Source organism: Gossypium hirsutum, chromosome A08, assembly GCF_007990345.1.
Source record: "Gossypium hirsutum isolate 1008001.06 chromosome A08, Gossypium_hirsutum_v2.1, whole genome shotgun sequence".
NCBI classification, from domain to species: Eukaryota; Viridiplantae; Streptophyta; class Magnoliopsida; order Malvales; family Malvaceae; genus Gossypium; species Gossypium hirsutum.
The window spans coordinates 122,679,855-122,808,684 of record NC_053431.1 but is presented as its reverse complement, the minus strand read 5'-3'; the positions used below and the strand labels follow the sequence as shown (position 1 = coordinate 122,808,684).

The 128,830-nt window shown below is 32.3% G+C and overlaps 13 protein-coding genes across 20 annotated transcripts; 4 read left to right on the top strand and 9 right to left on the bottom strand.

The window, feature by feature from the left end:
• Positions 1-1,042: 1,042 nt before the first annotated feature.
• LOC107894606 (TATA-box-binding protein) lies at positions 1,043-4,480 on the bottom strand. Of its 2 annotated transcripts, XM_016819866.2 has the most exons (9): positions 3,894-4,480; positions 2,960-3,047; positions 2,770-2,841; positions 2,563-2,613; positions 2,387-2,431; positions 2,164-2,256; positions 1,569-1,670; positions 1,407-1,480; positions 1,043-1,323 (listed from the first exon to the last, which is right to left on the bottom strand). In XM_016819866.2, coding segments are annotated over exons 1-9 (606 nt in total). In that variant the 5' UTR covers positions 3,974-4,480; the 3' UTR covers positions 1,043-1,322. The 2 variants fall into 2 exon arrangements, with proteins under 2 accessions (XP_016675355.1, XP_016675361.1); XM_016819872.2 differs by lacking the exon at positions 2,770-2,841 and having other exon boundaries at positions 3,894-4,476.
• A 5,989-nt stretch (positions 4,481-10,469) lies between these two features.
• On the bottom strand, positions 10,470-13,833 carry LOC107894596 (YTH domain-containing protein ECT3). 3 transcript variants are annotated; one of them, XM_016819861.2, is made up of 7 exons: positions 13,643-13,833; positions 12,882-12,958; positions 12,269-12,778; positions 11,614-12,168; positions 11,313-11,525; positions 11,061-11,207; positions 10,470-10,975 (listed from the first exon to the last, which is right to left on the bottom strand). In XM_016819861.2, exons 1-7 carry the CDS (start codon positions 13,656-13,658, stop codon positions 10,787-10,789), a joined length of 1,707 nt encoding a protein of 568 aa, XP_016675350.1. In that variant the 5' UTR covers positions 13,659-13,833; the 3' UTR covers positions 10,470-10,786. The 3 variants fall into 3 exon arrangements, with proteins under 3 accessions (XP_016675350.1, XP_040931061.1, XP_016675344.1); XM_041075127.1 differs by having other exon boundaries at positions 12,882-12,992; positions 13,616-13,812; XM_016819855.2 differs by having other exon boundaries at positions 13,616-13,812.
• A 700-nt stretch (positions 13,834-14,533) lies between these two features.
• LOC107894589 (putative H/ACA ribonucleoprotein complex subunit 1-like protein 1) lies at positions 14,534-16,149 on the top strand. Its single transcript, XM_016819849.2, has 4 exons — positions 14,534-14,796; positions 15,131-15,279; positions 15,368-15,483; positions 15,773-16,149. Exons 1-4 carry the CDS (start codon positions 14,652-14,654, stop codon positions 15,942-15,944), a joined length of 582 nt encoding a protein of 193 aa, XP_016675338.2. The 5' UTR covers positions 14,534-14,651; the 3' UTR covers positions 15,945-16,149.
• Positions 16,150-16,239: 90 nt separating this feature from the next.
• On the bottom strand, positions 16,240-18,537 carry LOC107894580 (probable glutamate dehydrogenase 3). Its single transcript, XM_016819842.2, has 9 exons — positions 18,231-18,537; positions 17,996-18,109; positions 17,688-17,909; positions 17,515-17,589; positions 17,310-17,426; positions 16,981-17,231; positions 16,806-16,881; positions 16,640-16,726; positions 16,240-16,569 (listed from the first exon to the last, which is right to left on the bottom strand). Exons 1-9 carry the CDS (start codon positions 18,336-18,338, stop codon positions 16,384-16,386), a joined length of 1,236 nt encoding a protein of 411 aa, XP_016675331.1. The 5' UTR covers positions 18,339-18,537; the 3' UTR covers positions 16,240-16,383.
• A 7,509-nt stretch (positions 18,538-26,046) lies between these two features.
• On the bottom strand, positions 26,047-29,307 carry LOC107894572 (probable histone H2AXb). 4 transcript variants are annotated; one of them, XM_041075125.1, is made up of 4 exons: positions 28,991-29,307; positions 28,213-28,396; positions 27,294-27,371; positions 26,047-27,063 (listed from the first exon to the last, which is right to left on the bottom strand). In XM_041075125.1, exons 1-4 carry the CDS (start codon positions 29,189-29,191, stop codon positions 27,041-27,043), a joined length of 486 nt encoding a protein of 161 aa, XP_040931059.1. In that variant the 5' UTR covers positions 29,192-29,307; the 3' UTR covers positions 26,047-27,040. The 4 variants fall into 4 exon arrangements, with proteins under 4 accessions (XP_040931059.1, XP_040931060.1, XP_040931057.1 ...); XM_041075126.1 differs by having other exon boundaries at positions 26,047-27,060; XM_041075123.1 differs by having other exon boundaries at positions 26,047-27,371.
• A 13,646-nt stretch (positions 29,308-42,953) lies between these two features.
• On the top strand, positions 42,954-45,362 carry LOC107894563 (gibberellin receptor GID1C). Its single transcript, XM_016819826.2, has 2 exons — positions 42,954-43,330; positions 43,915-45,362. The coding sequence occupies exons 1-2, from the start codon at positions 43,205-43,207 to the stop codon at positions 44,908-44,910; spliced, it is 1,122 nt and encodes a 373-aa protein (XP_016675315.2). The 5' UTR covers positions 42,954-43,204; the 3' UTR covers positions 44,911-45,362.
• Positions 45,363-46,616: 1,254 nt separating this feature from the next.
• Positions 46,617-48,833, bottom strand: LOC107958167 (trichohyalin-like). Its single transcript, XM_041075122.1, is given in 2 exon segments — positions 46,617-47,513; positions 47,516-48,833. Coding segments are annotated over 2 exon segments (1,929 nt in total). The 5' UTR covers positions 48,683-48,833; the 3' UTR covers positions 46,617-46,751.
• A 3,759-nt stretch (positions 48,834-52,592) lies between these two features.
• LOC107905225 (protein DMP10) lies at positions 52,593-53,213 on the top strand. Its single transcript, XM_016831824.2, has one exon. The coding sequence runs from the start codon at positions 52,593-52,595 to the stop codon at positions 53,211-53,213; it is 621 nt and encodes a 206-aa protein (XP_016687313.1).
• Positions 53,214-54,800: 1,587 nt separating this feature from the next.
• LOC107894554 (pentatricopeptide repeat-containing protein At1g12300, mitochondrial-like) lies at positions 54,801-57,344 on the bottom strand. Its single transcript, XM_041075121.1, has one exon. It carries the CDS (start codon positions 57,059-57,061, stop codon positions 55,946-55,948), a length of 1,116 nt encoding a protein of 371 aa, XP_040931055.1. The 5' UTR covers positions 57,062-57,344; the 3' UTR covers positions 54,801-55,945.
• Positions 57,345-66,213: 8,869 nt separating this feature from the next.
• Positions 66,214-70,085, bottom strand: LOC107894541 (39S ribosomal protein L45, mitochondrial). 2 transcript variants are annotated; one of them, XM_016819807.2, is made up of 12 exons: positions 69,861-70,085; positions 69,606-69,640; positions 69,353-69,456; positions 69,163-69,237; positions 68,850-68,929; positions 68,358-68,409; positions 67,999-68,088; positions 67,815-67,883; positions 67,562-67,663; positions 67,197-67,265; positions 66,856-66,912; positions 66,214-66,456 (listed from the first exon to the last, which is right to left on the bottom strand). In XM_016819807.2, exons 1-12 carry the CDS (start codon positions 69,935-69,937, stop codon positions 66,370-66,372), a joined length of 897 nt encoding a protein of 298 aa, XP_016675296.1. In that variant the 5' UTR covers positions 69,938-70,085; the 3' UTR covers positions 66,214-66,369. The 2 variants fall into 2 exon arrangements, with proteins under 2 accessions (XP_016675296.1, XP_016675300.1); XM_016819811.2 differs by having other exon boundaries at positions 69,606-69,637; positions 69,861-70,076.
• Positions 70,086-71,909: 1,824 nt separating this feature from the next.
• Positions 71,910-75,176, top strand: LOC107894535 (putative uncharacterized protein DDB_G0277003). Its single transcript, XM_016819801.2, has 10 exons — positions 71,910-72,185; positions 72,262-72,331; positions 72,471-72,599; positions 72,690-72,750; positions 72,845-72,932; positions 73,253-73,337; positions 73,432-73,488; positions 73,962-74,078; positions 74,434-74,504; positions 74,679-75,176. The coding sequence occupies exons 1-10, from the start codon at positions 72,085-72,087 to the stop codon at positions 75,106-75,108; spliced, it is 1,209 nt and encodes a 402-aa protein (XP_016675290.2). The 5' UTR covers positions 71,910-72,084; the 3' UTR covers positions 75,109-75,176.
• Positions 75,177-75,396: 220 nt separating this feature from the next.
• LOC107894527 (U-box domain-containing protein 38) lies at positions 75,397-77,732 on the bottom strand. The gene has a single exon (XM_016819793.2). It carries the CDS (start codon positions 77,314-77,316, stop codon positions 75,670-75,672), a length of 1,647 nt encoding a protein of 548 aa, XP_016675282.2. The 5' UTR covers positions 77,317-77,732; the 3' UTR covers positions 75,397-75,669.
• Positions 77,733-112,637: 34,905 nt separating this feature from the next.
• LOC107958159 (uncharacterized) lies at positions 112,638-113,921 on the bottom strand. The gene has a single exon (XM_041076023.1). It carries the CDS (start codon positions 113,919-113,921, stop codon positions 112,638-112,640), a length of 1,284 nt encoding a protein of 427 aa, XP_040931957.1.
• Between the last annotated feature and the right edge of the window lie 14,909 nt (positions 113,922-128,830).

The following is a 128,830-nucleotide window of genomic DNA, read 5'->3' as shown; positions in this document are numbered from 1 at the left end:
TTCAATAGAGTGTGAAACTTAATAAGTTACTTGTTTTTATTAGAATGTAGATGGGACATTGATGTTTACAAGTTATTTGAGTTTGTTTCAAAAAAATTTTGAAGTTCGATTTGATAATTATCGAACTAAACTCAAACTCGAGCTATCAATCAAGTCGAATTTAAGCTTAGTAATACTTGACTCGAATGACTCGTGAACCCTATCAAGCTTTTCATAACTTTATATTATTAAATTTCATTATTTCCATTAATATATACTAACCCTAAGCTTATCTATCAAGCTGAATTTGAGCTCATGTTTGAGCTTGAGTACAAAACTTGGTGAACAAACTTAATCAAGCTCGAATTCGAACAGATTGTTTATATATCAAGCCAAATTCGAACTTAAAAATAGATGTTCGTTCAAACTCAAACCGAATATTAAACTTTTAAATTTCGAATTTAACTTAAGCTTGACAAAACATGACAATATTTAAACTTGACTCAAACTCGATAACACTACTAATTTCTGTTAATAGTATCCAGGTTATATAGTTTTTTTTATGGTTTCCTCTTTTTTTTTTTGGTTATACCTTACTTTTTTAACTTTCTTTTTTTTATTATAATTTTTGAATATTTTACCATATTATTTAAGTTTTTATATTTAAATATATATATATTAGATTTTTACATTTAATACTGGTTAATAATTATAATCCTTTCGATGTCTAAATTTATTAATAGATAATTTATAGTATATAATTTTACACATAAATTAATTTTATTCAATTTTTATTTGATATAGTTTACATTTATATATTACATATACATATTATTAAATTTATAAAATATAAAAATAAATATATTATTTATTTTTTTAATATTAATAATTGAATCAAAATTACATATATATAAATACACCAAATCAAAATTCTGAAATTTATCCCTTTATTAAACTACCCTATTACTATGAATTTGATCCTGCGGATAGACGGGGGTGTTGGTACTTTTGCAAAGTTCATTTTCCCTTTGGATTCTTGGGGGGTAAGCCAACATCACAAAGATGGTAAACATGTAAATCATTATTATTTTGCCAAAAATCAGTAGTCCTTGAAGCCAAAATTTTGATGAAGTTAAAGACCATTTCAATTGAAAGCCAAATCTCCAACACAGTTTTACCACAAATTACTAATTACAACCCATGCATAAACCATCCATTCAAGCCACGAGAATGGAGATGTCATATGATGATAACCCATTGCCAAAGTCCTCATTTCTTTATATATTCACACTTGCAAATTCAAGTCCCATAACCGACTCAAAGTCGATTTCAAAGGTGGTATATCTGCAAGTAAGTTGAATTTCGGTCATAAATAGGGTTGAAAAACATTATTCTGAGGGAGGGAGACAGAGTATATAGCTTCCTACCATTGTTGGTTCTTCCTGAACTCCGTAAGGACGGGATATATATTCTCAAAGGCTGTGTATGTTTCATCTCTCACCTGAAACATTTGGACAAAGAGAAGAAAATTAGTAATTCCATTGGAGACAGAATGCATAAGAGATGAACAGCGGCCAGAACATAATCACCTTCGCTCCAGTGATCACAATCTTCCCTGACACAAAAATAAGAAGCACAATCTTCGGTTGTTTCATACGATAGATCAGACCTGGAAACAGTTCTGGTTCATACTGTGCATTAAAACAGCATAAAAATTAAGTCCCAATCTTTGACCCAAACAAACAAGTCTTAGCATCAAATAAGCAAAACCATTTAATAATCTCGAACTCATACAGGAAAAGAACAAAAAATCTAAGAATTGGAGACCAAAACTTATCTTCATCATTTCAAGGCTGTTCAGTAACCAAATGAAGGGTCAGCTTCAACTTATAACATAAGGCTGAAATTCAAGGAATTCACAGGGGGAAAAAACCAAGGCATACACACATGGATAAGGGCAGAGGCAATTGGGCCACTCATAAATGAGAACCCAAAACGCCACATACAAGACATGCATTTCCACTGTTCTTACAGTAAGCATGAGATTCAATGAAAATGGGGTTAGGGTCCTCTCCAATACACTAATCATCACCATTTAAATGTGCAGGGCACAAAAGTAGTAGATAATAATGGACATAGAAGTAATGGATGGGAGCCAAACCCATAAAAATGACTGCCACTTACACTGGAAAAAGCACCATGGGAGTATGCAAGGCCTTCAAGTCTGATGGGAAATTTAACATCACAGGAACCAACAATGTTCTGGATTTTGAAGTCCTGCCCAATCACATCAAAAAAATGGTTTAAATAATCAGGCAAAACAGTGTGGAAGGGGAAGATATTAGCCCATACAAGCAATTTCATGAGCTGGTTTTGAATGAGGAAAGGAAAGAAATAGCTGAAGTACCTTAAACTTAGCAGGAAACCCAAGCTTCTGAATAATTCTGGCATACTGAAGGAACAAAAATAATGTCAGTTATAGGCAACTTCATAGCCACATCCACCTATCTTAACGATAAGAATAATAATCACATAGCTAATTGGCCTACAACATACTCCACAAAAGAATGAAAAATACTTTACCTTCCTTGCAGCCAGTTTAGACTGCTGTTCACTTTTAGCACCAGTGCAGACCTAAAGATCCAGAGAAAACCGTTTAAGTAAATCATTAACTGAACAATGACAACATGCTTGGGCTCAAGCACCAGTTATTTAATAAAGGATTTTGACACTAAACACAACAACCAAGTAAATGCATATGAATGTAATTCCCAAAAACGAAGGAAATACCATCTTCCCAGAGGCAAAAATCAAAGCTGTTGTTTTCGGTTCCCTGATTCTCATAATGACAGCAGCAAAACGCTGTGGCGTTATTTTATAAACTAGAAGGTTAGAACCGGATACAGCAGCAGAATCTGAAGCTGCGCAAACAAAAAAAGAAAAAGAAGATATAACTAGAATTTAACCATCCCAGGCATACCTTGGGATTGTATTCTGCATTTCGAGCTTGCAGTGCAATTTGTTTAAGGTCAAGCTTGCAATCTAGGTTCACAGTTGACACAATGTTCCTAGAAACAAAATAAGACTTAATACTAAGATTTCCATATTTTAACCACAGTCAATCTATAAAGGATTAAGGGCACAGTTTCAATTTATTTATTTATTTCGGAAATATTTTTTTAAATTTATAATAGAAAACATTTTTGAAAAATATGGATTTACACTTTTATCAGAGAACCATTACAATGACAAGCATAGAAAACATAAATGCTCATATACAAAACTTCAAGTCGAATTTTCAAAACTCGCAACCAAGGCTTAATATAAGTGAAGCCCCCTTGTAATTCATTCTATTTGATTCCACATTCCAACAAGACTCAATTTGAATATATGGTTAAACCAAATTAGCTAAATTTCATTCACAGCAAAGCCGACAAAGCTTACAATCATATTTGATATATAAACATTGACTATTCATCTTATAAATACTTCCACAAGCCCATGTATCATACTCCTAAATTCCCTCTTCCTCTTTCACAATAAAATCAAAGCCCACCACCCAAAATAAATTCCTTAAATTAATCCATCACAAGAAACACCTATTGGCAAACATCTCCTCGTCTTCAAAACATGGTACACGAAATTGATACCTGTCTCTAAAACCTAGAAGGCCAGGCCACCCACAAACTCAGGGTATCCAAATAAAATCCTATTCAACTTAAAATATCACCTCTGAAAGACTTATATACGTAAGACACCTTTTTTACCCTAATGACTTAATTGTCAACCAATGTACAAAATGGACCTAAAAGGTCTTCCTAGAAGAACTCTTCAACAAATCTGCAAACTTTATACACAAAAGGGGGGGGGAGTAAACAAGAATCAGATACAAGAAAGGCAAAAAGGAGACTTACTGAAGAGTCGGAACAATGCCAGATGGGTGCTTGGAAAGATCCACAGGTTGGCTCCCTTCCAAGCCACCTTGTTCTGCCATTCTCTCTTTTGTTCCTCACCAAAAATACCCCCCCAAAAAAAAGCCCAAATTCACCGCTAAAATAACTATGGGTTTTCTCCAACTATCCAAAACATAAACAAACCTAGATCTAATTTTTCACAAATCTTACCGATCCAACCCTTCTACTAAAAACAATTAGGGGTAGGATAAATCAGCAAACTTCGAAAACCCGGAACAAAAAAGATCTGGTTTATCTAGTATCAAATCAAATTCAACACCGTTTTCAAAAGAAAAAGAAGACTAAAATTACAAGACTTAAGATGTAAATCAGCAAAACTGGAGGCAAAATTGAGAGGAGAAAAGAGGGAGAAATTTTGAAAGGAGTGTCTTTTATAGGTATTCAATTGTTCGAGATTATATATATGTGAAGAGAAAAAGATTTGGATTTGGATTTAAAGAGGGTCTGTCTCGTTTTTGCTCTGATGATTGAGATTTTTTGAGGTTGGCTTATAAAGAGAGAGAGGCGGTGGTTCAATCGTGTTGCCCTTTTGTACCCTAACATCCCTATTTATAAACGTCCACTCCTTTACCCGGTTATACCGAGAGATTTACCGGGTTTTGCCGGTTATATTCAGGCTTTCTTTTGGCTAAACATTTTATCAATTTCACTTTTATTTTTTAAAGCTTAATTTAGTTGTTAGATTGAACTTGTTTTTTTTAAATGAAAATAAGGATTAAAATATTAAATTTTTAATAATAATAGTATCGTAGTCTACATATATTTTATGTTGATATGACATATTAAAAATAATTTAAAAATTATAAGATATTCAAAAAATTCAAAATTCAAGAAAATTATAAAATAGTTTATCAAAAATAGTATAAAGTACACGTGAATTGTTATAAGATTGTCATATTTAAAATTTTAATGTTTTAATCAACATTTTGATTAAAAAACAATATTAATAAATATTAATTCAAAGAATGAGGATTTTTTGGATCAATTTGGCCCAAACCAGCTTAAACTTTCTTTTTTAATTTTTTAGTGTATTTGATGTATTATATTTTTAAATTTTTTATATAAAAAAATAATCTAAAAAATAATAAGGACGAGTCCAGCTCGAGTTTAACATTTTTAATCTGGGTCGAGTTTGGATAAAATTTTAAGCTCATTTTTCAAGTTAAGCTCGAGCCTAAAAATCAAACCTAAAATTTTACATTTACCTGGCCCGACCCATAATCAAGTCTAAAAAAGATTTTATTTTCCTTTCTCTAGCTTTAATGCAATCCAAACCTAGTGCCAAGGTAAAATTCTCTCAACAAATACGTTTCTTAAAAGTTCGAACTTATATTCTCATCTTTGTTAAAAAAATGTTACTTGAAACATAAAATTTTATAATGTTAAATAAAATAATAATTTGATAAAAAATGTAAAATATACTATAGTGTTTTGGTAAATAATACTTATGAAAAAATATTAAATAATTTATCTATTCAAAATTTATGTTGCCTCATAAACATCCAAATATTTGTAAGTGATGTTGAAGCTAAATTATATTGACCTAAAAAGATTTCATGTAAATGAGGAAAGCATATATAGGTAATAGGGTTGTGAAAAACCATTTCATAGAAGAAAATAAATAAGCGCATGCCTTGGAATTTTTTGACAATTATTGTTAGGGTAAATTATAACAGTCACTCAATTTTGATGTAGTTGACAAAACAGTCACTCTAATTTTAATTCAGTCATTCAATTTTTGAAAAATAACAAAATAATCATTAACGTTATTGAAAAGTGACAAATCAGTCACCCATTAACATTTTCTATCACAGGCTTAATAGGACAACAAATGTAACTAGTTAACTTGCTACGTTAGAAACCTAATTAACGCAATTAGCTGAAGTGGAGTTTACCCAAAATTAGGGTTCAAAATAGGGGGAAATTTGGGAAAAAAAATTTGGCAATGACAAAGCAAGCAAAACACAATCCCTAACGGAACTTGAAAATGTAACAACTTGAAAATTTCTACAGTAAGATATTATCCTTAATACAGTAAAATAAGGAAATAAAGTAACAAGAAGAGGAAAATTTAGTTATGTCACTGGGAAGTATATTATGACATATTGATTCAATAAAGGACTAAATTGTAAAATTGAGAAAAGTTTTGTGGCCCAAGAGTAAATACTCAAAATTTAAGGGATTAAAGTGTAAATATGAAAAAGTTGAAGGACTAATAGTGAAAATATTTTAAGGGTGGAATGATCTAGAAACCAAGAAAAATTGATGAATTAGGACCAAATTGAATAGGTGAAGAATTATGAGGGACTAAATTAAATTTTTTCAAATTAAGTGATGACTCAAGAATGGAATTTTAAAAGATCACAAAGGGCAAAATGGTCAATTAGAAAAGAGAGAAATCTAGAAAGTAATGATGATGTTGGTGATATTTTATAGTTATTTAATTAGATAATTATTATTTATTTAATATTTTAATAAAATATTTATTATTATTTTATTATTTTATTTAGTCTATACATGTGTGTGTGTGTGGAGAAAAAAAAAAGGAAAGAGAGGGAACAACACCATCCATCTTTCCATGCAACCAACTTGGAAGATTTGAAAAGAAAGAAAATTTTCTTTTCTTTACAATTTGGTCCTTCTACCAAAAATTCATCATTTTCACCCAAAAATTAAAAGAATTTACATAGCTACCAAGAGAGAAAAAAATGTTAAAGAGACTCTAGGAAGTTAGAATATCAAGTTGGATTCAAGAAATGGAAGCTGAAGGAGAGAGAAAATCAAGATGAAGATTGAAATCAATAGAACAAGGTAAGAACATCATGATTTTAATATATTTTTAAGTTTGATATTATTGAAAAAGCATGAGATTGATGTTAATGCAGAGTTTCCTTACATATGGTCCTATTTTTTTGATATGTTAGTGAAGAGAAAATAAGAGAAAGTGATGAGAAATAGTGAGGTTTTATAAACATGGTAATTAATATCTTGCACTAAAACAGTTCTAGACAGCAGCAATGGTCTAACTTTGAAAAATCACCAAAAATTGTAGAAATTGAATTAGAAGTTAAATAAAATATGAAATTAAATTTTATTGAGTCTCGTTTTTCATAGAAAAAATTGTTTAAGCAATGAGATTGTAAATTGTGCGATATAACAAATTTAGTTAGACAAGGTCAAAATGATTTTGGGTTCCCCTATTCTGACTTTGGAAAATCATAAAAAATTGGAGAAAAATAATTATGGGTTTAAATTTATATTTTTAGAATCTTGAATGAGTCTATTTTTAAGAGAAATAAACGGGAACATCATTCGAATTCTGTACAAGGAGATAATTAATTTTTAGTGAAGAAGGGTCAGAATTGTCAGACAGCAGAACAGAGGTGGCTTTAAAGAATAAACTGTACTTATTGGCTAAACTAAAAATTCTTAAAATTTTATGGTAAGAAGATATGTAAGTATAGTTTCAGGAAAAATTAGCGAATATTAATTTCGAGTTCTGTAGCTCAAGATATAAATAATTTAGTGACTCTAAATCAAATGGATAGTTTTGAATATAAATATAAGTAAATAGTGAAATTATTAATAATGTTATTTATAGCAAGTTATGTAAATTAAGGATGAGAAATGGAAAGGAGGAGGAGAAAAATATGTATGAATATTTAGCTAGCATAGCTAATTTTCATGTTTTAGGCTTAGGGACTAAATTGAATAAAAGTAAAACTTTATGGGAAATTTTGTAAAAATGTTAGATGACCAATTTGAATGAAATGGATTATTTTATTATTTAAAATTTCAAAATTGAATGAAATTATTAATTTAGTTTAAGATCGGGGAAAAATATATTTTAAGGATTAAATTGAAAAGTGTTGAAATTATGAAAAATTCTGATATTTTATAGAATTCATGGGTTGTTATCAATTTGTATGAGAATAACGGCTAGAAATAAGGATTAAATTGCAAGAATTTTATTTTTTTGAGCCTAAAGATGAAATCGTTATTTATTTAAAAATTTAGGGATAAAATGGTAATTTTGTTTAGAGCATTAATTGAACATATTAGAACATGAAATAAATGAAAACGACGATCAAATTTATTTATAAAGATTCGGATGACTCGAATACGAGACTTGAACGTAAAAAAGAAAGGATATCGGATTAATAAATTATAAACATGAACAAGCAACGAAGTAAGTTAGTGTAACTTGAATTGTATTTTTAAATGCATGAAATATCGATATAATGATTTATCTGATTTATGTTTATGAAGAAATGGCAAGAGAATGATATTTATCATGACATGTAAATATGTGATTATCTTTGATACGTTGATACAAAGAAATTAAGTATAGTGAGACGAGTAATAAATTCAAGTAAAACATATCGAGAAAAATAAGTACGTTTAAGGGACAATATGTTTGATTTTAATTGGTTCCAAATATGAACGTTAGATGAAATAAAATATTTGATAAATAAATCAGTAATTCCAGTAATGCTCCGTAATTCTATTCTGGTGACGGATTCGGGTTAAAGGCGTTACAGGAAAAGCTCTTTCTTTGGTAGTGAAAATTGAAAATCAATGGCGAAAATGTTAAGGCTGGCATCGAAACTATTGCTTGGGCTAACGTCAAGGGAGATCCCATTATAGCCCATTCATCGACACCTGTTTAGTCAGAACTCCTACTTGTGGCAACGTTATGAAGCTCCAAATCAAAATCGACAGCAAAATAGCAAAAACAAAAATACCAAATAGCAAGCATTCAAAATCAAACCAACAAAAAAAGAAGAAGAATCCCAAATTGGCCTGCATCAAAAGAAAGAAGTAAAAAAAACCTATAAAAAAAAGAAGAGAATCAAAAGAGAAGAAACCCACACCCATTTCGAGTTTTACGGGTTGGAGAACTTGAGCCACCAATTTGATGATCTGAGTGGTCAAGAGTCATGGTTGGTCGAAGAAAAACTGTGGTCGGAATATGGTGATGATTTGATAGTGAAAACTTATTGGGAAATCTGAAGTGAAGTTTGAGAAGAGGCAGAGAGGAACCATTGGTGATGATGGTTGACCAAAGAAGGCCATGAACAATGGCAACTAGAGTTAAGAAAAAAAAAAGGACATAAATTCAATGGATAGCAGCGAATTGGATAGCTAGGGTGTGTCCATTTCTTCTCAATAAGTGAGATTTTAGGAATGTTGGTGTGATTAAAATTCTCCAAAAAGGGTTCATGATTAACATCAAAAAATAATAATTCTCGATACGCCAAAACTTTTGATAAAAAAATAGCAAACCATCATCACCTTAAGCTTTGGTTAGATGCATATTTCTATCTGCATCAGTGACCTCTATGCAATAATATGAGCTCAACAAAGCATTCATCTCGCTAATGATACATCTTTCCACCTCAAAAAGTATGTGAGACAAATCATTCCGACCCTATGTAACAAACAAAGTCGCAAAATATCTCCATGCTATGTGCTCTACATCCTCCCTTTTTGTCACACAAGTTCCTTCCTCACCCTCCAACTCCATCAATGCGATTGATTTGCCTTTGAAACAAAGTGAAATTGTGAAAAAAAAGTCACATTTCAATCACACTGCTTCAACCAATTCTCCTTTACTCTTTGCTCCTAGTATAGTTCTTTATCAGCTTTTAGACTTAATTCTAACTTATCCCTAGCAACTTCTTGCAATATGTAAGAAGAAGGATACAACTCACTCAAACCATTAAGTCATCGTTTTAAATTCTTGACCTTCCTTCCCTTACTAATCTTCAACGAGTTTGGAAAGGACGTCACCCCTGTTACTCTCCCAAAGTTGTCGGACTTCTATTTCACAGTCTTCCTCTAGCACCCAATCTGGATCAAAATGGAAAGTCTCATCGGTAGGTGAACGATGTCGCGCCATCAATCCCCATCCTTTGTTAATCAAACCAGAAACACCCTAAGGTAGATGCTGCATACAATAATCCGGGGGAACAAACTCCACTAGTTTAGATTAGCCTCTCCCTTCTATTGTTTTCTTCAAACCTTCTCTTTTTCCAAGTAAGCCATTACCCTTTGAAATCTTAAGTTCCTTCATTCAACTTCGTTCTTGTTTCTCTTTCCTTCCTTCAATTTTCAGATCGTAGTCACTTCCCATTAATGCTTTCTCCATAATTCAATTCCTTCCTATTTTGAAAATTTTACAGTATCCAATATAAATTTAGACTGCCAATTAATTTTTACATTATAAATTTATCAGATTCAATTATTTCACCTTTAAATCATATTTAAAATTTATTGGTTTCTTACTTACAAAAAAATAAATAATTAGATTCTCCAAACTTATTCTGATTATTTGATTTTTAAAATAAAAAAAATTACACGTTTTCTCACATAAAGGAAATTTATTTGTAATTTGTATTTGCACATGTTGCAGTCATAAATACCATTAAAAAAACAAAAAACGTGATAATATATATAGGAAATGATAAAATGCAAAACGTGTAGGAGCAAAAATTTTCCACTCAGAGCAAATTCTTTTCCCTAAACTCATTTCTCATTAAAAAAAGGGGGAAAACAGATCAAAATGATTAAAACAAAAACAAAAACAAAAAGGCTCAAGAGGCTATTGAGCAGTCACATTTCTGGCATTCTGCCCATAGCCTCGTACATAAATGATAGAACACTTTCAAAAAAAAAAGGTGTTTTGCCTACCAGTCTCTCACGTCATAAAATTGACTCAAAATAAGCTAAATATGATATTGATCACACTATCTAGCAACTAGAATTAACCAATCAAAAAGTACAATCCTATCCCATTTCTACCAAAGCCGACTATCGAAAACAACCTGATTTCATTGAGAGCCGTCTTCAGTTGCAGCAACTGATCCTTTCTCTTCAATGGGTTTTGCATCTCCATTCGTTGCATTTACTGCTTCTGCTGTTGATGCAACCGTTCGTTCTGTCAAGGCTGCCTCGACAGGTTTTTCCAATGTCTCCTTTGCCATTACTGGGTTTTCTCCTTTAGGTTCCCCACTCAGACCCTGTGAATGTTTAACCAGTTCAGGAAACATCATTCATAAATGTTGTTTGGGGGGGGGGGTGTTAAGAAACAAGATTTGGGCATACTTGTTTTTGTAACAGCTGATGCTTAGCCTTCCTCTCCTGGATCATCTTTTGACGGACCTCGTAAAATTCAAAGTCATCAAGGATGCATGTCTTGCTGGAATGGTCTTTGAAGATTTTGAGAATTTGCATCCCTTGCTCAAAATTAACCTACAATAGCCACAGTTGTTTTACAATGAGAAGGATGAAAATCAGGAAAAAGAGCTAAAAATGCACACACTCAAACAAACATACAAAGAGAGATGAAGAAATTACCTCCTGGGTATCCCTGCTATTAGTTACAGGTTTGTTCTCATTGTTCTTAAGAGTTACGTGCCTCAGTGAAGTGTTCGGGACATCCTTAACAATGTGCCATTTCACAGGGAAGCAACCTGTCCACTTGTCTTGTTGCCAGTATTCAACAGTTTTGTTAAAATCAACAGCACCTACCATCTCAGCTAATCCGACAAATTGTCCACTGGTATTAACCTGGAAAAAATGAAGGCTTAGTTAAAATCAAGCAAATCATATACTCGGTAAATCGAGACAGAATCCGGTAATGTTTAATTATACTCACCGAGAACAATAGAAATATAGGGCAGCCATCAGGCTTCTCCTTGGCCTCACAAAATGATGCATCAAGTTTCCTGTTTCCGTTAGGTGTACTGGCCCACACATTGTATTTGATGCTTTTGTGCACATCATCTTCACTATAGGATTTAATGACAAAAAACTTTGCATCCGAATAACTTCCGGGGAAATCTTCTTTATTATACAGCTCCATATCTAGAACAAGAGAAACACCATTGTCCTTACTATTCTCCATTGGTGGAAGGTTTTGATCCTTGACGGCTAGTGTTGCTGTTTCAAGACCATCCTTGTTCTTACACCCTTTTACTCTAGGCCCTCTGTTTAGCTCATTCAAACCATCCATATTCTCTTTTCCATAACCTTGGAACCTGTACTTGTTGTTGCTGCCAACATTATACCAACCTAGTCCTTTCTTTCGAGCACCATACCCATATGATCCAAAACCCGAACCACCTCTGTAATGACCGTAGGCCATATTGTTAGGGTACATGTATCCATATCCTTGGCCTACACCCGATGATGGTCTTACATTGTGCAAATTCTGCATGCATGTTCAGATCATTAGAACAGTTAGGTCAACCGACAATATACTTGCACGACATACAATCTACACAATAAAGCAACTTGGACTTTGGACGTACCATGACATGAGGGAAGGTATGAAGATTCTGATTCCTGCCAGATGAAAGGTTGCTTGTATATGAAAACCCACCATTTGCAGCATGTTCGGATTGTCCATTACAAGACATTGACATATCTAACCAAGGAATCGGTGACTGAACCCCATCATAGCTAAATCTAGGATCCGGATAACCTTGAGATAGATTACCTGATGACAATCCTCCTCCTTTATAGAAAGCATTCGGATTTAGAGAAGAGCTCTTCAAAGTTGATTTTAATGACCCGGATCCACTATTACCACTTGCTACAGTGCTCAAGTTCCCTTCATTTGTTTCAACAGGTAAAGAAGCTTGATCAACTGCACTTGGAACCTCAACTTGAAAAGCATCGGCCTGGCTAGTTTGCATAGGTGGTTGATAATAAGGATTTTTCGGATAATAGTATTCTTGTAGCGGCATAGTGTATGCTCCATATGGCATATAACCATATGTTTGAGGATACATATAAGAGCCATTATCACTGTAAATATCCTGTGGATAGACATTAAACCTTATCACATCGTGCAACTAGTATAGATTCCAATGCAACAACACATTATCAATTAAGAAAACATTTCATTAATCTAAGTACTACCTTCTTGACAGGTTCGGGAACTTTTGTGGTCTTGACCTGTGAATCCAGAGACAAATTCTCCATTGAATTTGCAATTTCTGTGATTGTAGAGGTAAAGGATAAAAAGAAAATCTGAGAATTTAAAATTTTAAACTCATCAAAGTTAAAATATATCGAAAAATACATATCACTAGAAGCAATAAACGAAATCATAACTTGAAAGCTATCAATGTCACATAAATCACCCTAGAGATTTATCTCTATATGCAAATAACAGCAAACAAAGATCCAAAGATTAAAAACAACACATTAAAATTCATAGATTCTTAGATGAAAAATTTTAGGCAGAAATGACTTAATTAACCAGCAACCAAAAAATTAAAACACCCACACACCCACACAGTAAACCCTACTAAAACCCATCTACAGAAAAATCAAAGAACAGTTTCAGCAGAAAAGATCCAAAGAAAAAAAATCAAATTCATGAACTTCAAAAACCCATCAGACCCAGATCAAAGAACAGTTTCAGCAGAAAAGATCCAATGAAAAAAAAAACTTTTGAATGAACCTCAGAAAACCCAATAAAGACAATCCCCCGCCCCTACCCCCTCCTCCCCCCCCCCCCAAAAAAAAACAAATATGATTGAGTTAACACCTCAAGCCACCATGAAAAACATCAAGAACTAAGAAATCAGAACCCCAAAAAAATATTTTTTTCATTTATCTACAAATCTACAAAAAAAAACAAAGCATACCCAGAGGAGTAAAGTTAGCAAGGATACGATCAGAGGTGGCCATGATCAAAGATCAAAGGGCTTAGATTTAGAGAGAGAATGAGAACTATGATAAAGTGAGGAAGGAGAAAAAGAAAATTAACCCTAGGAGCAAAGAAACATATTTAAAGGCGTGGGCCGCGAAGAAGGGGTAGCCGCCAAAAACCCAAGAGCCATAGGTGAGTGCCTGAGTGGGGTTTAAGAAATATATGAATACACTACACAAATATATTCTCCTTTTTAAAAGATATTTTATTTTATTTTCTATTTAAAATTAATTTAATTTTAATTATAATTTAAAATAAATTAAAATTAAATTATATAATATAAAAAATTAACCATTAAATAAATATAATTGGATATATCAATTTAAAAATTGTGAAAAATAAAAAAAATTGATAATATTGGACATAATATAGAAAACTTGAACACTACAAAATATAAATCATTAATAAATTAAAATATAAATATATGAATTTATATTTTGATGCATTAACAATGAATCAATAAAAGTAAATCGTTTAAAATAATTTTAAGTGGATTTTTTTAATAAAAAGCGGATTTAATTTTAAAAATTAAATGATTTATAAGATATAAAAATGCGTAAAGTGAAATATATAATATTATAAAAATAACTAGATAGTTATTTAATATATAAATTTAAAAATTTTAATTTCATAATATTTGAAAAATAAAATATATATATATTGATATATTGCTGTGTCTTAATTTCGTTTTTGAAGTTAAAATTTTTTACAGTTTATTTATTAAATAAATAATTATCCTAAATATTTTGCTTTTAACAAATGTAAAATTATTTAGTCTGTCCAAATGAGAAGAAGGCTTTTAGCTTACCGGGACATAAGGCCCATTAAAATTTAGAATCAAAAAAATGAAGATGGATATTATAGTAATTTAGTCTCCAAACAGAACTTCAAAACCCTACTTCTTTTCTTCAACTATAAACCCTTTGAGAAAAACCCTTGGAAGCCTCAGCTCAGACAAGCGAAAGAAAAAAATGCGACCACCGAGGGGCGGCGGAGGTTTTAGGGGCGGAAGGGACGGTGGTCGAGGGAGAGGAGGTGGCCGAGGAGGCTTTGGTCGTGGTGGAGGACGTGGTGGCGGTGGGTTCCGTGATGAAGGACCTCCTGCTGAAGTTGTGGGTTAGTTTTTTTTTTTTAAAGAAATTATTACCTCTGTTTTGTTTTCTTGTTTGGATGCTAGGAAAGTGAGAAAAGTATAAAAAGAGAACATTTTGATGTGATGAGGAGTGAGTAGAAACATTTTGTTTATTTATTCATGATTGTTTATATTATTTTTCTTTGCAATATGTGTGTTTCTTCTGGGTGGGTGCTGAGGAAATGAAGGTTAATTATTAAAAAAAAAACGAATTTGATGCAAATTAAAAGCTAAAAGAACTCGTTTTCTATTATGGGTATTCTCAATTTACCTTATCAAAGATATTAACTTGATTTTCTCATTTTGTTATTAATGCAGAGGTCTCTACCTTTGTTCATGCATGTGAAGGTGATGCAGTGACAAAGCTTACCAATGAGAAAATACCTTACTTTAATGCTAATATTTATCTGCAGAACAAGACCCAAATAGGGAAAGTTGATGAAATCTTTGGTCCCATCAACGAATCCGTGAGTTCCGTTGCTAGTTTAAATTTGTATCTACTAAAAAGTTGGGACTTCGACTGAGTTTGTTTGTTTAATTTTCTTCTTGTTGCAGTATTTTTCAATCAAAATGTTAGAAGGTATTGTGGCAACTTCGTATGCTCCAGGTGATAAGTTTTATATCGATCCGAGCAAGCTTTTGCCTCTTGCAAGATTTCTTCCACAACCAAAGTATGTTTGCTATTCTTATAGTTAAAGCCCCGAAACTGTTCTTATTCAAATCATAGAATTAATGATCATGTCCCCGAGTTTGATTTGTCATTGTTAGTCTGCTTAAGCTTGCACTTGCATACTTTGTTTGTCTAGAATTCATGTTTATTTTCCCTCTATGTTTAGCATATCTTTTCTTCCCCGATGTTTTGTATTAGGTATTGAAATCATTTATCATTTTAATCTACTTAGGAGTTATCATTCATTCTATTTCTTTAAATTGAACTTCCCCTATTATGTAATGTTGTAGGGGACAGGCACAAGGTGGTGGAAGAGGTGGTCGTGGAGGAGGCAGAGGTGGTGGTAGAGGAGGTGGTCGTGGAGGTGGTGGATTTCGTGGAAGTGGTGCTCCAAGAGGTGGCAGAGGTGGTCCTAGGGGTGGTGGTCGTGGCGGTGGATTTAGAGGTAGAGGTAGGTTTTAGAGCAATAACATTTTGTAACATTATCAATGCCCTTATCCGCTATCCTTTTCGGATGTCAAAGGGATACAACTTTGAGAATTTGATGCCAAGCTTTATTTGTGACTGTTGTGTTCATTGGAGATGTATTTATTTCGAATTTTTTTGGTTTACACAATGTGCAATATCTGAATTTGGTTGCTATCCATATTGAATAGGGTTCATGCTAGATTGTTTCGTGATCTTCATATATTCGTATTCCTTCCGTGTTAGTTTTTTTTGTTGCCTTCGAAATTGCTACTAAAATAGAATTCAACAATAAAGCAACAAATACAAATGACAAATCTTCATTTGAAGCTCCTCAATATGAATGAGGTTTTACCACAATAGTGGGGGCAAGAATCAGGGGGGTTCATAGTATCCTCCATGTTTATTTCAAAACCAGCATTAGCAGTAAGTATTCTTATGCTTCCCAACCTCTAAGAACGGTAGCCCGAGCAACGCGGTTAACTCCGAGGGTAAAGGCTCCCATTCGGAGGTCGCAGTTGTGTGTTTGGCACATCTCCTTAACATTTTTAAACCCTTTGGTCATGTAAGTCTTTAGCTCACTGTTCACCTTCTCTTCATCCCACATGAAACCTTGAATGTTCTGCAATCGGAACACAACCGATTAGTATCCAAACAAGCACTTGAAAGAATGTTTATGTTTAGTTGATTACCTGAACCCACTCAAAGTAACTAACAGTGACTCCTCCAGAGTTTGCATAAATGTCTGGAAGTATAATGACTCCTTTCTTTGACAAAATCTGCAGATTTATACAAAGAGAACACATTACAAGCTTTCATTTTATTGTAATTATGAAACTTTAGATCACAATGATCAACCTCATCAGCCTCTGGGTCAGTTGGATGGTTAGCTGCTTCAATAATGAACTTTGCTTTAATCTCATTTGCATTTTCCCTTCATTAAAAGATCAAATGTGCATCAATTAACGTCATTTTTCGAATCATTTCATATCAACAATCTTTGCAAGTTCGAATCCAGATAAATGTTATTTACCTGTTGATGACGCCTCCGAGTGCTGCCGGGATGAGTATGTCACAGTCTTCGACAAGAACTGATTTCGGGTCTATGGAATCCCCACCATGGAACCCTTTGATACCCTTGTTTTCTTTCACATGTTTGAGCAATGAGGGAATATCAATGCCATTGCTGTTCATGATGGCCCCTGTTATATCACTTAATGCAACAACCTTCCCTCCCTTTTCATGGATGAGCTGTGCAGCCCAAGAACCAACATTCCCAAAACCCTGAAACAAAAATCACCATTTTTGAACAATTCTCTCATTTTAAAAAATTTAGGGTTTTTTTTTTGCTGAAAATCGTACCTGAATTACAAATTTTTGTCCAGAGATGGACTTGCCATGTTCATTAAGAAGGGCCTCAGTTGCAAACAGCACCCCTCGGCCAGTGGCCGCATCTCTCCCAAGTGATCCTCCAAGATCCTATGTAAACACAAATCCGATACGAATACACAAAGGTCAAAATCTATATAACACGAATTATAAGGTGAATGTGAAGTAAAATGCTTACAATCGGTTTTCCAGTCACCACAGCAGGTGAATGACCATGGAATTTTGAGTACTCATCTAGTATCCATGCCATTGTCTGTTTAACCACAACAAAAATGCAAAATACCATTTATCAATACCCGAATATGTTTCCAATCCGAATACTTTATGAAGAACCCATATAACATAACCTACCTGCGGACCAGTACCCATATCAGGTGCTGGAACATCGGTATGAATTCCTATAAGATCATGTATTTTCTGGGTGAAAACTCGAGTGAGGCGTTCTAGTTCGGATTTGCTCAACTCTCCAGGGTTACATCCTATACCACCTTTAGCCCCACCATATGGGATGTTTGCAACTGCTGTCTTCCATGTCATTAGTTGCGCCAATGCATTCACTTCATCAGGGTCAACCTACATTATTCGATTACAAAACCCTTGTTAAAGCTCGGATACAAGTACGTCTCCGACTCGAATATATTTGCTTTTCAATGACAGACCTCAGGGTGATATCTGATTCCTCCTTTCATAGGACCTCTAGCATTGTCATGTTGAATCCTAAAGCCAACAAAAGTTGCCAATGTGCCATCATCTTTGGGTATGGTGCATTCAACCTGGCAAGACATGTTCAAACATCCATTACAATTAGAATCTATGTTACTCGGACTCGGACATGTTTTTCCTTGTACCCATTTTCAGATGTGCGTCAAACACGATTTTTTTTAGAGAACTGACCTTGATTTCCCTGAAGGGAATGAGGAGACTCTTTTCAAGCTTAGAATCCAAACCAAGAAGCCTGGCTGCTAGCTTGAAGTTTCTGTTGGTTGCCACTAATGCATTCATTGTTCTTCTTAAAACACTTTCTCAGGAGCCAAACAGAAGATAAGAAAAAGACTCAGAAAAATCAGAAGATTTTTTAGATTTCTTGTTTATTGAGCTTCAAGATGAAGAATAGCAGAGTCTCTTTATATCATTTCCATTGTCTAAAGGACAAAATGTGAACCCACATGTTTATATTAAATGGGGTTATCGTCAATTATGTAAACTCGTAATTAATGCTATCCGATTTATATGGGGGCGTTTTTATTATTATTTTACATTTAAATTAAAGGTTTAATTCCAAATTTCATCCCTCTATTCTATAAAAATTGAAAATTTAATCCCTTTACATTAATTTACCAAAATTTAATCTCCTAATTCAAAAACTAAGAATTTAGTCCACTTGTTAGTAAACAAATGAACTTGAAATATTGGTTTGTGCTAATTTTTTGAACTAAAGTTGAGGGACTAATTTCTCAATTTTTATAAAATAGATGGATGAAATTCAAATTATACCTTAAACACAAGCAAAATTTGGTACAACTTTCGTTATTAAAATGCAAATTGATGTTTAAAATAAACAGGTTTAGCCTTCACCAAACCAACTTTTTGTTGATCTAAGTAAAATCGAACTTTGAACAAAATTTTAATCCTCCTTACGCAGACACTGCACGAAATTTTGGGGATTAAAAGAAGAGCCTATATTTTTAATTTGAATTTTAATATGGACTGTCTAATGTCTTGAATAATGAAATTTTATAATAAAGTTTTTAATAAAAATTAAGATACATGAACCTGAATATAATAATGGAATACCTTAGTAAGCCATTTTTAGATTGGCTTCCAACTTTGATCATATAAAAATATTTTCAAGATAGGGTTTTGAATAATAGGAGAGCTGGAAATCTTATCTGTGTTTGACTACCAATAAGGAAATTTCATGGTTATATCTAATAAATATTAAAACACCATAAAATTATATATTATATATATGAAAAAGTGTATGGATATTTTAAAAATATATTTTACTAAGTTATTAATTATCCTGAATTTTAAAAAATTAAAATTATTGGATGATTCTTTTTAGATAAATTTTTAAAATATCATCCATTGAGCAGTCAACATGTTCAAGGGACTTAGTTCATAGAGTTGGGAGTATTTTGAAGAGGCAATATTAACCATTGTTGCTGATAGGATTAGTTACCTAATGAATAATAATATGAAAATTTCTTCCAAAAATATCTGTTTTTAGCAAAAATATGTTAGATAAATTTATATATATATATATATATATTATAAAAACATGATATACATGATTTGGTAAATTCTCCCGACAAAAGATTAGATTTGGACCACAAGTCATATAAAGTTGGCCACCAAGACTTGTCAATTTTGTATTTGGTACAATGGTAAAAAAATATAAAATTTATAATTGTGTCAAATTAATATGTTAAAATCTGTACAAAATATACAATAAACTATTGGTATGAAAATTAATATAAATATTTGTAAAAAATTAATACCATACGAATTCACGAGGATTTCAAAAAAAATAATTTTTTTTTAAACTTACATGTATCCCTATTTAACCCATATTTCTATTAGTATTTATAAAAAAAATTACTCAAAATAGGATAAAATAAGCACCCAGAAAAGGGGAAAACAATGAAATTGCCTTAAAAAAATTCTAAAGGCAGCATGAAAAATTAAATTAAATGTGGCATCGTAAAGAGAATATTTTATGTAAAATATTTCACTAATTTCAAGTTTAATTTTTCTAATTAATATTTATTTTATATGGGAAAGTGATGATAGTGTTTGAATCCATATTATCTAGATGGCCAATGAAAATCTTAATCAGTACTTCAAACAAGTTTTGTCAATTTAAATAGTGTTATTTTAGTTGATTTATTGAAAGATTTTATGTAAAAAAAGAGAAATATTTAGATTTAATAGCACCAAATATTTTTAAACTATGACTTTCACATAAGATTTCTGTTATTAAAATTATTAATTTAACTGTTAAATGATATGTAAAATCTTATATAACATAATTTAAAATAGAAAATTTAAAAGAATAAATAAATTTTGTAAAAATTTTGGTATTGAGGTTTTCGAAGCTTTTTCAGAAACTATTGTTCACTCTTTTTTTTTTCAATTCTACATTATTTTTAGTTTCAAATTTTAAAATTTTTACGACAACATTTACTTTTATTTAAAATTTTCATTTTAAATCATGTCACATAAGGTTTTCGTGTCATTTAATGGTTAAATTAACGGTTTCAACAATGGAAGGATTTCATTGATATGACATTAATAGTTTAATGATGTGATTAGAACATTTTGAAGTTTGAGGATCAATTCAAAATAAAGATCATAGTTTGGAGATATCCAATGTAATTAACTCTAATATTTATTGTATTTTTTTTTAAAAAATGGTTTTTAGGTCTTTCTTAACTTGGTATCAAATTAACTCACGAACCTGACTCAATCATGTGATTATAATAATATATATTTTGATTTTCAAAACCAAACTAATCAATTGGACGGTGAATCAATCAGAGATAGTGGCCCGTAATAAAAGGTTGAGTCGGTTCACTAATGAATTAGTATGCACTGGTTAAATCTAAGTTTTTTTTTTATATAATTTTTATAATTATTTATTTAATCAAACCGAACAAACTAATTAAACTATATAAACAAGTGTATAAAAGATACTATATGCGGGAAGTCTTATATGAGCTAGTGGAACTTTTGGGTACTAAGTTTAAGTTTAACACATGAATCCCAAAATTTATATAAACTCTAAACTTAGAATCAGAATTATATTAATAATAACTTACGAATATAATACGAGTATAATATAATAGCTTACGAATATTATTTAAACTTTTATTTATATTTTACACTTATTCATCTATGAATATAAAGTACTAAAAATATACCCAAAAAATAGAATAAATCGAGCAATATATATATATATATATCCGATACTTACAGTGGAGTTTGGATAACATGTAGCATAAGAATATGATGCTTTCCTTACAGCAGACAGAAGTGTGTTCCTTTACATTCAATCTAAGTGATTTCTGAATATACAATTAAAAAAAAATGTTGCTAATTCATCATCAATTTGCTTTTCCATCAACGTGTATCCAACGCAAATTCCATTTGCTTTTCAATAATTTTTCCTGCAAATTTTTTCTATCTTTTACCAGATATTACCCATCCACCTTTTTATTTTAAGTGTTTACATCACGTGTATCGATACTATATTTTTTATATGAAGAGTATAATCTCTAAAATTATTTATAATCCATTCTCAACCCTTAAATAGAAAAATAATACGTTTGAGTGTATTTGGATTCACTATAATACCAATACCAATCGAACTAAGACTCAATCGACTATTATATTAAAATGTATTATTTTAATAATAAAACGGGACAATAAAATTTAGATTTTATTTTGATATAATTTTTTATTGTAGTACCAATAATAAGTACCTTCTAGTATAGAAAAACTTCTTTTTTATTGTCTTTTTTAGAGTTAAATTTTTGAATTTATTTAATGTATGCCTTTGTTAATTAATGCCTTATAATCAATCATGTGTAGCATGTTTTATATAATTGATTATTATTTTATATTTAAAATTTATTTTATTGTATTTATTTTATATTTGTAAATATTATATATAATAATGATAAATCTAAAATAATATATTGGTATAGAAGGATACTAATATATATTAATATCAATAAAAAAAATGAAATATCTATTAATACACCTTAATTGACAAAAAAATTTTGTTAAACTTTCGGTGGCCATGGCCTTTGGTTTCGAGGTTTAGAAAAGAAAATAAAACATTTTTCTTAAAAAAAAGGTAAATTATACAGATAATTATTAAATTATCCAAAAAAATTATTTTAGGCACCTAAATTTTATAATTTGAGCACTCGTAATATATAGTTCAGTCATTTTGATCACTCCTATTAAAATCCTATTAAAGAAATAACTATAGTAACAAATTTAACTATCAGTCTTTTACATTAATAATAAATTTTAAAAAATCAACCCCAAAATTTACAAATTTTTTTAATTTGATATTAATTTTAAAAAATTTAAAAAATATATAAATATACATAAATATTTTCAAAAAATATAATAATAAATTTAAATTTCTATTAATATTAAATAAATATAATTATATTAATAGTAAATATAATAAAATAAACCCCACCCCATTCCTCTCTCACCATCATTCTCGTCTCTTGTCCCCCCAACCCTACCACCACAATGAGGTTTTTAGGTGCACACATAACAAACACACGGGAAGCAAAAGAATTTACTCTTTTGTCCGACAAGGGAATTGCTAAAAGAGCAAATGCTTTTGCTTCCCGTGTGTTTGTTATGTGTGCACCTATAAGCATCATTGAAGTCCGGTGGCACCCGAACGGTGATAAAGGTAGGGGACAAGGATGATGGTGGAAGAGGGAGATAGTGGGGATTTATTAATGTAATATTAATATGAAGATTTTTTGAAAAATTTTATATATTTTTTAGAATTAAGATTAAATTGAGAACATTTGTAAATTTTGGGGCTAATTTTTAAAATTATGGTTAAATTGATATAATATGTAAAAGTTAAGGGTTAATTGTTATTATATCAATTTTTTAGCTACCACATCAGCTTATCTTTTGTCATTTTAATGGGAGTGACCAAAATGACCGAACTATGTAGCATAAGTGCTCAAATTACAATTTTTTTTGACTATTTTTGAAATTTTTAAAATTGTTATTAATTTTTTTCTTTATAAATTTTTATATTTTAAAAATGGAATCTTCAAGCCCAAAGTCTTTTCCACTATTGTTGAAGAGAAGGAACCAATCACGATTGATAAGGCGTTCAAAAGCACTGCTTGGACTGCAGCAGCACATGCTGAGTATCAAGCATTGCTGGCAAACAAAACGTGGGACCTTGTCACGTTACCTGAAGGGCGTCGAGCAGTAGGGTGCAAATGGATCTTCAGAGTTAAACGTCATGCTGATGGGACAGTCGCTCGCTACAAGGGTCGGTTGGTGGTCAAAGGTTATTTACAGGAAGCAGGAGTTGATTTTTTCGAGACCTTCAGTCCAGTGATCAAGCCAACGACAATCAGAGTGATCTTGTCTCTCGCAGTATCTCGAGGGTGGCATCTCAAACAAATCGATGTGAACAATGCGTTTCTGAATGGAGACCTGGATGAAGAAATATATATGACTCAACCACCAGGGTTTGAGCAACACTCGGCTGATGGGAGACCTCTTGTTTGCAGGTTGCGAAAGGCACTCTATGGGTTAAAACAGGCCCCTCGTGCGTGGTTTCAGAAGCTACGAGACTTCCTGGTAGCTACTAATTTTATTGCATCTAAGGCTGATAGTTCCCTTTTCATTCGACAAGAAGGATCTCAAGTGCTTTATGTCCTCATATATGTTGATGATATAATAATTACAGGCACTAACTCTTCTGCTATAGACGAGTTTGTAAAAAGTCTTGATGTTCAATTTTCCTTGAAAGATTTGGGTCCTTTAAATTACTTTCTTGGGATCGAAGTAACATACACTTCGAGTGGCGTTTTTCTCAGCCAGAAGAAGTACATTCTGGAGCTACTTCGACGAGCTTCCATGGACACATCCAATCCCTCTCCTACGCCAATGGTAACTACATGTAAATTGACGGTTAATGAAGGGGATCCAATAGAAAATGAGAGTATGTTCAGGAGTATTGTGGGAGCCCTACAGTATGTGGTCATAACAAGACCAGATATTGCGTTTTCAGTCAACAAGGTATGTCAATACATGCACAAGCCTCTCGATACACACTTCAGAGCTATAAAACGGATTCTGAGATACCTACGAGGGACACTAGATTATGGACTACAGTTCACTCGCAACTCCAAACTTCTTCTTGAGGGCTACTCTGATGCAAGTTGGGGTTCAGACATTGATGACAGACGATCAACATCGAGGTTTTGTGTTTTCTTCGGTGGGAATCCAATCTCTTGGAGCTCCAGGAAGCAAAAAGTAGTATCGAGATCCACAGCAGAGGCCGAATATCGCAGCTTAGCTCATGTTACTGCAGAAATAGCATGGATTCGATCGTTGCTGACAGAACTTGGTATTGAGGTTCGTAGCAAGACATTGGTTTGGTGTGACAGTTCTGCTGCCATTGCTGTAGCAAACAATCCGGTCATGCATTCTAAGTTCAAACACGTAGAGCTAGACTTATTTTTTGTAAGGGAAAAGGTGGTGAATGGCTTGCTGCAAGTTGGTCACGTCTCTGGCCAAGAGCAAGTGGCCGATGTTTTGACCAAACCATTATCAGCAGGGCAGTTTGAAAAATTCAGAAAGAAACTTCGAGTAATTCCCATGGAAAGTCGTGATATATAGCAACAAGAACAAATCTCATACAGGAACGAAGGAAGTCAAGATGCATGGGCCATGTTAGGAATAAAGAATCTGTTAGTTGTTAGGCAGTTGTTATTCTGTTATTCTGTTAATAACCACTGCTAGCTGATATATTACTGCTAACGTACTGCCTATAAATATCCTTGTATATTTTCTTGTTGATGAATGGAATTGAGTTTACACTCAACATATATTATGTATTATTGAAAATGATTAATAAATTGAACTATTATTTTTCAATATTGAACACACTTAAAATGTTACATAACCCATTTTCTAGAATGATGTAGAAAATGCAATTGCATTGATCAAAAAAATCTTTTGAAAAGAGGTTAAAGGAAACAAAAGTATTAAAAAAAGAATTTGACTTTGAAATAACTTAAGGTCAATTTTTTTAATAATTTTATTATAAGTCTTGATTATATATATATATATATTTTTTTTTTATATAGTGCCTAGAACTACATATAAATGAGAGAATAATGCGATTTAACATACTCAAACCTATGTTCTCTTACAATAATAACAATGTCTATACTAATTTAACTAAAACTTAATTAACCTAATATAAAATTATTTTTATTTTAAGCTATTTCACATGTAACTAATATATGCTAAAGATGGAAATGACAAAAAATAACAATAATAATTGAAATGACATTTGAGCTCCCATCATATTGGGTGATGTTTTATTCTCTAAATTGTTCTTCATGGACATTAAAATTACTTAGTCAATGGACCAAGTTGATAGAATAAAGTAGGTATTATTATACCCACTAAATTGTTCAATTATGGGAAGCCCTTTTTTCTACCTTTTTCCTTTTCCATTTACTTTTCAATTTCAATAATATCATTTGAAACCCCAATACCAAATAATATACAATATGATATGAGATGGAAAAAAAATTTAGAACACTATATAAGTATACATTTCATATCATATATTATATTATATTTTAAATAACATAAACATGATATAAATATACATTTCATACCAAAATTTGATTGCAAATACAAGGATTTTAACTATAAATAAGAACAAGGTGGCGGACCAAAGGTCCAAGATGATGTTAGGAATGAAACATACATAGAAGAAGCACTTGCAAGAATCTTATTGGAAATCCAATTCATTAACAATATATACTATATAACATTCCATTGTCTACACCATGATCATAGTTAGATTCCTTCTTTACTAAGATTCCATGCATTTTAAATCACATTAAAGAGAAAATAAAGATATATTTTTACTTTGTCCTGTCTAATTATCAAAAGAACTATGACATGCAGAAATAATATGAATTTGCAATACGAATAAACAAATTCATTGGTCTACTGAACAATAATACCGAGCAATCAAGGTATACAATAGACCAATATCCGAATGCTTCGAAATAAGTACATCCATCTAGAATCTTTAGCTTACAACATGGTGCCACAGACCAGATTGTGGAAGCAGAGTGAACGATGCTCTTGTCAGGACCGGAAAAAATGATCTCATATAAATTGGGAAAGAATCCATTATCATACACATTGTTCTTCTCAGTATTCTATAGAAGGAACCTTTTAAAGAAGGATTTTACATTTGTTCTCTAGGAGCTTTTTGCTATTCATGCCATTGATGCTTACTTCCAATGCTGCAGACCTCACTCAGCCAGCTTATGGAGAAGATGAAAACATTTTATTCTAGTTTTACAGTCTCATTAACAACTTAATAATCGACATGGCAAAGTATTTCCGGGTTTATGTTTGGTTAAAGCTGGTTAGCCAGATGAGGTCATTCGATTCTAGTTACCTGGTTTATCTAGCAACTTAATGATCAGCATAGCAAAGTATTCCCGGGTTTATGTACGGTCAAGGCAAACCTGCTTCGGATAGATGAGAACATCTGATTCTAGTTTCATGGTTTCTTTAACAACATAACGATCTGCATAGCGAAGTAGTTCAGGGTTTATCTTAGGTCAAGGCTGGATTGCCTCAGAAAGATGACAACATTCGGTTCTAGTTTCATAGTTTCACTTACGACTTAATAATCGGCATAGAAAAGTATTTCCGGGTTTATGTTCAATGGAGGCTAGGTTGCCAAATTATGGTAATCGCCAGTGCTAGTTAGCAATGTCAACTTAAGGTACCAAAAAAAGGAACAGCAGAACAAGATTGAAACAGATCTGACCTCATTTGTTGAAGTGTTTATGAGACAAAGGTTAGCAGGATAAGCAAAAAAACCCGTCAACAAGATCAAAACTATAGCCATAAACACCCTAAGAGGGATTTGAGTGTCATGCGAGCCTAACAGCCACTGCTGGAAAATAGAAGACAATGTATTAAACTCAAAATATTAGCAGCAAGATCCTATACGTAAAGCAGAAAAAGAAAATGTCTAAAAACTAATGCACTTGCCTGTACAATATGAGGGGCTAAAATACAAAACGAATTTTCTACACCATAATAAAATTAACAAAAAAATGGCCCGGAAAGTTTAGTTTTTAAATCATTAATAAACTAGAAAACGTAAGTCTGAATCAATCATACCTGTTAAAATATATACAACTTTCAATTCTTTCAATCTTCCAGCAAGAACCAATCCAATAAATGCAAAGAAGGAAATGCCTGCAGAACACTTGCTATGATTTTAACATGAAATATGGAAACAAAATGCAGAAAATAGCTCATTTTTGTAGGCCATAGATCGGGAAAAGTCAGAAAAGGATGAGCAGTGCTCTTGATCTCAAACAAAGCTGAGAAATTGCAAGTGACTCATTAATGGACAAAACACAAACTCAGTTACTAGATTTAGATCATCACTTTAATGAAAAACAACCTCGATAGTAATGGAAATCTGGTAAATATCAAAAGTTCTAATCATAGTTAATGGTGGTTTTGGTCGAGTAACTAGAGGATGCTCATGTTCTCCAAGAAAATGTTACCGACTGCAAAATGGAAAAGGCAATTATGTAAACTAAACAGAAATACGGTTTGCTAGCAGCTGATACATGATGAAGAATTGACCAAAAAAGAACAGCCAAAAGATTGTGTACTTCTCTCCCCGTACAATTATTCTGGACTAGAGTAAACACCATCTTATGTAGACGTAAGTCTGATGTTTTTAATATTCTGTACATAGAACAACTCGCTACACAAAATAAAATAAAGAAACAAAGAACAGTTGAACCTAGGAACAAAATATATATTCATCCGAAATAAAAATCAACAATCAATCGTGCAGGAAAGGAAATGAAAAAGGGACATTGGAGATTTAATATTAAAAAGCTTTGATATATTACTGCTTCCATCAAAAAGATAACATGAGGGGTTCAAGGCTAAAGCCATAAATAAAAAAATTTAGTACTAAACGTTGCATATCATACAACCGTTTAAAACAAACTCAAGGAAGCAAAAAAGCGAGAGAGAGTTTAAAACTCCTGAGAAGCTGATCCGATATCCCCCTTACTTTTTCCCCCTTTACTGGGAAGAAGAGTCTGGTGAATATTAGGCAAAACACCTCCATTTGCAATGGTGACTGAACCCAAAAGCTTACTTAGCTCTTCATCGTTCCTTACAGCTAGTTGGATGTGCCTTGGAACTATTCGATTCTTTTTATTGTCTCTCGCTGCGTTTCCAGCGAGCTCTAAAACCTGAAACACGTACAACGGGGATCGGAATTAGGGTTTCATTAAAAAATGTGAAAATTTGAAGAAACCCAAACAAAAAGCACAGAAAGAAGACGTTTCCGAAAAATAAACTAAAACTAAAATCTAGCAAATCATTCGTTTTTATTTTCTCGAACTATTCAAAAACAAAGAATGCTAGGGAAACAATTTTATTTATCGATCAAAATGATCGAACAGATCGATTTACCCGAAATAAAAATTGAAACCACTTAAACTCCAATTAATAAAAGATGTAAAAGCATATAAAAACACATTTCTTAACTAAAAATAAACAACTCGCACAAATCAATAATCCACAAATCAGACATTGAAACCATTTGAAAACTCAATCTAATAACTAGTAATGAAATATATATATGTGATCTTATCAAATAACATTTTTTGTCTAAAACTGCTAATCGCACAAATCACACATTGAAATCATCTGAAAAACAATTTAATAAATAGCAATAAAAGATGTAAAATTTATCAAATCGCAATTAGTTTTCTAAAAAAACACGACTAATCGCACAAATCAAATAGCTAGAAACCGAACATCAAACCCATTTGAAAACTCACCTCAGCAGCAAGATACTCTAATACGGCGGAGAGATAGACGGGAGCTCCAGCACCAACACGCTCAGCATATTTTCCGGCTTTCAAGAACCTAGCGATCCTCCCCACTGGAAACTGAAGCCCAGCCTTATGCGATCTCGACACCGCCTTGGTTGACTTGGGCTTCCCTCTCCCGCCTTTCGTTGATCCTTCGGTGGGACTCATCTTTCAAAAATAATCCCTAACCCTAAAACTTCTTGTTGTAAATGATGAAAATTGGGGAATGGCGAAAGTGTCGGTTTAAAATTTTACCAATGGAGGATTCGAGAATAAGGGGCTGCGCGGTGTACATTATATAACAAAGGTTGGTGGAATTTGATTGGTGGGCTGTAGGTTAACGAGGATTGACAACGTGGCACGAGATTTTTGAGTTTTCGCGCGAAAAAACATATATTTCCTTCTTATAATTTATGTTTGGAGCTTTTCTCGATATATTTGGCGGGCAGTTGTCCCTTGGTTTAAATATAACGACGTCGTATAGAGATATTAGAGCCCATTGTTGTAAATTCATGCCTTCTAAAAAGGAGCCCAATTTGCCTAAATCCAAACATTATTTGGACTTTAAATCATTTATAAATTTTCATTATACTTTTTTTACCTTGAAAATGCCTAAAACTGGCTATGGGGCGGATCGAAAGCATATATTGCTAAATTCATCATTATTTCATAATTAGTATTTTTGTTTCTAGCATTCGACTCGTTCTAACATAAGAAATTTTTTATAACAATTATTACATTTTTATCCTTTTAATAATTATATATATAGATGAAATGATAAATTCATATAATAAAGTGAAGTGAAACGGGATAAGTAATTCTCATAATCGCTTTAACCCATTATTTAAAAAAATTCACCCTACCCCACTTTATGTTTACTTTTTAAAAGAAAAACTATTCACTTCATTCAAAGCGAATTAATTCAAAATCAATAAGATGGCTTAAATTTTACCATTCCACCTAAATTATTATATGCAATCACCTCGTAAAGTTAATCGTATTGAGCGAAAAAAAAAAAAGAAGAAGGCACGTTCAACTTATAGCTAAAAAGTAATCTTGCCAAGAGAAAACACATTTTCCAATTATGCATGATCATGATAATTAGACTATGATCTTCATCAACAATAACTTTCTGGATAAGCAGTGGATTATCATCAAGTCATGCTGAAGTCCACCCAAATATTACATAGCAATGTAACGAAGTCTCGATCATGTTTAAATACATGTGTAGAAAGCCCACAAGTTAGAACTCCAAATTACTTACATTATCTCATTAACTATACAATCCCTCTCTACCTTGAAACTTTGTCAAATCTTCTTCAATAATATTTTTTTGGTATTTTTACATACGTTTTATTGTTCATTTTCGAGGTTCGTGGTTGTCTTTCTTAATAATATTGTTTTCAAAGTTTGAATCTATATCTCTCTTTGAGAATACAACTTGCTTTACTATTGTTTTCAACGAAATCATCCTAAATGGCTCCCGACACCAACCTCCAATGCCAAATCATATAAAAAATATATATTTAAATTTAATTATGAAAATATAAATGTTAAAAAATAAGAGATAATGTCACGTTTGACATCTATAATTTTATACATCATGTATCATAATAAAACATATATCACTAGTTCAAGTACCACATTAAATATTTTTAAATTACAAATATTAAATTAAATATTTTATGAAAATATAAGTACCAAATATGATATTATCTCTAAAAATAATTTGAAGAGACTTAAAATAAACTGATGGTTTTTTGTTACAGTTATCACCATGAAATTTAGGAACAATTCCATCCTACATTATCTCATGCTTTTAAATATATATATTTTAAAATTATTAAGACATAATTAAGAAAAATAAGGTCAATTTCTAGTAAATACTTCTTATTATTTGTACCATAACCATTTAACAAGCTTTTTTTCTCCCTTCTATATTTTTCATCTATTTTTATCAAGTAATCAAAGCTTAATACATAAGAGCTTTATTATACTTCTTTGCATATATTAACAATTGATATAAGGTTCTACAAAATATCTCTAAATCTATCTTTCTTTCACTTAGAAATTATAACCACACTTAATCATTAAATAGCTAATTGAATTTAGATTAATAAAATAAATATATTTAAATAATTTTATCAAAACAAATATGAATTAAACTCACGGATTGGTAAGGGTCTTAATTAGACTTGTCTGTGGTTCAAAAGTATGGTTGAAAAGTTAGAATGATTGGATAAAAATATAGGCCCAAAAAATGTGATTGGACAAAAAAATAAGGCTCGTTTTCAAAATGAGTCAAGCATTGGGTAAGCTTTTTTGGCCTATGCCCGATCCGAATTTGAAAAAAACAATTGTTGTTGTTTTTTTATTGTTTTGCCGCTACTTTTTCTTTGCTTTGCAATCATTTCGTTATTATATTGTTATTATTTTATTGTTGTTGTTTGGATATTGTATAACTCTTATTTTATTATTAATTTTGTTAATATTTTAGATATATTTGCTTACTAAGTTACACTTATCTTAGTGTTATTTGAGTATTTTTTATATATTTTTTCATTTATTTGAGCAACATTATTTTAATGCTTTTAATGTATTTGGTTTATTTTATTTTTAAATTTATTTTTACATAAAAATTTAATACGGGTGGACTGAATTGGAATTAAGTTTTAATATTTTTATCTGAGTTGAGTTAGGAAAAATTTTAAGCCTATTTTCAAGTCGAGCTTGGCCCGAGCCTAAATTTTTTTATTCGGCTCTACCCGAGCCCGACTCATGGACAACTTTAGTTAGTCCCTTAGTTTGGTATATTTACCTTTTAAGTCTTTAAATTTAATGAATTTTAATTGTAAATGATAAAAAATTTATTTTGACCCCAAATTTTAAACTAGAGCCACGTGGAATCCACTTGGATGAAAGGGGAAGGTTGACTGTGTTATTTCCACAAAAGTGCAATTTGATTGGTTGCCACAAAGGGGAATCTTGATTTGGAAATGGGCCGAACTTTCCCAAATTTTCCGCAATATTGCTTGCCAACAACTTCCCATTCATCCATTCTAACCCTAAAATGGCAAACACATCCCCCACTTACCCATTTTTCGTCAACATCCAATTTTCTAGTATTTTTTTTTCCTTCTTGCATTTATATATATATATTCATATTTATAAATACAAAAATAAAGAGTTATTAAAGATAGTAATAGATTAGGAGAAAGTCACAATTTATATGCATGACATGTTTTTATAGATTTTTGTACTAATTATATAATTTTAAATATAATAAAATACATTAAATATGTTGAAAGTTTAAAGTTGAATACAATATGTCATTAGTCGTGTTGTTTTATAGTGTTTAATCGATCAATATAAGCAATTCAGTGAGCAATTTTAGTTTCCCTTGCATCTTCTACCGATACAACTATTAACATAGATCAGAATCCTTAAAACTTTCAGATTTCTACCGATACAAGCACACTTCTACCAGTCATTTTAGTTGCAATGGTCCAATTTTCAAAGAATTCTACTAACACCAGTCCACTTGTACTGATACAATTTACCTGCAATCTACAATTAATGCTCAAATCTATCGTTACAGTCACAAATGCAAGTTAATAACTCCGTATTAAAGCCAATAAACAAGTTTGTAAAGTTAATTGTGTAAAAATTCAATTTTTTCATTAATATTTTCTTTGTTCTTCATACGCACATTTTAGTAACAATCTCTTTCATTCTTTTAAGTGTTGTATTGTCATTAAGTGAGCTTGACTATTGCAATATCTTCCTCTTAGATGTGTCATTAATTAGTATTTTTAATTATCATATTTGTAAAGGTTTGCTTAAGGTTTTAGATTAGAAAACCTCGAGGCAATTGACTTTATAGTGCTTATTGAAAAGATGGTGTTTGTAAATGTTAAACGTTGTACTTGAAAGGTTCAAATTTAGTGATTTGAGAAATTATTAGTTGTGGTAAGCTAAATAAGTGAAGGTAGTAGACAATTAAAGCCGAACCATTATAAATTTTTAAGTCTTCATTATTTTCTATATATTTTTTAAAATATTTTAAAACATCAATTTACTCCCACGCGTTGGTGATTATCGAGCTTAATATATTTGTATAAAATTTATCATAAATAAAAATAAAATAGAAGGAAAAAAAATATAATGTCATTGATAATAATTTATTAAAAATAAAATAACAACTAATGTGGCCTTGACTTAATGCGAAGGTTACCACTTTGAGAATTTTAAGATATGTAAACCAATTGTAATATATAAGATAAATCATCTCATGTTAGTACGAAGTATACGTGGATTGTCATGTGAGTTTCAACACCAATATCATTAAAAATATATATGTTTTAATAAACGTTTTTGTTTTAAAAAATAATTTGACTATTTTTTACAAAATTAATGGTAAAATTCAACTAAAAATAAATATTGAATTAATAAAATTATAAATATTAAGGATTGAATTTATTAACATGCTAAAATTTAATATATTTTTCCATCAAAAGTCAGAAGTGTAAATGGATATTTTTAAAACCAAAACGAAATAAATGAAAAATATTAAAAAAGAAGTCCAAAATTTATCCTAATGGAAAGGGGCCAATGCAAAAGAAGCCGAAAACCTATTCATAGTTGTTGACCCAACGCACCCCAAAGCTGCCCCTTGACAGTGAAATTCATAGACAAGGACAGCAAGGCTAGATGCTCCCTGTTGGTTTTCCTCTTCATCACACTTAATATTTATTTTTGCATTGTACCAAAATAAAATATTTATTTTTCCAATATGATTGATTATATATATTATTTGAAGTAAAGTGATCGTAGGTGGAGAAATAATTTTTAATGATAAGTAATTATATTTGAATTAAATAATTTAAACAACACATATATATTTTAATGGAAATCTATAAATAATCCAAAGAGACCATGTGATTACCATTAATAAGATAATTATATACATTATTATAAATGTAAAGGAAAGCTCATTGAAATTTCACAAGGTGAAGAGCTTTTCATGCTCTTAATTCTTTTATTATTATTATTATTATTATTATTATTATTATTATTATTATTAAGCAATTCTTATTTATTTCTTTTGTACATAAAAGCTGGAGTAAAGGGAAATTTTATTTATTTATTTATTAGTTGGAGGGCATGCCAAACATTGCCTTGAACGAGGGAAATTCATGCATGGCCATTATCATACAAGCTACTTATCATCAGGGACTAAATTGATTACTCTTAAGTTACGTGGACTGATTTGAACAGATCTATATAATATAAAATGTTGAGGGAACGCAAATTCCTTCAGTTTTAGCTGTCGGATTTCTGTCTCCAAAGAGATAAATTTGTGATCACATACTTGCTCAACTCCTTATATTCTAGTAAGGGTTCAAACATCAAAAATTGTAAATATGAGAAATTTTTTGGTGGGTGAACAATCATAACGCCTATTGTTCGCCTTCTCTAGCATTCGGATAAGGCGTTCGAGCTTTGCGAATTGGCCACCTCTTTAGACACTCGATTTTTGACAAAGTTAGAAAACAAAATCCTACTAGACGTACTAAAGAATCTATCAACTTCACGTGAATGACTATTTATAGATTTCTTTAAAAATATAAAAAAAAATCCTTTTATATAAGGACATATTGATTATATTTTAATTAAAAGATTCAACATAATAACTAATAACTAATTTACGTAATGCTAATAAAAAAGTATGAATATTTAATATAAATGCATATATTTACAAAAGTTACGGGCCACCATTGAGGTGTTGGGTATGGGTCCCACTATGTGGGAAACCCATATTTTCTGCCACAATGTTTTGCCTTCTTTTTTGATTTTGTCAAAAGCCAATTTTTTGGCCTTTTAACGTGGGAGTGGGCAGCATTCTTAATTGAGAGCAAAATTCTCAATTACATCCAGAGAGAAACAGAGAGTGAGATTGAAGTAGAAAAATCAGTTTTTCAAGCTTGGTGCAGCAGTGATCAACTCTTCGATCGAAGGTCCATTCGTGGTTCGATTGAGCTGATTTTTGGACAGCACCTAGGCGATAAGGTGTTTTTGACTTTGTACGGTCGGATTTTTCATCTGAGTCTTGTAGAATCGAAAATACCCATTTTTCAGCAGCTGCATTTTTGGTGATATTCTCTCATTTTTCTCTCTTTTGCTAAAGATTACATATTGTTAGCCTTGTCGGAGTTGAATGCTTGTTGTAGGCTTGATATTGTGATCTTGTAGTCGAACATTTGATGATAGTAGAGCTCTTTATCGGACTCTAAAGTCCCGTGGTTTTTACCCTTGATTTAGAGGGGTTTTCCACGTAAAAATACCGGTGTCTCTATTTATTTTTGTTGTGGTTGCATTAGTTGATTTGTGGTTGATTAAGGTTGCTAGAGAACATATCTTGTGCTATTGTGCTTGCCATAATTTTTGACAGGAGTTATAAGGAGAGAAAGAACACCGGTTGTGCTTTCGCTTTGTTTCGGTTGTTCGGTTTCAACCCAACAAACTGGTACCAGAGCTTGGTTATTGTGTCAGGTAATTATGGAAATTAATACGAGCAAGATGATTATGTTGAATGGCACAAATTATCAACTTTGGCGGAATAAAATGAAGGACTTGTTGTTTGTGAAGGCTTTGCATCTTCCGGTCTTTACTACTCAAAAACCCGATTCGAAAAGTGATGAAGAATGGGAATTTGAGCATCAACAAGTGTGTGGCTTTATTCGGAAATTTGTTGAAGAAAATGTTTACAACCACATTGATCAAGAGACACATGCTCGAACATTGTGGGAGAAGCTTGAAAGCTTGTATGCTTCGAGGTCGGGCAATAACAAGTTGTTTTTGCTGAAGAAAATGATGGCGCTGAAATATAAAGAAGGAATGACTATAGCTGACCATGTTAGTGAATTTCAGAGTGTGATGAATCAGTTGCTTGGTATGGGTGTCAAATTTGATGACGAGATTTTAGGACTTTGGTTGCTTGCTACTCTACCAGACTCTTGGGAGACCTTTCGAGTCTCACTCATTAATTCTGCCCCACAGGGTATTATTACTTTGGATTTGGCTAAGAGTGGTGTGTTGAATGAAGATGTTAGAAGAAGATCTCAGGGTTCTACATCACAGTCCGAGATGTTGGTTATCGAGAATAGGGGGAGAAACAGAGACAAAGATGGAAAGGGTAGAGATAAAAGCCGAAGCAAGTCAAGATCGAGATACAAGAATCTTGAGTGTCATCATTGTGGTAAGAAAGGTCATATCAAGAAATATTGCTTCAAGTGGAAGAAAGAGAACAAAGGTGGTGGTGATAAACACGATCGGAATGACAATGAAAAATCCGAGCGTGTTGCTACTGTTACTCGTGAATATCTGTTAGTTATTTGTAATGAGAATTTGGTCAACCTAGCATGCGACGAGACTAGTTGGGTGATTGATACTGGTGCATCACTTCATGTCACGTCGAGGAAGGAATTCTTCACATCTTATACTCCTGGTGATTTTGGGGTATTGAAGATGGGTAATGATGGTTTGGTTTCGGTTATTGGTATGGGAGATGTTAGCTTGGTAAGTAACAATGGAACAAAGTTAACTCTCAAGGATGTCAGACATGCACCGGATGTCCGTTTGAATTTGATTTCTGCAGGAAAGCTTGATGATGAGGGATTCTGTAACACCTTCAGTGAAGGGCAGTGGAAGCTGACTAAAGGCTCATTGGTTGTGGCTCGAGGAAAGAAGAGCTCAAATTTGTACTTGATGCAAGCTTTGACTTCTCGAGAGACGGTGAATGTGACACTGAATGACAACTCAACTGAGTTGTGGCATAAACGACTCAGTCACATGAGTGAGAAGGGGCTTAGCTGTTTAGCGAAGAAGAATCAACTTTCGGGTTTAAAGAATGCTACACTGAAGAATTGTGCTCATTGTCTAGCAGGAAAGCAGAAAAGAGTTTCATTTAGAAGCCATCCTCCTCATAGGAAATCAGAGTTGCTAGAGTTGGTCCATTCAGATGCTTGTGGTCCGATAAAAGTAAGATCACATGGTGGTGCACTTTACTTTGTGACTTTCATTGATGATTGTTCAAGAAAGTTATGGGTTTACACTTTGAAGTCTAAAAATCAAGTCTTTGAGGTGTTTAAACAGTTTCAAGCATCAGTTGAAAGGGAAACTGGGAAGAAGTTGAAGTGCATTCGTACTGATAATGGTGGCGAGTACACAGGGTCGTTTCATGAGTATTGTCTGCGACAGGGAATCAGACATCAGAGAACACCACCAAAGACTCCACAGTTAAATGGGTTAGCTGAAAGAATGAACCGAACATTGATTGAGAGAGTCAGATGTTTGTTGTCAGATGCAAAGTTACCAAGATCATTTTGGGCTGAAGCTTTGAATACAGTGACACATGTGATAAATCTGTCTCCTAGTGTTCCTTTGAAAGGTGATGTGCCAGATAGAGTTTGGTTTGGTAAAGACGTGTCATATGATCACCTACGTGTGTTCGGTTGTAAAGCATTTGTTCATGTTCCAAAGGATGAAAGATCCAAGTTGGATGCCAAGGCTCGACAATGCATTTTTATTGGTTATGGTCTAGATGGTGAGTTTGGTTATAGACTCTATGATCCAGTTCAGAAGAAACTCGTGAGAAGCAGAGATATTGTCTTCATTGAGGATCAGACCATTGATGACATTGATAAGACGGAGAAAGTGGATTCACAAGGTAGTGGTGACTTGATCGATGTGAATCCGGTTCCCCTAGACTCTTCACCAGATCCTATCCAGGATGATGTGCATGGTGATGTTAGTGGTGACCATCAGACTATAGGTGACTTTGATACTCCCATGGATGATGTTGTGAATGATCAACAACAAGCACCTATAGCTCCACCAGCAGTTCCACTTCGAAGGTCTTCCAGATATCGACGATCTTCTATCAGGTATTCTCCTGATGAATATGTTCTTTTGACTGACGGGGGAGAACCTGAATGTTATGAAGAGGCTATGGAGAGTGAATACAAAGATCAGTGGGTTGAAGCGATGAAAGACGAACTTCAATCCTTGCATGAGAACCATACTTTTGAATTGGTGAAACTGCCTAAGGGCAAAAGAGCTTTGAATAATCGGTGGGTTTACAGGTTGAAGCAAGAAGAGAAGTCTTCATCTCCACGATACAAAGCTAGATTGGTCGTCAAGGGTTATACTCAGAAAAAAGGGGTTGATTTTGAAGAAATATTTTCTCCGGTTGTGAAGATGTCCTCTATCAGAACTATACTGAGTTTGGTAGCTTGTTATGACCTAGAGGTTGAACAAATGGATGTGAAAACTGCTTTTCTTCATGGTGACTTGGAAGAAGAGCTTTACATGGAGCAGCCAGAGGGTTTTGTTGCACAAGGGAAAGAGGACTATGTGTGCAGATTGAAGAAGAGCTTGTATGGTTTGAAGCAAGCTCCAAGGCAATGGTACAAGAAGTTTGAGTCTGTTATGGGGGAGCAAGGCTACAAGAAGACTACTTCTGATCATTGTGTGTTTGTTAAGAGATTCTCTGGTGATGATTTTATTATTCTTTTGCTCTATGTTGATGATATGCTTATTGTTGGTCAGAATGCTTCTAGAATTGAGAAGTTGAAACAAGAGTTGAGTAAATCCTTTGCAATGAAGGATTTGGGGCCAGCAAAGCAAATTCTTGGCATAAGACTGACACGTGATAGAAAGGCCAAGAAATTATGGTTATCACAAGAGAGGTACATTGAGAAAGTACTTCAAAGGTTTAGTATGGACAAAGCTAAAGCGGTGAATACTCCCTTTGCTATGCACTTTAGATTGAGTGTTAAGCATAGTCCTTCCACAGAAAAGGAGAAGGAAGAGATGCAGAAAATTCCTTACTCTTCAGTCGTGGGTAGTTTGATGTACGCAATGGTTTGCACGAGACCAGACTTGGCTTATGCCGTTGGTACAGTTAGTCGGTTTCTTTCTAATCTAGGCAGAGAGCATTGGAATGCAGTGAAGTGGATTATGAGATATCTTCGTTGCACTTCCAACATGAAACTTTGTTTCGGCAATGAGAAACCTGTTCTTGTTGGGTATACAGATTCAGACATGGCCGGAGACATTGACTCGAGGAGATCTACTTCAGGTTACTTAATCACTTATGCAGGGGGAGCTGTGGCATGGCAATCGAGACTGCAAAAGTGTGTTGCATTGTCCACCACCGAATCAGAGTTCATTGCAGCAACCGAAGCGTGTAAGGAGATGCTTTGGATGAAGAAGTTTGTGCATGAGCTTGGTTTTACTCAGGAGAAGTATGTCTTGTACTGTGATAGCCAGAGTGCTATTCATCTTGGTAAGAACTCAACTTTTCATGCTAGATCTAAGCATATTGATGTGAGGTACCATTGGATACGAGATGTTCTTGAAGCTAAGCTGTTAGAGCTTGAGAAGATACACACTAATGATAATGGTGCTGATATGTTGACGAAGGCCTTACCAAGAGGAAAGTTTGAAGCATGTTGTTTGACCTCCGGCATGGAGGCATTCCCCACATAGTTGGAGGGGGAGATTTGTTGGGTATGGGTCCCACTATGTGGGAAACCCATATTTCCTGCCACAATGTTTTGCCTTCTTTTTTGATTTTGTCAAAAGCCAATTTTTTGGCCTTTTAACGTGGGAGTGGGCAGCATTCTTAATTGAGAGCAAAATTCTCAATTACATCCAGAGAGAAACAGAGAGTGAGATTGAAGTAGAAAAATCAGTTTTTCAAGCTTGGTGCAGCAGTGATCAACTCTTCGATCGAAGGTCCATCCGTGGTTCGATTGAGCTGATTTTTGGACAGCAGCTAGGCGATAAGGTGTTCTTGACTTTGTACGGTCGGATTTTTCATCTGAGTCTTGTAGAATCGAAAATACCCATTTTTCAGCAGCTGCGTTTTTGGTGATATTCTCTCATTTTTCTCTCTTTTGCTAAAGATTACATATTGTTAACCTTGTCGGAGTTGAATGCTTGTTGTAGGCTTGATATTGTGATCTTGTAGTCGAACATTTGATGATAGTAGAGCTCTTTATCGGACTCTAAAGTCCCGTGGTTTTTACCCTTGATTTAGAGGGGTTTTCCACGTAAAAATACCGGTGTCTCTATTTATTTTTGTTGTGGTTGCATTAGTTGATTTGTGGTTGATTAAGGTTGCTATAGAACATATCTTGTGCTATTGTGCTTGCCATAATTTTTGACAGGAGTTATAAGGAGAGAAAGAACACCGGTTGTGCTTTCGCTTTGTTTCGGTTGTTCGGTTTCAACCCAACATGAGGTATGTGAATTCATTATTGTATTTATGTATAATCATTGATCGAGTAATAATAAAACTTATTCTTTAAAATGAAATTTAACCCAACTCGATGTTGAATTTAATAAAAAAAACATTTTTTACTTCTGTGTATAAAAAGGGTAAAAAAGAGAGTTACAATTTCTTCAAAAATTGTTTTTCCGCATGGAGATGTAGAAAGATGTGAACTTGTTGGTTCATAAGTACTTCAACGTACAGACCTTTTCATGCAAAGGACAAATGTATATTTTTTAATTATTTTTTGGAAAATAACAACTCCTTTTGATTTCCTCGATTTTACGAATATAAATACAAATTGAAAAAAAATATTTAAAACTTTGAATAAAATAAAAAAATATCATATTTATATTTATTTATTTTTTTGAAAGGATTAAACTTTATTTCTGAAATGTAGTAAGTTTATTTCATATTTTTATAATATATTAAAAAGATTATCATATTTAATTGTCGTGATAGAGATGGATTGCTCATATTTATTCACACGTGGAAATAAATAAGAGTGGGATTATAAGAAAAAGCCAAGAAGCGGGCAATTATTATAGAGATTGGTCATTTGAGGCAATATAGATTTTCTTTGGCTGAATGGGACCACATTGTGTAAATTAATTAATTAATTAATTAAATTATAAATTTTGGTGTGGATAAGATAGAATCTCAATTTGCCAAAATGGTTCTGGTAAATACTTTTATTGTATAAAACACCCCTAACAATGTTAAAAAATTAGATCCGATTTGTCTCGATTTTCTTTCAGTTGGTTTAACTAGAAGTGTTGATGGATTGAGTCAAATTAAGTTTGGATCGAATTATGCATAGTACGAATATTATATATAGTTGTATAAGTTTATTATTGTTTAAATTTCTAATTTAAACTTATTTAAGGACACTCATATATATTTTTTAAATATAAATAATTTTATTTAATATTTATGTATATATTTTACTATCACTATATATAACAACAATGTTCGAACCCGGATCTTTTAAGTTTTAAAAAAGGCTTAATTATTATTTCATTATGATATAATTTAACATGTTTTAAACATTGAAAACGTAGTAGGTCAATATATTCTTGGCTTTAAATATTTTAGTCTAAACCCAACTTTTATTGAAAATGGATTGTATGAAACTGTGGTTCTATGTCATCCCTATCCATTTCCTCCTCATTTTCAGTTTTTTCCTCCTGAAAAAATTTAAATTCAACTAAAAATATTAAAAATCAGAAGAAAAAATTTAATTTGTCATGACGTGAAATCATAGTTTTATACAACCCTTTCTCACTTATATTTTAAATGAATCTAATTTTTTTCAAACCTATTTTTCATGCTTAATATTTTTGTTCAATTTTTTTTAAAAATTTCAAATGAATATTCAAAAGATAGCTCGAGGAATGAGAAAGCCTGTCCTTATATTTTCAAAACATGGTAATGAAGTGGTTAATGAGATAATTATTCAAAACAATTTAGAAAGACATTGCTAGCATTCAAACAGATTATAAGTGCTTATCAAATTAGTTGGATGATCACTTGAAGAGACCTCTAAGAGCAATGACATAAGTTTTTTTGAGTTTTCTTTTCGATTGCTTTGTTGAATAATCTTAGTTGTGTAGTTCAACACTTTTTAAATAATAAAGTTTTAGCGTCAATTTTGGTGTTAAAATTTTAATATGGTTTAATCCAATAAGAATGCATGAAAAAATCACATGTTGTATAAAATTAATATTTTTATATATAATTAATATATCTTAATTTTGATTTTAATTTAGTTTTTCAAAAATATTTCAACTTGATATATTTAAGTTTAAATTTAATATTTGGTATATTAATAATATATATATTTTTTAATCTCAACAGCAACAAAGTTAAAATTTATCATGTGTTCCATTTATTATATTTATGGTTATTGAATTATTAATAAGTTTATATTTTAGTCACTCAACTTCAAAAATTTACAAAATAGTTATTTAATTTTTCGAAAAATTACATTTAAGTCAATGAGTTGTCAAAACTGCTATTGTATAGCTTTCTTCGTTCTCACCTTCGACAACGATCAAAAGAGTAAACTTCACATTGTCTTCTACATTTTATTTTTTTTTTATGAAATAATTTTGGAAGTCATTAATCTACAAATTAAAATCCGAACAACTTTCATCTTCGACACTGACTATTAGATTAACTTAAATTTGAGATATGTTCTTCTACTCATTGATAAGTACTGTTCCACTATATTAATCATTATATTTTTATTCAAAGCTCGTCGACCGAATTTTGAAAAAAAATTTAATAGTTGAATAACTTAAATGAAAACAATTAAATAATTCAATTATTATTTTACAATTTTTTAAAAGTTTACTAAACAAAAACTTGATTTATAAAATTGATTATTTTTTTAAAAATCCACAAGCAAGGGACCCGCATAACAGTTAATCTTTCGGCTACTCATTTTGTCGCGTCGTCTCTCATGTCCCACATTCACTCTTTGTATATGTTAGCATTAGCCCTTGACATTTTCTAACCTGCGCGCTCTTTCTTATCCTTCACTACACGACACACATGCAATACATGTTACAACCTTCTCTGTTTTATTCCAGTGAGATTTATGATTTTATCGTTTACAGTTTACTCTCTCTTTTTATCTGTCTTTATTTAAGGGATTATTACGGAGATTTTTTTTCTAAAAAAATTAGTTTCCTGGTCTTATACAGTTATACTTATGAAGTTGAGCAGCAAAAGAGAAAAATGGAAAAAGGAGGGACAATTGGAGTGGAGAAAAGAATGAGAAAAGGTTAAAAGCTTTGTTGGACATTTTTTTTTTCATTTATTTGATTTTGATTTGTGATATGAATTATGGGTTTCTGAGTTCTTTTTTTCAAAAAGATCTGTTTTTAGTCTTGGGTTTTGTTTTCGAGTGTTTAAAAGAAAGGGGAATGGCTGGAAGTAATGAAGTCAACCTCAATGAGTGCAAGGTAAAATCTTGTTCTTCTCTTTTTTTCCCCCTTAATTTCTTTGGTCAACTTGTATAATTTCTATCTAAATTGGTTGTCAAAGATGGTTTATTTTAATGGATTTTGATATATTATTGGGTTTTTTTGGTTGAATAAAGTTGAGTTATAGCTTATTTTTTGTTAGAGCTGTTGATCTTATCATATCTTTTCTTATTGATTCCTTTGCTGTTTTTGCTGATTATTATTATTTTTGTAATGATATATAGGATTGGGCTTTTTCTGTTTGTTTTCCAAGAAAGCTGGAGTTTTTCTGATTTGGTTAAGCCTTTGTAGTAGTTTTTTTCATTCATTTATTTCCTTTTTTGGTGTTCTTTGGATTTTGAAAATCATTTGTATTTATTGATTTGGATCACCTTGCTTTAGAGGATGATAACATTTGATTTCAATCTTTGTGAAAATCATGGACTTACATGGCCATATCTGCATTGCTTGTTGGCTAGCATAGATTCTTGCTAATTTTTGTGTATCTCTGCAAAGTTAGTTCATGTATTTGATGAATTTTGTTTGCTAACATGCTGTATGTATATCTTATTGAACTTTGTTAGACGGTGGTTCCCCTAAATACATGGGTCCTAATCTCCAGTTTTAAGTTGGCTTACAATCTTCTCCGTCGACCGGACGGCACTTTCAATCGTCACTTGGCGGAGTTTCTTGATCGTAAAGTCCCTGCTAATTTGAACCCAGTTGATGGAGTTTTCTCTTTTGATGTCCTCATAGATCGTGCTACAGGCCTCCTTTGTCGGATTTACAGACCAGCTACTGCTGAAGAGCCTGAGCCAAATATCGTTGAGCTTGAAAAGCCTGTTGTAGGGGATGTTGTTCCTGTTATAATTTTCTTTCATGGTGGGAGCTTTGCACATTCCTCAGCGAATAGTGCTATTTACGATACTCTATGTCGACGATTGGTAGGTATCTGTAAGGCTGTTGTGGTTTCGGTGAACTATCGACGCGCACCTGAGAATAGGTATCCATGTGCTTATGATGATGGTTGGACTGCTTTTAAGTGGGTTAACTCTAGATCATGGCTTCAAAGTCAGAAAGATTCGAAGGTTCATATATATTTGGCTGGGGATAGCTCTGGTGGTAACATTGCACACCATGTTGCGGCACGAGCTGTGGAATCTGGAATTGATGTGTTGGGAAATATACTGCTCAATCCAATGTTTGGTGGACAAGAAAGAACTGAATCCGAAATGCGTTTAGATGGGAAATATTTTGTTACTCTACGAGATCGAGATTGGTACTGGAGAGCTTTTCTCCCCGAAGGTGAAAACCGTGACCATCCTGCATGTAACCCATTTGGACCTAACGGTAGAAGTCTTGAAGGAATCAAATTTCCGAAGAGTCTTGTTGTGGTTGCCGGTTTGGACCTTATTCAGGACTGGCAATTAGCTTATGTTGAAGGGCTCAGAAAGGCTGGCAAAGAGGTTAAACTTTTATATATGGAACAGGCGACAATCGGTTTCTACTTGTTGCCGAATAACAATCACTTCCATACGGTTATGGACGAGATAAGTGAATTTGTGGGTTCTGACTGCTAAATATAATAAACTTTTCACGATCTCGTGGTGATTAAGAAGTTTGCAGTTACTGCCCCGTGTGTGTATATATATATCATGAAGAAGAGGTTTTTCAGCGTGTAGCTGATAAACCTGCCGCTCAGACAATGGATGTTATAGTTTTACGAAGCTCTCTTACTGGTACCCGATCAAAGGGTCGGTGCTCGGCTAATGTTACATAAAGCTAATATCAGAAGACGGATTCGAAAGATTCCACCCTTTTGTATGTTTATATATGTGTTACTATTAGTTTATGTAAAGACGATGGCTTAAATTAGTCTTCATTGTGTTTTTAGCTTCTCTATTTCCTCTATTTTTGATTTATTGCTGTTCTGTTTGCTCTAGTATTGTTTGAAACTCTTTTTCAGGCAACTGTAAATACAATTATATTGTTCCATAAGATTGATAAAATTTTAGTTTTGTGATTTGTGGCCTATGATTGTTTATATTTACCATAAGACAAGCAAGTATCTGTGTTCAACATTCATGTTTGGTGCATATCCGGAAACAGGTATAAAGATAAGACTTTTCGAGGACCTTACTCGTATAGGATGCATCTCGTCATTTTTGGAGTGAAAAGTACAGAAATTGGCTTGCCTGGAAAAGGGAAGAAAACCCAAAGAGATACATTCAATCCAATTGATTTTATATTCCCCAAAATAAAACCTAGAAAAAGAACTTATAATAGTGGTTGCAATTTGGATTTGCATTGAAAGGGACCCATTTTTGAGAAGCACACATTTAGGATTTGCTTTCATGTTGTGCTTAAATATTTAGCATAATGATAAATAACAGCTAAGCTTTTGATAAAGACATCAAAACTTGTCTATTTGACTTTTTTGTTTGAAAATTGATTTTGGCTTTATTTTGTCCTAATTTTTGTTATTTTCTGCTAAATTTATTCTCCTTTGTCCCCCTCCTAATTTCAGACATGAATTAGTTTTGTTTCTAATTATGTGCTCTAACTAGAGATGGCATCAGTTGCATGTGAAATTTCATATGATAAATTTCAAAATTCGGAATAATCTATGAGTTCAGTAGAGTTGGTTAATGTAAATATACCGAATTCAATTTTCGATATCTACATGCTCTTTTCTACGGAGTGCATGTACATGAAACACTTATAAAATGTTGAACACACCCGTGTCAAGCACATACTCATATCCAACAGTCAAACAGAAATCCGAGTAACATAGGAACAAGGAACAATGAATACACAAATGATTCAACTCCTAAAATCCAAGTCCAACTACCATCAAAGTGAAAGCATGAACATTTGAAATTGTATGAGCTCTTTGCTTATGAATGTTCCATTGATACATGTTCATGTATATATACATATATCTATATTGGATTAGTCATCATGAAACATACCTAGTCAACAGATACATAGAACTTTAAGCAAACTATCTATGTTCGAGTTTTCATTTTTCTTAAGCAATATTCATGTCAGACACTCGTGTTGGACACATTCCTGTATCTAAAACTCACGAATGAGTCTGGACAACAAAGATTAGCATGATCAAATCAAGCTCTAGTTTAACCAAACAGTATAAACAACAAAATAACAAATAAACAGACAACACGGATCAATATAGCTAAACATGAAGCATCAACATATAGATATTATGATCATAAAACAGTTAAAAAAGTATCCTTTTGAGGTTATGATTCTTGCTTATTCAAGAACCTATTATTTCTCACTGAGCTAAAGTTCAAAACTAGACAACATACTATGTCGTCACATTAGAGTTTTCTCAGTTAATCCTAAAAGTAAAGGGGAAAAAGACTGTAAAACAAAGTTAACTACCAAACCAAACCGTTCAACGTCCTCTTGCAGCATATGCAACCGTAATTGCAGCCAAAAGAGTTGTTGCCGACGACACCAAAGTCCAGAAACTCTTTTTCTTTTGTGCTTCCACCATGGATTTCTCCAGTAACTCAACTTTCTGCTTCAAGTCTTGAGCCACTGTCTCTTTGTTCTTAAATGCCTTTTTGATTGCTTCCAATTCCATTGCATATAGTTCGATTTCATCTTCGAGTTTCTGTTCAGCAATAGCAGCTTCTTCTGGCGATTTTTCATCTTTAGATTGACATAACAGTGAAGCAGTGTTCTTCAACAGAGTCAATGCTCGCTCATAATTAATAGTTGTCGATTCCATTTTAGCTCTCAAATCATTGAAACTTCTCTTTGTCTCCAAAAGTTCCAAATACAACCTATCTTTATCTTCAGCCAGTGATCCAATGTGACTCCCCATCTCTTTCTTTTCCTCGATTAGGTTCTGCCATTCGGTCCTCTTCCGTGCTAGCTCTTCCTCAGTTTTCTTGAGCATATTCTCCATTTCTGAAACTTTTGATCTCAAGTTAACACCATTATGCTTCTCCTTATCAAATCCTTTCAAAGCATTGTCCCTCTCAAGTGTTATTTGATCAACCAAAGCTTTAAACCGGCTAACTTCGGAAACCAATTCATCCTTCTTCTTTTGATGATCCAAGCATTCTTCTTGCAGCCTATGCACAATATTCCTCAGCTCACTTACTTCATTGTGCAACTTGATGTTTTCGTTCTCACCATGGATTTTGTCTTCTCGATCTCAGTTTTATCTCCAAGCAATTCCTTGATTTTCTTATGCATATCCCTTAATTCCTTCTCATTCATTTCCAACGCTCTTCTATTTGCATCACTTTCCTCCAATAACTTCTCAATTCTTCTCTGCCTATCCTCTGACTCCACCATTATTGCCTCCAATGATCTTGACATAAAATCCTTTTCCTCCATTAGTCTCTCAATTCTCCTTTCTTTTGCTCTCTTTTCTTCCACCAATGCACCGATCTCAATCGCCCTTTCTGCCTCCCTATCCATTGCTTCCCCACAGTTCTTTTCCAACTCAAAAATTTTAGACCTCAAAACCCCATCTTCCTTCCTGAAACTCAATATAACTTCACTCATTTCCTTTTCCATCTCATCAATCTTCACTCTTTGCTCATTTTTCTCAATCTCAATCTCTTTCTTCTCTCTCACAACCTTTTCATTCTCCCTTCTCAAATGCTCAACTTCCCCAGCCATATCCGTCATGTTTTTCTCCAACAAATTTCTATCTTTAACCATTGAACTCTTCACTTTCTCCAACTCCTCTTTCTCCCAAACCAACCTATCATATTCCACTTTAAGTTTCCCAATTTCTTCCACAAATTTCCTCTCATTCCCCTCCATTTCCGTCAGTTTCTCTTTCATCAACTTACCCTCATTAACCTGCAGCTCGAAATCATTCCTTACCAAATCTCTCTCTTCACAAACCAAACTCAACATTTCCCTCTCCTCTTCAAGACTACCTATTAGTCCACTCACCTTATTTTTCAATGCTCCAATCACCGTTTCCCTCTCAACACCAAGTTCCTTCATTTGGTTCACCATATAAACAGAAACCAACCCATTCTGCAGCTCAACGCTCACATTTTTCTCACTCTCCTCAGCTTCAAGTTTCTTCCTTTCAATCAACTCAACCTCAAGAGCTTCCTTGGCTTGAACCAAAGAGTCAATCTGTTGCCTACTCTCAAAGGCTTCCTTGACAAGCAAAGAGTTAAGAGACTTTAGATTTTGGAGCTTCTCCTTAGGATCTTCCATGGAAGATTGGCGGCTCAAAGGGTTGGAAGCTTTAGTAAAGGTTGAATCTTTGGCAGGGTCATGGATTTCCTGAGACGGGTTTCGTTGTTTGGGGTCATTGGATTGATGGGTAACTTTCTTTTTCACCATTTTTGGGAGTATTGAGATGAGATTTGGACTTTGAAGGCTAGGGTTTTTATGGTGGTGCAGAAATGAGATACGGTGGTGATAGACTGATAAAATAGTACATAAGAAGAAAAAAAGGAGGGATTTTTGAAGGCAGAGTAAGGCTAATTTTGAGATTTAAATTTTGGGCCCAAATTTCAAGGTGTTTGTGAGGAAATTAAAAAAATTATAAAATATTTACGAGATTTAGGGTTTCGTCATTGTGTTATTACTCAACATGTGGGTGCTCTTTAAAGCTTCCGCAACACCTTAATATTTTATTTGATATATTTGTTTTAACTTTAATATTCGATTTAGTATATTTAATTTTTACTCGACTTTTTTTTCTAAACTAAATACTTAATTTTAGTTTCAATGTTTAATTTGCATGACTCAATATATTAGTTATGTTGTCAAAAGTTTTGTTCCTTTGATCAAATGTTTTATTCGATGAATGGGATGCCTACTTAAGTCCATAAATGAATCTTAATAATTTGTAAATTTTCTGCTCATTTCCTTTGACAACATAGTCACTATGTTGAGCCATGTAAATAATCTTATTAAGATAGCTATTAAAGAACGTTGTCTTGACATCTATTTATCAAATATCATAATCGAGAGTAGCGGCAATGAATAAAAGGATATGGATAGACTAAAGCATGGCTACTAAAGAAAAGGTCTTATGTAATCGATGTCTTCTTTCTGTGTGTAGCATTTCCCTACACGTCTAGCTTTATGATTTCCACTTTCCCTTTCGTATTTCTCTTCTTCTTATAGATCCGTTTACTCACTATGGATTTAATCTCAACCGGTAAGTTTATAAGTTCACACTGTATTAGATTTCAAAAAATCTATCTCAGCATCCATGACTTATTTTCAGAGCTTAGAATCTATGTCTTGCATAGTCTCCTTGTAAGTGAGTGGATCATCATCCTCATTATTGACGTTCGTATTATAAGTACTACTATCATAGATGAAGAAGTCCAACTTCTTAGAAATTCTCTCACTACGATGGATTTTCTTATGTTGTTGATTATTTGCAGGTATTCCTACAACTTTCTTGAGAATTGAATTTGATGATTATTCTACAACTCTCAGAAGTTTCTTGAGCACCACTTTGCTTTGAGGCTTAAAGTTATCCATGTAGCTTTTTTTGAGGAAAATTGCATGGGTAAAATTTTAATTGTATTCTTTTTTAGGTTGTAGAATAATCCATCATTTGTTCTTTTCGAATATCTTACAAACATGTACAATTCTATCTGTGCATCCAACTTCTTTGCACTTTTATCCAGAACGTTTGCTAAACAATCCCATATTCTAAAGTGATTTAGAGTGAGTTTTATTTCATGCTACAATTCATAAGGTGCCTTACAAATAAACTTAGTTGGCACATCATTCAAAATATAGCAAACTGTTTGTATCGCATACCTTCAGAAAGAAGTAGAGGAACCATATCTAGTAAGGTTTTGTTTCTTCTTTTAGCTACATCATTCTGTTGTGGAGTGCTCGACACAGTCAACTGAGATAAAATCTCATTCTTTATGGGATATCCTAAGAAGTTATTGGATAAGTATTTCGCACCTCGATTAGATCAAAAATTCTTTATGAATAAACCTAATTACTTTTCCACTTCTACACAAAACTCTCAAAATTTATTATAAATTTCACTTTTATGGTACATATTAGATACATATAATGATATCGAAATTTATGGATATTGTTGCTCCATTGTTAATTTTGTTTATATAAGATTATGCAGTTGATTTATGATAGAGTTGGTATTCATGTTTGGTCAAATGATTCGTTTGTTTTTAAAGTATGTATTTCTCGGTTGACAATGGCTTGGTGTATGAATTCATGAGAGGAGTGTTTTCTTGTAAAATGTATTTTGTGATGTGGACACTCAATTGAATGCTTTTAGATGATGAGGAATTGATTGTACTAACTTGTTCTTCCATTTGTTTTGAGTTCCTTATTGATTTTTAAAGTTTTTAGGCACTCAAAATTGGATAATTTTATCAACAATATCCATGTATCATTCAATGTTGAATGCTTAGCATTACAAAATTAAATTTATCAGAAAATATGTTAAACAACGAAAAATATTTTACGCAACATTATTTCGACATAAAAAATATAATTTTTTTCAAAAAATAAGTCCATTTTCTATACTAATCATTTTTTTTTGTAAAATATTTTAAACAAAAAAACACACCCTAAATGAAGTATATAAATATTGGAATATTTTTAAAATATTTATAATGTTCTGATAATTATAATTGAAAAGTTAGGAGTGATCCAAAATTTGTCATTTGATACTAAAAATTGTATTACTAGACTATTAACAAAAGTTTATGATTATTCATGTAATATCTAATGAATAGTTGTATCCAAATAGACATCTATTTAGTAGTTATGTCTTTGTGAATAATCATGAGAATTTTTATAAATAGGAGATACATTTCATTGATAAGATCATATAATTAAACAAAACTAAATATTTAGAAACAAAAAATTCTCTTTTCTCTTCAATCTTCTAATATTCAAATATTATTCTATAAAAAATTACTGTTAATTATTTGTAGAATTTGATACTTTTATTATGCTCCAATAAGTGCTTAGGCTCCTTTATAACTATAGAGAGAGTTAAAAAAAAAAAGAAACTAAAGGAAAAAGAATTAAATTTCAAAAAAAGTACAGGGATCATTTATGCAATTTGATTTGGATTTTTTGTCTGAAACCATGTCAACTTGTAGTTAGATTGGGAATTGATATGGAGAAAGGTTTTGAATCGGTTGATTTGGGAATAGATATGGACTGATTGAATTGTGCAAAACACCGACTGAACCAAGTAGTTGAATCAGATATTTTAAATTTTTTAATTAAATTAATTGAACTTATTGAACTGATGAATCGATGACTTGACCGATTCAACCATCGATCTGACTTAAAAAACATTGATTATATCATTCATGATGGATAATGGCTCAATGACTAATTAGTGACTATATCATAACTTTTGATAATATCAGTGACTATATTATAATTTTCTATATAACGTTGATGATCATGTTACGTGATTAAAAAACTTAATTTAATCCATAAATAACTAAATTTAAAATGTAGCCAAATAAAATTAAAGAGCCCACCTCAATATTTGTGCATCTACAACCATCCATAGTGGAGTAATTGTTTTCTGAGTTGATCTCATAATTGCATCCGATTCTTCTCAATTTCATTTTTGGTTGATTTTGGTGTGAATATATTCCATTTTCTAATGCATTATAATTATTAATTTCTATTGTCAATTAGCTCTTTAGTATATAAATTTAGACATAATATTTTTCTTAGTAGAAACTTATTTGCAATTGTAATGTAACTCGAAAACAAATAAAAAGAATAAAATAGTCTTTTCGCTTTCTAATTTTATAAAAGAAATATTTTAATATCTCTATTTAAATTTTCATCACTTTTAGTTTTTTTTTGTCAAATCACTTTAAAATAAATAGAAAATTTAAGTTTGTTAACTTTAATGATGAGATATACATATGAATTGTCACGTAGACGACATGACAACATTTAATTAATTTTTTAATAATTTTAAATTTTTAAAAATAATTTGGATATATATGGAAGGTAGAAAACCTAATTGACACTAACTTCCATTATAAGATGATATTTGTGGTGGAAACAATAGTAATATGCAAGTTGCAAATTGGAATAAGCAAATGTGACATTTATCATTTTTTGGGAAATAAATTTGGTTCATAAATAAAGGAATTCATGACACATTGTTTATGATAAAAATGGCTTACGCCCTAATTGATTCCTTTTTTATGCATAAAATCCATAACCCACAAAGACAAATCTACTTCGAAAGCTCATATCCGTGGCAATGGCAATCACCAAAGCTTCTCCGAAATCTGCCCACAAGGCACTGCCGCTCTCAGCCAACCTCTCGAACCTACTTCCTACCGGCACCGTCTTTGCATTCGAAGCCATTATACCTTCATTCTCCAACAATGGAAGATGTGAAATGGCTCATAAATACATCACTTTAGGTGCCATTATTTTATGTTCACTCGCTTGCTTCTTATCTTCTTTCACTGACAGTTTCATAGGTAGCGATGGCAAGCTTTATTATGGAATTGCCACCATCAGTGGACTTTGGGTTTTCAACGGTGAACTGGATGATGATTTCGGTTTGGACGACCCAAGAGAAGCCGAGGAAATATTAAGGAAATATAGGCTTACACCCATTGATTTTCTTCATGCTGCTTGTGCTTTAACATTGTTTTTAGTCATGGCTTTTAGTAGCTATGATGTTCAGCGTTGCTTTTTCCCTAGACCGGGACCTAATGGTAATGCATTGATAACAAATCTGCCATTAGCGGCTGGGATTTTGGCTAGTGGATTGTTCATGCTTTTCCCCACCAAACGAAGAGGGGTTGGGTATGCTGACAAGCCCGATCGTGATGATAAAAAACAAAATAATAAGATTGATAACTCAAAATGATATTATTATTATTATTATTATTATATGTTTAATTTTGGTTGTATCGTATGTGTCCTCACCATGTTTATGTAATAAATAATCATGTTTGTTTTAGGTTATATGTTTGAGGTTAATTTGAATTATCTCTTTCAATAATGAATTTTTAAATCTTATAACACGCACACATATACATTAAACTTGTTAATTTAGAGCCAGTTTTTCATTGCTTTTGAAAAGTGTTGTGGAAAAATGCTTTTGAGAAGTACTTTTGAGAAGTGCTTTAGAAAAATTTAACTGTTTGATATTGCTGTCAAAAAGTGCTTTTGAAAAGTAAAATGTCTATTTTAGACATGATATTATAAAGTAACAAATATGTATTTAAATAATGTTCAAATTAGTTAATATTATGATATTTTAGTAAAAATATAAAAAAAAATTATTATAACTTATTGTTAATATTTTAATATATAATATCAATTTTAAATATTTCTAAGTAATTAATATTAATTATTTATTAAATTTAATTAGAATATATAAAATATATTTAAATATTTAAATATAATAATTAAATATTAGTAATTAGATATTGACACAATTATATTATTTTAAAAATATTTTTTATTTTTAATTAATGCTTTTAACACATTTATAAAAATCATATTAAATAACCAAAAAAGAGAACACAAAATAATAGCATCAAACATATTTTAAGTCAAAAAGTAAGGTTAAAAAGGTAAAATAATAACCAAAAGTGCTTTTTGACTGAAAAAGCTAAAATTTACTGCTTTTTCATCTCTAAAAAAGCTCATCTCAAAAGTTAAAAAAGTTGGCCTAATGATATATGTTCTTCATTACTTTTAAGAGAAAAGTATTTTCTTTAGAAAAAGTTCATCCCAAAAGCAACGGAGAACACACCCTTAGTAAGTTAAGATGATTTTAGATCAAGTCAATTTAGATAGAATTAATTCAGATCACTTTAAGTTTGAATAAATTTCGAGTTAAGATTAATTGTATGCCATTAATTTATTTTTTAAAAATGAATGAAAAAATTCCTTAACACTCTGAGAAATATTTTGGATGAGTTAGCATAGAGTATTAAGTTTTTCGAAGTCAACAATTTTTCTTTTATATCTTTTATGTTATTTTTATTATCTACGATTTGAGATTTGTGACTATACCTCTTAGTAATGTTATCTTCGTAGTTCAAACCCATGTTCTCCAAACTTCGAAGTGAACAATTGTTTTCTCACCAAATACGTGTAACTCACAAGTCACAAAGAAATGTGAGTATTAGAATCATGGAAGACTTGGGGAGATATTTTGGATTCCCCATCCATCCAAATAGAGAATAATCGTTTTGACCCCATAAATTAACAATTTTAAAAGGACATGGTTCCTACATCTGCATATAGATATAATCTCACTAATACAATCTGATAGGTTAAACGCATAAAAGCAAGTCTTCTTGATCCAGTTCAGAAAACCAGACACCGAAAAGGGATACCTTTTACAAATGAGAAAACATTGGAACTCAATAAAAGAAGCCAGTCAAGATCATCAAATATCAAAATGTGATTCAATACTTACCTCAAGCAAATGGAAGGAATCTCAAATGAAAGAAGTCAATCCATTTTAAATGAAACTCAAAATGTAAGAATCCAAATAACAACAACACCCTCAAAAGATTCTAAAAGCATTTTAACAAAAGCAGGACATAAAGCTTCATCAATATTAGAATCATCCCACACAACTCATCATAGCTGGCTGTTCACAAATTCTGTTTTCCCTGCAGCTCCTTATGCTACATCAGCTTGAGATCAACTTATGGTCTCCAATGGATCAGTGGGCTGCTTTGATTTCATAAAATCATTCTAAACACATGCGTCCGTGTCGTGCGTGTGTGTATTTGAAAAGTGAAGCATGGGTTATAACACTCATTTGTTTCATACTTTTAAAGTACATCAAGTTAAACTGAAAATATAACTTTAGCATTCATTGTAATTTCCAAAAGGTTTTAACTTATAACAGCAGTACAATTGGTTATGAACAAATTGATTCCCATTCACAAGTGACGATCGTTACACTATCTTTGAAACACTTCATACCAAAATTGAATTATTAGATCGTAAGATGAGATCCAAAATTAAAGTGGCAGTGCACAAATTTGCAGAAAAGCCTTTACCAACCATTTCTGATAGAAGTTGTGTTGCCTTTAACGTATAGCCGTTTCGAAGAAATCCTTGGATCATTACATTGTAACAGAACCTATCAGGCAAACAATCATTATCTTCCATGCTCCTAAACAACTGGTATGCTTCATCTGGCATTCCATCTCTACAGAATCCATTAATCATTATAGCATATGTGTAAACATTAGGTTTTAAACCATTGACAGAGAGTTTATGAAATAATTCCTTTCCAACTTCAATATTCCCAGCCTTGCACAAGCCATCAATTAAGATATTATAAGATGCAACATTAAGTTTCAACCTACTGTTCTGCATTGCTCGAAAAAGTTCCAATGCCGCTTCGAGTTTACCTCTTGTGCATAAACCATCGAGCAAAATCAAACAGGTCACTAGATTTGGAACTGGCCCAGAAGCAAGCATTGTCTTGAAAAGTTCACATGCAGCAATAACTCTCCCAAATTGACACATACCTTGCATAAGAGTGTTGTATGTCACTGTATCAGGGATTGGTCCGTTTTGAGCTATTTGATGAAAAAGTTCCATTGCTTCGTCCAACCTCTTAGATTAGCAATATCCATTGATCATGATGTTGTAACTAAGTCTATCAGGTGCACAACCTTTCTCAATCATCAACGAAAATACTCTTTTAGCTTTACCAATTTGGTTTTGCAAGCAATGGCCGTTTATTATTGCATTATAGGTAACAACATCAGGCTCAATGCCTTGCTTTATCATTGTGTCAACAATATCTTCAGCTTCAGTAACCATTGCCTTGTTAAAATATGCATAAACCAGTATATTATACGTGATAACATTAGGCTCAATACCTTGCTTTCTCATTGTGTCAATGGTTTCTATAGCTTTAGAAACCATTCCCTCTTTGCAATATGCATCAATAAATATATTATACGTGACAATATTAGGTTCAATGCCTTGCTTCCCCATTGTATCAACGATATCTACAGCTTTATAAATCATCCCCTCCTTACAATGTGCATCGATCAATATATTATATGTGACAATATCACATGAAATATTGTTATCCACCATTTCATTCAAAAGTTGCCTTGTCTCCTTTTGCTGGCCCAAATTACAAGTAGCATGAATTAAGCAATTATAACTAACGATATTTGGTCTAATGCCCTTAACCTTCACTTCGGAGAAGAGATCGAAAGCCTCATTTAGTAAACTATTCTTACAAAGACAGTCAATAACAGTATTATATGCTACAATATCGGGTTCAAAACCTCTTTCTTCTATCATCCTTAGAAACCTAACAGCTCGATCGGTATACTCGGTCTTACACAACCCATTAAGCATGGTACTGTAGACAATTAAATCAGGTTGATACCCTCTTCCAATCATTTCATCAAACAAACTCACAGCTTGAGAAATCTTACTTTGATTACAAAGTCCATTAATCAAAGTGGAAAAAGTTACAACAGTAGGTTCAACACCTAACTTCAGCATTTTCCCCAAAATAGCAAACCCAAAATCAATTTGACCTAATTGACAGAAACAATTAATCAAGATGCTCAAAGTATAAACATCATGGGAAACTCCGAATAGTTCCATTTGGCTACACATCGAAACAACAATGCCATAACGTTTCATTCGAACAATGGCTCCTAATAATTTGTTAAATTTCACAACAGAAGGCATTGGGTACTTGTGAATCATCTTATTAAATAAAAAAAAGCATCATCAACATTATCCAAACTATCATGCTTTTTTTGCTTTTCCCTTACATGGGAAGCAATGGTGTTAAAAGAATAAGAAGAGTGGAATTTAGAAGGATTCCTTCCGCCATTAACAATTGAACGGAAAATTAATGAAGAATGAAGCTTACCCATATCTTGAAATGAAGCAAAGTGGATATAAGAGCCGAGCTTGAAACGAAACCACAAACGGCGACGGCACTGGCAAAGTAGCTTATGTCCTCAGTGTTCCAAATGTGATATCCGTATGGGCCGAAGACTTTTTTTATATCAGAAGCGATGAGGAAGATTCACATAATATAATGGTTAAAATATTTCTCCAGTCCTTGTATTTTAATGAACTTTTAAATTTGATCCCTATATTTAAAAGGTTAAAAGTTGAGTACAAATAAGGTAAATTTTATTCTAATGATCTTGAGACTTGTTCTTCCTATCTCGAGATTAAACAGTAAAATGACCAAAAGTTACCAATTTTCAAGCATTCAAACCATAGCAAGTTATACAAAAAACATGTTTAATCGTATCACTAACGCAATAATCATCTATTCAACATACATAATCAACATCAATTATTATCCAAACATACAATCCAATACAACTAAACAAAACGTATCAACTAACATATTTAAACTTGTACAACCATGCATAATTAGCTACCAAGCAAAGCTTGGAAACTTTGTAGGTCACCTTACCAAGTATACCATAATATGAGCATATATATATAAACAAAATCTCATAAGAACTCCAAAATACTTCCTAAACATGCCACACGTATTAGAGATAGTAAAAACATTACATTAGAAGCCTGACCTAAGTATTGATCGCTTGGAAGCTGACAATTAATGATCACTCTAAAAACCTATGAAACCTGTGCATAGAAACAGACAAATCCGTACTCTGAGTATTGATTACTCAGTGGTACTAACATAATTTAAAATTAAACTTAATTAAAATAAAAAAATATTATTATGACATTAAAAGAAATCATTTTCAGAATAACTTAATATAATCAGAATCATAATGATGTTCGTTTATCAAAATCAGAATGACATTTATCTACGAATAAGAATAATGTATCATTTCCAGAATCAAGAAGCATAATAAACATTTAATTATAGCCCCTATTAACTAGATGCAAACATAAGTATGGGTACATGAATTTATCCCATAACACCCCATAGTAAGCATCGTGGTGTTAATTAGGCATAAACGCATTGATCCTTTAAACACTCCACATAATATAATGTACTGAAATGCCAAAATAAATTGCATCGTAGTGCCAGAATGCTACCACCAATAACATATGCAATCCTATAACATGCCAACTATACCTTAACCATGTCTAGCATCGTTTAATAGGGCAAATTCATACTCTTACACTATTAATACATGTATTACCACATACTTCTCAATATGACAACCAAGTAGTTAATCATTTTAGCACCATAATAAATTTCATATACATAAATGTACTTGTTAAACTTATCTGTTAAGTCAACATTTAATACGAAACATTCAAACATAGTTGTATCCATACGCCTCTAGCAACTTAACAAGACTAGTTACCTAATTAAAATTTACTAGAAGAAAAACAAATTATGATGGTACAAACCGAAATAGCAAGTCTTCAACGGTTTTTGCCTTCCCATTATCTCTCAATGGTTCGGTCTCGTCTTTAGCTACATTCGATAGATTAAAATACAAATACAAAGTTTAAATCACACATTCAGTTAATCACATATTCAATTTAAACATGTTATGCATTTATTCAATTTAGTTTCTAAAAACTCTATTATCTGAAATGCTTGTATATTTCAATATTCATTATCAATTTAAAATTTGACTTTGAATATAATTACTAGGGACCTCATACTTTCAATCTATAACAAAATTTTCTAACAACTTTAAATTTATTCAATTCAGTCCCTAATGAAATAAAATTAATTTATATAAGCTTAATTTGACACTTTCTACTATAATATTAACCTATTCCACCGTAAACTTAATTCATACTAGCTTGCATGAATTTAAGCCTTTAAGCTCAAACATTCTCAAGCTTTCTATCAATGTTTCATCCAAATAAACTAAACAATTTCTAAATTCATGGCTTGAGTTGTAATTATCTATTAGTATATACTAATAATCTACTAAAATTTACAAGAAAAAGCCACTTACCAAGAGACCTTGGAAGCTCACGGCAATGGAGGAAAATACCTAAACTTTTTCTTTCTTTTCTTTGCTAGGGACGGTGAAGAAGAAAAGATGATGAAGCAAATTTTATTTTCTCTCTCCCACCTCTACTAATTCAACTTTAATCATGGAATAATTATTTTGAAGGACATGATAAATTGTTATCAGGGACATGTATAAAGTTTCAATCAAATTTTCGTTATACTCGCCTTATAAATTAATCCATGTACTATTACAAAATAATTTAATCTACTTAATTACCATTTGGTTCAATTTATTAATTCTTTATTTGACTTATTAATTTCTAGATTTTGAGCGGCTTAATTTAAAAAATTCAATCTTGAATTAAGTTTTTCAACACTAACAAAAATCAGATATTGCAGTGAAATCACTGCATGGCTACAATCGTGCTTTGTCGTATGTTGATTTGGAACTACTTGTTAAAGGCACTTGAGATGACTTGAAATGACTTGAAATTAGCAAGTTTTCTTGATGGCGATATGGTGTCACCGAATCTTGGGTAATCGACCTTCTTCTAACAATGTTGGGCCCGATATTTGTGGGTGGTGTTGGTCGGATCAGGGCTTGTCACAGCAAAAGATGCTTACCGTTCCCTTGTTAGTGACTTTCATTTTCCATTTTGATTCATATTTACTGATTTCATGACATATACAATCAAATTGGTTCACCTTTCCTACCCTGCATTTTTTATTTTTCTATCTTTCCTAAACCAAACGCAATTTAGACAAGGTACAATGAACTCACAAATGCTTCCACTTCTAATATCTAAAATCCATCGACTATAAAAATTAAGTATAAAAGTGAAGAATGAAATCATGACAGTACAATACGAACAAATTGATTCACATTCACAAATGTCAACCTTTACACTATTTGTGAAACATTTCAAATCAAAATTAATTTATTAAATCGTAAAATAAAATCCAGAAATAATGTAAAAATTAATATATCTGTAAAAAAGCCTTGCTCATTATTTTTTAAGAAGTTTTGTTACCTTCGAGGTATAGCTGTTTTGAAGAAGTCCCTAAGAGCAGCAATTACGTAAACAATCATTGTCTCTCATACCCCTAAACAACTAGTATGCTTCATCAAGCAATCCCTCTCTAGAAAATTCGTTAATCAATATAGAGTATGTGTAAACATTGACTTTTAAACAATTGACTAAGAGCTCATACTAATTATTTATGTTCTTTAATTTGAAATTTAGTCATATTGCCGACAACGTCTTAATGTGGCTGTTTTTTTAATTTAACTATTCAATTCGATTTAAAAAAAATTCAAATTAAATTAGTACAATAAAATAAAACTCATCAACTTTCATCTCTATTAAATCCCAGATAACTGCAAGCCACGATGTTGCTGCCATGTTAGCCCTTAAGAAGACCCTCGGTCCCCCCGAATCTCTCGGGTGAACCGACCCGGATCCATGCAACAGGAAACACGTTTTCTGCTCAGAGTACAAGCGCGTCACTCGGATCCAAATTGGTCATCAGAACCTACAAGGTACACGTCCTTCAGATCTTCAGAACCTTGTTGAACTTGAGCGTTTAGAGGTACAATGAAATAACATTTCAGGTCCTGTACCTACCTTAAACGGGTTAAGCTCACTCTAAGTGCTTATTCTCAGCAACAATCACTTCACTTTTTCCTTTCCTAACTTCTGTTTGAACACTTTATCTGGGGTTTTTTTCATTTGAAGAAGGAGAAGTGGAATCAGACCCAGATTGGGTCAGGGTTGAGATATGCCAACTGATTTGTTATTTTTCTAAAATTTAATAAATGAGTTAAAAATGGAGTTATCGTTTTGTTATTTTAATTAAATCCGAGTGAATGTCAGTGTAAATTACGTTTCTTTTAACACTATATTAAACTACAAAGATTCCATCTTACTCGTAAATTTATGAATTACAAGGCAATCCATTATGGGGTTTTATGTTGTACAAATTCTTTCTTAAAAATATCCACATTCCACATTTAAATATGACATAGTAATATAAATGTTAAATACATAATAAACACATACAATATATAATATAACTAATTTTAAAATTCTCAAAAAATTATATTATTAATTTCAAAAACATACATGTATCTGAAACTCATCTTCAAGTCCAAAGTATCTTTAGCAGCCATTGCCAAATGGCTCATCCCATTAATTTGACTATAGAATTATAAGAAGAAATCAATGAAACTACATAATTTATTATTATAATAAATGGTAAGATGATACCGAAGGTTAAGGCAATAGTTCATGGGACCCGGCACCGTTTACTCTATTATTCGCGTTGGCACACTCTTCACCATATTTTCTCTTTAATTTTTGTTTTCTCTTTTAATTTTTTTTTCTTTCCCTATCTTTGGCTTGAGGATGTTATTAATAACCCCATCTCCTTCTCTTCTTCCTCAAATCCTTTTTTAAAAAATTAAAATAATTTTTTTATTTTTTTTCGTTTATTTTTCATATGAATATGATCTTTTTCTTTCCATTTCCATTTTCATCTTCTTCTCATCTCTTTTTTCAACTATTTTGCACTAAAACTTACTTGTATCAATGCTTTATTATTACTACTCACAATTCATGTTGAAGTACTATTTTTGGTTTATTAAACATTAGTATGAATTCTCGTAATTATCTTCGTTTTTCTAAATGTGGATTAGGGTTGATTTTCAATGATAAAACACCTAGGGTTATTAATCCAAATGTTATTGTGTCCTCTTCATTAGTACTTGTCAATGATATTAAACTTATATCGCAGCCTCCGCCGCCGCCACCGTTGCCACCTCCTTCATTGAAAATGAAAGACCCTGGTGGGATAGGATTTATAGAGGATATAGGTGGTGGGGTTGACGGACTTATGTCATGTACAGAGAGTATAGGGTTGGAGAGTTGTGAAGAGAGAAGGATTCTTGTTGATGATGATGATGATGATAATGATCATCATTATCATCAACAGATGGTCGAGTTTTGTGAAAGAGAAAGGGATAGATGGAGAAAGAAAAGAAGTAATGAAAAAATGAGAATAGAAAGGAATTATAGTAAGTTGTTTCCACCACCACTTTCTTCATTGAATGAAAATGGGCAGCCATGTTTTTACCTAAAACCGGTGAGAAAAGATGGGAGACTGGAGTTAACAGAGGTTAAAATACCGAGACCTGATATTTTACATGCTGTCAGGGAAAATGGTCGGTTGAGATTGCATCTGTTAAGAAGTCATAATGATCAAGATATTTCCTCTAAAATCAATGAAGAAAAAGAAGAGAAAGTTGAAGAATCATGGAAACATAGAGTGACTGAAGATGGTTTGAAGAGATGTCAAGAGCAGGTTATGAACCATCATCAAGATCATCATCATAATCATGGATGGAGGCAGCCATGTGTGACAACAAGATGAATAATCAAAGACATGGTGGATTATTATATAACCAAAAGTTTAATTTGAAAAAAAATAAAATTGAAGTTATATGTTTTATAGGATGATCAAGGCAGAAGGAAAATTGCAGGTGAAATATGGCTAATCTCCACTTGTTAGTACAAATATTTTTTTTTTTCAAAAAAAGGAGAAAATGATTTGAAGACTATTTTGCCAATTTCAGTTACTAAACTATTTGACTTTTTATTTTCTTTAAAAATCACTTATGGAACTTTACCTTTAATTTCTTTTAATAAAAATGTGCTTACTTACATGTGGATCATTCATATACATATATAGATGATAATAATATTTCATGCATATATAGATAATATATATTAATACAAGCCAGTTTGTTATTGAATTGTTCAAAGTTTGAGAATAAAAAACTGCAGACAGATGTGTTTACTTACATGTGTATATATCTTCGAATTCAGATAAATATTGGATACATTTTATGCAAATATAGATAAGTGTCAAATGCAATATATGTCTGACTTTAAGTATAATTCATTTACCCTCAAGCATAAGAGATATAAAAATAGCAAATTATAACCATGTAGAAGGTGAAATGGAGAAACATGCAATGCACTATTCTACCACTGATTACCTAACATAACACACAATACAAGCTAAAGAATTATAACTCAAAAACATTGTTTTTATCAGTAAAAATATAATGGAGAACCCAGTATTAGAAGTGAAATTGTATTTTATCATTTCTATTAAAAAATGAGTGCCTTAAATCAAATAGTAAATCAATCATTTTTGTTAAAAATTTCATACATTTTTATTGTTAAAATTAACATAGCTAACGAAATAATGTGCCACATGTACATTATATTGATATACAATGACCAATATTTAATAGTAAAAATAGATAAAATTTTTAATAAAATGACTAATTTACTTTTTGTTCTAATGTACAGAGACTAATTTGTCCATCTTTTTTTTGTAGAGAAACAAAATACAATCTAATTATTAGTATAAGAGCTTCCACTGTACTTTTATCGGTTTTTATCATACACACCTGGTTCGGGCAAAATGGTTTATTTTTCTCAAGCTCTAAAGCTTTTGCCCCATTCCAATTCTTTCTCCTGCTAAATAAAATAAAATTTGACTATTATATTTCTTGCAATCTAAGAACACAGTAAACACTAAAGTTTGGGTTACTAGAAATGCCGCCATTAGAATTGGTTTGCCACCCCAAAAGTATTTGTTATCATCCAAAGTAAAACAATGAAGTCATTTCTGAATATTTGTGTATTTATTGATGGATATATGCAAAACATGCCAAGCAAAAGTGTTGCTTATTTCATGGTATCATCCCAAGTTAAAAACCAGGAAGACTACTTTGCTCCTGAGATAATTTCATTAGCTAGAAATAGCACTTCATTTAGGCAAAACCTCAAACATCTTTTCAACATAAAACTTTGAGATAATATTCAGTGAAGAAAAGAAGAGCAAAATAAAATAATTTAAATTCAAAAAATTTGTTGCTCAAATAGAATGAAATTCAATAAAATTACAGATCAGATTGATGTTGTATATCAATAGAAATTGATGAAAAATAAAATAAAAAACTAAGATCGTTGATGAGAGAGAAAATATAATGTACCAAAGCAGTAATAGTTACGAAATTTGAAGCAACCGATAAAGCTCTCAGTTTGTTCTTGATTCCACAGGCAAAATCCAATATTTTCTCAGGAACCAAACAAATAATGAACGAGAGAATCAAGCAGAAGACCACTGGCAAAGCGAGTCTGATAGCTTGCCTGTAAGAATTCATATATTGATTTTGTATTTTCTTTAAGTTATTTTAAGCTTTTTCCTGCGCATTATTTCCTGATAAAAAGGAAAAGTTTAAAATATGCAGTTAATCCCTGTACTTTGAAAAAAATTGAAATTTACTCTCTATATCTTAAAAATTAAAAATTCAATCCTTCTACCTTTTTATTTAAAAATCTTAGTTTAGTGATTATCTCCGTTAGTAGTTTTCATTAAAATTTGTCAACTTAACATGTTTATTTTTTCCAATCATATGTCACGTCACATGAGAACAACCTAATCAACTTGTCAATTTGATAAATTTTGACGAAAAATACTTAAAATTTTAATAATTGAACTAAGATTTTTAAATTAAAAAAGTAGGACTTAGTTTTTAAAATTTTAACTACATGAGCTAAATATCAAATTTTGTCGAAGTGCAAGGACTAACCTCATGTTTTACACCAAAGGAAAATGATCAAGTTTTGGCTAAAAATAATAAAAGCCCCTCAATTTAAACAAGCCCTTATACTTATTTTGGAGTTAAATAAATAAATATTTTAAATTAAAGTATTCTTTTATCTTTTTATTTTATTTTTATATATGTCATAATTTTATTAGTTACAAAGATTAAAACTCTTTAAAAAATAGCATAAACTCTATTCATCTAATTGATGAATAATTTGTAAGTATTAGGATTAATATTATTGACACCCACGAACCCCAAGATCATTATACAGGTACACAATTTTCCAGTAGATGCTATTTTCTTTTCCTTTTTCCTTTTTTTTTTAAATTTTAAATTTTGATATATTAAGCTTAGTAAATTATTTAGATTAAATATTTGTGATTAATAAAATTATGACATGTTTAAAAATAAAATTAAAAAGATAAAAAAAATTAACTTAATTAAAATTAATGGATTTAATGATTATGGCCTCTTTTTATTACAAGCTTGATATAAGAGATTGTTTGAATATATTGAAATGGTTTGAGGATACATTTTGATACATTAACCTCAATTTTCTTCTCAAGTTAATGATGTATATAGTCCGAAGTGGGTGACAAATTTATCATACATAATGTTCTCGATTCAAATCTTATTATAATCAAATTTTTATCGAGTTATTATATAAAAAAATAAAAAACTTCATAAAAATATAACTTAATTTGTATAATTTTATAAATAAAACATTTAAAATAATTATAGATATTAAACTTATTCATCTCTACTAATACTAAATTCTTTCGAGTAATGATTAAAAACTTTACTTTACAAAATAAATTATATTCTTTCAAATATATATATTTTTTTACTTTTTGTGATTTCATATATTTTATACAGAAAAATAATAGGATTTAAACTAAAATGTCTATTATTTTTAATAATTGTATTTTATCATTCAACCGATCCTTATTTATTAATCATATCAATTTTTCTATAAACATACTTATATAATTCTATTTTCACCCACATAATGAGTATATCATAATCTAATATTCATAAATTTGGAGACAACACAAAATTGTTAAGGAGGAATAACTAAAACCTGAACCCAGACATGAAAAATATCAAAAAATTCAAACTGAAACCTTAAACAAAAGACCTTATTACTCTATCCAATAGACATTGGCTCAAGTAGTTAAAACTTTTCCATATTTTGATTGAGGCAAGTTACAGATCCTGAAATATATGTCATTCTGAAAACTGTGAACTGCTAATCAATTTTAGTCCTTTAAGAAATCACTCCATGGATTGAATCTATCAATATGCATAGAATTAATGTACAAGAAGTTTGGCAAACAAAATCGGGTAAGCGTAAATTATTCGTTATTGCCATCAGAAATATCAGTTTGAACTTTGCAGTAAATAATAGTTGGCTCACACTTTAATTCGTCCGCAGAGACGCCAGTGAGACCCGGAATGAAAGAGAGACTTCTCGAATACCCAGATGGAACGGACAAGAACCTGCAGATCACAGAGACAAGATTTTTACATGCATAGTTCGAAGCAGAGGAAGTCAGACATAGTCATGGTATCAGCTGTGATACAGGATACGCAGACAATAATGCATGTGAATATGGAGTGGTAATGGTATACCATCTAAGTGCGCCCGAAGTTTCGTGAATGCCTTTTCATTCCACAGTCCTTTTTTTTGACATAGTATATCTTTTCAAATAGGTTAATTCCAGAATCTCCAAGTATCTAACTGACCAACTTAAAATAGATTCTTAAGCAATTCGAATTTTAAGTCTTCTAGAGTGAAGTCAGAATGTCGCAAAAAATTAAACCGAGCAAATGGAGGAGAACTTAAAAGGGAGGAAACAATCAAGGGTCGACATCATATAGAAGAATAATGAACAATACCTCCTTAGTTTTATCCCCAGCAACAACAGCGCCTTTAGAATCATATGCTTCGAATTTCTGCCAAAACAATAGAGACAATATCAAGGTCAATCCATGATCAATGATATTAACAAGTGGTCTTCTACAACTGTTGCAGAACCATCAATAATACAGTATAAAGTTCATCCCATAAATGACAAAGGATATGGCTGCAATGTCATATAAGCAGGCAGCATATCAAGGATGGATATCTACAAAGTATGGATCGACCATGTTCTGATTTAAATAGGTTAATCGATATCTAATTGACAAGCATGTAACAATATGAAGATGTGTAGGAAATTGAAGTAGGATCAGTTTACCTCCTTAGTCAGGAACTCGAGAGTAAGTTGGATGAAAGCTTTATTAAGGTCATTCTTATCAACACCAATCTGTAATGTAGAAACACCAAAAGACAAGCCACTAGTTAGAATAAACAAAAGGTGACACCGGTAATTAATTAAGATTAGGACTTTAATCTATATTTTTTCTCCAATTCTATAAAATATTCTTTATGATTTAAAACTATATCACAATCTTATATAAAGGGTCTGACTTGAATATTGCAAGCATACAGACAGCATTCATTATGCTGATTGAAATATTTTAGTTACCATGCCAAGATGCAAGACCTAAAATTGTATTGGGTCAATGACACCTTCAAAGAAATAATGAATTGGGTACTAACCAATCGTGCTCGCAAAGTTCGTATTTTAACAATAGGTTCGACCAACTCCCAGTAAACCTTACTCCATATAGATTCCCTTTGCTTAATTTCATTCTTGAGTGCCTATCAGATATCAAACGATGAATCACGCAGGATTAGGTATAAATTAGAAAGCAATATGCTGTTAGTAGCCTAACCAACCCATAAAAAGAGGAAACACGAGAAGTTTAGAAAACCAACAGAATGACCACATGTAGAAGGAGCAGAGACATACAGAGAACATATTTTCTGTAACTGCTTTCCGTAATGATGTTTTGTCACCATTTGCTATTAGAGTACTTATCTGTGAGAAATAAGAAGTAGTTTCAGCAATGGAGAGAAAGAACATCAATGGAATAAATTTAAGAGAGTGAACAATATAATTGTAATAGCAAATTCAGGATATTGGATCTGCATACCTCTTTGTATAATTCTACAGCTTCCTTATAGAACTTCTGTTTTGAGTACCCCGTTTTCCTTAACTTAGCAATTGCATAGGCACTCTTGAGCTGCAAACAAGAAACTAGAATGTAACTTCGCTAGACAATGATGCAGTGGATCTCTTCTAGTCTATATCTTCATTTCTACAATGCATTTTGAATATGATTCACATTATTATTATCTTGTATTCACGGTATTATAAAGGAAAGGAGAAGAGAGATTGTTCAGAAAAATAATATATCCTGTCCAGATGGCGCTGCAAAAGGATGGTCATGGCAACATAAAGCAAGATTTTTTAACATTATAAAGTTGAGTTAGAATAAACAGGATAAAGTACCTCAGACTTGATATCTTCTTTTGTTTGTCTCCAACCGGTTCTTGTAAAATACCTGATACACCACAGATTAGAAGACATCTGAGGAAAAATGCATATTAATGATTTGTATGTGAAAATAAGTTGAAAAGGCTGCATACTAAGACGTAAGTCTAATGAGAATGAACCGAGTGATTTTCTAAATTTCAACACAATATGAAGTTGGACCGGTTCTAACATGGCAACCAAGCCATTTTTAAAATTCTAGTTCGCCCTAAATCTTGAAATTTATTAACCTTGTCTTCAAATAGCTATGTCCAGAAAAGACAACCACCCAATTTAGTTTCAAGCATTTTTTATCTGCTTCTTCACAAGATCGATCCTGTCCAACAAAAAAAGCTTAAATATTGGGTTGAATAAAATAAACAGTTGACTTTCAATATAGTGCTACAGGCGCTTTTAGGAGAATTCCTTTTAAGCATGGTCTGATAACAACTTCACGAAAGTCAGACTAACCTCTTCCAAAATGGGATCGGTTCACGAAGTGCATAAGGTTCATACACAAATCCAGGGCTAGTCATAGAAATTTGAGCTCCCTGAAATTAAAAACGATGCCAGCATAGGCTTAAATTAATTTGTAAACCTGATTATAGAATAATAGAACACCATTATAAATTCCCTCCATCTACGGTCCAACTAAGAACAAATCAGAAAAACATATATGCATAAAAATTGCATCATAATAGGCACCATGAAGGAAATAACAATCATTCTGAACCTGAATAGAAATGAATAAAAATAGAATATGGGCAGTTTAGGTGTTACAAACCACTTTCCGTGTTTGTGTAGGCGCTTGTGTGGATAAGGACTTTTTGTCATTCAAAAAGATCAACAATTCGGCAGCCTAAAATCAAAAAAAGAAAAAGATGCCACATTAACTGCCTCAGCATCTAGCATCAAGAGGTCTAATAAAAATAAAAAATAAATTAATTTATGCATTTCATACTTCAGAATGTTACCATGGTTGAACGAAGTGTCAGTGTGTTTCTACATGTCCAAGGAAGAGCATTAGTTTGTGTCTTATATAAGCAAGAAGTTACACCTTGGCCGTAGAATTGAGATACTGAGAACAATGAAAAGCATATAAATTTATGATCAAAAGAAATACTTTCTATTTGTTTATCGATTTTTTGGTAGCATATGAAAATTAACTCATGTTATAAAGTAAACTTATCAGATTCCGTAGAAATTTACAAAGTGAAAATTACTTACCATTTGAAAACCCAGTGGAATAGCTTCTTGAGCTTCTGGTAGGAAAAAAAAAATCAAAGCTTCAATATATAAAAAAAATGGATATTCTTCTATTTTCTATCCAATTTCCCTCCATTTCTCAGTAACCAAACATTGCATTTTATAATTTCTAAAATATGTAAGACAAACCCATAAATCAAAACATTTGAAGGTTTCTTTTTCCTTCTTTTTGAAGGACCCAAAGTAGAAATTTCAAAGAAGTAAATGAGAACTTACAGGAATGAAGAAGATTGATGCATCCCAAGGGTTTGATAAAGAGAACGAATAGTATTGAATCTTCTTAAAAGAGCCATCTCCTTTTGGTTGTAAATCAAACTTCGAAACTTTTATTTATTTGAGAGATTTTGATTTGATTTTGATAATTATAGAGAGGGCAGAGGGGTTTTGGTTCACGATTCTTCAAGGGTTTAAAGAAGAAAAAACTACAATACATAGAAGATCTATGCAGCATAAAATTTGGGCTTAATAGGCCTTATATTGGACATATGTTGCTAAGTTCTAGAAAAGGGTTAATACTTTCTTTGTTTAACTTCCACATCGATTATTATCATATTGGGTTTAAAATTTAATTATCTAATTTTTTTAAAAAAAATCAAGAATTAAGTTAAACAAAAAAATTAAGTCCAAATGTGAGAATAATTGTCAAGATTAGGGTTAACTTAGATAAAACAAAAGTTTAAGTCCTAATGTGAGAGCAGTTATCAAGTTTAGGACTAACTTAGATAAAAATAATTTCAAATCTCAATGTGAGAACAATTGCTAAATTTAAAGGCTAATTTAAAAAAAAATTCAAGTTCTAATACGAAAACATTTGCCAAAATTAAATCTCAAATGATGCATTAACCATTTAAAATAAATAAATATGTGAATATATATTATTTGTATACAAATTCGGAATGAAATAAATCTATATTATTTTATTTTTTATTAAAGAATAAAATTATTATAACTTTTTTTAATTGCATTGAATTAAAGTTAAAATTGGAATATTTTAATTTCACCTATACTATTATAGATGAAAAAGGAAGGAAGGAAGGAAGGGCCTTCTTTTACATGACATTTGTCTAGTATATTTCCTTTTCTCTCTTTTTTACATGAAATAGTATTGGTTAAATTTCAATTATAATCCCTCTATTCTTTTAGGTTATATAAGAATGATTAAATTTCAATCTTAATCCTTATATTTTGTTCAAATTTGAGATTTAATCTTTGTATTTTAATTTTATCATAATTTGACATCTCAACTTTTATAATATCATTAGTTAATTTAAGTATTCTATTCTAATTAAAATTCTTATGTGAATATTTAAGAATTATTAATGCCATTCAAAATTTTTATTAAATTTAGGTCTATTATGATATTATTCTTTTTGCTATACTTGAAAATTTTAAAATATTACACCTGTAAAATTAACAAAAAAATAATGATATTAACAAATGAAACTAAATTTTTAAATTTGAAATGTAATGAGATTAAAATCCTAAAAATAAAAATAAAAATATTAAATTCTAAATATATAAACAGATGATATGATAACCTTTAAATTTTTATTATATGATTTAGTAAAATAAATAATTAATTAATCCAACGCTAGGGTGTAATTTAAGTAATAAACTTAACCAGAAATTTTTTTAAATTTTAATTAGTATATTAAATTAAACCTTCTAAGTTGCTGAGTTAAGTTTTGATTAACTAAAATTTTTAGCTCAAAATATATTGGTGGTTTTTATAGATCTAATCTTTTTATTCTTTTAATTTGAAAATTACAGTCTAATCATTAATATTATTAATATTTTTTTATAAAAAATTCAACTTAGCATATTTATTTGCTGTTAATTTTGTCTATATCATATAAAAATAACTTAATCAATGTGTCATATTGTCAAATTTAACCAAAAATACTAACTATTTTAATAATTATATTAATGTATTTTTTATATTTTTAGTACATGAGTTAAATCTTAAGCTTTGTCAAAGTATAATAATTAGCAATTAAGGGTGTGATTAAGTTGAAACTGGTTCGAATATTGAAAATGATAAATTTAATGTTCGATACTCAATTTAAAATCAACTAAACATATGATATATAATCGAATAATTTATTTATCAATTTTTCATATTCAAGATCAGATTTGAGATTAATTATTATTTCAATAATTAAATTTAAAGCTAAAAATATATATTAGATGTAATAATGTAATTTAATAATATAAATTATTTAAAATATATATTAAAAAATGAAAATCTATTTGATTTGATAAAACCTTGTTGGCCATTTGAAAACAATGTTAAACAAGATCGGATTGAGCTCGAGATAGGGCCTCTGAGCTCAACTCGGAGAATTGAGTCAACATGGACCGAGTCAGCTTCCACCTGGATAATAAAACCTAAAACCTCCAAAAACCCTGGCATATCCCAAAGAGACGCCAACGGGCAACGATGGCTGAACAGGAGCTGGATTCGATGTCTCTTTCGGAGCTCCGCCTGCTCTCCGCTTTTCTCGCCATGGAAACCACCGATACTCTGCTCTGTTTAGCCAGGTTTGCTTTCACAAACCCTGCGCACGTGAACAATCATTTTTATTTTTGCTTGTTTCATTTTGAGATATTTTGTTAGGGAATGTGGTGGAGGAAAGGTGACTGAGAAAGTTCAAAGCTTTATTTGGGATCATTGCTTAACCAAAGCTGTGAGTTCTACTTTTAATTTGGAATTTTGGATGATAAGGGAATTTTAGTTTTATGAATAAACCAATCTTTTGTTTTGTTTATTTCCTTCTTTTTATTAGTGACCATTAAAGCATGGTTCAGTTTTATGAATTATAACAGGTAGGGAAAGGCTATGAATCTTATTCGAAGAAGTTTCTAAAGAAGCTTATTACAGAGATTGAATCAAACCATGGTAATGTGTTGGATGAATTGTATGAACAATATGCTTCCTACATGATTTCTTTCAAGGTAATGATTTTGGCGCAAATCGGTTTTGTTTTGATCTTCAAACATTAATCTTTATGGAACTTAAATTGTTTTTGATGAAATCTTTTCTAGGACGATAATCCAGTCAGAGAAAATGAGAGAGTCTGCAAATGCATTTCTTTTCTTTTCCCTGGTAGTAACAGATACTATTTATCTCTTGCTGGTTTTGAGAGCTTTTACAGTTTATTTGTATTATCTCACATTCAACTGTTTACTGGATCACATAGATTGTTTTAAACTATCGATTTGTCCAAAATCACGGAAACTGGTTGTCCCGCTACAGTGTTCACTCAACATGCTTGAGGGAGATACAGGGTATGTTTAGTTTGTTCATATTTGTCCAATGATTTCTATCTTGCATGTTGTATTTTCTAAACCGCCTTATTTTTTCATAATCACAAACAAGAAAAACACATTCTTTTACATGTAATCATACGAGGAATATCAAAGATTTTTATTAAGTCCGGTGCATATGCTCAATTTAAGCTTTCAAAAGTCGTCGTTTCTAAAACTTCACAAATTTGCATAAAACAGTTTTCAATTATACATGTAATGGTTACTATTCTTTTTGCATTTTCCTTTATTTAGCATGTAAGTAAAGATGAATTTGTTTATAATGGCTTTGGTTTATACAGGTGTTCAGTTTGGCCTTCCAGTCTTTTCCTCTCTGAGTTCATACTTTCTTATCCACATATTTTCTCGAGGAAATCATGTTTTGAGGTTAATTACTTGTTCAAATTCTGGTTGATTGTATACTGTATCATCTCGAATTCGATCTTTCTATTTACTTCAGGTTTTTATTATCAAAAAACAGGTCGGATCTGGTGTTGGTCTGGTTGGAATTTGTCTAGCTCATGTAAAAGCCTCCAAGGTTTGTTATTTAACTGAATAGTAAAATTAAAAAATTATCTCCATTAATAAAGCATCAATGTAGCTTACGTTGAATGAATCACTTATTTTCTTAATATTTATTGTTTGGTTGTCTGCTTTGGTGAATTATAGTTGAACTGGAAATCTTCCGCCACATGAGCTAGGACATGTTTAATAGTCACTCTTTATGAGTCATACGACCGTCAAAAGAATGTGCATCTTCAAATCTAAAAGCAGTTTACTAGTTGTTCATGTTAGTTAATCTTTCATTTCCTTTTCTATTATTCTGTGGCAAAGGCTGTTCAAAGCACATCTTCTGTTATAACTGATAGAGATTGAAAGAGCATGTTTCGTGTTTTCTGGATTGAATAATTTTTTTCTTGAATCTTTACTATCATAGAGTTCATAGTTGTTTGATGATAAATGATAATCAGCAGTCAACACTCAACACCATGGTAATTTTATCTGGTGCAGGTGATATTAAGTGATGGCGACTTGTCGACTTTAGCTAACATGAAGCTTAATCTGGAGAAGAACCGGTTGAATACAGAAACCAATTTATCCGAAACAAGTATCGAAAATCAAAATGTGGTGAGTTCTAGTCACGGACATTTCATTCCTTGCCATCAGGTTCTTGTGCATCTTTATATTGGTTTTATTACGACATTCCCAGATATAAACCTGTAAGCTGAGATGATGATGATGGACCATAACCATGAAAGAAAGAATGTTCTATTGAGTTTATGATTGGTGACAACAATAATGGAAATAAATGAAGTGACTCAGTCTTCAAAGATCTGGCATCGTTGAAAAATCATTCCGATGTATAACTAACCCGATGAATCATTCTTCTTATCATTGTAGCTTGAATCTATTTTAACCAAATTGAAAAAAGAAAAAAAATTATCACGTCACCGTCAAAGCTGAAATAAATTGTTATTCGTAGGTTAAATGCATTCATTTGCCTTGGGAATCAGCATCAGAAAAGGAACTGCAAAACTTCATGCCAGAAATTATGTGAGTATACTGTTTATTATCTAATTTGCATGTTTAATGTTTTCATTGATTGGGAATAAGAGAACTGTTGCCTGTTCTCTAACATGAATACTTAGATGAACAAATCCGCACTTTTCTAATATAATTCTGGTTTATTGTTAGTTAAAACTGATGCAATCTTTGTTTATGATGCAGTTTAGGTGCAGATGTTATTTATGATCCATCTTGTCTTCCACATCTTGTTAAAGTACTAGCCATTCTTTTGAACAAAAAGAAGTCATATATCGACAATTGGGAAGGAAGTATTCTGAACTCTTTTCCTGGTGATGGTAAGGTAAATGATACCCATGATTTAGATGCATCTAGTTTTACTGCTCAACGAATCAATACGAGTGAAGTCAAAGGAATCATCAACGATGCTGTTGATCTCGTATCAAGGGCAGACCCTGTTACTTATATTGCTTCTGTCATTCGGAATGCCGATACTTTCGATCGATTTCTTGCATTAGCAGATCAGGCTGATCTTAGAATTAAAGACCTAACATCTACACTGAGGCCCTTTGATTTGCTTCCGTACATGAAGTCTTATGATCGTTCTAGTATACGATTGTTTACTGTAACTTGATTTATATCTCGGGTTTATTGCTGAATCTTAAACATGATATCGAATATGAATATTTTACAATTTGTCAATTTTTTTTTTGATAAAACAATTTTTCAAAAATTAAATGTAGCAGTAATGTAACATTTGATTTTAATTTATTGTTTTTTCTTAATTTCAATTTCTTGGAGTCAAGTCAAATTTTGTTTCTTATTTTATTTCAAAAAATAAAATAAAAATTGTTTGCATCAATTATATATATATATTTAAGAATCTTAGGATTGATTATATAATTTTGGAAGAGTCGAAAAAAGGTAGAAGTTTCCAATTTCACTAATTTATAACATTAAATCATATTTTCTTTTAAATACAAAAATCCAATAAAGTCTAAAAACCTAAAAACCCAACAGGAAATTTACCTATACATTTTAAAATCCCAAATTATAAACAAGTTTCTGGAAAAAAAAACCCCCTAGAAATTCACAAAATTTCTTCTCATAGACCTAAATTATCCTCTCTCTTATTACATTTACATACCCAATTACCCACCAACAAAAATGAAAAAGGAAGGGAAGGAAAAAGGTGCTAGAAATCAGTAGAATTTGCAGCAAAATCATCTTTACCAACTCGGTGGCGAGTCCGACTGAGTCCACCCGACTCTAAAGCTGCTTCCCAATCAATCTCATCATCTTCATCTTCCTTTCTATCTCTCATCATCTGCAAAATCCTTTTGGCTTTGTCTTTGGCCCTTTCGCTCCCTCTCTCTTCCACCTCCCTTAAAACCTCCACCGCTCTAGCTTCTTTCGCCAATCCCTTGAACCTCATGCTACCGTGGCTCAGAGCAAACAACGCGGCAACACAGTTCTCCCGAGTTGCTTTGCAAACCAATTCGCTTTCTCTCAACATTCCCACTAATATCGCTACCGCATTGGCGTCCAGCATCGCTGATTTCCCCTCCGGGCAGGCAGCTAAATTACATAGTACCAGTAACACTAGACTAGCTGAATCCCCCGACTTCACCATCGATAACAGAGTCAAAACGGCGCCGAGTTTCACCAATTTAACTCGATTTGACTGAATCAAAGAGAGATGGTAAAGAGCGAGAGCTGAATCGTGCTGAGTGCGCTCGGACACCGATCTCAGAGCATGAAGCAAAGGTTGCAACGCGCCTAATACTCCAATCGCCATCTTATTTTCATCTTCTAAAGCTAAACTGAAGAGCGCGCCGGCAGCATGTTCTTGTGCCTCACTGGATCCCGCCTTTAACGCATCGATTAAAAGAGGAACAAACCCTGACCGTACGATCACGACCTTGTTCGATTTCTCCAATGAAAGATTAACTAGTGAAGCAATGGCGTTGGTTTGAACAACGCTGTATCTGGAAGTGATTAAAGATCGGAGAGCTGAAAGTAGCCGAGGGGAACAGATAGAAACCCTAGCCTCTTCTTTAGTCCTCGTAATTTTCCTTAACAAAACCAGACCTGTTTCTTGCTCGAAAATATCGGAGCTTTTGAGCTTTAAAACGAGCTCTTGTTCTTCCAACGAAGAAGAAGATTGGGACTTGAGATTTGGAGCTTCAGACAAGGTAATTTCAGTAGAAGAAGATGAAGAACCGGAACCTGAGAAACACGCGGGGCGGGTAGAGAGTGGCAACGGCGTGTAGGGACTACTGGCAGTTACGATAACAGATTCATCGGACGAAGAGGAGGTGGAGGTGGAGCACAATAACCTACCGTTAACGGATGAACCTATTTCCGTGACGGCGTGGGAGAATAGAACAGGCGGATTTTCAGCCACCGCTTTCAAAAGTTCCCGTTCGGAGACCCGAATGTCAGGACCCGAAGTCAATCTCGAAGGAGTCTGTTCTTGAATCTTGGAAAGGACGATTTTTTCAACGGAGGAATAATCAGGTGGGGCAGGGTCCTGAGCATGGTGGTCACGACACCAAGCGAGGATGGTGGTTTTGATGGCGAGGTTAGGGATGATGGTGGAAAAGTCAGGGGTAGAGCCGTCTTGAAGAGTAGGGGTAAAGCCAAGGTCACGGCAGACTTGGATGGAGAGTCGATCGAAAGATTGACCTGAAGGGATTACAACAGGGTCGAACATCAAAGACCCAGAAATTGGACAAAGGAATTCATGTGGAGTTTGGGTTTTGGATTGCTTTGGAGAAGATGATGAATTAGAACGTTGGTAAAATGAAAATATCCATCTGTGCTTTCCATTTCCTCCCATATCTAAACTTTTCTTGAGGGTTTTTTAGCAGCCAGAAATGGGGAAGGAGAGAATATATGAGCTGGAAAGCAAAGAGCAGATGTAAATGGTAAGCCTCACAACTATTTCTTCGAAAGATTAGGCTGGGTTTGTAGCGTCTAATTACTAAACTGTCCTTTCCTGTTTTTGGCTTTTTGCTGCCTTTGGTGGTCTTTTTGTTTGGGAGGCAGAAGGCTTAGTTTGATATTTCACCGTTTTTACTACTCTAGTATTATAATTTTAATTTTTGGTAAAGGTATAGAAAAGTTGACTGATTCTTTAGAATAATTGTTGGGAATGGATTTTGTTAGGGTTTATCTAAACAATCTGCACAAATCAGCTACATTTGAGCAGATAATTATTTATTTTTTACTTTTGCGTTAAAAAAACTAGTTTTTCTTTTTAACATTATATTCCACTGACTTGGTCCTCTCAAAAGTAATTTTTTTTATTTTATTTTTTTAACGTATTTTTTTATTTTTAATTAATAATTATATAATGTTATATTGTTTAGTTGATTAAATCAATTTTTATTAAGTTTGAGAGGTGTTGTTACGTCTTATTGAAAGGAATGTTATTTTTAAAATTTTTTATTCATATTGTCTTTAATTAATAACTATTTTATTTATGTACCTATTAAAATATGAATATATAATTGCATATTATTTATTAGATTAATTACATAAATATGCCTTTTTAAAAAAAATAGGAATTTAGATATTTTTTTAAATTTAGGGAAATAGATCAATTTTGGTGAGGAAAACTATTAACTATCCTAAAGATTAAACATGATGCACCAAGTTAAAATGCAGGATGTCGCCAAGGGATGGTTGAGGCCCTGGTTTTCTTTAAAATAAGAAATTTTTCATTTAAATTTTTTTAAAATTGATAAAATTATAAATTAATAAAGATAAAATTACACTTTGACCCCTTAAAAATGATAAAATATTTAATTTCTTTTTAAAATTATAAAGATATAGACTATTAAAAATGATGAAATTTCATTTTTATTAACATAAAAATGTATAATTCTCAAAAAAATTTCGTCCCTTTAAACAGATTTTCTAACTTCGCCATGTTGAAATGTATTTACCATTATTCTATAATGGAATTGCCATTATATGAGAATGAAATAAAGTTGTAATGAAATAGAATGAGTGTGGTAGTAATTTAGATTAGAATGAATATGATAATCGCACAAGTGTTTGGTCTAGTGGAATAGATAAGGTAATAGCATAAAGAAATCTTAAATGATAAATATATCCTTTAATTGGTTTTTTTTAAATATTAAAAAATTTCAAATATATTAATATATTGATGACTAATATATCTTTTAATAAATTTATTATTTTATTTTTTTAAAAGTGTGAGAAAATATTAAATTACAAAATATATAAAAGAAATTATAAAATGATTTAAATTATATCAATCACAAACTTAAATTTATATAAAATTATAAAATAATTATAATATATTTTAATTGATACATCTAACGAAACATGTGTATGGTTGAGTAAGAAAGTAACACTTTATTATTTTTTCTAAATATTGTTATTTATTTAAAAATAAGTAATTCATTCTAAAAAAAACTGATTAACCTATTTTCAGCTTTATTTTCACAATAGAAAAATGGGTTCATCTCTTGAAATATAAATATGTATGGTAATTAATGATGGATTGATGGAAAAATAAAAAGTAAATTAACATGGAAATAGTTTTCCTCTATTTACAAACCTGTGTATGCATCTAGTTAGTTCTTTCAAGTGTAAACAAGTTGAAGTTAAATTATAAAAGAATTTGAGAGAAAAAGTGTGGTTTCATAATAAAGGACTAAATTATTAGAAAAATAAAACTTTTCTTCACCTATTTATAGCTAATGTGAGAAGCAATGGATGGATAGAGAAATTTCTACATTTTTCTTTAAAAACATCTTATATTAATTAATTAATCAAATGTTACTATATTTTATAAAATAATAAAATATTCAACTAACTAAATTTCAACAGTTTTCATCATTAATTATTATACCATATAATTATCTAATTTGGGTATTGGTCATTTTACCCATCATATTTCTTCAAAATCTCATCCTTGAGTCACAACTCAATTTTGATTAAATTTCAATTTTAGTCCCTTTTATTTCTATACCTATTCAATTTAGTCCTTCCATGACAATTCCATGTCATAAGAAATCGGATTATTTTCATTATTGGTCCTTTAACTTACTAATTTTTACACTTTAACCTCTCAAATTTTGAATATTAACTATAAACATTTCATGATTTTATAATTTAGTCCTTGTTTGAGATTAATGTATCACACCATACTTCTTAATTCAATTTTTTCTTGGCATCACTAAACCTTTATTTTATCATCTTTATATCATTTTCTCACTTTTCCAGAAAAATCAATTATACATCATTCTATTTAATACTACTTTTATATTATATTGATTTTAGGGGTGTTAATTGGGTGGCAAGCTTCTACCAATGAAAAGTAGTCCATATTAGCCATTGTTGCACTTGAATTCCAATTGTTATGAAGATCCAAAGTTGAAATAATGAAGATGTTCAAAAAGCATAAGAGCGCCACACAAAGAGTTAATAATTATCACAACAATTTGCAACAAAACAAATCAAATTAAAATACCTCACATACAACAGACAGATACTCCCAGAACTTTTGAAGGTAAAGTAGTATTTCTGGGACCAACATGAAAATCTTTACTAGGTAGGCAAGTCAATGGCATCTGTTGCAGCTTATGGCATCATGGGTCGTCGTTTGTCATGTGTGGTACCTGGAGACCTAGCGAAACACCAATCGAATTTGCAGAGAGGTATGCTTAAGTCATCTCTTAGTATTAATAGACACAAAGTCTGGCCTTAGTATCGTTATCTAGAAAGCAATAGCTTTGATTCAGTTGATATCCTTCTATACAGGGTCAGAGACATACGAACAAATAAAGAACTATTGTTAGTCTCAGCATACTCTATTTAGCTGCTGACTAAGGCTCTACTTCATATTCCTCGTTCCTGTTATTTTGTTGATACTTTAATTTTATTTTTAATCTATTTCACCAGTTCACAGTAACATCTTCTGCAGGAAAAGAAGTCAGCAGCGAGCATCCCTCTCCAAGCTCGAACTGCAGCTTCAAGTTGACATAAATATGTGAAGTTATTTTCCTTTGACATTGGTATGTTCGCATAATTCATTGTCATTGGCTATCTCGAAATAAGTTCCTTCTCAAGCCACCTATTTTGTTGTTCTAAATAGCTTGCTCTGATAGTTGCTGGTCAAACTGCACTTTATTAATTCATAAAACTGGCTATATGGAGATGAAAATGCCACCCAAAATGGAGCACTAAAAAACTTGACAATTCGATTTAAGCATAATCCTTTTTTTTCCCTTGACTAGCACGATTTGAAGTTAAAATAGCTAAACAGGATCCTCTTCACCCTGTCAGCAACCATTGAAACTATGAAACTCTTTCTTTTTGCAATTCATAGAACTTATCTCACTCAGGGTCATGAATCTTCGGCTTCAATCTCTCTCATCAGCATTTCCGTATATATGACCACACCCTCACAAATTCAGCTGCGCATGGTTTTTCGAATCTCCAGTCGGATTCCTCCTTAGGAGGAAGGTGTCCTTGTTGTGTTTTTTGACAAAGATGAATGGTGGTTAACAGAAGCTTGAGCAACAATGCTGTCTATTTGCTGGAGAAAATAAATAGAATCGGGTTTGGAGAGCAAAAATGAAACACAAAGAAAAGAGAGTATTTTGATGAAATTCAATGATTTCATTAACAACCTAAATAAAGGCCATTACATATACCAGCTCATGAGCCGGTCAAAATGTCACTTACATTATCTAAACATCACCTACTACCGCTAAGGCCCCGTTCGGCTCTACTTGTTTGATGGACTTTTGTCAAAAAAGTACTTTTTTGTTAAAAGCATTAAAGAACAGTCCTCATTTTTGCCACTTTTTCAACTTAAAATAAGCACTTCTTCACAGATGAAAAAGCAGCAATTTTGCCACTTTTTCTCAGCCAAAAGTGCTTTTGGTCTTATATTACTTTTTTAACCTTCTATTTTCTAGTTTTCAAATATACGGTAGACCCCTTTTTTATATTATTTAGAATTGTTACTTATAATTATTTAAAATTAATATTATATATTAAAATATTAACAATAAGTTATAATAAAATATTTTTTATATTAATACTAAAATATCATAATATTAACTAATTTGAATATTATTTAAATGCATATTTGTTACTTTATAATATCATGTCTAAAATGGACATTTTATTTCTCAAAAGTACTTTTTGACAGCAATACCAAACACTCAAATTTTAAACTAAACTTTTCAAAAGCACTTCTCAAAAACACTTTTCTACAGCACTTTTCAAAAGTATTACCAAACTAGCCCTAAATACATTAAAACTTGAAAAATGAAACTTGTACACAAAGTTGATTTATCAGCTCAAACACTACCTAATCACATTAAATACATCACCAACTAAGTTCAAAACAAACTAGATTACATGACATCAACTAAACTAAAAAAAAAAACTTGCTATTACAACAAATTTAAGTACCGAAATAAATACATTAAGCTAAATTAAGCCTATTAAACAAAATTAACGTCAGTTGCTTTATTACCCTTGTCAATACTGAAATACTGACAAGTATACTGTCAAGATATACATTTCAATACTGAAATACTGATAAGTATAGAGTTGGTACTTAAATTTGTTCTTTTCTCTCATGCACATCTCTAAAGAATGCACCTCAGCCACCAAGCGTCTCATCTCGTCGAAAGAATTAAAAAGTTTTTCGCAATCACTGCATTGGTAGTTGCCAGGTTTATCTCGCTTGGCTTTCGGCACCATTTGCAGGAGGAGTTCTTTTCTTTCTTGGGGAAAAGAAATGACAGAGAGAAATTTGTAACGAAAATAACATATAATTTGGAGAAAAAACAGAGAGAGAGAGTTGAGAGAATATGAGCGAAAGAGACTGACAATTCTGTTAACGAAATTGCTTGACCACCTTCAGGTGTAAAAACTCACGTCAGTTGCTTTATTACCCTTGTTCTCTTTATTACCCTTGTTTTTTATTGTTTTTTTTAGTTTTATAGAAATTATTTAAAAAAAAAATTAAGACATGTATTTGGATATTTCCTTTCAACTACAACAATATTCTATTATTTATTTGATATGACATAAATAGTTGAAGAGAATTCCTCGAATAAAAAATGGATCATGGGAGTGTGTGACTTGAACTATTGATTGGGCCGTACAGAAATATGCCTTTATCTGCTACATTGGAATTCACAACTAAATGTGTCTTTGTTTTAACCACCGTGTAAGTCCCATACAAAAGATAGGCTGGTTCGCTTGAAGAGAATCTTTTCTATGATCAGACCTGACGATGTTGTGTATAAATAGGGCTCCGTAAGATCCAGTAGAATAAGTGATTCAGCATAATCTAAATTAGATTTTAGTTTTTTTTTTTTACTTTCTTATCTTAATAGTATGAAAATGCATTTATTTCTTCTGCATCGACCCGATTTAATTATACTATCAGAGTGAAATAAGGGATCTAAAGAAGAGCAAAAGCTAGACTATATTAGTAACAAGTAAATCATTTGCATGTAAAAAATCTCAATATATTTTTAGGATAAAGGTGAACCGCAAGGCTTAAGACGACCCATAAAGCACTTGATCACGATCAATTTTGTACGCCTACTTGGGTAAGAGAACAAGAGAACAAGGGTAATAAAACAACTGGCGTGAGTTTTTTTTAATAGGCTTAATTTATGATTTAGCCCTTAATGTATTTATTTCGTTACTTAAATTTGTTTTTTTCAATTTAGTACTTAAAAGCATCAACTATATTTATTAGATTGTTATATAAAAATTATATAAAAATATCTAATTATACTTTTAATTTCTGTAAAACTATAATAAAAAAAAGGGTAATAAAGATACTGATGTCAGCTTTTTGACATTGGTATGTCAAGTTATTTTCATTCGACATTGGTATGTTTGCTTAATTCATTGTCATTGGGTATCTTGAAAAAAGTTCCTTTCCCGAGCCACCTATTTTGTTGTTCTAAATAGCTTGGTCTGATAGTTGCCGGTCAAGTGCACTTTGTTAATCCATAAAACTGGCTGTATGGAGATGAAAATGCGACCCAAAATGGAGCACTAAAAAACTTGAAAATTCGATTTAAGCATAATCCTTTTTTTCCCTTGACTAGCACGATTTGAATTTAAAATAGCCAAACAGGAAATCAAAACATTGAGGCTTATATTCCTGATGGTAACAAATGTATATGATTACATCCAGCGAATCCTCTTCACCCTGTCAGCAACCATTGAAACTATGAAACTTTTTCTTTTTGCAATTCATAAAACTTATCTCACTCAGGGTCATGAATCTTCGGCTTCAATCTCTCTCATGAGCATTTCCGTATATATGACTTAAATGCATGGAATGCTGGACATATCCAAGGGGTTTATTGGAAATTGCATACTTATATGGCTATGGCAGTGGTATTTGGTAGGTGTTTAAAGTTTACAAAGACTCTTTGTAGAATGTTTATAATGCGAATGGAGTTAAGATGAAAATTTTGGATCTTTAATTTTTTTTTAGTTTCCCTTCGTTGAAAAAATTATTCATAGAATATTTAGATCTTACTAGTTTCAACACAACCGAAAAAGCAATTCGAGGTCTCTATAACGATGGAGAACATTTTCACCACCCTTTCTCAAGCAATAAGAATAGCATTCTTCTTGACTTTAATACGAAGAGTTGAGACAAAGGAGGCGAAGAGCGGCCACAAAAAGCATGTTTATCTGATATTTGTTTCAGATTTCGAGTAACAACGGCTACATACGCTCAATAATCCTTAAAGCAGAGGAGGTATTCCCCCGCCCGTTCCTGGATGTGGAGACTGTTATACGCAATGTGGTGTCACCTGAACTAATGAATTTGGCCACATGAACCGTTGGATTCCACTTGTTCCAGCTACTGGGTGAGGTCAATAACTAAGAAGCGATGACTTATTTGGCTAACAGAACACTTGGCCATCACTATGCTTTTGATAAGTGATATGGAAGGAGCAGACAACTGACATAAGAAAACATAGTTGTTCTTGTATAGAAAAAGGGAAAGATTAATGTTTAAGATACAAATAGTAATAATGACATAAAACATAAAACTATAAAACTACATGCACTAGATTGGCTTAACGTTAAAGCAGTCCACTCAAAACCATTCATGTCTACTTCTGGAAATGGCAAAGAAACAGAAATACTCCCATCTTCAAAGTCAAAAGCATAAACATTTTCATCATCTGGAAAAGAATCGATAAAGTATATACAGTTTCCTTTTCCTTTCTCCATGCATGAGCTTGCAACGCAGCAACTATCTCCATAACAAAAGAAAGCAATATTCTCTCCTAGGCATCCCACCTTCTCCCATATTTTTCTTGTCAAACTTAACTTGAAAACTTCCACTTCTGTAATTTTGCTTGCATTTTCAGTACACTCACCACGTAAATTTATTCGAACCACGAAAATTTCGTCACATGATTCAACCATGTAAATCTTATTATCTACGGTTCCAAGGGAGGTTGCTAAGGGTAACTTTAACTCTAACCCATACACCTCTTTTCACAAACTTCACTTGAAAAATTGGATCAAAATCTATTTTCACCAAGTTTGACCTAGCTATTAGCCCATAAATCTTACCTTGGTAGCCAGTTAAATGTGCGATTCTACCTTTAGTTAGGATCTTCGGTTCTATTTCCTCGTCGTCCTCCTCCTCCTCCTCATCATCATCATAATCCAAATCTGTTGAATTTTCGGATTCATCCGAGCTAGAATTCACCTCTTCCTCCTCGTCTTCCTCATTATCAGAATCTGTTGAATTTTGTGATTCATCCGAGCTGGAACTCACCGTTACAATTGTCCATTCACTCTCACCAGGCCTACAGTAAATAAAATCGACCCTACTACCATTTTCAAAAGAATAATAATCAATAAGCAAGACAATACAACTAGGATCTTTAGGAGACGATGAGATTACACATTTATCGAATATTTTGGGTAGTCAACCTGAAATAACCAACCGAATAGCCCCAGATGGTACACATTTATCGATTAAACACATTTATTGAACATGTTAAAGACGTCGTAGGATCTTCTCCATGCTTTGCGGATTAATTAACAAACAATCCGAATAGCCCCAGTCAACCTGAAATAACCAACCGAAAGCACATTTTACTGTGCGCATTTGGCGAACTTCAAGTATCCGCTTAGCATTGTGAGGGGTATTGAACATGTTAAAGACGAGTTGATTGTTCGAGTGCTCAAGATTTGTGAGGACAAATGAGGGATGTGTGTGGGGTGCCCCCACGACGGTCACTCTTCCGCTAGAAGGAATAAAATTCTCACGATTCGGAAACCATCTAAGCTCATCGTCCCTATAAACTTCCAAAGCGGTTGGAGTAATCCAAGCACAATGTAACATCCGTTTTGTATTATACAAATCTTTTCTAGGTAATGCTACCCCAAGTGAGTGAAATTTACGTGAGGCAAGAGAATAAAACAGCCCATTACCTCCATTGTCGAAGTTCGGAAAATATATAGTATTCCCCATAGAATGAGTTCGCAGGCACATACTACCGGTTCGACTAGCAAAAATCATCTCATCTCCCAAGTTTTGAACTTCTTCCCACCTAATCTCATAGTGATAATTAAGTCGAAAAACCCTGACATACTCTCCAATATGGCCCATACAGATCGAAATCAGTTCTCCGTTGGACTCAACTAAAAAGTTCTCTTGAATTGAGTCACAAGGATGTTTTAGCTTGTCAATTATCTTCCAACAACGCCTTCCCCTTTTGCTGGGGTCGAAGATGCCCAATTTTCCATCTATGCCCAAACAATAGAAAGCACCCTTGTAGAAAACAGGATTACCATGGGATGTATAGAACCTTACATTATTTGTCTTGTAACGGATGTTTGGCCATGAACTTTCTCCTCGATGAATGATTGTTACGTCACTTACTGTTGGAGAATCATCTAGAATACCGAAAACCATGCAATTAGGTGAAGTGGGTGGAGTGGAGAAGCACATTCTGCCATACTCTTCTAAGGTGTGACGTTGTATGTTTGGTAAGTCAATCCTTTGATTGGTGAATGGATGGAAGAAAAAGAGTCGAGTATCTTGACACATGAGCAACCAGCCGTAGTTGGAGAAGAAAATTCTTGCATCAATCAATTCATCAGGAATCTGAGCAACATATGTGTCATTGTAAAAAGGGTCATAGAATTTGCACTTGGAATTGTTACCGGAGAAGTGGAAAAGAGACGGATACGGACTTGCAGAAGGATTGGAGATGGATCTCAGTGGAGGTGGAGCTGACCTCCACGAACGACAAACAGCTAGCAAATTGGCATAATCTTTACCAAAAAGATGAGAAAGGACGATAGTTAAAACATCACCAGGGAGGTTACACCATTGTACCACCTGTTCAGCTGTTGAGAATCTACACTTGGCCATGGAACCCTAATTCCTTCTTCTTTCTAAAAACACACAAAAATTCTTAATTAATAGACTCGGAGTGAAAGATGAGAGAAAAAAACGACTCAAGAGTTGTAGTGAATAGGGCGGCAAGAGTCCAGTTTTATAGTTACTCCAGCTGTTAAGAATCAAGTTTTAACCCTAATACCCACTCAGACCCTAACAAGGATTTTTTTTTTTTGAAAATAAATGTGGGAGTTTTCCATTATTAAAAGGCCAAGCCGAACAGTATACAAATCCCAGAGTAATAAACTGTTCTAAAAGGAAAAAACCAACCTAAAAGCAATCCTAATGGCCGTTGTCTAATCGGCCCAAAACCAAAATACTAATAAAACTAAAGGGTAAAAATATATTCCCTTCTATTTATGTTTCTTGTTTATGTTACATATTGTTAAATAATGTTACATATTCCCTTCTATTTATGTTTCTTTTGTTATGGACATAGTTGCTGCGTTGCAAGCTCATGCATGGAGAAAGGAAAAGGAAGCTGTATATACTTTATCGCTTCTTTTCTAGATGATGAAAATGTTTATGCTTTGGGCTTTGAAGATGGGAGTATTTCTGTTTCTTTGCCATTCCAGAAGTAGACATGAATGGTTTTGAGTGGACTGCTTTAACGTTAAGCTAATCTAATACATGTATCTTTATAGTTTTATGTTTTATCATTATTACTATTTGTATCTTAAACATTATTCTCTGTTTTTTTTGTATACAAGAACAATTATGTTTTCTTATTTCCCATTAATTATTTCAGTTGTCTGTTCCTTCCATATCGGCTATCAAACGTATATAAAGTATACGAGAACATTATTCTTCCTTTAGAATCAAACTGGTTCTCCTTTTTCACTCTCTTAAAAAAAATTAAGACTAATTGAGCTAAAACTCCTACACATTATGAAATTCCAAAACTTATGCATATAATTCTACATGATAAATCTCAAACTTGGGTACTCAAAACTCAGGACTTTCACCTTTGCCAACTATATATTTTTGTTCAAACTCTTTCTCTCTCTAGTATGTCAAGCGAATTTATGAGTTTAGATAAGTAACATTTTGACTAATTTATAGCTCATCCACATTTTTTTATTCTTTTTTTTTTATAATTTTTACCATGTTTATTTTAGTTGGATGAACACAGAATAAATTTTTGGGTAAATTAATCATTTATATATGGTTTAAATTATATTTTAGTCTCTAATTTTTTTTTAAAAAAGTTACGGTATGATTAACGTTATTAATTTGTTACATTTTGATTTTTGAGCGATTACTTATTATTAATGATGCAACAACAAGCTGACTTTACACGTTATATCAACGTTTTTGACAAAAAATTTAAATCAAAATTTATAGGTAATCTCTAAATTTTTCTTTTTGAGAAGTTTTATTTTATTTTTGTTGGCTTAAATACATGTTTATTCCTTAAACTTTGACTCATTCTCGATACTTCTAGTTTGGAAAACTATAAGAATATAAAAATAAAAAAAATCTAATAAAATTTAAAATTCCTAAATAATATAAATATATACAAAACTTGAAAGAAAATCAAACTCATGAATATCTAATAAAAAATAAAGCTAATAGAGAATACCTTAAACTCTTTCAAATAATTTCTTTTAATATTTTTTTGTCCTAAAAAAACCCAAATTTAGAAAATTATAAAAATTATAAAATAAAAAATTGATAGGTACTACCAAAATAAAATTTCATACCCAAAAACTGAAAGTAGGATCAGATCCCATTTAGACCAGACTAATCAAAATTAAATTATTACACTATCAACTATAGTTAATAATTTAGTATTCAAAATGAAACAAATCGATAACATTAATGTTCATATCATAACTTTGGGGGCTTGAAAGGAATGGAAAAATTTCCTTCTACTCCACTAATTCACAACTTGTAAACTTTGATGGGGAGCATATAATAATAGCATGCTACATTTGGACTGGGTTTTGATTTTTGATATCACCAATGACACTTAAAAAGTTTAACATGAACCAATTAAGGGTCAAGAAAGGCATGGTTTTAGTTCCTCAGTTGATCGCATTTTGAGAATTTGCATGCAATACTTGACTGGATCTCCTTATCATCAATCACTAACCAGATTTGTTATCTATCTATTTACTGGGATGAAAATTGAGATATTTAAGTTTGAAGAGTGCAGTAGACTTCAATTGTGAGATTAAAGCTGATGAAGAAGTGGTAATAAGGGGATACTAACAACCGGGGAGCAAATAGTATGCAAGGACTTTGAAATTTTTCTTATGCTCACACAACGTCTATGCCCACCAACACTTATCTCATTCCAGCTACCTGGTCCGGTCAATAAACAAAAACCAACCATTTATTTGGCAAATAGAATACTTGAAGCCATTGTGAAGAAAATTTTCAAATTCCTTACATACTATTTTCACACAAGTTGTTAGTATCCCTTTATTACCACTTTTTCATCAGCTTCAATCTTACAATGAAGTCTCTTGCACTCTTTCAACTCGAATATCTCAATTTCCATCCCTCAAGAATAGATAGAAAAATGAAATATGATGACTCAAAGCTTTTCTAATAGAGATTTCGGTATTAAATCCTGGAATAAAGGTTTAATGGCATGAACAATATGCCATTGCCTTTCCCTCTCTTAATACAATACCATTTTCCAAATGCACTCATTGTTTATTCACCTTAAAAATATTAATATCTCCTTTACTACCTTTGATTTTTTTTTTACCTTTTACAATCAATTTCTATGTTTCCACCACATTCCCTATTTAATAACATATATAAACTTCCTAATTAGTTGCACTTACCAAAACAATCAAGTTCTCAACTAGATGAATAAAGTATGATTGTTTTATCAATAGTTGAGACCCAATCAGGAGACGTTTAGATATATATTCCTACTAATGTAATTTCCATTACAGATAGACAAATATTCTTATCCGATGATCTATTCATTGCTGGAATCAAACCTGCTATTACTGTGGAGATTTTCGTCTGCAGAGTGGGACTCGTAGCTCAAATTAAAGCTATGGAACAATTTATTGGTAGATCAAAATTGGAATTGGCCTAATTCACAAAATTAGAAACTTTTATGCATGTGCGTCACACGTGTAATATACTTAGAAAACAATGAATGGAGTTAGCTGGATTTATAAGTTCTAGATTAGGATGCATCTATTAACTAACGTTAGACCTTCACATAATGTACAACCATATTTGGCATTTGCAAAATGGATAACGCATGCATAGCATGCACGTGATTCTTAATTTTCAAAGAATCTTTCAAATAGAAAACACATACATAGCATAAACATAATTAATAATTTTCAAGGACTTCTTATGCTATAAGAAATAAAGAACTCTTCAAACCACACAATCAATGTTCACATCTATCATTCTAAAAAAACTCTTTATTATGCATTTGAAGTTTAATTGGGAGGATGCGAAGGAAAGCACTAGTATATTAAGTTTTCTTTAGACAACATGGTGACTAATGAAGAAAGGTTAGAATGTATTGGACTTAGATATATCGATTTATTAATATTAATTCAAAGACAATTTAACCATAGATACATTTATGCATTGTAATCCATGTACATACATTTTACTTTACACATGTCTTCCTATTTCAAATAGAGAAGGGCAAGCTCGGACACATAAAAATCTATAAATTTAAGAGAAATGTCATTTTTATGAATCCATCTAATTTAGTAGCGATTTGCAATATCAATTTTTATTTTAAAGAGTAAAGCTTTCGAGAAGTCCTTCATCCTACATTTCATATCTCAGATAAACTATATTAACAAAAATCTCTTCATTTTAACTAAAGTATTGATACATTATACTCATATTACAAATCATGAAATAGACTTGTTAACTTTCTATACAAAACCTTAATTATTCTATCGTAAATAAAGAACTTTTTAAACCACAGAATCAATGTTTAATCTTTCTAAGAAACTGTATTAAGCATTTGAAGTTTATTATAATGAAAAAGCTTAAATAAAATTAGCAATACATCTTGCTAATTGCAATCTATAGATATAGTTAGACAGAGCAAACATCATGGATGTGAGATCGTAATGATTCAATGTCTTTTTTAGAATATATAAATTGCTTCAAATTTAGATCAATTTATTATCTACATTAAATTAGATTATTACTATTAGAAATTCAAATCAATTAAATATTTGAATTTAGTAAATTACTTTAACAAAAAAGTTTTAAATTATAAATAAGATAATGGTATTATCCATAAAAATACTAAAGTATATCTATAAAAAATTTAGACGTTTCAAAAAAATAAAATCTCACAATCTTTTAATATTCTTATTTATAAGTCCCTATACTTTATTAGTTAATAATAACCAAGTTGAGAGGTAAAACTTATGTATTGAACTCAAAAAGCTAATGTGATGTACATTTGAACTCTTATGTTTAAAAATTCTATAAATACCATGCATATTACCTTCAACTCGTATTCTTGATTCGTTAAATTAACGAATATCCACATTTAATTCTAAAAAGTAATTTAGATACTCACGAGTTTAATGTATTTCGAAACACTCTTAGAGTTCTGACTAAATATTATTAAATAAAAAAAATGCTTGACTCTATTTTTAGAGCTAAATGTCTTTCAAAACACTCATCTTCTCAGCCGAAAGTTCCTGGTTGATGTTCTTCCTTCAACGAGTCCTATTCCTTTAGTTCTTGTTGTCTAATTCCTACGGAGAATGCTCTCCAAATGCCCTTATTTTCTTCTTCTCACTTTTCTTTTATATGCAATTCCCTAGGAAGAGATAGCAAAAGCCTTTTGCCCCATCAGATTAGAAATTCTAGATCATTAAATCTGACATTCTTAATGCCAGTGCTTTGCCCCTTGCTTTGAATTGTGGGTTGATCCTGTGATAAATAATTCATTAGGCCATTATTTTATTAAAAAAGGGTAGTTGTTATTAAATCAATATTGTTTTTGTAGATTAGAAGATAGTTGAAGCCACGACAGTCGGTATACCGATTGGCAAAAATCAAGGTAGAGATACTTACTTTGGAGGGCCTTGAAGGCAATGGAAAATTTTCATTCTGCTCCAATAATTCACAACTTGTAAACATTCATGAGGAGCATATTGGGTTTTGATTTTTTATATGACAAGTGGGATATAACAAGTTTAACACGAACCAATTAAGGGTCAAGAAACGCATGGTTTCAGATTCTTAATTGATCACATTTTAAGAAGTTGCGTGCAATACTTGGTTGGATCTGCGCACCATCAACCACCAACCATATTTCTTATCTATCTATTTGCTGGGATGAAAATTGAGATATTTAAGTTTGAAGAGTGCAAGAGACTTCAATTGTGAGATGGAAGCTGGTAAAGAACTGGTAATAAGGTGATACTGACTACCAGGGAGCAAATAGTATGCAAGGACTTTGAAAATTTTCTTATGCTCACAAAAAATCTATGTCGGTCCACCGGCACTATTAATCTCATTCCATCTACCTGGTCCCGTCAATAAACAAGAACCAACCACTTATTTAGCAAACGGAATGCTTGAAGCCATTGTGAAGAAAAATCTCAAAGTCATTGCATACTATTTTCTCACCAGTACTCAATATCCCCTTATTACTAGTTTTCTTTATCAGCTTCAATCTCACAATGAAGTCTCTTGCACTCTTTCAAATCGAATATCTCAATTTCCATCCCTACAGAATAGATAGAAAGATGAAATATGATATTCAAAGCTTTTCTAACAGAGATTTCAGTATTAAGTCCTGAAATAGAGGTTTAATGGAATGAACCATTTGCCATTGCCTTTCCCTCTCTTAATCAAAGAGATGAAGTTTTTCTCATCAAATAAAGATGTTGCTTTGAAACTTACCACTACGACTTATATAATTGTCAATGCCTTAATTCAATACCACTTTCCAAATGCACTCATTAATATCTCATTTACTACCTTGGATTTTTTTCCTTTTAAAGCAAATTTTTATGTTTCCCCCAGATTCCCTATTTAATAGCATATATAAACTTGCAAGTAATAAAAGCTAATTAGTTGCACTTACCAAAACAAACAAGTTGTCAAACTTATCCAGAAGTTATTTTTTATTTGCATTTACGTTTTCTAGAAAGAGCCGCTAAATAAAGTTCTCAACTAGATGAATGAAGTATGATTGTTTTATCAATAGTTGAGACCCAATCAGGAGATGTTTAGACATATATTCCTACTACTGTAATTTCCATTACAGATAGACAAACATTCTTATCCGACAATCTATTTATTGCTGGAATCAAAATTGCTATTATTGTGGAGATTTTCGTCACCAGAGTGGGACCCATAGCTCAAATTAAAACTATGAAACAATTTATTAGTAAATCAAATTTGGAATTTGCCTAACTCACAAAATTAGAAACCTTTATGCATGTGTGTCACACGTGTAATACATGTAGAAAACAATGAATGGAGTTAGTTGGATTTATAAGTTCTAGATTAGGATGCATCTATTAACTAACGTTAGACATTTACATAATGTGCAGCCATATTTGGCATTTGCAAATGGATAACGCATGCATAGCATGCACGTGATTCTTAATTCTAAAAGAATCTTTCAAACAGAAAATACATACACAGCAAACACGTAATTAATAATTTTCAAGTACCTCTTATGGTACCATAAATAAAGAACTTTTCAATCCACACAATCAATGTTCACATCCATCATTCTAAATAAACTCTCTATTATGCATTTGAAGTTTAATTGGGGGAATGCGAATGAAAGCACTAGTATATTAAGTTTTCTTTAGCCAACATGGTGACTAGTAAACAAGGTTAGATTGTATTGGACTTAGATATATCGATTTATTAATATTAATTCAAAGATAATTTAACCATAGATGCATTTATGCGTTGTAATCCATGTATATACATTTTACTTTACACGTGTCTTCCTATTTCAAATAGAGAAGGGAAAGCTCGGACACATAAAAACCTATAAATTTAAGAGAAATATTATTTTTATGAATCCATCTAATTTAGTAGCGATTTGCAATATCAATTTTTATTTTAAAGAGTAAAGCTTTCGAGAAGTCTTCCATGCTACATTTCATATCTCAGATAAACTAATTAACAAAAATCTCTTCATTTTAACTAAAAGTATGGATACATTATACTCATGTTGCAAATCATGAAATAGACTTGTTAACTTTCTATATAAAACCTTAATTGTTTTATTGTAAATAAAGAACTTTTTTAAATTACAGATCAATGCTTAATCTTTCTAAATGCATTTGAAGTTTATTATAATGAAAAAGCTTAAATAAATTTTGCAATACATCTTGCTAATTGCAATCTATAGACTTAGTTAGGCAGAGCAAACAACATGGATGTGATATCGTAACGATTCAATGTCTTTTTTGGAATATGTAAATTGCTTTAAATTTAAATCAATTTATTATGTACATTAAATTTGATTATTACTATTAGAAATTCGAATCGATTAAATATTTGAATTTAGTAAATTACTTTAACAAAAAAGTTTTAAATTATAAATAAGACGATGGTATTATCTACAAAAAAACTAAAGTATATCTATAAAAAATTGAGACATTTCAAAACAATAAAATCTCACAATCTCTTAACATTCTTATTTATAAGACGCTATACTTCATTAGTTAACAATAACCAAGTTGAGAGCTTAAACTTATGCATTGAACTCAAAAAACTAATGTGACGTACATTTGAACTCTGATATTTAAAAATTCTATAAATACCATGCATGTTACCTTCAACTCGTATTCTTGATTCGTTAAATTTAAGAATATCCAAATTTAATTCTACAATATTCGAATGCGTAAAAAGTAATTTAGATACTCACATGTTTAATGTATTTTGAAACACTCTTAGAGTTTTGACTAAATATTATTAAATAAATAAATGTTTGACTCCATTTTTAGAGTTAAATGTATTTCAAAACACTCATCTTCTCAGTAGAAAGTTCTGGGTTTATGTTCTTCCTTCGATGAGTCTTGTTCCTTCAGTTCTTACTTTCTAATTCATATGGAGAATACTCTCCAAATGCCCTTATTTTCTTCTTCTCTCTTTTCTTTTATATGCAATTCCCTAGGTAGAGATAGCGAAAGCCTTTTGCCCTATTAGATTAGAAATTCAAGATCTTTAAATTTGACATTCTTGATGTCGATGCTTTGTCCCTTACTTTGAATTGTGGGTCGGTCCTGTGATAAATAAATCATTAGGCCATTATTTTATTAAAAAATTGTAGTTATTATTAAATCAATATTGTTTTTGTAGATTAGAAGATAGTTGAAATCACGACACTCTGTATACCGATTGGTAAAAGTCAAGGTAGAAATACTTACTTTGGGGGGCCTTGAAGGCAATGGAAAATTTTCATTCTGCTCCAATAATTCACAACTTGTGAACTTTTATGAGGAGCATATTGGGCTTTGATTTTTTATATGACAAGTGGGATCTAACAAGTTTAACACGAACCAATTATGGGTAAAGAAAGGCATGGTTTCAGATTCCCAATTGATCACATTTTAAGAAGCTGTGTGCAAGACTTGGTTGGATCTACGCATCATCAACCACCAACCATATTTTTTGTCTATCTATTTGCTGGGATGAAAATTGAAATATTTAAGTTTGAAGAGTGCAGGAGACTTCAATTGTGAGATGGCAGCTAGTAAAGAACTGGTAATAAGGGGATACTAATTATTGGGGAGCAAATAGTATGCAAGGACTTCGAAATTTTTCTTATGCTCACACAAAATCTATTCCCACCGACACCATTAATCTCATTCCAGCTACCTGGTCCCATCAATAAACAAGAACCAACTACTTATTTGGCAAACAGAATGCTTGAAGCCATTGTGAAGAAAAATCTCAAAGTTGTTGCATACTATTTTCACACCAGTTGTCAGTATCCCTTTATTACTAGTTTTCTTTATCAGCTTCAATCTCACAATGAAGTCTTTTTCACTCCTTCAACTTGAATATCTCAATTTATATCCTTGCAAAATAGATAGAAAGATGAAATATGATGATTCAAAGCTTTTCTATCAGAGATTTCATATTAAATCCTGGAATAGAGGTTTAATGGAATGAACCATTTGCTATTGCCTTTCCCTCTCTTAATCAAAGATATGAGGTTTTTCTCATCAAATAAAGATGTTGCTTAAACTTAGTGTACGTTATATAGTTGAAACTTACTACTGCGACCTATAATTGTCAATGCCTTAATTCAATACTACTTTCCAAATGCACTCATTAATATCTCATTTACTACCTTGGATTTTTTTCCTTTTAAAGTAAATTTTTATGTTTCTTTCAGATTCCCTATTTAATAGCATATATAAACTTGAAAGTAATAAAAGCTAATTAGTTGCACTTACCAAAACAAACAAGTTGTTAAGCTTATCCAGAAGTTATTTTCTATTTGCATTTACATTTTTTAGAAAGAGTCGCTAAATAAAGTTCTCAACTAGATGAATGAAGTATGACTGTTTTATCAATAGTTGAGACCCAATCAGGAGACGTTTAGACATATATTCCTACTAATGTAATTTCCATTAGAGATAGACAAATATTCTTATCCAACGATCTATTTATTGTTGGAACCAAAACTGCTATTACTATAGAGATTTTCGTCTCCAGAGTGGGACCCATAGCTCAAACTAAATATATGGAACAATTTATTAGTAAATCAAAATTGGAATTAGCCTAATTCGGAAAATTAGAAACCTTTATGCATGTGCGTCACACGTATAATACACGTAGAAAACAATGATTGGAGTTAGTTGGATTTATAAGTTCTAGATTAGGATACATCTATTAACTAATGTTAGACATTCACATAATGTGCAGCCATATTTGGCATTTGCAAATGGATAACGCATGCATAGCATGCACGTGATTCTTAATTCTAAAAGAATCTTTCAAATAGAAAATACATACACAACAAATATGTAATTAATAATTTTCAAGTACCTTTTATGGTACCATAAATAAAGAACTCTTCAAACCACACAATCAATGTTCACATCCATCATTCTAAATAAACTCTCTATTATGCATTTGAAGTTTAATTGGGGGAATGCGAATGAAAGCACTAGTATATTAAGTTTTCTTTAGCCAACATGGTGACTAGTGAACGAGGTTAGATTGTATTGGACTTAGACATATCGATTTATTAATACTAATTCAAAGATAATTTAACCATAGATGTATTTATGCGTTGTAATCCTTGTACATACATTTTACTTTACACGTGTCTTCCTATTTCAAATAGAGAAGGGAAAGCTCGGACACATAAAAACCTATAAATTTAAGAGAAATATCATTTTTATGAATCCATCTAATTTAGTAGTGATTTGTAATATCAATTTTTATTTTAAAGAGTAAAGCTTTCGAGAAGTCTTTCATGCTACATTTCATATCTCAGATAAACTATATTAACAAAAATCTCTTCATTTTAACTAAAAGTATGGATACATTATACTCATATTGTAAATCATGAAATAGACTTGTTAACTTTCTATATAAAACCTTAATTTTTCTATTGTAAATAAAGAACTTTTTCAATTATAGAATCAATGCTTAATCTTTCTAAGAAATTGTATTATGCATTTGAAGTTTATTATAATGAAAAAGCTTAAATAAAATTGGCAAGACATCTTGCTAATTGCAATCTATAGACTTAATTAAGTAGAGCAAACACCATGGATGTGAGATCGTAATGATTCAATGTCCTTTTTGGAATATATAAATTGCTTTAAATTTAAATCAATTTATTATCTACATTAAATTGGATTATTACTATTACAAATTCGAATTGGTTAAATATTTGAATTTAGTAAATTACTTTAACAAAAAAGTTTTAAATTATAAATAAGATAATGGTATTATCCACAAAAATACTAAAGTATATCTAAAAAATTTAGACATTTCAAAATAATAAAATCTCACAATCTCTTAGCATTCTTATTTATAAAACGTTATACTTCATTAGTTAACAATAACCAAGTTGAGAGGTTAAACTTATGCATTGAACTCAAAAAACTAATGTGACGTACATTTGAACTCTTATGTTTAAAAATTCTATAAATACCATGCATGTTGCCTTCAACTCGTATTCTTGATTCGTTAAATTGACGGATATCCAAATTTAATTCTATAATACTAGAACACGTAAAAAGTAATGTAGATACTCACGAGTTCAATGTATTTCGAAACACTTTTGGAGTTCTGACTAAATATTATTAAATAAAAAAATGTTTGACTCTATTTTTACAGTTAAATGTCTTTCAAAACACTCATCTTCTCAGTAGAAAGTTCTGGGTTGATGTTCTTCCTTCGACGAGTCCTGTTCATTTAGTTCTTGCTGTCTAATTCCTATGGATAATGCTCTCCGAATGCCCTTATTTTCTTGTTCTCTCTTTTCTTTTATATGCAATTCCCTGGGTAGAGATAGCAAAAGCCTTTTGCCCCATCAGATTAGAAATTTAAAATCTTTAAATCTGACATTCTTGATGCTGATGCTTTGCCCCTTGCTTTGAATTATGGATCGGTCCTATGATGAATAAATCATTAGGCCATTATTTTATTAAAAAAAGTTAGTTGTTATTAAATCAATATTGTTTTTGTAGATTAGAAGATAGTTGAAATCACGGCAGTTGGTATATCGATTGGTAAAAATCAAGGTAGAGATATTTACTTTAGGGGGCCTTGAAGGCAATGGAAAATTTTCATTCTGCTCCAATAATTCACAACTTCAATTGTGAGATGAAAGCTAATAAAGAACTGGTAATAAGGGGATACTGACTACCGGGGAGCAAATAGTATGCAAGGACTTTGAAATTTTTCTTATGCTCACACAAAATCTATGCCCACCGACACCATTAATCTCATTCCACCTACCCGGTCCCGTCAATAAACAAGAACCAACCACTTATTTGGCAAACAGAATGCTTGAAGCCATTCTGAAGAAAAATTTCAAAGTCGTTGCATACTATTTTCTCCCCAGTTGTCAGTATCCACTTATTACCACTTTTTCATCAGCTTCAATCTCACAATTGAAGTCTTTTGTACTCTTCAAACTCAAATATCTCAATTTTCATCCCTGCAAAATAGATAGAAAGATGAAATTTGATGATTCAAAACTTTTCTAACAAAGAATTCGGTATTAAATCTTGGAATAGAGGTTTAATGGAATAAACCATTTGCCATTGCCTTTCCGTCGCTTAATCAAAGAGATGCAGTTTTTCTCATCAAATAAAGATGCTGCTTAAACTTAATGTAGGTTATAGTTGAAACTTACTACCACGACTTATATAATTGTCAGCGCCCTAATGCAATACTACTTTCCTAATGCACTCATTAATATCTTATTTACTACCTTGGATTTTTTTCCTTTTAAACCAAATTTTTATTTTTCCACCAGATTCCCTATTTGATAGCATTTATAAACTTCCAAGTAATAAAAGCTAATTAGTTGCACTTACCAAAACAAACAAGTTGTCAAGCTTATCCAGAAGTTATTTTTTATTTGCATTTTCATTTTTTTGAAAGACTCGCTAAATTAAGTTCTCAACTAGATGATTGAAGTATGATTGTTTTATCAATAGTTAAGATCCAATCAGGAGACGTTTAGACATATATTCCTACTAATGTAATTTCCATTATAGATAGACAAATATTATTATCTGTCGATCTATTCATTGATGGAATCAAACATGCTATTACTGTAGAGATTTTTCGTCACCACAGTGGGACCCATAGCTCAAATTAAAGGCATGGAAAAATTTATTGGTAAATCAAAATTGGAATTGGCCTAATTAGAAAAATTAAAAACCTTTATGCATGTGCGTCACACGTGTAATGCACGTAGAAAACAATGAATGGAGTTAGTTGGATTTATAAGTTCTAAATTAGGATGCATCTATTAACTAACATTAGACATTGACATAATGTGCAGCCATATTTGGCATTTGCAAATGGATAACACATGCATAGCATGCACGTAATTCTTAATTTTCAAAGAATCTTTCAAATAGAAAGCGCATACATAGTATACACGTAATTAATAATTTTCAAGGACCTCTTATGCTACCATAAATAAAGAACTCTTCAAACCACACAATCAATGTTCACATCCATCATTCTAAAAAAACTCTCTATTATGTATTTGAAGTTTAATTGGGGGAATGCGAAGGAAAGCACTAGTATATTAAGTTTTCTTTAGACAACATGGTGAATAATTAACAAGGTTAGATTGTATTGAATTTAGAAGTATCAATTTATTAATGTTGATTCAAAGATAGTTTAGTTGTAGTTGCACTTATGCGTTGTATAGATTTATTAAGGTTATGATTGAGAGTTTGAAACAAGGAAGCTTTTCTCTTTCTCTTTTCCTTACTGATGTGGTTTGATATCTTGGTTATTTGATGGTTGTTTGCAATCTATTATTGATTTAATGTTCGGGTTTGTTGTTTCCTCAACTTTGGGTTTTTTTATTGAAATTGTGCTAAATATGGTAAATGGTGATTATGTGGATTGTGCAAGTTGTCTAAGGATCATGGTGTCTGAATGGTGATGCATTTGGTTAGAGAAGATCCGATGACAGTGACAATCAACTACAATGAGCTAATCGATAACTAGGGTTTAAACTAATTTGTTAATGGGTTTCTTTTCAATTTCAGGAATATAAATAAAATAACATTTGGTTTATTATCCATGTATTTTTTATTAAAAAAACATGTGAACCAAAGGCGTTTTGCTACGTGGCATTTTTAATCTATTCAACAGAACTTTAAATGGCCATTAGGTGCCTTTACAAAAATAACAATTCGAAGGGTTCAATTGATTATTTTTTTATTAAGAGTCTAATTGATTCATTTTTCAACTAAGGGTGCAATTGATTTTCAAATTACTTTTGAGGGACATTTTTAGTATTTTACCATATAAAAAAGGAATTTTGAAATAAGCATTACTTTATTATAATACTAGCAATGTCACTTGTCGAAACCATTTTTAAAGGGGGTATTTTAAAAACGGGAGTCGCCACCAACCTTTTTAAGTGTGATTGGATTACCTTATAAAACATTTTGGTTTACGAAATTGTGAGAAAACGGGTCAGGAGTCGGTTACGTACGAGGAAGGATTAGCACCCTCGCAATGCCCAAAATTGGTACCAAATTGAATAGTTTTGTCTTAATGTCAAAAGTTTGAAGGAATTTAGAGATAAGATCTCTTTTTAAAACCGTAATAATTTGAGTTGAAAATCAAGATTCCTTCGCTTCAAAAGAGTACGAACATCACATCCAGCATGATTGGACACGATATTCTTAAACTTTCGTAACTGAAATCATCTCGTGATTTACAAAGTTTATTTAGAAGGATATTTTTTAGACATTTAGACAAACGGGAAATCGCAACCCAGCATGTTAGGGCACTACTTCCCGAATTCCTAAATACCAAAAAAACATTGCCTTATTTTTTAAAATTCTTTTGGATTAAATGAAATATAAACTTTTATAACAATGATGCATTTGACATATTACAAGATATCAATACTAAACAATATAAACTACATACTTTAACATTTCATGCAAATATAATATAGAAAATGATGAATAACGACATAAATTATATAATATACATTAACCTTTCATGCAGACATAAATAACATAAATATACATGCATTAATATTTCATGCAAAATATAACATAGGAAACAATGAATATAACAACATAAATTACATAATACATATATAACTTAAAATAACAACATAAATAATCAATTTTCATGCGAATATATAAAAACAATAAATAACATAAAAATAACAAATAATTTATGAGATAAAATTAACATATTAAAACGATACTAAATAAATCCAAAAAGGACGCAAAAAATAAATAAACAAATTATAACATATAAATCAAAAAAATATATAAAAAAACTAAACATAATTAAAATTAAATGAGGTATTAAAAATAAAATATTTAAAACAATAGATAAGTAATAAAGGAGAAATTTTTAAAATGGTTAATATATATAAAAATATACTATATGATGTAAAAATTTAATTTATATTTTATATAAATAATATTATATATAATAGGAACAAAACGTTATAATAAATTTTAGAGTATTACATACTAAATTTTTATTAATGATATATAAAAATGCAATATTTAATAATAATTTACAAATTTTTAAAATTATACATAATAATAAATAATATATAATTATATAATATATAATAAAAAAATATAATGAATAATATATATAATAAAATGATATATAATAAAATGTATAAATCAAAATATATAATAAAATATAAAAAATATAAAAATAAAAATAATATATATAATAATTTTTACATTCATAAATAATATTTATAGTAAAAATAAATAAAATATATAATATTTAAAATAAATAAATTATAAAAAATTTAAAAAGGATTAAAATAAAATAAAAATAAAACTTTAGGGTTAATTTTAAAATAATAAAATGCATTTTGGACCCAATTGAAACACGTGCTAAAAGCCCAGGGACTCACTGGGCAATTTGACCCTAATCCCAAAACGACGTCGTTCCCAAAATAGGCCTTATTATAGCAGCTAGGACTAAATTAAACCAGGAATAAAAAGTCAAGGCAAAATTATAATAAAAATAAAATGAAATTATAAATATTAAAAATACGAAAGGATCAATTGGGCAATTTTCCCATTTACCAAAAACACGCGGATCCTCTCCGGGTCACGGGTCAACGCGCGGATCTTTAACCTTGAAACGATGCCATTTTGAGGCCTATTGTTTTAAACCAAAACGACGTCGTTCCTATGAGGCTATATAAGCCAAATTTTGGCCTTAAAAATCATTTTAAAACCGGTTTTAAAAAAAAACAAAAAAAATCCTCTGAAAGAGGATTGAGAGTAGGCCCTCAGAGCTTCGTCGAGCCTCTGTCCACCGGCTCCCATGCGCCCATGCGCTGCCATCGACTCTGCCACATACGGCAGTTGGAAGCTTAAGAGCTTCGATTTTCAGCATAAATTCGACGGTATATTTCTTTTTTTCCATTTTAATGACATTTGTATGCATTTATAACAAAAAAGGAAAAAAAGTAAGGCAAATCACCTCTGTTTCTTTCAATCAACTGATGGTATTTATATTGTCTATGTGTGTCTGTATCAACCGTCCTTTTACACTGTTTCGATTCGGGCTTTTTATAGCCACTAAAAATCATCACAAAATGACATTTACAATATTTATTTCTCGCTATATTTGTATTGCCTCTGCTGTTCTTCTTTCCTTTTTTTGCAGGTGATAACGAGAAGACCAGTGATGATCGGGCGCTGATGAAGGTGCACTGGTGCGCCGATTGTGGCGCAAGACGAGGGGTCGCTGACTACGGCGTGACGATTGGGATCATGCTTGCGACGCGAATGTTTCTGGAAACCCTAGGGTTTCCTGATTCGGTTTAGGTATTGGGCCTCGCTGGTTTGGGTATTTGGGCTAAGGGTTTTAGGTGTAATATGTGGGCTACCAGTGTGATTTGTAAATGGGCCATAAGTAGTGCTCTAATTGGGCTGTGTACATAGGCTATCAATTTGGACTGTAAAAAAGGACTTTTATTATTTTTTGTTTTGTTTTTTTTATATTTATTTATTTTGCGGTCCAGGAAAATTTGGGTTATTACAGCTGTCCCTCTTTGCTCATTGCCGTGTAACAGAAATAGAGTAAAGACTATAAAAGGACCAATTTTGCTCGGCCTGGCCAGGTCTTGAAATTTTGATCCTCATCTTCTTCAAAGGTATTCTGATAGCTCCAAACTACTTCACTGTAACTCAGGAATGTCAAATCTGCTATCTTCAAACTGCTCCCTACAAACTCAGGGATGCCATGCTGAAATCTTTGATCTACTCCCCGCCTAATACAAGGACGTCAAATCTGTCATTTTTGATCTGCTTTGATGTAAACACACAAATATCAGATCTGCTATTTTTGATCTACTCCTTGTCTAATATAGAGACGCCAAATCTGTCATCTTCGATCTGCTTCGATGTAAACACACGAATGTCAGATCTGCTATCTTTGATCTGCTCCCCGTCTAATATAGGGATGCCAAATCTGTCATCTTCGATCTGCTTCGATGTAATGTAACGTCTTCTAGCCCTATACCGTCACCGGAACAAGGTTACGAGACATTACTAGTTAGTACAGTCCAATTTCGGTCATTAATTAAAATAAATATTCAAACACATCCTAGTTTTAAGATGTCGTCCCTTTTATAGGCCCTCGCGGTCCAATATGAACAGTAAATTCAATTCGGGACTAATTTAGAATCACTACGAATTTTTAGTAAATTTCAAAATTCATACTATATACCGTTGCCAACCATAATTTACTCATTTCATCAATACTTTTACAACCTAAATGACTCTCATTAAACATCCTGGGTACATGCCATTATCAATACTCAACATACTTTACCTTAATGAATTATGTATCGTCTTGGGATGCTGATTCAACGTACTATCTTTACTTAACCTGCGCACGGAAACAAACTGTACGCTGAGTATGGTATACTCAGTGGTATTTCTATAATCCGAACAATTAATAATATAACAAATACTTAAGATCATAATAACAATTACAATTATTCAATTATTTATTCATAGATAAATTTCAACTACTTACCATATAAATTTTATACAAATCATATAATAAACACAATAACATAATTGTTCAATTCTTAACTAAATCCATTATTATTTACTCCATTCTTTCACTTACTACTCGGTATAGTTTTCCTTAATTTACTCACAAATCAATATCATTAAACTATATTCAACTATACACTTATCAATCATATTCCATTTTAATTCATTTCAATAACTGTCAATTTCATTTATATCATATCAACTTACTATCCCTGATAGCTTTCAGTATATACATACGATTCATATATCTCAAATCACATTTCAATTCATCAAGTGACATCATATATCATCAATTCGAACTCCAATCATTTCATAAACCTTTGGTTCATATTTTCAATTTCATATCTAAATTTTCAATTCTCAATTCAATTTCTCGTTTTATTTCAATAGCTTGATCAATCAAATTTATTCGATTTATCTTTCACTTATTTACCCCTATTAACAAACCCAGACTTTGACGGATACACGGATTCCAACCCAAACACACCAGTACGACACATTGTGCCTAAAACGGTACATAGTACCTGATCAGTATATGACACATAAAGTGCCTAAAACGACACACGAGGTGCCTGATACGACACACGAGGTGCCTGAAATACGACACATAAAGTGCCTGGTCGATAAAGCCGGCAAATCTCCTACACTTCCAGGTCCTATGGCATGCCAATTATATCCGACTCAGCCCGACTAGTTAATAGGATATTTCATTCACTTTCTCAATTTAATAATTCTTTCATCAATATACCATTCTGATAATCACATATATTCACCCATTTTCACAATTCATACAATTTCATTCAATTCAACAATATATTTCAATTATTCACATTAATTCATAATTCAATACAATTCAATTCACTTTTCAATATCAAATATTCAAATATCACAATCTCATATATTCATATCAATTTCCTCATATTTCCAATCAATATATTTTTCAATATAATATTCATTCAATATTCAAATTTCTACATAAATCATATATATTATATAATTCAATCAATATAAATTCAATCATTTCAATCAATATAAATTCATCGCATACCAAAATCAATCCATTCCAATTGTAAAACATCATAATTCTAACACTAACAATTGACATATGTATATAAATATAACAAATAATAACTAAGTTCGGATTATAGAAATACAAACCGTAATTTTCGAGCTAACTCCCGTTGACTTTGTCTTGTCCTTTCTTAGCCGAGATTTCCGATACCACATTGACTACGAAATTAATACAATTCATAATCATTAATACATTACTAATTCATATCTTGAGTTACAGAATTATAAATTAAGATCCGATAATTTTTCCTGAAACTAGACTCACAAATCTTCTTACAATAAAATTTTCAGAGTTTTTGGTTTAGCCATTAAGTACAGTTTATTCTTTAAATTCACCCCTATTCTGCTGTCTGACAGTTTCGTCCCTTCTTCACTAAAAATTAATTATCTCACAGTACAGCGCTCGGATAATATTCCCATTGATTTCTCCTGAAAATAGACTCATTAGGGATTTTAAACATATAACTTTAAGCCTCTAATTATTTTTCTTCAATTTTTGGTGATTTTCCAAATTCAGAACAGGGGAACCCGAATTCATTCTGACCTTGTCTCACAAAATTCATTATATCTCATAATTTAAAATTCAATTGCTTATATCGTTTCTTCTATAAGAAACTAGACTCAATAATATTTAATTCTATATTTTATTCATCCTCTAATTCAATTTCTACAATTTTTGGTGATTTTTCAAACTTAGACTACTGCTGCTGTCCAAAATAGTCTTAGTACAAAATGTTGATTTACTTTAATTTCAATTTAATTCTAACCAAATTCACTTACTTTTCTATCTTAATTCATACTTTATTTCTACTCAATTTTTAACCAAACTTAGACATAATTATCTATTTTTCATCATAAAACCATAATTTCGAAATTCTTTCAATTTAGTCCTTAAAGCATAAAACTTATGAATCACTTTACAATTCAATCCTTGTATCATTTTTTTAACTTGAATTTCTATCAATTTAGCCCTTAATTCATTTAACATGGACAATATCTAGAAATCTAATAACTATCAAAATATCAACTTAATTTCATCAAAACTTTGTTCTAGAACTTCTAAAACATCAAAATTAAGTAAAAAGGGCTTGATTGACTTACCTATTAAAGCTTAAAGCTTCAAACCTTTAATTTTCCCTTTTCTCCCCTTCTTTCTTTCTTTTTCTCCCCTGCTCTCTGTTTCGTTTCATTCTGTTTCTATTTCCTTTCATTTGCTTGTTTAGTTTATATATATAATATAATATAATAAATTAAAACATAATGTATCTTTATTATATAATAATATAATAATATAATAATATACTAAACATAAAAAAAAATCTTAGATTTTCTTCACGATAAACCGCCTCAATTTATACTTTTTGTATAATTGCCCTTTTAGTCCTTTTTATTTTCTTTTAATCTATAATTCCACTTTCACACTTTATTCAATTTGGTCCTTTTACTTAATTACTCTTAATTAAATTAAATTCACTTAATTAAACTCTAATTAACCACTCATTTTACTTCGTAAATATTTTTAATAAATATTTACGAATCCATTTTCAGAAACGGAGACCCGAAAATACACTTTTTTGGTAACAGTAAAGTTCGGGTCATTACATGTAAACACACGAATGTCAGATCTGCTATCTTCGACCTGCTTCGATGTAAACACACGAATGTCAGAACCACTATCTTTGATCTGCTCCTCGTCTAATACAGGGACGTCAAATCTGTCATCTTCGATCTGCTTCGATGTAAACACACGAATGTCAGATCTGCTATCTTCGACCTGCTTCGATGTAAACACATGAATGCCAGATCTACTATCTTCGATCTCCTCCCGTCTAATACAGAGACGCCAAATCTGTCATCTTCGATCTACTTCGATGTAAACACACGAATGTCAGATCTGCTATCTTCGATCTGCTCCCCGTCTAATACAGAGATGCCAAATCTGTCATCTTTGATCTACATTGCCCCCTAAAGGACATAACCTGTATAATGCGTATATGCTTATGCCTAATGATTAGGATGCCATGATCGAAATGAGTCAAACGCTCCTAGTTAGACATATTATGATGCAAAATGTTATGAAAATGACTCTTATTTTGGACATTTTTACTCGTTCATCCGTCAAAGTTTCATCTTTATTTCACTCGAAGTATCCATCATACTCTGCTCGTATGCTTTGAATCAAGTTGGTCCTATTGTACCATTCTCCGAATGTTACGACCTGCTGGAAATGATCCTCTCTTAGGATTGGATCGTTTGAATTGTCCAATCATCATTTGGACTGAAGGAGAAATTTTCTCGAGTACCTCCGACCTTTACTCATGGGAATTCTTCAAACAATTGTTCTGTTTCAGTTTCTCGTATTATCTGGAGACTTCTAGAGTAATATGCAAAACTTCGTTTGTAAAAAATATTTAGTTCATCCATTATTATTTCAATGCAACACGCTTTACGAATAATGGAAAACGAATAATTTGATCTGGAGGATAGTTAAATAAATCATTAAAAATACAAAAGAAAATTAATCTAGAAACATATCTTTGAGAAGAAAAAGAATCCAAAGATAGTAAACAGGACAAAAATTAAATGCCCTACATATCACAGCTTGGGCTTCTGTATACAAACTCCATGAAGACTATTTTGAGTTTAACATGTGTTTAGAAGATCCAAAGTACTTTGTTGATGCCTCGGTATGTAACACACTCAACTTCTTGTCAAATCCGGTATAGCAAGGTCACTGCATGCTTTCAAAATTTAAGCAGCCCTTTCGGGTTTTCAACTCAAAACCCCTTTGATCTCAAGGTGCCCTTTGTGGGTTTTCACCTTGACCTCCCTTCTCTTTAGACAAAGTACCTCATGACTGAGTCTGAATTCACTAGAGTGGGTAAACTCTTCCCATTCATTTCTGTCAAAATCAGTGTACCTCCAGAGAAAGCCTTCTTCACAACATACGGTCCTTCCCAATTCGGCATCCATTTTCCTCTAAAGTCCTTCTGTATGGGAAGAATCTTTTTCAATACATGGTCCCCTTCGTGAAATTCTCTTGAACAAACTTTCTTGTCATAAGCTCGCATCATTCGCTTCTGATACATCTGACCATGACGAATAGCCCTTAGCCTCTTTTCTTCAATCAAGTTCAATTGGTCATACCACGATTGAATCTATTCTGCTTTATCCAGCTTTATCTCTGACAAAATTCGAAGAGAATGTATTTCCTCTTCAATAGGTAACACTGCCTCTATCCAATAAACCAACGAGAAAGGAGTTGCCCTAGTAGAGGTTCTGACGGACGTTCGATAGGCAAAGAGTGCAAATGGTAATTTCTCATGCCAATCTCTGTAGGTCTCAGTCATTTTCCCCACTATCTTCTTAATATTTTTATTGGCAGCTTCCACTGCCCCATTCATTTTTAGACGATATGGAGATGAATTATGATGTTTGATCTTGAATTGGCTACAGACTTCTGCAATCATGCTGTTATTCAAGTTCAATTCATTGTCCGACATGATCCTCTCAGGCATTCTATACCGACAAATAATCTCGTTTTTCAAGAATAGACTTTCTGCCGACTTGGTAACACTAGCATATGAAGCTGCCTCTACCCATTTCATGAAGTAGTCGATAACCACGAAAATGAAACAATGCCCATTTGAAGCTTTCGGTGATATTGGCCCAATGACATCCATGCCCCACATGGAAAAGGGCCATGGAGAAGTCATAATATACAAAGGTGAATGTGGTACATGAATTTTGTCCCCATATATCTGGCATTTATGGCATTTCTTGGAATAGCTGATACAATCTCCTTCCATAGTAGACCAATAGTATCCAAACCTCATGATTTGCCTTGCCATTGTAAAGCCATTAGCATGTGTCCCACAAACACCTTCATGTACTTCTTCCAAAAGTTGTCTAGCTTCCACAGCGTCGACGCATCTCAAAAGCACCTAATCTTTCCTTCTTTTATAAAGGATGTTCCCATTTAGTACATATTCGCATGCTAACCTCCTCAATGTTTTTTTGTCATTCTCAGTTGCCTGCTCAGGATATTCACGATTTCTCACATACTGTAATATATCTTGATACCAATGATGGTCCTCCTTTTCCTCTTCTTCGATGTTACAACAATGAGCTGGGACCTCAGAAATACTCATCTAAATTGGTCTCACATCCTCTTTTTTACTTGCTTTAATCATGGAAGCCAGTGTTGCTAAAGCATCTGCCATCTAATTTCTATTCCGTGGGAGATAATTGAAGGTGATGTCATCAAACACTTCAAGTAACTCCAAAACTACCCTTCGATAATTAATCAATTTGGAGTCCCTTGTCTCCCATTCACCAATAAGCTGGTAAATTACCAACGCAGAGTCTCCATATACTTTCAGGGTTCTAATTTTTCGCTCTTTGGCCGCTCGAATCCCCATGATACATGCTTCATACTTGGCCATATTGTTCGTACAGTCAAAATCCAATTTACATGTAAATGGATAATGATCACCATTTGGGGATACCAAGACTTCCCCAATTCCACTTCCTACCGCGTCGGATGCACTATCAAAGTTCAGCTTCCATGGATGTTCTTCAGTAGTTGCCATATACATCAACTCCTCGTTAGGGAAATCAAAGCTCAATGGCCCATAATCTTCTAGAGTTCTGCTAGCTAGAAATTCTGCTATCGCGCTTTCTTTATAGCCTTTTGACTCATATAGACTATATTAAACTCTGAAAGTAGTACTTACCACATTGCCATTCTTCCATTTAGGGCTGTTGACTCCATCATGTATTTTAATGGATCAAGTTTCGAAATTAACCAAGTCGTATGATATAGCATATATTGCCTCAATCTTCGAGTCGTCTAGATTAAAGCACAACACAACTTCTCAATTGGTGAATATCTCATCTCACACTCTGTGAATTTCTTACTGAGGTAATATATCGCCTTCTCTTTCCTTCCTGACTCGTCATGTTGACCAAGCACACATCCTATAGAATTACTAAACACTGATAAGTACATAATTAATGGCCTATCTGGACTGGGCGGGGTTAACACTGGAGCGTTTAACAAGTATTGCTTAACTTTATCAAAAGCATTCTGGCATTCCTCATCCCAAGTACCTTGGTTGTGTTTTCTAAGGAGGCGAAATATAGGATCACATTTCTCGGTTAATTGTGAAATAAACCGAGCGATATAATTCAGCCTTCCAAGAAAACCCCAAACTTCCTTCTGAGTACGTGGTGGAGGCAATTCTCGTATAGCTCTAACCTTGTCTGAGTTAACTTCTATTCCCTTTTCGCTGACCACAAAGCCCAATAATTTCCCCGACCTAGCTCCGAAGATGCATTTTGTCGGATTAAGCTTCAACTGAAACTTCTTCAATCTCAGGAACAACTTCCTCAAGACTTCAATATGCTCCGTCTCTGTTCGAGATTTGACAATCATGTCATCAACATACACCTCAATCTCCTTGCGCATCATATCGTGAAATAAGGTCACCATAGCCTTTTGGTATGTTGCCCCTATGTTCTTCAGCCCGAAGGGCATTACCTTGTAACAAAAGATGCCCTACAATGTTATAAAGGTGGTTTTATCCATGTCCTCAGGATGCATTTTTATCTGATTGTACCCTGAGAAGCCAGCCATAAAAGAAAACAACGAATATCCCGCTGTATTGTCCACCAAAGTGTCGATGTGCGGTAAAGGAAAGTTGTCCTTTGGGCTAGCTTTGTTCAAATCTCTGTAATTAACATACATTCATACCTTCCCATCCTTCTTAGGGACAGACACAATGTTAGCCACCCATTCTGAATACTTAACCTCTTGTAGGAATCCAGAATCAAACTGCTTCTTGACTTCATCTTTTATTTTCAGCACAATATCAGGCCTCATCCTTCGCAATTTTTGTTGGACTGGCTTGCAATCTTATCTTATGGGGAGACGATGTACAAAAATATCAGTATTCAACCTCTGCATATCCTCATATGACCATGCGAAGATATCTTTGAATTTACGTAGTAGCTCAACAAAACTTTGTCTCGTTTCCTTTGCAATATGTGTCCCAATTTCACCTCTTTTCCTTCCTCCAAGACTACATTCTCTATTTCCTCTCTCTCACAGGGTAGTATTTGTTTCTCCTCTTGTTTCACCATTCTCAATAAATCTGGAGGCACATCACAATCCCTGTCATCTTCAAAATCCTAAGGTTCTTCTAAACATATGTCTTGCTCAAAAGAGAATTCAGGATTTGTAGTATCAGTGCTCATGTCATTGACATCTAGGGACCTGCGAGATACGAAAGAATGTACAAAGAATGAATTGAATTTATGAATGTTTATTTATGAATTATGAATGAAATGAAAAAAAAAATTGAAAGAATTTAAAAAAAGGTCAAAATAATATTGATATGTATAGAAGAATATTCACTCGAACAAAAGTTGTGTTTTATTGAAATGTAAATATCCGAACATGAGCCTATTTTACAAATGAAATCTTATTACTCCTAGGCTCTAGAGCAACAAGAGTGTTCTGAAAATTACTCTAAAAAGTCTTTAAAAACTACAGGAAGTTCTTCTGCAATCCAATTGTTTAAAGAGCTTCCCGGTTCGTAAGGGCAAATACCCTCAAGGTTTCTTTCGTTCAGACTCTTCATTATGTACAGCATTGATGTGATAACTTCCTTTTTCGAGCAACCCTCTCTCAAGGTGAATTATCCCTCCTGATATAAAGGTTTGGGATGTATGAGGGAACGTCATCAATTCCCACTCTACTTCTCTTCCACTTAAACGCGCCCTTCTTCTTTCTTGACGCTTCTCTATTTCCTTCCTCCTCTGCTTGTGATCTGGCCTGAAACCCAAGCCAAAAGGGTCTCTCTTCTCTTTTAGTTCTGGAGCTTGAATTCCTCATTGGAGAAATCTTTCCAATCCTTTTCCTGGCAAAGCTCCTTTCCCCACTGTCATCTGCAAACCCATTCTTGTGGTTCTGGATATCTTAGGCACCGACACCTCATTCCCCTCTGAAATAAATGTTGCATTAACGAATTCTAAGGAGCAAAAAGAACACTCAACAGCCTCTTCGTTTGGCTCTACATAGGGTGCGTCACTGGTGACTTCTGCTATGATATCTTCTTCTACATTTATGGTGACTAGCCATCCGTCTGCTACAAGCTTCAATTTTTGGTGCAAAGATGAGGGCACTGTTCCTGCCGAATGTATCCAAGGCCTCCCTAACAAGCAATTATAAGAGGGATTGATGTCCATCACTAAAAAGTCTACCTCATACACATTTGGCCCAATCAGCAAGGGGATATCAATCCTTCCCATGACATTTCTTTCCGTGCCATCAAATGCCCTCACTATATTATAGCATGTTTTCATGTGAGAACTGACTATGGGCAATCTGTTCAATGTGGACAATGGCAGGACATTTAAAGCTGACCCATTATCAATAAGCACACTCAGCAATGTATATCCTTTGCAGTGAGTGGTGATGTGCAAAGCTTTAGCTGATCCCATGCCACCAGGTGAGATTTCATCATCATTAAAATAAATGAAGTTATCAGCGCTTATGTTACTAACCAATCGATCCAACTTGTTGACAGATATATCATTAGTAACGTAAGTCTCGTTGAGCACCTTCATTAATGCCTCACGATGTACCTCTGAACTCCGAAGCAAAGCCAACACTGATATACGAGCTGGTTGTTTGCACAATTGTTCAACCACGCTATACTCACTGTGTTTCAGGAATTTTAAAAACTCTCTAGCTTCTTCTTCCTTCACTGGTTCATTAACAAGTACCTCAGCCCTATTCTTCTTCTCAACGTCAAAGGCTTTCACTTTCATAGGCTCAACTCTGATGCCTTTTACATCATAACGCTTCCCATTACGTGTGTAGGATCCTTCAACTTGGGCCTCCTTAGAAGTACTAGCTATATCTTCTCTCTCCGGTATTGTCACAGTGCAGTCATAATTCCAGGGTACCCTCTTGTTATCCTTATAAGGAAAGGAAACAGGTTTGTGAATAATGACTTTTGGCACTGTTTGTATCTCAATTTCATTATTCCTTGGTAGAGAAATAATGATCCTTGGCCGGTTGATTCTTTGATTCTTTGGTTCACCTTCCAATGCGCATACATAACCCTTATCTGAGCCAACTTCGTAAAATTCTAGCTCCTTATTATTCATAAGGCTTTGTACCAAAGCCTTAAACTCGTCATATTCCTGGATCTCGTGTAATATCCCGAAGTAAGGCCTAATCGGAATAGTGGTTTCGTGACCACAAATCCGAGATAGAAATAATTACTTTATAATTATTTTAAGGTTTATGATATGATTGCATAATTTTGTGAAAATTTCGTGATGAAATTTTTAGCATAACGAGTTTAATTTAAAGTTAGGGACTAAATCAAATAAGTTGGAAAACTTGCATTCTAGAAGTTTTTAGTATGAAATTGCTTTGAAATATTAATTAGGAGGTCTTAAATGGTAATTTGACCAATTTTAAGTTCATGGACAAAATTAGGACATGGAAGGAATTTTTGGAAAGTTTAGTAGTAAGGGCATTTTGGTCATTTGGATATTAAATGAAATAAAAATAGGAAAAATAACCCAAAATGATCATCTTCTCCATATTGTTCTGTCGATTTTTTCTCTCCTCCATAGCTGGGGTTTCTTCAACTTTCAAACTTCATATTAAGTGATTTCAAGCCCCGTTTTTAATGATTTTTATGTTTTTGAAATCCCGGTAGCTCAATTTAGCTTATGTTAACAATAATTCAGCCTATGGTTCATATTTGGAAAAATACCCATAGGTGAAATTTGTGTATTTTGGTGTTTTATGACAGAATATGAGGTTTTAAATTTTGTTAGAAAACTTGTGCTACTCAGTTTTGAGTAAAAACGAGTAAAAATGCTTAATCGGTAAAATTATTTAGTAGTCATAAATACATGTTAGAGTGAGAATTTGATGTTGCCATAGAAGCGAAAAATGATCAGAATGTCATAAAACATAATAATAAGGGATGAAGTTTAATTCCCGAGCCTAGGGGCAAAAGTGTAATTATGCAAAAGTTTAGGGGCAAAATGGTAATTTTGCCAAAGTTCGTATTAAGTACTGTTTTAATGAATGTATGTATTAAATAAGATTAATTGGGTATTATAGATAAAGAGAAACGAGATTCAAGTCGTGATCGAGGGTAAAACAAAGTTTACGAGGAATAGGCTCGATTGTTAAAAATTTTGTACCGAGGTAAGTTCATGTGTAAATAAGGTAGCATAATTGTTATTTCTAAGTTATTGATGTTAAATATATGATATGCTGATTTTTATCATGAAATATATGCTTTGTGGTTATTTTCGAATAAAATGCAAATTAAGTGTATTATTTGTTAAATATAAAATGCTATCGAGTATTGGTTTCGGTATTTTACGGAAGATGGCAAGGAGATGTGTTTGAGGAAAATCCCGTTTGAACCTTAGGAATAGATTAGGATACAAGTGACATGTCACTAGGATGGTTGAACATCCGAACTCGTTAAGTTGAGTCCGAGTTCACTTATGGATGTGAAATGTCCGAACTCGTTGAGTTGAGTTCGTGAGATGTAACTAGGCATCCGAACTCGTTGAGTTGAGTCCGAGTTCACTTATGGGCGGGTTACATGGTAGCTTGGCTACAAATGTGGCACTTATGTGCAAATTATCCATGTATCCGAGTTATATTCCGATGTGTTCAACGGGTAAAATTTCTAGTGAAATGGAAGAACACTTAAGATGTAGGTGACGTATTGGTAAGTATTGTGAAATGGACACTTTGGATAGGTATGTACTTAACCTTCGGGTTGAAAATAGATACAACAACGATAAGGTGGTAAGATGATTAATGATGTTTAGAAATGTGATATATGTTTTGGTGATACCATGCTAAGGTTGTTTGGTATAATTGTATTGTTATGTTACTTGTTATTTGCATATGACTTACTAAGAATTTATGCTTACTCCCTCCTTTTCATTCGCTGTAGATTTGAATAAGCCGGCTTAGGAATCGGAACAGGTCGAAGGTTCGATCACACTATCCGAAGGACTCTTTTTGGTAAATGGCTTATAAAACTTAAGTATGGCATGTATAGCAATACACCTATTTTGTGTAAATAATTTTGTGATATGGCCATGATTTGGTTGATAAAATGCTTAATAATGATAAGTCATGGAAAATGCTAAGTTAGATCATGTTTGATGTCATGGAAGTTTAATATGTTATCTAGATCATAAAAACTCATAAAAAGATGAAATTTGCCATAAACAGAATATTGCAGCAACACTGACATGAGTTTGAAAATTTACTAAAAATCATAGAAATTGAATTTGGTGATGGATTAAATATGACATTGAAGCCTAGTATGTCTAGTTTCATATAAAATAAATCAAACAAGTAAAGGAATTATATGTTATAAGATATTTGAATTTTAGTGAAACAGGGCCAGAGCGATTTCTGGATCCCCTGTTCCAACTTTAGAAATTTACCATAAATTGTAAAAAAATAATTAGGTGGTGTATTTTATATTCTTGGAATTATTATTGAGTCTAGTTTCGGAATAAATAAATAGCATAGTCATATAAACTTTTCACAGAGAGAAATATGGTTCGTAGTAAACAGAGGTCAGTCCAGTCAAGTCCTGAAATAGGGGTAAATTTAACTAATAAACTGTATTAATTGGCCCAACCAAAAATTCTATAAAAATATTAGTAAATAGATATATGAGTCTAGATTTAAGGAAAATTTACGGATCTTGATTTCAAGTTTTGTAACTCGAGATATGATTTTTCTTGTAACTGTGACGCAGGTAGCTAGAAAGCTGTGAATGTAGAAATAAATGATTCGAAGTTCTTAATTCGATAAATTATGTTCGGTAACACCTCAAGCTCGACTCCAGCGACGGTCTCGGGCATGGGGGCGTTACATTTCATGTCCCTTTTCTGCATGGAACTCGCAGTAGTCCCTTGCTCATTTATTTCCTTCTTCAGAGATTATCATTTCTCTTTTCACCATTTCTTCCCAGATTACTTTCATCGGCATTCTTACCTCAGCCACGTCCTCTTTAATCCTTCTCATACCAGTGTCCCCAATTACGTTTACCCCTTGATCACCATGGTTTGGCAACGGGTTCTCTGTACTAGGGGTGTCGTCAATCTTTACGACCCCCATCTTGATAAGTCTTTCCACTGCTTTATTAAAGCCAGTGCAATTTTCGATTGAATGCCCCGATATCCCTGCATGGTATTCACATTTGGCATTTGCATCATACCATTTGGGATATGGGGGTTGCAGTGGTTTCAAATGAAAAGGAGCTATTGCATGCGCATTAAATAAACTTTGATAAAGCTCCTGATACGTCACCGGAATAGGCGCAAATGAGACCTTCTCAGAATTTTGTCTCGAACCAGATCCCTGCTTTTGGGAATCCTGTTGCCCAACTGTAGTTGCTCTGGGCTGACTAACCGTAATCGCATTTGACTTATAACTACTCGTATTGTTCACCTCATTATCTTTCCTTCTTGGTGCCGATCTTTTAGCAGTTTCCCCCTCTATCTTGCCACCCCTTATGGCGTTCTCAATCATCTCTCCTCCCATAACTATATCAGCAAAGCTCTTGGTGGTACTTCCAATCATGTGAGTAATGAATGGGGCCTTCAAAGTGTTAATGAACTGCATGGTGGTTTCTTTTTCCAAGACCGGTGGTTGAACTTGCATGGCAACCTCCCTCCACTTCTGTGCATATTGCCTAAAGCTCTCATTAGGCTTCTTTTCCATGTTCTGCAAAGTGATTCTATCAGGATTCATGTCAGCCAAATGATTATATTGCTACATTAAGGCTTGTGCTAAGTCTCTCCAAGAACCGATCCTTGTGCGACTCAATTGATTGTACCACCTAGCCGCTGCCCTAACCAAACTGTCTTGAAAACAATGGATCAATAATTGATCATTGTTTACATAGCCAGTCATTCACCTACAGAACATGGTGATATGGGCCTCAGGGCAAGTAGTCCCATTGTACTTCTTAAATTCCGGCATCTTGAACTTTTGAGGAAGCACCAAATCTGGGACCAACCTCAAGTCCTTAGCATCAATTCCCTGACGATTATCAGCATTTTCTAATGCCTTAAATTTCTCCTCTAACCATCTGCAACGTTCCTCTAATTGCCTTGATGATTCGAGTCTCATATCTTCCCTCTTAGCTATATCTAAATCAGAGATGACTGGATTGGTAGGGTTATCTCCTGGGTTGAATCCCGAGCCGGTTTGAAAATTCATGGGTATTCCAGCATCGACTTGCCCATGTTGAGGCCTTATTGTGATGGACAGCCTTCGAGGATATGCCTCAAGTTGAGTTTGCACATGAGGTGGAGTAAAACCAGGAGGATGATTCTCGTTATCCTCTTCAGTGATAGTTATAGGGGCCTTTCCTTTATCCGTTGTCCCCTTCAGCAACTGAGCCATCTCAGCCATTATATTCCTTTGGGCCTCCAACATTTGATCCTTCATTTCTTGCTAGATTTTTGCCAATTGTTCCTGCAATTGTTCTTACATTTCTTTCTAGATCTGCTCAAATCTTTCATCCATATTCTTTATCTTAGTGCGTGTACCGTAAGGATGTGTTACTTCCAGGTTTTCTTTCTCTCTCTCTCTCTATACTTTTAACTAATTAGGGTCCTTCTATAAATTGGAATGCATATGATGTGATGAGATGCAAAAGCATGAATGCAAAAAGATATCGATTCTGATTCAGTTTATTTTAGAAAACGTTATTTAAGAAACAAAAATCTTTACACAAAACGAATTACAAATGTGCTTTCGCCCTCAGGCCCAGAGTTTTAACCCTATTCAATAACAAAGCTAACTCTCGGCCTCTATCTGACACTGACTCATACTTTGCACTCAGTACATTAGCTTGCGTTGCCAGGTCTTGTAAATGATCAGCAACCTCTTGAATCTGGACTATGGCTTCTCCCATGAGATAGTCCCTATCTCTGACTTGATCTTGAAAGTGGTGAAGCTCTCCCTTCCAATTTCCTTCTCTTGCCTCAAGCTGCTTAATCTGAAGTTCACAGTTCTACAATGCTACTTCCAATCCTCCAATATTGTGCTTCATTTTCTCGATCTTGTTCAGACTTGCCTTTAACTCGACCATAGAGTTACGACTTCGGTGATGATGAAGAGATCATCCAAGCTCAGTCACCTTAGCTTTTAATCATTTATTCTCCTTCTCTAGGGTCTGATTTTGCGCCTGCATCTTTTGAAACTTCTTCTCCCAATACTCGGCTCTGGCTCTTTCTTCTTGAACCTCTTGCTGCCACTGTTCTGGAGACTTCCCAATCCAGCTATCTTCATTGATAGTTGTATCCTCTTATATTGCGTCTTCAAGTCATCTCGGTCTTCCTCAATTTTCCCCTTTTCCTTTCTCACTTTTTTTACCTTGATTTTCTGAACGTCGACGTCTAAGCTTAGATACATCTTCTCCTCCTCAAGCCTCTCTATCTTTTTCCCGAGCTCCAAATTCTTTCTTTCGAACTCTTGTTTTATGACTTCTAACTCTGATGGAATCACTCGTAAACTCTCCTCCATCGATCGAGCAGCTCCCAAACTCGGCCTAGGGATGTTATCACTGATCCTCTTGCTAAACCACCCTTTGTACTCAAAGGTTGTCGTCGGACCTTCAGTCAGAATCTTCACACAACAAATCTTCTTCTAAGCCTCGGAAATCTCTAGCATCTTCTTCTTATAATGATCCCCCTTATATGAGTAATCACTTGGAGCTAACCCTTGTATTGCTGGTATAAACTGCCCCGCTTTGTATTGCCTTAGGACGAGTAATGGTGCATAACCAACAACTCCCCAAATTTCAGGAAGAGGTACCCAATCAAAACTTTCGCAACGATAAAGGATTTCATTAGGAGCCATCCAAGGGGCTTTCCACATTACATCTTCCTCTCGGAGATTCTGATGTATTTCCATCCACCTTTCCTCTGTAATGTTGTCCCTCCTCGGCATAACTGCTGCTTCCCTTAAGGGAGAATAATCCTCAAGGAACACTCGGCAAGGAACCTTATCAACTTTCCAAAAGTGACTGTGGAACCATACTAACAACAACTGTGCACATCCAATGAATCTACCTTCACTAGCTCTCTGACATGCACTCAAGGATCTAAACGTCTCGGCTAGGATTGCAGGCACAGGTGTGTTCTATTTACCAAGTCGATCGAATAAATTCGCAACTACCTCATCTATGTGCCCAATAGCTTTGGGGAAAATCACCAAACCATAAATACTTAAGGCCAAGACATCAACCCTCTTCTTCACATCTGGGTGTGCCAATATCAGATCCCTCAAACTTGCTCACGGAATACATTTACCATCACCCTTTTGTTGGATTCGGGCTGCGGCCCAGTGTTCACTCATCCCGGTGATCATCATTAATTTCTTCACGAAAGTTGGGAGATTAGCAGCCCTAACATAAGCTTTGTTACCTTGGATTTTTGGATAGCGAAGCAAGGTCGTAAACTTCTCCAAAGTAGGTACTAAGTCTACCTCTCCAAATGTAAAAAAACTATAAGCAGGGTTCCAAAACTGTACCATAGCTCGAAATAGATGCTTATCCACCTTGATTTCTAGAAAATAGGGAAGATCTCCATAATTCTGGTAGAACAGCTGCTTAGCCTCGTCATCCCATTGGGCCCAAATGTCCTTCAACTCCTGAAACTCATTCTGTGTCGAATTGATACAAGTGAAGTCCCACAACTCTGACGTATACCCCTCAGTAACACTATCTCATTTCTTTAACTGGGTTTTCTCTGACCATGCACAGATAGAAGTGTTGTCCTCCACTTTATCAAGATATTCGTTCCTCATTACAAAACTTTCTAATCTAGAAATCGAACCGTGAATCGATACCTTTAAATGTTGAGTGACATACAATGATAGCAAAATAAAATAAGTCAGTATCATATATAAAAGTATAACAAGCAAGCACTTATAAGGGTAGCTTACTAAAGGCTATCACTATACTCCCTAGGGTAAGCACTTAAAGTTCACTATATGTGTTTCAGTTCTAAAGCGAGAGTACCTGAACTAGCAGATTCCTCGGTCCTCACCCATTATAGGCTTATATGGACCAAGTTTGGTTCAGGGGGATACATTTCCCTATGGCCATACGGAGATGAAAATCTCACGAAGACATAGGTACGGATGTATCCCGGAAGCAATCCACTACCCCATACGGAGGTGAAAACCTCACGAAAGCGTAGCTTCTCACTCCCATTTAAGGGTGCGACCATAGCGGTCATGCAAATGCAATGTGTGCGAAATCAAAATAACAAACATATGCAGCAAACACATGTAAAAAGATCGATATTTTAAAAATTTTCCAAACTTTTGACATTAAGACAAAAAAAAATCAATTTCTTGGCTTGACTCTCTTATAAAGTCCCTAGTGGAGTTGCCAAGCTGTCGAAATCATTTTTAAAGGGGGTATTTTGAAAACGGGAGTCGCCACCAACCTTTTTAAGTGTGATTGGATCACCTTATAAAACATTTTGGTCTACGAAATTGTGAGAAAACGAGTTCGGGAGTCGATTACGTACGAGGAAGGATTAACACCCTCGCAACGCCCAAAATTGGTACCAAATTGAATAGTTTTGTCTTAATGTCAAAAGTTTGAAGGAATTTAGAAATAAGATCTCTTTTTAAAACCGTAATAATTTGAGTTGAAAATCAAGATTCCTTCGCTTCAAAAGAGTACGAACATCACATCCAGCATGATTGGACACGATATTCTTAAACTTTCGTAACTAAAATCATCTCGTGATTTACAAAATTTATTTAGAAGGATATTTTTTAGACATTTAGACAAACGGGAAATCGCAACCCAGCATGTTAGGGCACTACTTCCCGAATTCCTAAATACCAAAAAAATATTGTCTTATTTTTTAAAATTCTTTTGGATTAAATGAAATATAAACTTTTATAACAATGATGCATTTGACATATTACAAGATATCAATACTAAACAATATAAACTACATACTTTAACATTTCATGCAAATATAATATAAAAAATGATGAATAACGACATAAATTATATAATATACATTAACCTTTTATGCAGATATAAATAACATAAATATACATGCATTAATATTTCATACAAAATATAACATAGAAACAGTGAATATAACAACATAAATTACATAATACATATATAACTTAAAATAACAACATAAATAATCAATTTTCATGCGAATATATAAAAACAATAAATAACATAAAAATAACAAATAATTTATGAGATAAAATTAACATATTAAAACGATACTAAATAAATTCAAAAAGGACGCAAAAAATAAATAAACAAATTATAACATATAAATCAAAAATATATATAAAACAAACTAAATATAATTAAAATTAAATGAGGTATTAAAAATAAAATACTTAAAACAATAGATAAGTAATAAAGGAGAAATATATATATAAAAATATACTATATGATGTAAAAATTTAATTTATATTTTATATAAAAAAAATTATATATAATAGGAACAAAATGTTATAGTAAATTTTAGAGTATTACATACTAAATTTTTATTAATGATATATAAAAATGCAATATTTAATAATAATTTATAAATTTTTAAAATTATACATAATAATAAATAATAAATAATTATATAATATATAATAAAAAATATAAAAAATATAATGAATAATATATATAATAAAATGATATATAATAAAATGTATAAATCAAAATATATAATAAAATATAAATAATATAATAAATAATATAAAAATAAAAATAATATATATAATAATTTTTACATTCACAGATAATATTTATAGTAAAAATAAATAAAATATATAATATTTAAAATAAATAAATTATAACAAATTTAAAAAGGATTAAAATAAAATAAAAATAAGACTCTAGGGTTAATTTTAAAATAATAAAATGCATTTTGGACCAAATTGAAACACATGCTAAAAGCCAAGGGACTCACAGGACAATTTGACCCTAATCCCAAAACGATGTCGTTCCCAAAATAGGTCTTATTATAGCAGCTAGGACTAAATTAAAATAGGAATAAAAAGTCAGGGAAAAATTATAATAAAAATAAAATGAAATTATAAATATTAAAAATGCGGAAGGATCAATTGGGCAATTTGCCCAATTACCAAAAACACGCGGATCCTTCCCGGGTCACGAATCAACGCGCGGATCTTCAACCTTGAAACGACGCCGTTTTGAGGCCTATTATTTTAAACCAAAACGACGTCGTTCCTATGATGCTATATAAGCCAAATTTTGGCCTTAAAAATCTTTTTAAAATCGGTTTAAAAAAACAAAAAAAATCCTCTGAAAGAGGATTGAGAGTAGGCCCTCGGAGCTCCGTCGAGCCTCCATCCACAGGCTCCCACGAGCCCACGCGCCCACGCGCCGCCATCGACTCCGCAATATGTGGCGGTCAGAAGCTCAAGAGCTTCGATTTTCAGCGTAAATTCGACGATATATTTCTTTTTTTCTATTTTAATGACATTTGTATGCATTTATAACAAAAAAAGGAAAAAAAGGCAAATCACCTCTGTTTCTTTCAATCAACTGATGGTATTTTTATTGTATATATGTGTCTGTATCAACCGTCCCTTTACATCGTTTCGATTTGGGCTTTTTATAGCCACTGAAAATCATCACAAAATGATATTTACAATATTTATTTCTCGTTATATTTGTATTGCCTCTGCTGTTCTTCTTTCCTTTTTTTACAGGTGATAACGAGAAGACCAACGATGATCGGGCGCTGATGAAAGTGCACTGGCGCGCCAATTGCGGCGCGAGACAAGGGGTCGCTGACTACGGCGTGACGATTGGGATCATGCTTGCGGCGCGAATGTTTCTAGAAACCCTAGGGTTTCCTGATTCGGTTTAGGTATTGGGCCTCGCTGGTTTGGGTCTGGTTTGGGTATTTGGGCTAAGGGTTTTAGGTGTAATATGTGGGCTACCAGTGTGATTTGTAAATAGGCCATAAGTAGTGCTCTAATTGGGCTTTTTACATAGGCTATCAATTTGGACTGTAAAAAAGGACTTTTATTATTTTTTGTTTTGTTTTTTTTGTATTTATTTATTTTACGGGCCGGGCAAATTTGGGTTATTACATCACTTATCACAATAAAGATCATCAAAATTTCTAATTTGTTTTTTTGTTGTTGCCAAAATCTTAAATTTTTAAAAAAGTTTCAAAACCTTACTTTAAAGAATATATATCATACTTTGATTAAATGCTTGATAGTTTACTTAGAGTGTCCATAATTATATGTTTTATATATTGGATTGTGTCAGAAGGCGCATGTATCTTTAGTCATCAAATTTTGTTCGAGTGTAGCTTCGAAATGGCTAATGAATAGCAATTATAAATCGTGGTCGTTACAGAAATTGTTTGGGGATATCGACTATGGCACTAATCAATTAGCTTAATATTAGTTCGAAGATATCCATACGCAAGGCAATGGTATGCAGGATGCTTTGGCGAAAACTGATATATCGAGATCTTCTTTTTTTAAAGCCTGGTGGTGAATTTTGTTTAATGCATTATAGTTCTAGTTGTCTGGAGGTTTTTGTCTTTGGTTGTCAATACTAATATTGTTGTATTCATGGTATGGAGGATGTCTCGGTTTTACATTATTTTTCTCAATTGAGCAAAAAAAAATATGAGTTGAAAAACCAACTAAATTAAAAGAATCAAACGTTTGATTGAATGAGATACACAAATGTTATATATTTGGAATAAGGTAGGAGTCATGCTACATTTGTTGAGCATGTAAATATGTTGTAACACCTCAAAACTCAGCCCAGAATTTTCAACCAGATTCTAGAGGTCACATTGGCCACTGAAATGGCTCAAAACAAAAACACTGATTTAAACACAAAAATTCTTTCCATAAGTCTTTTTCTCTTGCTATTTACTTAAACCGAAAACGAATTTTTCCAAAATGTTTTGCAAACGTTGAACTTATTTTCACTTAAAACTTTCCTTGGAACCAATTCACAATTAATTATTTAATACATTTGCAACCAAAAGAGGTTTGAAAGTTTTGATAATCAAACTAAAAATCAAAAGTTTACATTGGGAAAAACAAATTGTTATCTTGTCGAAAAAATCATATTTAGATACTAAAACTCATGTATGGCATCTCAAATTTAATTAAAAACACCATAAACTCAAAACTTAATGAAAATCCGAAGGCAAAACTCATACCACAATCCTTATGAAATTAATTATAGTTTCAGTGAAAACATATTATCAATCTTTATAAAAATTATTTTAAAACTCAAACTGAAACTTGAAATTCTGAGACCTCCGTTTTGTTGATTCTGACACCTAACCTCAAGGATTACCTGAAAAGAAGAAATTAAGGGGATGAGCTACACGAGCTCAGTGTGAGTTTAAAACATAAGCAAATGGTAAAAGATGAAATAACACAACAAATATTTCAAAAAAATATATATATACAGATAACATACGAAAAAAACAAACCGAAAATCCAATATACGAAATGTTTCCATTAACAAACAGAACACAATTATATTATTATTGTTCCAAACACTCATGTAACCCAATTGCAACAGACTATTCAAAGTATTTCATAAATGTCCTAACAATCATACAAACAGACATAAATTCAGATGCGTACAATATACAACAAGCAAAAATCCCACCCCACCAGCCAAAACACCACTTCGACTACTCTGCACACCATAATTGGGATATGGTATGCCCAACCACCTTGTACACCACAAAGGACTACAGCAGGCTCATCCACCCTACACACCACAATAATGGATCTAAGCCACTGAAATGAAAATGTGCAACTGAGCTGACATATAAATATATAAATTGCGGACGTACTGCTATCAGATTAATTTGTAGTTTAACTGCCCAAATTAGACTTCCTTCTCTTCACAACCAAAACCACAAATTTTTATGCAAATGCAAAATGCACACAACATGCATACGAACATACAAAAACATAAGTACACATATCCAGTTGAACAGATTCAGATTTGGTTATACTTGTATTCAATTACAGAGTTATGATAACAACAATAAACTCAAATCTATTCATCACATCACATTATCACTTAAATGAACAATTAAGTTAAAGCCTATAAGTGCACATACATATGCGAATCCAAGTTGTACTGAGTCCCAAGCACATTTACAGAGGCTTAAACAAGTGTTGGATTACACAGGAACTAAACGAGTCAGTTTACAAACAAAGAATAAAAACTGCAAAAACAAGGCCACACGGCCATATGCCTGGTCGTGTAGAAGGATCCAGACCGTGTGACAGGGGTACACGACTGTGTGACTAATACACAGGCTCGAGTGAGTAAAGCACACGATCATGTGGTAGGAACACATGCCCATGTGGCTGAGAGACACGATCGTGTGGCTAAAACATACGCCTGTGTGACGAACATACACAGCCGTTTGACAAAACCACACGCCCATGTGCGAACAACAAATTTCCCTACATGGGTCACACGACAGTATGGCCAGGTCGTATGATTAACGAATTACCCTAGTAACTACAGCAGCACACGCCCATGTGGCTGCTTGTGTGGCCCCAAAACCACTCCAAATCTTGTTACGTTTCACAAATTTCAACACTAAATCGAAGCCTAATTCGCCTCTACATTAGTTTAGGAAACACACCTGAAATTACGATTTCAAGCACCTGAAATAATCAATTCGCCTCTACATTACCAATTTGAAAACTCAATTTTTCAACCATACTTAACCCATAAGAATTTCAATCATACAAATGTAAAACCAAGAAGAACGGCACTTACTCTGCACTCCTTTTATAACACTTGATTAAACGAAAACGAGAGAACAAATGAGACGGCTTAAATTATTAGAACTTTGTATTATAAAAACCGTGCAACAATTAGGTAAAAATAAAAAATCAAGGAAAATGATGACAGAAAGAAACATTATGGCAAACAAAACCAAAATATGAAATTGGACTGTGAAAATAAAGAAACTAACGAAGGAAAAAGATGATGGTAACGTGGGAGAATAAAATTAGGAAACTGTTCTGTTTTTCTTTTTTCTTCTTTTAATAACAATAAATTGAAAATACAATTACATAAAACAAAATTTTAACAACACTTTAACCCATCAGATTTTCTTTAAAATTGGGTCCAAAAATCAAAATGAAATTTTATTTTAAACACAATTATTCAAACACAGGACCAAGAGTAAGCTGAACATCTAAGCATTGAACCACCAAACTCCTTCATGTTTTAGAAATGCTCAGAAAAACATATAAGCCTAACCGAAAGCTTTGCCTCTCAAGCTTAGCTTGGTTCTTTTAACCCCTATGTCGAAACCATTTTTAAATTTGAAAAAAAAATAGGATCAACTTTAAACGAATTATGGAGTCGCCACCGACCTTTTTTGAGGTGTAATTGGATCACCTTGAGGTTGATCATTTTAATAAAACATTTGATTTATTAAAATAATAATTTTAGGTCTAAGAAAATTAAGAGAAAAGGTTCGGGAGTCGGTTACGCACAAGGAAGGGTTAGCACCCTCGTAGCGCCCAAAATTGGTACCAATTGATTATTTAATGTCCTATGGTTGAAAACTTAAAGAAAAATTGCCAAACTCTTAAAAATGTGTGATCAACTCGAATTGGATTTCAAGATTCACTCGTTTCAAAGAAATAAAATACAACATCTAGCACGTTAGGACACGATATTTTAAGCCCCCCAAAAATCGAGATCACTTCATGATTTCTGAAACGCCACGAAAAGGGTATTCAATTATTTGGTCCAACGGAAAAAACGAAACCCAGCACATTAGGGCACTATTTCTCGAATTTCCAAACATAGAACATTGCCTTATTTTAAAATTTAGAAAACATGAATGAAATTTTAAAGGAATATTTGACTATTTTGGGCAAGCAGAAAATTGAAGCCTAGCATGTTAGGGCACGATTTTCCAAATTTCCAAACGCCAAACATTGCCTTTGTTTTAGAAGCTTTTAAAATTGATAGTTATAAAAACGAATTAAAAATACTTGTTTGCTTGAGGATAAAAACAATCGATATTGAGTGAACATGGGAATTGAACCCATAACGCAATTACAAGAAATAAAAAACATAATTACATGCATGGATAATAATATGTGAAAACGATATGAGAGCCAATGACGACACGTGATATGCAAGACAACACAAGAATTAGGAATCAATGATATAAACAATTTAAAGACTATTAAATATATACAAAGGAATAACACAAGCAAAAAATTCGAAATAACTTATACACATAAAAAAACTGACAATATATGAATAATTATTAAAATATATATTACGTAAGAAGAAATTCAAAATAAATAATATAAAACATAGACAAGTTAATTTAACTAAACATGTATATATGAAAATGGGAAAAACATAAAAAAGTGTAAATGATATATACCAAGATGCTAAAATATTTTAAATAAATAAAATATACAATGATCCTTTAAAGAGAACCGAATTATACATAAATAAATTTAAATATATATATAATTTAAAGGAGAATATTTACATAAAATAATATGAAAACAATAATGTACATAGAATAGAGCTTATTTTATCAAATATTATAAGCATAATAATATATATAAGAATATTCAAATGTAATATCATACAAAATAAGATATAGAAAGAGCTCTAAAATAATGTTTTTATAAAAAAATTAAAATTGTCAAAGTGATTTTAAATATAAATATGAAAAAAAATGTTAAGTGAATCTTAAAAATGGTGAATTATGCAAATAAAATAAAAAAACTCAATTAAAGTAAAGTTAAAATAAAAGGGATATTTTATAAATAACATAAACCATTGGAATTAAAAAAAAACAAAGCGCAATTCGCACAAATGCGCAGGGACCAAAAGCGCAAATGATCCAAGTCCCTATATGCAGCATCCAGACGCGGGCCAAATCACAACAAAGCGTAAATTACAGAGAAAATTTAATAAAATGAATAA

Coding starts and splice junctions, on each gene's coding strand:
- LOC107894541 (XM_016819807.2), bottom strand. CDS start 69,937: ATGGCTCTTTTAAGAAGATTCAATACTATTCGTTCTCTTTATCAAACC. Junction 68,410..68,849: donor CCGATCCCATTTTGGAAGAG/GTTAGTCTGACT, acceptor GTGGTGTATCAG/GTATTTTACAAGAACCGGTT. Junction 66,913..67,196: donor TCGAGTTCCTGACTAAGGAG/GTAAACTGATCC, acceptor TTGTTTTGGCAG/AAATTCGAAGCATATGATTC.
- LOC107894527 (XM_016819793.2), bottom strand. CDS start 77,316: ATGGGAGGAAATGGAAAGCACAGATGGATATTTTCATTTTACCAACGT.
- LOC107894589 (XM_016819849.2), top strand. CDS start 14,652: ATGCGACCACCGAGGGGCGGCGGAGGTTTTAGGGGCGGAAGGGACGGT. Junction 15,280..15,367: donor TTGGTCCCATCAACGAATCC/GTGAGTTCCGTT, acceptor TTCTTGTTGCAG/TATTTTTCAATCAAAATGTT. Junction 15,484..15,772: donor AGATTTCTTCCACAACCAAA/GTATGTTTGCTA, acceptor GTAATGTTGTAG/GGGACAGGCACAAGGTGGTG.
- LOC107894596 (XM_016819855.2), bottom strand. CDS start 13,658: ATGGCCACCTCTGATCGTATCCTTGCTAACTTTACTCCTCTGG. Junction 12,959..13,615: donor TGCTAACTTTACTCCTCTGG/GTATGCTTTGTT, acceptor CTACAATCACAG/AAATTGCAAATTCAATGGAG. Junction 12,779..12,881: donor TTCCCGAACCTGTCAAGAAG/GTAGTACTTAGA, acceptor GTCTATCCACAG/GATATTTACAGTGATAATGG.
- LOC107894580 (XM_016819842.2), bottom strand. CDS start 18,338: ATGAATGCATTAGTGGCAACCAACAGAAACTTCAAGCTAGCAGCCAGG. Junction 18,110..18,230: donor TTCCCTTCAGGGAAATCAAG/GTCAGTTCTCTA, acceptor ATGTCTTGCCAG/GTTGAATGCACCATACCCAA. Junction 16,882..16,980: donor CTCGGAGGCGTCATCAACAG/GTAAATAACATT, acceptor CTTTTAATGAAG/GGAAAATGCAAATGAGATTA.
- LOC107905225 (XM_016831824.2), top strand. CDS start 52,593: ATGGCAATCACCAAAGCTTCTCCGAAATCTGCCCACAAGGCACTGCCG.
- LOC107894554 (XM_041075121.1), bottom strand. CDS start 57,061: ATGATTCACAAGTACCCAATGCCTTCTGTTGTGAAATTTAACAAATTA.
- LOC107894606 (XM_016819866.2), bottom strand. CDS start 3,973: ATGGCAGAACAAGGTGGCTTGGAAGGGAGCCAACCTGTGGATCTTTCC. Junction 2,614..2,769: donor TTTTTGCCTCTGGGAAGATG/GTATTTCCTTCG, acceptor CTGGATCTTTAG/GTCTGCACTGGTGCTAAAAG. Junction 2,257..2,386: donor GGTTTCCTGCTAAGTTTAAG/GTACTTCAGCTA, acceptor GTGATTGGGCAG/GACTTCAAAATCCAGAACAT.
- LOC107958159 (XM_041076023.1), bottom strand. CDS start 113,921: ATGAATAATAAGGAGCTAGAATTTTACGAAGTTGGCTCAGATAAGGGT.
- LOC107894572 (XM_041075123.1), bottom strand. CDS start 29,191: ATGAGTCCCACCGAAGGATCAACGAAAGGCGGGAGAGGGAAGCCCAAG. Junction 28,397..28,990: donor TAGAGTATCTTGCTGCTGAG/GTGAGTTTTCAA, acceptor TACGTGTTTCAG/GTTTTAGAGCTCGCTGGAAA. Junction 27,372..28,212: donor TCCCAGTAAAGGGGGAAAAA/GTAAGGGGGATA, acceptor AGTGTTCTGCAG/GCATTTCCTTCTTTGCATTT.
- LOC107894563 (XM_016819826.2), top strand. CDS start 43,205: ATGAATTATGGGTTTCTGAGTTCTTTTTTTCAAAAAGATCTGTTTTTA. Junction 43,331..43,914: donor TCAACCTCAATGAGTGCAAG/GTAAAATCTTGT, acceptor GAACTTTGTTAG/ACGGTGGTTCCCCTAAATAC.
- LOC107894535 (XM_016819801.2), top strand. CDS start 72,085: ATGGCTGAACAGGAGCTGGATTCGATGTCTCTTTCGGAGCTCCGCCTG. Junction 72,186..72,261: donor ACTCTGCTCTGTTTAGCCAG/GTTTGCTTTCAC, acceptor ATATTTTGTTAG/GGAATGTGGTGGAGGAAAGG. Junction 72,933..73,252: donor ATGCTTGAGGGAGATACAGG/GTATGTTTAGTT, acceptor TGGTTTATACAG/GTGTTCAGTTTGGCCTTCCA.